Source organism: Paramacrobiotus metropolitanus, unplaced genomic scaffold, assembly GCF_019649055.1.
Source record: "Paramacrobiotus metropolitanus isolate TYO unplaced genomic scaffold, Prichtersi_v1.0 Parri_scaffold0000103, whole genome shotgun sequence".
Classification (NCBI taxonomy): domain Eukaryota; kingdom Metazoa; phylum Tardigrada; class Eutardigrada; order Parachela; family Macrobiotidae; genus Paramacrobiotus; species Paramacrobiotus metropolitanus.
This window is the reverse complement of record NW_026570323.1, coordinates 107,143-224,889: the sequence shown is the minus strand read 5'-3', so window position 1 is coordinate 224,889 and position 117,747 is coordinate 107,143. Positions and strand designations below refer to the sequence as shown.

The 117,747-nt window shown below is 45.0% G+C and overlaps 8 protein-coding genes across 8 annotated transcripts in view; 1 reads left to right on the top strand and 7 right to left on the bottom strand.

Moving 5' to 3' along the window:
* Positions 1-1,545: 1,545 nt before the first annotated feature.
* LOC129597354 (uncharacterized) lies at positions 1,546-2,440 on the bottom strand. The gene is made up of 2 exons (XM_055494841.1): positions 2,225-2,440; positions 1,546-2,059 (listed from the first exon to the last, which is right to left on the bottom strand). Exons 1-2 carry the CDS (start codon positions 2,265-2,267, stop codon positions 1,668-1,670), a joined length of 435 nt encoding a protein of 144 aa, XP_055350816.1. The 5' UTR covers positions 2,268-2,440; the 3' UTR covers positions 1,546-1,667.
* A 20,151-nt stretch (positions 2,441-22,591) lies between these two features.
* LOC129597331 (eukaryotic translation initiation factor 3 subunit A-like) lies at positions 22,592-24,673 on the bottom strand. The gene has a single exon (XM_055494816.1). It carries the CDS (start codon positions 24,671-24,673, stop codon positions 22,592-22,594), a length of 2,082 nt encoding a protein of 693 aa, XP_055350791.1.
* Positions 24,674-59,680: 35,007 nt separating this feature from the next.
* LOC129597358 (uncharacterized) lies at positions 59,681-64,644 on the bottom strand. The gene is made up of 6 exons (XM_055494844.1): positions 64,269-64,644; positions 63,811-64,011; positions 62,069-62,337; positions 61,493-61,611; positions 60,965-61,123; positions 59,681-60,155 (listed from the first exon to the last, which is right to left on the bottom strand). Exons 2-6 carry the CDS (start codon positions 63,981-63,983, stop codon positions 60,048-60,050), a joined length of 828 nt encoding a protein of 275 aa, XP_055350819.1. The 5' UTR covers positions 63,984-64,011; positions 64,269-64,644; the 3' UTR covers positions 59,681-60,047.
* A 356-nt stretch (positions 64,645-65,000) lies between these two features.
* On the top strand, positions 65,001-69,965 carry LOC129597357 (V-type proton ATPase subunit B). Its single transcript, XM_055494843.1, has 6 exons — positions 65,001-65,409; positions 65,733-65,904; positions 66,531-66,873; positions 67,336-67,459; positions 67,990-68,287; positions 69,298-69,965. The coding sequence occupies exons 1-6, from the start codon at positions 65,167-65,169 to the stop codon at positions 69,648-69,650; spliced, it is 1,533 nt and encodes a 510-aa protein (XP_055350818.1). The 5' UTR covers positions 65,001-65,166; the 3' UTR covers positions 69,651-69,965.
* LOC129597356 (microsomal triglyceride transfer protein-like) lies at positions 69,378-76,668 on the bottom strand. The gene is made up of 14 exons (XM_055494842.1): positions 76,296-76,668; positions 75,669-75,847; positions 75,191-75,364; positions 74,224-74,685; positions 73,559-73,734; positions 73,314-73,488; positions 72,995-73,111; positions 72,711-72,935; positions 72,423-72,652; positions 71,803-72,013; positions 71,541-71,741; positions 70,932-71,086; positions 70,596-70,772; positions 69,378-70,180 (listed from the first exon to the last, which is right to left on the bottom strand). The coding sequence occupies exons 1-14, from the start codon at positions 76,345-76,347 to the stop codon at positions 70,051-70,053; spliced, it is 2,664 nt and encodes an 887-aa protein (XP_055350817.1). The 5' UTR covers positions 76,348-76,668; the 3' UTR covers positions 69,378-70,050.
* A 284-nt stretch (positions 76,669-76,952) lies between these two features.
* Positions 76,953-79,959, bottom strand: LOC129597324 (carboxylesterase 5A-like). The gene is made up of 10 exons (XM_055494809.1): positions 79,716-79,959; positions 79,420-79,657; positions 79,253-79,342; positions 78,992-79,177; positions 78,689-78,897; positions 78,276-78,414; positions 78,022-78,215; positions 77,830-77,959; positions 77,427-77,556; positions 76,953-77,358 (listed from the first exon to the last, which is right to left on the bottom strand). The coding sequence occupies exons 1-10, from the start codon at positions 79,914-79,916 to the stop codon at positions 77,124-77,126; spliced, it is 1,752 nt and encodes a 583-aa protein (XP_055350784.1). The 5' UTR covers positions 79,917-79,959; the 3' UTR covers positions 76,953-77,123.
* Positions 79,960-111,128: 31,169 nt separating this feature from the next.
* Positions 111,129-112,969, bottom strand: LOC129597328 (RNA-binding protein 25-like). Its single transcript, XM_055494814.1, has 2 exons — positions 111,267-112,969; positions 111,129-111,222 (listed from the first exon to the last, which is right to left on the bottom strand). Exons 1-2 carry the CDS (start codon positions 112,967-112,969, stop codon positions 111,129-111,131), a joined length of 1,797 nt encoding a protein of 598 aa, XP_055350789.1.
* A 2,632-nt stretch (positions 112,970-115,601) lies between these two features.
* Positions 115,602-117,747, bottom strand: part of LOC129597327 (glutamic acid-rich protein-like) — a 3,393-nt gene continuing 1,247 nt past the window's right edge. Inside the window, exons 2-3 of the mRNA XM_055494813.1 lie at positions 116,519-117,747; positions 115,602-115,938 (exon numbers count right to left, since the gene is read on the bottom strand). The exon at positions 116,519-117,747 is cut by the window's right edge and continues 508 nt beyond it. Coding sequence (XP_055350788.1) covers positions 115,602-115,938; positions 116,519-117,747 — 1,566 coding nt within the window. The remainder of the gene's footprint in view (positions 115,939-116,518) is intronic.

The following is a 117,747-nucleotide window of genomic DNA, read 5'->3' as shown; positions in this document are numbered from 1 at the left end:
GTACGACTCAGCTAAAATACCCGGTTGTCGTACAAGTGCACTTGCCACATGCGTACGGATATCTGGGTATGGGGGTATGCGTCCTTTTAGTCCTAAGCTGTACATCAAAGAAAACTCTGCTTTATCTGACCTGAAAGGGAAGGCACCGAGGCACAATCTAAAGAGGCAGTCACTATACACCGCTTCCAGTTGTTTTTAAATCTGTAATACCTTAATCTGTTTAAATCTTTTTAATAAAACATAATAGCATACGACTTTTTGCCTGGAGACGATTGTCCTCTTCCCATTTGCGCTGTAATCACTGGCTTTGCTACACGCATACATTTAATAAGAACTGAAGAGCCGTAAATATAAGAAAATAGCGTCCAAACGCTCGGTATCGCTAATAACGCACCAGTTACGTAACTTACGTCTCACACAAAGCCAACGCCATCCAGTGAACGCTTTCTCGTACTGTAACCCTCCGAATTGTCGCGCTGCTTATTGGCTTTCTTCCACTCTTTCACTTGCCAATGTTGGAAAAAAAGCTGACTGAACTTGACCTTTTGCTCTGTGCGGCCCACAATGATGGAGTGATCGTCACTTTTTGCTCCGACATACCGTCCATCCTTATAGTTTTCCAGATTGCCATTAACGGAATAATGAACGTGCTGACAGGCAGTCAATATTGCCGATGCGCGAACGACTTTCTCCTGCTTTATAGCGCGCACCTTGTCTCTGTTTTTACTGCACATGATGTACATGACCGGCAGATCCGCGCGCACCAATCACCACAGCAGGTTGCCAGATCTTCTGTCGCTTTACGGTTCGTCTCACGAAAACTTCTTCCTTATGAAAAAACACCACATCTCCAGCACGGATGACCGGGACCCGTCGGGGCACACTGGAGAAGCGGTATTTGTGCTGGCGAATCTCCATTAATGCCGATGCCTCCAGAAATCCACTCTGCACACGCAAATCCAATTAATTTAATTGCTGCAAATTTTGCCGCATCATTAACTATAAGCTATTTTGACGCAGTGAGAGCGGCAAGTTAGCTAATTTGCTACTTTGCTAAGGAAACATAAGAAAACATCAAAAAGCAGACCGCCAGTCAACATGCCCGTAGATATGATAATGCTTTTGGTTGTAAAGTCCGTACAACCAGACTCGTTCGTAGAATGTTGCTTTTAATTTGTTTTACATTTTTGAGGGGTACCCTCAGGGGCGTCTGCTGCAAATATTGAACAATTACCTACACTGAACACTTTTTTAAGAACCGGAAGTGTTAAATGTACACAGATTTTACTGCATTAATTAAATAATGTCGATGTACATGTAGTCATGTACGAGTACTGTATCTAGACAGACTGTACTAGCGCGAGAACATTTATTCATTCGCTTTTTTATAGATTCATAATCAATTTACGTAACTCGTATCATTTTATTTAAAGTCCACCGCAAGTCTTAGCTTTTGCTGCATAAAGGATTCATTTATGTACTACATGATTTATCGTAATTTCCGTGCCAGCAACCGTATCAGTCATTGAATTTATTACCGACCAGTCCAAGTCTTGTCAGGTATATACAGAGTACAGTATACACAAGGCCAAAAAACTTTGAAAATCCGCAAGTGTAAACACAACTCTAAAGTAAAGCAAACGTAGAGCAAACAGTTGGACTCATGTCTAGCTAGTGATGCATCGTGGAAGCATGCCCAAGACTTTGGCGATGATGGGATCCGTAACATGTTTGTGTTTCTTGGGGTTCTTCTGCTTTTCAGCCTGTTCCCGGATACTCTTAACCAGATCTGGGATCGCTCCGGGGGGAATGTGATAGTGTTCATCCAGAATCTTCTTGACTTCCGCATCGACCCTGTCTCTGGCGTGGGCCTTGTCTTCGGGATAGAGGATGCCCTTGACAGCTGCCTGGTACTTCTCGGCAAATTCGTGGACCATCTGCTTGGCAACTTCATCGGCGCACAGCTTGGTCAGGGTTTTGGGTTTATCTCCGCTGCTGCTGCCGGGTCGACCACCCTTGTTGCCCGATCCGGAGCCCTTGGTGGCGTTGATGCACACCACTGCAAAATCGAGCACACACTGTTAGTCATGATCGGCTACTAAGGTCATTTGATTGGGATCGAAAATCATTCCGCCACTACAGCGTAATTATCGCGATATCACTATCAACAGCCAGCGTCTACCATTGCGAGAGCAGTGCTCGGGCATCCCGCATTCGCACTTACCGGCTGTCGCTACGAGGAAGTACACAAACAATAACTTCGCCATTTTTGTACAATATTATAAAAGTTTATCGTGGTGCAAAGCAAAAAATTTCCAAAACTGAACCCTGCTAGCGAATTCCACTTGCACCGCAGACCGCAGTTATATACCTCTAATGCTAGATCCAACTGTGATCCAGATGCAGAGATAGAAACGGAATCTATCCTGCGGAAGCGAGCGATACGATATGGATCGCGAGCTATGCGGAAACACAAACGTCGCACCGTAAATCGCTGACTTTTAATATTGAAAAGTCTGGAGAACAGAAAATCAATTCTGATCGGCGCAGCTCGATCGTAAAGCGTGGAGCCCGTTCAACAGCGTGCAACGCTGTGCAGCACGTGCTAAGCCGCGCCCACTAACATAACGCAAGCCAATCAAAGGCGAGACACAACACAGACACGTAATCCGGTGGCGTAGCGTTGCGGACGTGAACGCAAGTGAACCCCCGCTCACATGCCTCTGGGGGGATGCCGAGCTCCTGTGAGGCTGGACACGCTCCCGAATCCACGAAAACGACGGTCGCCAGTGTCTGTGTGTGCTCAAAAACATCAAATTCTCTTATTCCGTTTTATCACATCAATTCCAAATGCACAATGTGAATAAAGAGATCTATATCAAAATACCATTCAATATCAATTCTAATATAAAACAGATCAACAGTTATAAGATCAACAAAAGTATTAATCAAAAGTAGACTAGGATCCTCCATTTCTGACTCGTAAAGGTCACAGGTCCTGTCCACCGTTTTCCGCACGTTAATCCATTCCGCTCTGTTGAGCAACTTCGCGCATCCGTAATGCGACTTGTAATCACAATCCGCTTGAGAATCAGGTGCGTATCAAGTACGACTTAGGAATACTGCTTCATCTTTGGAATATAGTGCGTATCAATTGTACGACTTCAAAATGAGATCCAGTGAAGGTCATGGAGGGACGTCATGTAGACAAGCGTAGTTCGCTTCCTCCCTGGTAAAGGTCATCCTTTGTCGAGATGATCCGTTGAGATGTGCGACTCATTTTGGGTTAATGGTCCCAAAGGTCATGCGACTTAAACTCCGGTGCGGTGACTCTGTTGGACATTAATGATTCCAAAGGTCATCCGAGTTCATTTCAAACTTCCATTAAAGGTCATGGAGGAACTCAGCCGATTTATAACGACTTTCAAGCATGTCTTCGCTTGCCTCCCTGGTAAAGCTTTCACTTTGACCTTTCCGTCGCACATCCCACTTCAATATGCCTCGAGCGGCCAGAGTGCCGGCAGAGTTTACCGTAACATCTCTGATGGGGCCGGCTAACTACCGCATTAAATTTACCCCATGACGCTTCCACATTAGATCTTTTACTCTTGTTCGCCGCTTGTGGCCCAGCTTCCGTACGAGAGATCCGGCTTGATTACCGTTATTTCTCTCGTTGAATTTTGACACTGAACCGATTAAAGAGATTGCCGGCATAATTACCGTAGCATCTCCGATGGGGCCGGCTAATAGACCGAATCAATTTCAACCCCATTAATATTTCCACCTGTTGTCTTTCTCTTTTTCGCCGCTTGTGGCCCCCTTTCGTCTTCAAGAGATCCGGCTTGGTTACCGTAGTTTCTCTTGCCGATTTGTAACACTGAGTCGCTTAAGGAGGAGAGCCGGCTAACTGCCGTAACTACTCCCTTGGGGCCGGCATTATAGACCGAATCAATTTTAACCCCAATCGATGCTCCACATGATTTCTTTATCCTTTGCGGTTCTGTGCTATAAACGCTGAAAACAACAAATACACAAATACAGTTTATGTAGACAAGTCATATCGCCCTCATATACAACACCATTTTTCATTTTTGTGACGTACCGACAAATGCCGTAGACGTCCTTTTAATAGTGTGATCCTAACGACCAACACTATTCCATTTCATTTGAATCGTCTTCCTCGCCGTCTCTCGGCGGGCGTTTCTTAGTGCTTTCCGGTTGATTACGATCAGATGTTCGGTCGACTGGTTCCGTTGAATCAACCGCCATGACCTTTGCTGGGTCAACTGCACGTTGGCCACGACCTTTCCCTTGGCGACTGCGTTTTACCGCCTCGACTCGATGGCGTGCGTCGTTTTCTTCTAACCGTAGTCTCCGGTTATTAGGGTCGTCCGCCAATCGGCGCTGTACATCGGCAAGATTTTCGCGAAGCTGCTGGTTTCGCAGGCCGCGTCTTCCTATCTGGTTAGGAGCGCGTTCTGGGCGTCGGTCGCCTTTGTTGACCAGAAATTCGTTAACGTAGACATCGACCCCGTCTACTGGTTCCACATAATCGCTCCCCATGGTATCTTTGATGCGATTAATCCTCTCTTCCACTTGGGAGGCATGACGCGCTACAAGATTGCCCTTTTCCATTCGTGTCCTGCACTTCTTTAACGCTTTGCGAGCCGTGTGGGCTATCCCAACATGTTCCATAGGTTCTCCCAACTTAACGACGTGAGGTCGGAAAAATGGTGGAATATCGTCCTTCATTGTGTTGGACACCAATTGATTCTGTGTTTTATAATGTGCCAGTCTCGCAGCAAAGACTTTTTGCCCCATCCTTTTTGCGGCATAGTCTTTCGGGTCCACTTGTAGTCCGATTGATGCTCTAGCTGCGAGCAACTTGAAGGCCGGGTTCACGTGTCGTAAAACGAACTGAGCCACATATTCCTGTCGTTCGTCATAGTCTGTGTACCAGAATTGTGTCATGCCGACTGGGTCAGTCGTGTCCAATGGCACATCCAATAGACTCAAATCCAGCAAACTGTGTAATCCGTTTCGTCGGATGGGGAGATAACAATCTCGTGCGGAGTCACGAGGAATGTACAACCGGCGGAAAGTTCCTTCTTCTACTCCCCTCTTAATCTCCCTAGCGTAGCCGGAATCCAGTAAGAATTGACGTAGCTGATTCAGTATGGTGCCAATCTTGTTAGCTTCAACCGAATCGTTTTCGATGCCAAAGTATCGACAAATTTCCACTGTCTGTTCGTCGATATCATTCATATTATATTCCATATCAATGGAATCGGGTTGTCGGTTATTGAATCTGGAAATTTTCCGTTGCTCATTTACGCGCCGGTCACTCGCTTCACGCTGAACTTCTTGTTCGCGTCGCTCCTCAAGTTCTCGCTGCGGCGGTTCATTACTCGCCGATGAGGCAGGTTGTAGGTCACTATCAAGAAGTACATTTCTTCGATGGGTCACATTTTCTTGAGACGCTTCGACGACTGAGTTGGTCCCCTCCATCGTATCGTCTTCCTGTACGTCTTGTATCGCATTCACGATTGGATCAACTACATGGACCGTTGACTCCATTCGCTGATACTTCGGGGGTGAGTCTTCCCGCTCCGTGCTCGATGACCTTTTACTTGTGCCCGGTTCAAAACTCGCATAGTACTTGGCTCGTTCTTGCCATTGCTTGTCCTTTGGATCTGGTGTTCGATTTCGGGTACGTTCGCGTCGCTTGTCCCATGACCTTTCAGGTGTTGACATGCGGACATTACGATTACGGAATGGAACTCCCAACGGCACCTGATGACCTTCTTTTTCAGGCTCTGTGCGGAATGTTTCCGCACGCCGTTGTTCTTCGCGTCCCCTTGTTGCAGCCAGAATCTTCGCCGTATCGATTTTCCGCTGAATACCCGTTTCCGTTATCTCATTTCCATGGCGTACCCATCCTCTTCCGCCACGGTAATCTCGGTCGCGAGAATGTTCGCGTGACCTTTCGCTGTGATAGTCGCGTGTCCTTTCGCGAGAGTACTCGCGTGACCTTTCACTTCGTTTTTCAGAAGTCCGCTCATGTTCGCGTGAATGTCCGCGTGACCTTTCTCTATGCGGAGGCGATCGCGGTCGTATAAAGCCTTCATCCCGTTTGAAACTTCTGAACGCGTGCAAGACGTCACTCTCAGTTTGACGGGATCTGCGCAGCTCTGCCATACGTTCTTCCACTGCTTTCTTTATGTATGGCGCCGGAGCAAAACCTTTCTGCAGTCTCATTTTTTCCCGTAACAACATGTCAAATACGTCCTGTTGCATAGCCGCGGGGTCTTTCGTCAACGTGTCGATCTGAATGATGAGAGACTGACGTATTAACTGCGCTTCATCGTCGTTTAGACTTGCTGTTGGGACAGTTGAGCTCGACGTGCTGGGCATTGTCTCTCGTGCGGCCTGTTCGCTTGCCCTTTTGTTCTCTGCGTTAATCTTTGCACGGAGTTCGTCTTCCAATTTCTGAAGTCGCATCTTCGCTTGATCCTCTTCAAACTTCTGTCGGTATGCGTCTGTTTGTGGGCATTTCAGCGGCTCCAAAGTTTCATCCCAACCACTCTCATTATTCCGGATCGCTTCCCGATAGCGATCCTCAAGTAGCATGCGCTCTTCAACTGGGATGCTGCCGTAATTCCTCGCGCTGATGAGGTTTCGAAAGACATCCAGATTCCCGCGTTTAGCTTCCATGATCCCGACGAGTGAGACGATGTGTGGGTCTCCCAACTTGTGAATACATGTGTAACAGGGGAACTTTTTGTCGACCTTTTTGTTATTTCGTAGACAGTCCGGACACTTGGGGTTATAGCCCGTAGATCTGTCTATCTCCGATGCCGAGCTCTTGGAAGAGGCTTGACCTTTTTGTGCCATTTTATCCGTTTAGAATCTGTAATCAGAAAACAATCCCTCATAGTAAACTTTCCACGTTAATCCTTTCCATTCCTATCCGTTATCAAGGCTTTCTATCATTTTTACGCCTATTCCGTTACTGAGCTGAGACTTTCCTAGCTCCTGCCGCCCTTTCTCTCACTGTAACGTGGTGACCTTTCTCACGTTATCAGCACTTTCTGACTCCTGTGACCTTTTCTGTTAGTCTTATCATTGCTACTTGTAGAGATGACCTTTTCACTTTCAGTGTTTCTTAAAACTTTTCTCTTTCGTTTTTAACTATTTTATGCTTTTTCCTGTAATATGCAGGGTTCATTACTCGCTGCATATTACACTTGTCCTGTTCATTCAGATTCCTTCGCCGACGGTTGATATGGTTTAAAGTCAACTCGGCCATCCTGTTTGATATGGAGCACTTCATCTGCAACAAGTGCCTCTACGGCGTTCTTGATCCATTCCTTGTCACTTTCAATGTTCAATTCTCCAAGTTCGTAGTGAACGGCCATGAAGTTTGAAAGGTCACCCCACGACACTCCATTGGTGCCGCCAATGGCGTCCAAAACCACATCTGTAATGGCTATCTTCCACGCCTCCAGTTCCATTTTCAGTCTGGGCGTGCGTTCCGTGCCCTGTTTCGGAAGGTAGTAGATAACCTTGTTGTCTTTGTTATATTTGCATCCCAATCGTCCCTCTTTGTATGCTCGCTTCAGGACTCGTTCAGTCATATTTAGTGATGACCTTCCATTTGAGTTTACGGCCACTTGCCTCTTCAAATCGGTACCAAGCATTTCCTTTTCTCGAATAATCTGGAGCGCAGCTTGAACTTCGTTCCATGTTCGATTAGTTACGTCTAACGGTGCTATAAGCGAGTAATCTGTCGCCTCCTTGGTTCCCGTCTTCTGGGGGGATTTTGCCGAGTCCGTTGAGTCAGTTGTCGCTGATTCGTCAATCCTCAGCTTTGCCAATGATCCTTGTGATGACCCCGCCGATTTTGGTTCGGCTATCTTCTTTTCCTCTTGCGGCAAAGTCTCTTGGGTAGCCACTTCGCCAGCCGACTTCGATCGCTCTTTCTCAAAGACTTCCTTTAATGGTGTAAATAGTGACCTTTGAAACACCTGGCGCGCGGATGCTGCTGCTGCTTCTGCTTCCGCCGCCGCTTTCTCCATTGGGAGCATGACCTTTTCTTTTGCCCCCTCTCGCGGAGTCTCATGACCTTTCGCCACGTTCGCAGATGTGTCTTGACCTTTTGATTCGGCATCTTTTTCTGTCGCTGGTTCCAGAGGCGTCTGCGTCGGATCATCATCACCACTCTCTTCCGATTCTTCGTCCATTGGTCCTCTCTTTTTCGACCTTCTCGACGTCTGGGCCTTTTTCCGAGCAGCCTCTTCTTCAGCCGTCTTCTGTGCGATTTGATTCAGTATGGGAGTCGACGGATCTCCACTCAACGGAACAACAACTTTTTCCATGTCCTGGCTGTCGGACATGTAACAGTAGGTCTGCCTTTCTGGCGGTATCAGGCCAACTCGCGTGTATCGGATCGGTAGACCTTTGTGCGCATTCGTTGTTGAGAGAATGTTCTGCTTAATCATCCGCGGCAATACGCGTTCGGTGGCCGTGTCAACTTCCTTTATCATTCCTTTTCCGTCATTCCAGACAGCATTAATATATTGGCTAATGCGGTGACTCGTTGATCCCAGCGGGCTCGTCATCCCCGCGATTGCCCTTTCTACTCGCATCTGGGTGTCTTCGTTCGGAGTTGTCAGCGCTTTGTCTGAACTCGCTGGTCTGAAGAGCTTGGCCCTGTATGCGAAGTTCGGATGTCTCTGGATGAGTTTTCCGGCGTTCCGCGCATACTCCAGTACCACGTCGAATTTCTGCTTGGTGAAACTGCGGCGTTTCCCTTTCAAATAGTTATTCAGGCCCGTTCGAAATTTCCCTGTAACTGGTGCCGTCCTGGTCCGCGTAAAATTTTTCTCAGCACCGTCGAACGCTGCAACGATTTCATCTACCGTAGCCAGGTTGTCATTGTCCGGTTCATCAAATTCCAGTTCGTCTCCCGAGAAATCGAGCTCGCTTTCACCATCTGGTGCGATGTAAGTAGCCATCGCCAGTGCATCTATTTTTATGGCCTCTTTCCCTTTCTTTTTAGATTTTACCGGTTCGCTCTTTGCTTTCTTTGCTTTATCCAGAGCCTCCGCCAGGCTTTTTGAACGGGCCGTTTTCGGTTCCTTTTGTGACCTTGTACTAACTGTTGAAGTACTTGGTAAACTCGCTTCTGATGCTTCTGATTCGCGGGACGTTTCTCGTCTTGCTTTCTCGCGCTGTCCTTTCTCCCCACGTTCTTTCTGAGTAGATGCTGAGATGACAACCGGGACAACTTGTTTGACGGCTATGACCCTTCCCTTGGATGGTGTAGGTTCAGGCTCAATGACCTTTGACTTTGACTTCGATGTGGCCGATTCGATCACGAATTTCTTTGACGTTATGGGTGACGATGACCTTTCTCCAACTGACTCGTTCAGAATTTCGACATCGGGAGAAGACGGTTTATCCTTTTTCTTCTTCTCACCTTTCTTTTCCTCAGTGCTTTTGCTCTCGCTTTCATCACCACTCTTTTTCTTCTTATCTTCTTCTTCCCTCCGTTTCTTCAGGAAGTCACCTTTCTTAACCTTATCACGACTCATCGCTTCTTCCAATTTTGGTGCGACTTTTGGACGGCGAGTTTTGGAGGGTTTAACGACGACTTTTGAACGGGCATCGTCTTTTTCGACCGCTTCGTCGTCTTCTTCTTCATCGGTTGATTCTTCTTCCGAATCGCCTTCATCTTTTTCTTCCGCTGAATCGTCTTCTTCCGATGGTCGTCGGGTTTGCTCCGCTTCTGCCACTTCGGCTACGGAGGCCTCTGCCATCTCTCCGGCTCCGCCTTCTTGTGCCGGGTTTATTTCCAGATGAGCTGACGGCACCTTTGGTGGTTGTGTCACTATCTCCGATAGAAGACTGAGCTTCTCATTATAGAACCCTGTCTTGTATGATCCATCACTCATATTTTTCGTTATGCGGAGATGAGCTCCGTCCATTTCTGCTCGATGGCGCATCATACTGATCATCGTATTTTTATGAGCGTTAGCATCCTCGCGATCGCTTGGTGGGATGAGGTTCCATAATTCGTCGCGAGCCTTTTGATCAGCGTTGCGCGCACTTTCGTCTGACGCGTCCCATGGTGCAAATGGAATCGGGTCCCCCGTTATCTGATCAACGATCACCGCAGTTATGATCTCCGTTGGATCGGCTTCATATTCCAATTTCAATGTCATTTTCCTGCATGTCGCGTCAGTATATTTCATAATTGCCTCATAGTCGTCAATTGTTCGTTTCTTCGGGTCAGGATCTGCGGTCGATCTTGGGCGAATTCTTTCAACCGTCAGAAGCCTTCCTTCCTCTGTGTATGTGTATGCTAAGTGGTCGTCGTTTGTGCCAACTTTAATTCGGATCCATGCGTTTTCTTCATTTGCCACTTTCGACACGACATGTTTCATCATCTGAACAAGAACTCTTGGATTGTGACGCTCTCCTGGGGGAATGAACTGTAGCGCCTCATAAACTTCCCTCTTTGACTTCTCCCCAATCTCGTTCTTGACCGATCTGTCCGCTAGAGGATTATACGATTCGATCTCTTCATTCGTTGCCTTATTAACTATCCTCGCGGTGACCTTTCGTTCGTTATGGTCCATCCCGGTGTATTTACACGTAAAAGTTCTGGGTTTCGGGAATCGAAGTGCCACAGGTCCGGTGCTTGTCGGCGTGGGTGGCACACTCTGTCTACCCACTGGAATCGGTGTCTGTGGTACTTTACTCTTCGTGACCTTTTTGGTCTGCTGCCCTTTCTTCCCATCTTCTGGTGGGCTATTTGTTGGTGACCTTATTCGTTTCCCACTTTTCGTAGTTCCGCTCGAAGGTTCTGTTACTGAGCTGGTACGTCCGCGTGTTGATCCTGCGGTCGAGCTGGCCCGTGACCTTTCTGCTCGTTCAGTTAACACAGCATCAATCTTCTTCTTTGTTGCCAAAAGGTCGTCGTCCGTCATTTCATCGACCGGGGCGTCTTTTGCAACGGTGGGTTTGGATGGTCCCGCGCCGCTGGTGGTCGGCATCTGTCTTGGTTCCGGGAACACTTTGAGATACCGAAGGACTTTTTCGACGATTGGAGGCCATTGCCTACCAGTTATCGACGGGTGGTACTGCCACATCGATGCTACCTTTATCGCATGTTCCTTGCGCTTTGCTTCAATCTGTTTCGTCTTTTCCTTCAAGGCGATGTGACACGGTTTAATGACAGCCTCCAGGCTGATTAACTTTCCATACCATGCGTGCTCATCTTCAACTCTCATATGAGTTCTGTAAAGGTCGCGGCACATCCTGTTAAAGTCCTGGATGGCCCTTCTATCCGCTTCTGTCAATTTCTCCGTTTCGTCCACGATCACGTTCAAACGCGCATCGTCATCTCTAAGGTCCAACGGGAGTTTTGGTGCATACTCATGAACTGAAGGTTCGCCTGGTGGCGTCAGCCGTAACCCGTCCGGTCCGGTCTCGTCTAAGTTGGGACCCAGTGATGGCAATATGCCTCGCGGTCGTGGGGAATCAAATCGGTTTCCTCCTCGCCTCCCTCCTTTTTGTGGCGAGTTTCGATGGGGTCGCTGCGCTCCCAATTGCTGTGGTGATCTCAACCGAGGTGCTCCAATGTCCGACAGTGACAGACCTCCCGTTGTTGGGAAAGGTGGCAGTATCGGCGATCCCCTTTGAGACTGCACTGGAGTCGATATCGTTCCGCTAAATCCGCTGTGTCCCGTAAACCTGCTCGGTGTGGTCTGTTGCGGTGGCGGCATCAACATTGTTGCCGGTCCCATCATCACCTGCATAGGTCCCATCGGTGGGGTATACGTTCCTGGGTAGGACTGGTAAGGGGCATTATACGTCGCTTGTTCTGTGTACTGGGTTCCGGCAGTCGAGCCGTGGTGCACCCAGTTGACCGTATCCTGGTAACTTGTCGGCTGTCCTGGATATCCATAATACACTGTTCCAGGTTCGTTCTGTGCCGTTCCTGCCGACGACATCGATCCTTCGCCGTATGAGGTGTCGTAACCGTATTCGCCTTCCATTCTTTTAGGAGTCGATGCTTTTAAGGGATTTCCGATACTTTCCGAATCAGAGTTATCTGAGTTTTGTCGTTCCAATCTATCCATTAACTGTGCTTACCTTCTGTAAGAATGAAACGATATCAATTAGCTTTGTAACGGTGATGACCTTTTACACCTCTCCAACTCCTATTTCTAGTGTAATGAACCCTTATTTGTATCTATGTGGTTTATTTGTCTTTGCGTCCTTTAGTTATCCGATCAAGAAGTTCTTTGTCGGCCGCATCTTCCACTTCACCTTTCTGGGTTAACAACTCAGTTGGGGTTAGTTTCTTTTTCTTTTGTTTGACCTTTCGTTCATCAATTGCTTTCGCTATGTCGCGGCCCAATTGTTCAGCTTTTGATTTGACCGCCTCTATTTCTTCCTTTCTCTTGTGTATGAGGTCACTCCCGTTCGTCGTAGCAGTGCGTGGTTCGAAAAGAGCTTTTTCATTACGATCTGCTACTTGAAGACTGGCTTCCATGCCTTCTTCCAGTGACCTTTCTGCCAGATTTCCTGCTTCTGCGTTCAACTTTTTTGTAACTACAGTTTCGAAATCTTTATCCTCTTTCCTCGGTCTCCCTCTCTTCTTTTTTGGTTTGTCTCCACTGTTGTCAGGTAGCAGAGAATGTAGTTCGAAAAAAGGTTTGTCCGAATCTTTTTGAGTACGCTCTGCGCTTTCATCCGTTTTTTCCGTTTCAGGTAGCGGAGGTGGTTCGAAAAAATTCGAAGTACGCTCTGGTGCTTCTTGCGAGTCTTTGACTTCGGGTAATGGCGGGTGCCACGGCTTTAATCGATCAATCGAGACCACCTTTAAGTCTGCTTCTTTCTTCGGGTTCTGCTCAATGACCTCAGCCTCATTTGCTCGCGGGAAACTGAGGATCTTCCACACTTTATCGTATTTCGACTTAAAGTCCGATTGATTTTCTTTCTTTCCTTGTTTCGTATCCTTCGGAAGTCGTATCAGTACAAAGTCACCCACTTTAAAGTTAGGTTCCGATTTCTTTTTGTTGTAGATTTCCGCATTCTTTTCATAAGCATCTTTAATGTTGCATTTTGCTACTTCTTCCGCAAAAGTCAAGTTCCTTTTCATGGTCTCCACCCACTCATCAGGAGTCCCATAGTCATCTGGAATGTTCGTCTTTGTGACCACATCTTCCGGCATTGTCATTTCTCTGCCGTGCAACATATAGTATGCCGAATATCCAGTTGTGGCATGTACGACTCGGTTCATCGCAGAAATGACGTATGGTAGATACTTGTTAAACTTTCGTTCGTTTCCCGCTTTCAAGTATTGCGCCAAGCCATCAGCAATCGTCTGCATCTGTCTTTCTACTTGGCCTTGACCTTCTGGATGATACGCCGTTCCAAATGTGTGTTTAATCTTAAACACATTGGTGACCTTTGTCAACACTTCGGCTGTGAAGTGTCGTCCACGATCCGTGTGCAGGATATGCGGCGCTCCGTGTACCAATATCACGTGTTTGACGAACACTTTTGCAAACTCTTTCGCCGTTGCCGTTTTCATCGGTACTGCTATCACATACTTGGTCAGCTGATCAATGAACACCGCTATGTATTTGTATCCACGTTTCTTCGTTGGCAACAGCGGCCCCTTCAAGTCCGCGTAGACTCGGAAGAATGGGTGTCCAACTTTTATCTCCTGTAGTTTACCGGGTGGGCATTTCCTCGGTGTCTTGCGAAATTGGCATCCTTGGCAGGCAAGTATGTAATTCTTCACGTCAGTGCTCATTCTGTCCCAATAGTAGCGCAGTCTTATTGCTGACAGAGTCTTTTCAAATCCCAAATGGCCTGCTGCTTTCTCGTCGTGCAATGCGTGGATTATCGCTCTTCGCATTGACAACGGTACCACATATGACCTTTCAAGTTTTCCATTCTTATCCTTTACTCGGTACAATATGCCGTTCCACAACTGGTAATGTACTTCGAATTTCGATCTTGTTTCCGCATCTGGTAGATGTTCCAATTCATCTATAATCATTGCCAGATGGGGATCTTTTAGTTGTTTATTCCGCAACTGTAAGTTCGAGTCGTCTTCTTCTTCCTCATCACCTTGCAGGTTGACGATGCGGACTGTCGCTGTACTCAGTTCATTCCAATCTTTGATGACCTTGCATCGCGGTAATGGCTTGTATCTCTTTTTCAGCTGTTTTGGGAATCTCAACAACTTGATCGGGCATTCGTTCAGTGCTTGGGTCACTTTATCCGTTTCCCAAAGGTCATCTCTATTCTCTGTCGCTTGATTAAGTCCGGTGACCTTTACATTGGGAGCTTCAGATTCCGCTTCAAGTCCGGTGACCTTTAAGTCGCTAACTTTTGGCAACCAGCTTTTTACACGGTTCACTTGCACTTGTGATTCAGCCGACTCATTCGCCGTAGCTGAGGTGACCTTTAGACGTTTTTCGCGTTGTTCCACCATCTGTAGGAACAACTGTCCAATTTCAATTGCCGGTTCTTTCGTATCAAATTCTTTCTTATAATCTTCGAAATTCGGGATCTCGTCAAATTCCTCTTCTTGGCATGTAGGGCCTTCAATTGGTGCTCTTGACAGTGCATCTGCATTGTCACAATACTTTCCCGGTTTATATTCAATTTTGAATTGGTGACCTTGCAGTGCCATCGCCCATCTTGTCAAACGCGGGTTCATGCCGACTTTATTCGTCTCTGACCTTAACAAGTTGGTCAGTGCCTGGTGATCTGTTCGTACGGTGAATTCCGCATAATCGATAAATGGCTTAAATTTTCTGACAGCGAACACCACTGCCAGACATTCCCATTCCGTTACGCCGTAATTTCTCTCTGCTCCATGTAAAACGCGGCTAGCGTACGCGATCGGGTGACCTTCTTGGGATAGGACAGCACCGATTCCTTCTTTACTCGCGTCGCATTCGATGACGGTCGGCTTCGCAGGGTCAAACTTTGCTAATACCGGTCCTTCGCATAACAGCTGTTTCAGACTGTTAAATTCATCTTCGTGTATCTTCGTCCAGTCTTTCTTTACATGTTTATCCTGTCTCAGCAGTTCGTACAAATGGCAAGTCTTCTGTGCATATCCCATTATGAACTTGCGGTAATAATTCGCCAGTCCAAGGAATGACCTTAGTTGCCTTTCTGTTTGAGGCCGTTTGAATTCTTTAACTGCGGTGACCTTTTCAGGATCCATTCGAACTCCGTCTTCACTGAGGATATGTCCCAGGAATCCCATTTGTCTCATTCCGAATTCGCATTTGGTCGGTTTAATCGTGAATCCCGCTTCGACTAAGCTCATTAGTACATTTCTCAAATTCTGCATGAAGATCGCCCACGTTTTTCCGGCGAATATGACGTCGTCGATGTACCCGAAAACGCAACCGTTCCTTTTCGCTTTCGACAGTACTTTATCCATGCACAATTGGAATGTTGCTGGCCCGTTGCAAACTCCGAATGGCATCCTTTTAAATCGGTACATTCCGTCTTGTGTTACAAAGGTCGTCTTGTTGATTGACGCTGGATCCATGGGGATCTGCCAGAATCCACTTTGCAAGTCCATTTTTCCGTAATATTTGTTGCCTGCGCAGGCGTCGAGCAACTCATCTGGATTCGGTAGCGGGTAATTGTTCTTTCTTGTTAACTTATTGAGCATTATGTAGTTGACACAAAATCTCGTTCCCATTGTTCCGTCGCCATTTTTCTTGACTGCCAAGACGACTGGAAAACTCCATTCGGCGTCCGACGGTTCGATTACATCTTGTGCTAGCATCTCTTCGATATGCTTCGTTATGAACTCGCGGCCTGTCCAACTCGTTCTGGCCGGGTTACATTTAACTGGTTTGGCATCTCCCGTATCAATTACGTGAGTGACCCCTTTCACATCTCCATACGGTTTCTTTGATGTCGGTAAGACTTTCCAAAATTCCCAGATGGCATTATACACATCATTCTTCTGTTCCTCTGTGAGGTCAGGTCCTAATTTCAAATTTCCAATTATCTTTGTCAGTTCAGCTTTCGTCGTATCGTCAACTTCTGGGTCTTCGAGTACATTCTTTACTGTCCCGGCGTTGACCTTTACATTTTCCATGTGTTCATACGGCTCAACGTAGCCGAGAAGCTGATTTTTCTTCACGATCCGGTATTTGCTACTATGATTCGCAATGACAATTTCAAAATGTTTTCCTCTGTGGTCCGTCACTCCTGCCAACGGTTGCACTTCAGTTTCCACTTGTGGGACCGGTGTGAACATCAACTTGTTTTGAGCCGGTGCATATTTTCCCATCTTGACTTTTACGCGTGTGCAATTTGACGGTTTCAGTTTGATTCGCTGGTCGCTGTAGACTTTAATCACATCTTTCGACATTCTAGCTTTTTCCACTTTCAATCTTCTGACTTTAATATCCTTTTCTTTTTCTTCATCCACTTCGTCGTCTTCGTCCAAGTCCAGTAAGTCCTCTTGTTCTGAAAGGTCACTTACACCTGAATCTTCTGAAGTCGTTGAATTATCGCTTGAACTCGTCCACTCTGAATCCGAGTTACTGCTCTCATATTCTTGTGCAGTAGCTTGACCTTTGTCAGCCTTTTCGAGTGGGCGCTCATCAACTCCTTCATCTTCTGATGAAAGGTCACTTTCGTTTTCCTGCGAATCGCTAAGTTTTTTCGCTTTCGGATTTTTGAGCAGAGGTTTGTCCCCTTCTTTTGCCTTTCGCCCATTTCGTGTAGCGACTCTCGGGTGACTCCTTGCTACTCGTATTCTTGTTGATGACCTTTCCGACTGATCTGAGTTTGACCTTTGTTCCTCTTGATTTGATTTTTCTAGTTCGTCTATTTCTTCAAGACTTAATAATGGCTTTACGGTCAACTCGACCGGCGGACATTCCTCACCGTTATCGAGTGACCTTTCCCCGTTTTTTGCCTCAGTTACTGGGTTTTGCTGTTCATTCGATATTCGCTCCACTTCCTCTTTAAACTTTCTCCACATTTCACCTCTATCCGTTAACATCTGTGCGATGTCGAAAGCCGACTTTGGACTTTCTTCGGTTTCGTTTGATCTTCCTTCATTCGTCTCTTTAACTGGTTCCTCCTTTTCCGTTTCTTTTATTTCGTCCTGTTGGACCGTTTCATAACCTTTTGGACGTTTGGGGCCGACAAAGACGCAATTTGCCATCAATTCTTCGGTGACCCAGTCGTCACTTGGAATTGTTTCATACATGCACCACGTATCCCCTCCTCGTTCAGGATAATCCACTCCATCTGGGTCCGGTGCAAATGTCACCTTTTTCTTTATCAGTAATCCCGGTAACCTTCTTTTCCGGGTTACTTGTAATTCTCGCATCTCTTTTGTATCAAATATAGGGATGTCCGCTTCAAATTTCGTCCAATATTTGTCAAATATGTCCCAGTTGTCTTCTTTTAATGCTTTGCAGAACATCACGACTGACTCGTATACCGGTGTGCCAAGTCCTGTCGGGAATATGACTGTTCTTCCTTGACCTTTATACATATGGTTTATGCGGAAGTCCCAGAATAGTTCTACCCTCGCATCTTCCCATAACTGCACCTCTTCATTCATTTCTTCCATCTCCCTTTCAAGTTTTCGTTCCGTTTTTACCGGATCAAGGGGGTCTTGGTAACCATTATCCGCGCGTTGCTGCCAATGGTTTAGCCATTTTCCTCTCCCCATTATGAAGTTCTTCACACTTGATAACCATGCCCGATATCTATTCCAATGATATCGTTCAATGTGTGGTTTCCACATTTCATTTGTCCGTAACAGGCCTTTCAGTTCCTTTTGGCCATGACCTTTGAGGTCTGCTATTGCAGGGTTGCATTTCGGCCATTCCGAAAGGTCATCTTGAGAGGCGTCCTCTCGACATTCAGCACATTCCCATTGAGGTTGTACTCTGCACGGATCTTCATAGTAACCGTGGTGACAACTCCTAGCTCGTTCTTCTGGAGTTAATGTCCTTTGGCTTATTTGCGGGTTATTATCTTTGTGTGCTGCGGCATCTTGTTCTCGTTCAATTTGGATCACACTTGCGTCATCAGAGGATAATGCGATGACCTCCTGTTCTTTATTCACTCGGTGACCTTTCAATTGTTCAATCGCTTTATCGCGAATTTCTCTGGTAAACATCTGTTCCTCTTCGGCTATTCGTTTCAATACTCGTAACCTTTCACTCTTTTTATCCTTCCACACTTTAGCCGTCTTTATTCCCAGTGCCTCTGGTACTGGGATAGGCTTTGCCCACTCCATGCCAGGCACGAGCGATTGTTTCGCTGCGGCTGCCGCTTCTTTCTGTGTGGCAACTATCTCTTCAAGCGTTGGTGACCTTTCGTCATTGATAGCGGAGTGTGGTTCGAGAAAGGGTTCCTTTTGAGGATCACGTTCTGTTACCTTTTCTTTAGCTTTATCCGGTGACCTTTCGTTATGGGTAGCAGATCGTGGTTCGAAAAGGTTCGAAGTACGCTCTGGTATTCTGATCGCCGGTGACCTTTCGTCTTTCTTTCCCAGTGCCTCTGGTACTGGGATAATTTTTTCAACCGATTCTTTTTCTGTGACTTTTTGCTCACAGGCATCTGCGATCATACTTCTCCCGTCCGGGAGAAATATGATCGCCTCATTCATGTCTGGCGCAAGCGTTTCCTTTTTCTTTTCGTTGACTTTCTTGACAATTGCAATTTCGTTATCTTTCGTAACAGGGCGTGGTTCGAAAAAGGTCGTACTGGCGTTTTTCGGATCCGACTCTGGTACCAAGTTCACAGTATCTGTAATTGGTGACCTTTCATTTCCCTTGCCCAGTGCCTCTGGTACTGGGATAACTTTTTCGACATTTCCATTTTCAATTTTCATTTCCAGTGCCTCTGGTACTGGGATAACTTCTTGCTGTTGCACTTTAACGTTCTGCTGCACTTTTGTCATTCCCGGTGCCTCTGGTATTGGGATGACCTTTTCTCTTCCCTTTTGTGTCAGCGGTGTCCGATTTAATGTGTTTTCTATTTCCTTTTGGATCACTTTCCACTGCTCCAATGTTGACAATTCTTTTTGTACCATCTTTTTCGTTTCCTTTCCCTGTGCCTCTGGTACTGGGATTAGCGTTTTATTAGCCGTTTGAGCAAGTTCGGTGACCTTTCCGACTTGAACTTTGGCGACTGGTTTCGGATCATCTTCTGTTTCCTCTTCGCCTTCGTTATCCATCAGTACGAACTTCTTTTCTAAGAAGTCGAATCCCAGTAGCACCTGTACGTCGTCACATTTCGGTCGGACGTAAAAGGAGTGTTCACTAGTCTTTTTCCTCAAGGTCACTGGTGCTACACAGTAGTGCGTCACCATGAATCCTGACGTTCCGCTAATTTCATTTATCCTCACCAGTCTGTCTGGTGGTAGTGGGAGCATATGAAGTCCATTCTTCTCACAAAACGGTTTGCTGATCAGCGACGTCTCAGCGCCAGTGTCCAACATTGCGTTGACCTTTATGTCTCCCACTTTCACTTCGTGTGTATACGCTTCAATTCTTTTGGGCAATTTTCCATTTTGAATCTTCAATGTATGAACTTTACATTTCACAGGGATTAGCGATACCGGTCCCGGATCCATATCGGGAGGCACTTGTCCTTTTGTCGAAGTACTGTGACCTTTCAGTATTTCGCTCAACTTATCAATCCTGTGTGGGACGTCAGTTCGGACATCGTAATATTTTCGCGGCTTCTCTTTATTTGTTTGCTTCTCTGTTGCCGTTTTACCACTGATGACCTTTTCTCCATTCTGCACTTGCTCATTTGCTTTTGTGCTATCCACGTGACCTTTAGTCACTTCGGTTATCGTCTGATGAATCAGTTCCTCCTTACGGTTTTCATTTCGTTTGTCTCGCAGCTTCTCGATGACCCCATTTGTTATCTGGTCAGCTTTCTTCAGGTCATATTCTTCGCTGTCCGGTGACCTTTCACACGTTATCATATCGTATCCCTTTTGAGTCATCCATTCAATCACTTTCGCTGACACTTCATTATTCGTTTTCATCGGGTCAGTTTGTGAAGACATTCCGTCTGTTCGGGCTGGTGACTTATCGTTGGCATCCTTTTGCAGTGCTTGTGATAAGTCCCGTGACCTTTCGACTGCATTACTCTGTCGCGTTTGTGGCGTCTCTTTTGACCGTCCTTTCTGTTCATTTTGCGCTAAGTCCTGTGACCTTTCGTTGCGCTCTATGACAAATCCGCCATTTGACGACCTTTGTATGGGAACTTTTTCACCATAGTTCAAAGGTTTTCCTTCCGGTGGGGCATTTCGCGGGTTATTCATGTCAGCTTGTGCGTTCTTGTATTCAGTCGCGTTGAATACTGGGGCAGGGTTCAGTGACCTTTGCGTTAGTTTCCCGGTAACTAACTCTTCTAATCGCTTTCTTTCGCATTGCGTTCGCAACTGTTGCATGTCCCAGTAATCTTCTTGCGACATTCCCCCTTTTTGTTTCGCTTTTGGTGTCACGGGTGTCCACATCCCGTGATTTCCGTTCGGTCTGTAGGCCACTTTTCGCCATATTTCCTTCCGTTGCAACGTTATTGCATCCACAAGCGAGTCATCAGAGTTTTGTGCATTTCCGCCATTCTTTTGCTGCGCTGTTCGCAGTGTCAAGTCTGTTTCTTGACCTTTCAACACGGTGCTTTCACCATGACCTTTAACGTTCGCACTTGCTCCTTGACCTTTCACTTGGACTTTTCCTACGGAAGGTGACCTTTCGTCTTTATTGTCACTAGTGGTATTCTGCTTTAAGTCTTTGTCTTCCAAGCAACTGCAAAATCTGGGTCGGATGCCTGTTTCCGTGTATCCTGTCCCCGTTACACGACAACTGCAACGTGGCTCTTTCTCTGCCAAATATTTTCTGAATTTCGCATGTTGCTCATCATCCACTTCTTCTGGTGTGCAGTTACATCTCGTCTTTTGACATCCATTTCCACTTGCAGTATCATTCTGCAGTGGTGACCTTTGATTCAGTAGCGCCTGGCGAATCTTTGCATTTCGTTGTGCGCGTCGTTGCGCTAACACTTCTTCGCTGCAATACGGTGACCTTTCATTTTGCTGCGCTGTTCGCAGTGTCGCGCTACCGTCACGACAGTTTCCACTCGCAGTGCCATTCTGCGGTGACCTTTGGTCCCGTTGCGCGCCTCCACTCGCAGTACCATTCTGCGGTGACCTTTGATTCTGTTGTTGTGGCGGCATCCTTATAGCCGCTTCAATTTCCTTTTGCAATGACGACATCCATATCGCCGTCTCATTTTGCTGTGGCGGCATCCATATAGCCCTTTGCTGTGGTTGCGGCATCCATATAGCCGGTCCACTTTCTTTGTTCGCTGACGGCATCCTTATAGCCGTTGCATTGGTCACATTCTCTGCAGTACCATTCTGCAGAGGTGACCTTTCCATTCCCTTTTTATCCGGTGGTTTAGGGTCGGGACGATCAGTAGGCTCACCGGTGCCTACTGATCTTGCCCGTTTCCCTGAACCGGCGCACCACCTTGTTGCGCGCCCTGTACATTTCCTTGCACGTTTCCTTGTTGTTGACCGATATTGTTTGCCGGGTTAGGGTTCTGTCCATTTCCCATGTTCTGGCCGCCACCATTATTTTGGCCACCACCCTGTTGGTAGTTTCCGCCTCCGTTCCCACCGCCTCGGTTACCGCCATTCCAATTTCCGCGGCCGAAGCCTCTGCCTCTTCCTCTGAAGCCGCCGCGGCCGTAGCCACCACGGCCGTAACCACCACCTTGGCCGCCTCCGTTGCCTTGTTGGTTTGGGAAAGTGGCCTTATGCTGGTACCATTGTGTTATCAAGTCGTATCCATTTGCCACCGCTTGTTGCCAACCGCCTAACCCGCGCAGTCGCTGCCATTCTCTGAAGGTGAACAGATTCGGATTCTGTTCCGGTGGTGTGTTGGCGAATTTGCATCCCTGCGTTTGGTGGTTTCCATACATGCAGTGCTGACACATCTGCACACCATTTGCAACCCATCCATCGATTAACTGGAACTTGAATTCTGTCCGTGACCCCTGATTCTGGTTTCCTCTATTTGGCTGAAAGTTGCCTTGACCTTGACCCTGATTCTGGAAGTTTCCTTGACCTCCGTTCCAATTTCCATTTCCATATCCGTTTCCGCCAAAGTTAACTGGCTGTTGTGGTACTCCCATATTCAGTGGGACTACATTCTGGGGTGCTGGTCTCGCTTGAGCCGCCATCTGTACTGCCGCCGCCTGTATGGCTGCTACCATTGCCTCGGCGAGAGTGACCTCCCTTATTGCTTCCTGAACTGGATTTGCTCTGCGATTTTCCTGTGACTGTTGGGCCGGCGCCGCTGCCATTCTCTGGTGTGGCATGTCTTCCACTTGACCCTGGCGGATGGTCACGTAATCCTGGTTACGTTGACCTTTCGGCGCCTTATATTTTTCCTCCCCAGTAGCCCAATGTCGGAAAAAGTCCTTTACGTCTGTTGGCGTCCTGCACTTTTGTGTACGCAATGCCTTGTATAGTTCGTTATCTACTCTGCATCCTTCGATTAAGAAGCCCACTGCTTGTTTTTCCGTAATGATTTGCTTTTGCTTTGAATCGCATCATCGCCTGATAATATTGGTCGAGCGACTCTTTACCCAGTTCAAATTTCCTCGCGTAGGCCTCGCGTAGGCCTAAGACTTCTTCGTCCCGATCACCGTATTCGTCTTTAAATTTGTCCATCCATTCTGTTACGGTATATTCGATTCCGTCTTCTGCCGCGATATCCTTTTCTCCTTCGAACCAGCCTTTAGCCGGCCCTTTCACTGCGCTGGCCACTTCAATCATTATTTGTTTGTCAGTGAGCTCGTAGGTGTCCAGTGTTTCTTTCACCAGTCTTGTCCAGCCATTGACGGTGTCGCGGCTGCCGTCAAAGGTCACGAGTGGCGTTTTCCGAGCCATGGAGTTCAATGCTTTTGCCAATGCAAATCCTCCTCTTGGATCTTCTTCTTCGCTACTGTCGTCATCGTTTTGGTTTCGTCTCGGCTTAGCGTAACGGGATTTCCTTGGACGCTCCTGTCGACTAGGGGGTCTGTCCCGTCGCCCTTCGTCGATGGACGCGTTCACTTCGCTATGTGGGGGAAATTGTGAAGGGTCACCTCGGCTTGAGTGTGAGTAGCCTGATGGTGGTTCCTTATCATCTTTGACTTTTTCGCCGTCTTGTTCCGTTTTAACGTTCCCCCTGCCTGTACCGGTTCGTAATGGCATTTCAAAATGGAAGCTTTTACCCGTGCCCGTTTCATGCGCTTTGCTGTAACTGGGCGGAGGCGATTCCACCGTTGTCGTTCTAACTCCGTATTGCAAGAGCTGTTCGTCTTTGTGCTTATTAGACATATTGAGCGCTTTATTCTCATCTTCGAGGCGTCTGATTTTCAACTCCGATTGGTCTTTCTGGACTTTCAAGTCCTGATTTTCCTGATTGATCTTTAACATGTGGTGGTGAAGCTGGAATGTTTTCTCCTGAACGACTTTTTCAGTGTCATTCTCCACCTTTTTGATATGTTCCGCCAAATGGGTAACTTCTCTTTCCAGCTTCATATATTCTTCGGCTGCCGCTTTCAATTGGTCTTTTGTCTGAGTAACTTCGTCTTCTCTTGTCATCACTGTTTGGGTCATATCAATCAGCTCCGTATTGAGCTTAATGATCTCTTGTGTCTTCTGGTGGACTGTTTGTTGCCACTCCTTGTCTTTCCGTTCGAGCGCCGTAACCATCTCGTCTAAACGGAGTGCTTCCCGTTCCCAGTTCGAACCTTGTTCGGCCATGGCCTTGGCGGTTTCTTTCAACTCCTTGTTTTCTTCCGTGACCTTTTTATTCTCTTCTGTCACCTGTCTTATCTCATTCTTCAGCCGTGCACCTTCGGTGGCTGTAAGGTCCCTCAAGTCCTTAGCCGCTTGGATGGCTTCGTCGGCTCTTCTCTGATGACCTTTCGATTCTCTCTGAAGAATTCCGATACTCTCATCTCGCTGCTTTAGTTCGTTTCTCAGCTTAAACACCTCATTTGTGTTGTTCAACAGTCGTTGTGAAGCTTCAGCCAGTTTATTCGCATACTCGTCTCTTTTGGCTTCTGCTTCGGTGACCTTTAACTTCAATGAGTCGCATTCGTCCTTCAATTCGGCTAAGTGCCGTGACCTTTCCGCTGACTCTTCTGACATACTCTCGTTGAGATCACTGACTGCGAGATGACCTTCCATTTCTCTGTCATCTACCATTTTCAGGTATTCCTCTGCGAGTTCTTTTTGGCGCTCATATTTGATTTTCCATTCGTCCGCTGCGTTTTCCAGGTTACCCTGTTGCTGCTCCAGTTCATAAATACGAGCATCCAATGATCCTATCCGAGTTTGGTATTCCTGTTTCTTCTTCATCACCTGGTCCTCCTTGGCTTCGAGTTCTTCTTCCAACTCCTTCACGCGTCTCCTAAGAGTTGACGTGGGACTGTTCGGTGATGGCGGTCTTACGTTGATGACCTTTCCTGTCTGTGTTCGTTCAATGAGGTGCTCCGGTATATCTTTGAAAGGTGTTATCCCTTCTGCACGGTCAGCTTGTCTCATCGCCGAATGGAAGGACATATTTATCGTCGTTTCGTCATCCGTGAAGTACGATTCATTTGATTCGTCTGAGACCCTTGGAGTTGCCCAAAGGTCATCGCCTGCAGTCCTATCATTCAATGAAAGGTCATCCAATCCGAGTTCAGCAAGTTCCTCTTCGGTGACTTTTGTCTTGTCAACTTCCGATTGAGCTAGGTTCACATTTTTATCCTGCTCATTCGTTCCGGTTGTGGTAGCATCCGATTGTGATGCTCCAATTGTCTCCGCTCCTCTTTCTGTGGTTCCATCCTCCCCAGTGACCTTTTTCTGGTTCATCGGTTTACCTCCCGCCACAGACGCGGGGGTTTGCTTTCGATCTCCGCTGGAGCTCTCTTCGTTCTGTGTAGCTCCAAGCGCCACTTGGTATGTACTGTCGCTGCCTTTGCTGTCCTTCCTTGCAAAGGTCACAGCCGCTCGGGTCTGTCTATCGTGCCCGACTGGACGTGCGAGCGACTTATATTCCTTCTTATAGGGATCGATTGCGCTTTGCTGTGACCCTCGGGAGCTCCTGCTTCCCTGACTGCTGTTAGATGTCGGTTCCTCTTTGTCTTTATCCATGTTGATCGGATAACTTGGACGCTCCTGTCAATTGTTCTCACACACACGTTATTGTATGATTTGTTCAGTTGTCCTAAAGGTCACTTTACACTTCGAAATTTTTCTAAGTCCCTGTTAAAGGTCACTTTTCGACTGAGAAATTTCGGCTAAGTTCCGTTTAAAGGTCACTTTTTCGATAAAAAGTTCGAGAGGTTTGCTCTAAAGGTCACTTTCCAGACAAGACTTTCGAAACCGTTTTTCACTTCGAAACACCTTTACAAATATAATTCTACAGCTGCTGATATCGCTGTACTATTAATCGACTCGGTTTCAACTTCGTTAAAAGGTCACTTTTGACCAAAGATCAACTTCTGATCTCAAAGGTCACTTTCCAACTCAACTCAACTTAAAAGGTCACTTTCCGGCTCAATTTTAAGTTAAAGGTCACTTTCGAACTCGGTTTCGGTTAAAGGTCACTTTCCAACTCAATTTCAGTTAAAGGTCACTTTTCCTTTCAAATATCTCATCTCAATTCAAATTTCCCATTACAGCTCGAGTTCAACGGAAAATCCCCATTCGGGTTGTTTACTTCGTTCCTATTGGTCCGCTAGTTCAATTTACTCAGTTCAGATTTCGACCAATCACAGCTCAGATAACTGACCAATAGCGTTAGTCCACTTAAAATTTATATCCGCCTGACGTCACGGTCAACGGCCAGACATGCGTGCCGTGCGCAAAACTCCGCCTACGTCTATGCTCAGCTCAGAACGGACCAATGAAAATTGCCACTTTTACCAACTAACCAATCCCGTAATTAATAACAGTTTTTCTACCTGTTTCCTCGTCCGTTCCACAAGAATCGATCCCGATGATCCAGATTCTTCTTCCACTGTCCGTTCCCGCGCTGCCGCCGGTTTTACCGTAACGGTTGTGCCGCACGCTTTTGGTCGTTTACTGTGCCGGCTGACTGCCGTAGCAACAGTAGTGGCGCTCTACTCCAGTTTGGAGGAGTCTGATCTGATCTTGTCCCGTGCGCCCCTTTTGGCGCTTCGCCGCTTGTGGCCCACGGCTTAGGCTTCGCTGAAGCCTTGCCGAGTAACAGTGACACCAGCACGGGTCTTCGCTGAAGACTCCGTACCGAGGAACACTGCCGACTGAAATCTTGCACTCTTGCACAGCTAAGGAAACAGCACAGGTCTTCGCTGAAGACACTGTACCGAAAACCGAAGCTGGAAGTCCGCGTCCGATGGGGGAAATTTCACCGCTTGTGGTGTGCGCCTTGCTGTCACACAGACCTGTGCCTTACTGGTCGCAGGTAACACGTCCGATAACAGGCCAAATATGCCTGACACAAATCAAATCAGATCAATTCAGAGAACCGCTGTCGGCTCTGCTACCATCTAATGCTAGATCCAACTGTGATCCAGATGCAGAGATAGAAACGGAATCTATCCTGCGGAAGCGAGCGATACGATATGGATCGCGAGCTATGCGGAAACACAAACGTAAATCGCTGACTTTTAATAATATTGAAAGTCTGGTGAAAGGAGTGCGATTCTGAGCGATACGTCTATGTGAGCGAGGATCGACGATGAAACACAAGATCGAATAAAATCGTATTTTATTAGATCGTAAATCAAAAACATCAAATCATCGAGAAAACATCAGCGAAAGAAAACAGAAAAACACCGAAGTGAAAATCTAGGATCCTTCACTGAGGCCAAAAATCCGTCGTAATGAATCGGTGGAATCCGATGAATGGAGATCGGCTGCACCGGCGGTCCATCCGAGACCGACGTGAGCAAAGAGCCGAACGCTCTAGCATGCCACGGGCGGGGACACGGAGGTCCTCCGACGTGCATCGGATCCAAATCGGCATCGGGGGATGACTCGCTGGTTAATGGCGATTTTAACATGAATGCAACAAATCGTAAAAACATCAATTCCGATCATAGAGATCAACATAAGTGAGAACAAAAGTAAATGCGCTTTCATCACACGATTTGAAAATCGTTAGCAAAAATCACAACGTAAGACGATCGTTAAAATCGTAAACACAATTCAATCGTTATCAAATGCATTTTTAAATGCGTAATAAAATCGAGAAAAATAATGAACACTTTATTCCACTGGGCGTAAAATGGATTCCGGGAGGACTTACAGTTTCACGGGGCGATTATCGTCAAACTGTCGAGGTTGACCGTTTCATCACTGCGCATCGTATTCACCACATCACTTCTTCTCTTCATCTTCCGCTGTCTTCGTTTCGTCGTCCGGTTTCTTTTTATCCGGTTTCTCGTCATCGGTTCTCTTCACCAAACCGACAGCTTCCAAATTCAAATTCCGCATATCTTCCAGCGATGGACATACAGGTAAGTTATTCGCATTTCCGACACTGCTCTGGTCAGGCGCATTAGCGGGCGCCGATGTGTCCATTCTCTCATCGTTACCGTGCGGCTTATCACTCAGTCCCTTCTTCTCTTTATCGTTCGAATCGATTTCCATTTCGGTAAGTTTCTGGAAATTCGGGACTTCAACATCTTGCCGCATATTTCCTCGCCCTTTCGGTTTATCCTCCCCGGAATCTGACTCTTTGCTGACTGACTTTTTCGTTCGTCGAGATCCCTGACCAGCCTTTCGGCGATCGCGATTCGGGGAATCCATGCCGCCAGTATGACGACTTCGATGTGGGGAATCCAAGCCGCGGGGTTTGCGACTACGATTTGGGTTATCCAAACCGTCTGAGTGACGATCACGATTCGGGACATTTCCACAACCGCCTGATTGACGGAGACGATTCGGGTCATTTCCACAACCGCCTGATTGACGGAGACGATGCGGGACATCTCCATAACCACCTGATTGGTGGAGACGATTTCCACGTTTATCAGTTCCTTCCTCCCGTCGTGTTCTCTTACTGCCTTCGGACAAATCCTCAAGCTCGCGATCCAATGTTTCTGCTGTTGTTGATGATCGCTTTCTATTCCAGGGCTTCCATTTTTCTCTTTCTTCGATCATTTTCAGGTGATCCTCGATACAGTCCGTAGTACGGACTCCGTACACTCCAAGTCGTATCGTGTAGCATCGGGATCGGGAAGAGTTCCTTCAATTAATCGCCGCAGGGAAGTTGCTACGTCGATCATTCGTTGAGGACGTCCTATTCGGTCTGCCAGGTAAGACAATTCTGGGACTTCCGGGTCGTAATGATGCAACTTGTTGTGACTGTCGTAATGGCCAAGGATCGCTGCCAACGCACGTCGTAAGTATATCTTCGGTTTTGCCCGGTAAGTCGTCGATTGATCGTTTCCGCGTTCTGCAGTTGGCCAAAGATCGGGATTTCTTAGTTTGAACTTGTCCATTGCGCGCAGCAACCCAGCAATTACACGGCAGGCATACAGGTACATCGCCGGATTAGCGTTTTCGTGAAGGAACTGTGCAGCGAAGGCTTCGGCGTCGGGCATCGGGCGCATCGCGAACTGGAATAATTTTTCGTAATTTGGGTGTTGAATCGGTTCAGTAATCCCAACCAGTCGCAAGGCACTTCGCAATCCATTCGCACGTCGAGCTGAATATCGTCGCCTTGCGTCTCCTTCTCGTGGGCGCAGCTGGCTGGTGTTCTGTAAATTCGCGTATGCCGCTTCGAACTCGACTTCCCGTAGGAATCGATGAGCATCCATTACCAATCGCTCGATGGATTCGTGGACGCTTGCGTAAGAATGTTCAGGAACATCCAACATATCCATAATTAAATTCGTCGGCGTCTGGTAATCGTTGAAGTCAAAATATATACCCAATTCAGAAGCTCGTCCGGACAGTTTCGGTTTCAGCGTCTCAAAATCAATTCCGCGATCTTTTCGGATATTTCCAAAGGCGACGGGACGTCGATTTCCTTCCGGACCACGGCTTCCGCTTGGACGGTTTCTATCCACCACAGGTTTATCTCGATCATGGTAAGTACGGCGCGGAAACTGTGGCGTATTTATCAAACGTTGAACTTCGGGATCTTTCATCGGATCATTGAAGAGTGGATCATCGTACTCTTCTTGCAGCGGTCTCATCGGACGTGGTCCCGCATTATTAATTACTCGAACTCGTGGAAATGGACGCTGGAGTTCTTCTTGTGTCGGCGGTAGAATCGGTTTCCGGTGTTCACGTTGATGTTGTCGTGTTGGTTCGTCTCGATCCTTCACCGCATCCAGGACGTCGTTGAGATTCATCGCCCGGGTGTGCACTTCGCCACATTCATGAGCCCGTCCATATTCATCGACTCCTGTAATCATGTATCGCATATTCGGTGGACGCTCACGTGAGTTTCCACTGGACGCACTTGGGGGTTCATTCGATCGCTGGAGTCTTTCTCGTTCGACCCGTTCTTGTTCTCGTCGGTGGCCCAATTCTCGATCCGCGAGATCTGCCTGCTCCCGCTCGCGCTGCTCCTCTCGATTCCGTGGTGGCATCAGAACCTCCGGTGGTGCGGGCGCATTTATCCAATTTCCGTTGCGTTGCTCGATATTCTCTTGTGCCGCCCGCACAATCGCTCTGTGGCTGGTCATTAGGTAATGATGATTCCAATTTTGTCGATTCAACAGGTGGATGTAGCAATCGAGATTTCCTTCAAACACCACCTCGTTCCGCCACACTTGAAATCGATCCAGCAGCTCAGGGATATTCTCCGTTATGTGTCGATGGCATCGGCGTCGTGGCCAGTTATTTCTGCAGTCTGGGCAATTCAGGGAATGTCCTTGCCACTGCTCTTCTTCTGTCGGTTGACGTCGAGCCATTGTTACTGTAATGAACATCGCAAACGTAAACACATGTTATTAATCGATTGTTTCCTTATCGGAGGAATCGGAGATCGATATGACAATCAGATCGATAATTAAACAGGTTAATTTCCACCATGAAAGGAAAACCATGAAATCTCCACCATGAGCGGTTATTATACAAATCGACGGGGTTAAATCAACAGGTTTTCGAATTAAATTAATCATTTCATCATGAACCACAATCGATGTTGTAGTTCGGATCGATAGTTAAAACAAATTTATTAATATTTTTTTTCCTTAATTTCTGCCATAAAAATTAATTGAACAAATCGATGCGATTACAAAATCGATACTCAAATCAATTCGGAAATCACACCACACAAAAATCGATTAATTTTTAACACTTTATTTGCGCTGTTGCGCCGGCGACTGTTGTGCCGGCGACGGCGGCACTAACTGATAACACACATTGTGCATCGTATCGAGGGTCATGACCAGCGCTTTCTGGCCGGCCATTAATCGAACAGTTTCTGAGATCGTCGCTTCCGCGCTCGTCGGTAAATTAGGATCTACCGCCTTCAAATTTCGATAGATTTCCTTCACTGTCGCGCCACCTGGCTTATTTAGGTGTCGGATCATCGCAACGATATTAGTCTGCCAAGAATGCTTAGTGTGATCGCTTGGTCGACTTGGCACCATATACTTCGCTACACCATCTTCGAACCCTACCAGCACTTTCGAGTTCTTAAACAGCGTATTCATAATCTGTTGCGTTACACTAATATCGGTAACCAATCGACGCCTGACAAATTCGGCATGTATCATTTCCACTGAAAATCGCGCCATCGTTTTATCGTCTCGCAAAAACTGACAAATCTGATCGGCTAACGGTACATTTTCTTCCACTGGTCGCATATCAACTGCCTGAGATCGACTGTTGCTTGTCGGCTGCGAATTTTCGGGAACAGCAAGTGTTCCTGGCACAGGGACAAACCGCATATTCGGTACCGGAATCAGCGGTACTTTTGGCGCTATCGTTTTAGGAGGCGTCAAGACTGACGCGCTCGGCGACGGAATCACATCCTGAATCTGAACTTCCGGAATAATCTCAATCGATTCTGCAGTGCTCGATCTGATTCTCTTTACACGAGGGATTGACACGATTTTAGCTGGCGATCGGCGTGGGTCTGCAAAATTCAATCTGCCGCGACCACGTGATCGTCGAGCCGTCTGCGGTTTACGCGTTTGACTCGGCGATTTACTCGACGTAGTTGCTTCGTTTCGTTTCGCTGCCTGTACTAGTTCGAGCATCGATGGCGATATTAAACCTTTCTCTGCCAACACGTCATAATCTGTATCGTTCGATTTTGGTTCGTCGACAATCGTCAATTTAAAAATTCCGCTGCCTTCTGAGGATGGTTCATCTGTCTGCAGGGTGCCATCTTCGGGCATTTCTGGTCGACTTTCGACGGGAGCCACCGGTGGTAGCTGCACCGAATTATCGACTGCGGAAATCGTTTGTGACTCAAATTGCTGCACGTCGTTGCCTGAGTCGGTCGGTTTCATCGTTCCAACTTTCTTACTCCTACGATGTATATAAATTCTCGAAAGATCCGTCTGTTGTTCGGCCGACTGCATTCCTGCAGTTTGCGTCCCAACCGATCGATCAATACTACTTTCTGACTCGATCTGTGCCCGCAGGCCTTCCTCAAAATTCCTCCGCTGAGCCTGATCGAATGAGACGACTGGGAACAGTGCTTGTCTCATTGGATATTGTCCGATACTCCGTCTGAATGGATTCACGTTTCGGCGATCCATGACTAAAATATAGCGCACACAATACTATACGGTAATGCATGCACACACTCTAGCCACAGTATCTACGTCGCTACATCGATTTAATTAAATCGCGGTTTCTTCTTCTTCTCCTTTTGGAGCTTCTGAAGAAATGCTTGATCTTCTGGCTCGATCGGCTCATCCAGGGCGTTATCGACAGCTTTATCTTCATCGATTTTATCAGCCGTGCCATCCGTCTGCGCGGCGTGCGCAGGCAGGACGGGGTCATCGGCCTTCGATTTAAACATCGGATTTCGTAATTTAATTTTTAATTTACCGCTTGATTTAATTTTAGGCACTTTATCATCGTTATTATCGTTTTCCTTATTCTCTCCGCCATGAAGGGTGTTAGGAGATGACTTATCGATTTCATTCGCAACAGGTTCATCGATTATCATTTCAGTTTCTGCTGCGTCATCGGCGTCAGCTGCTTCATCGTTGTTCGCATTAACAAGTAAGTCGTCATCGGAGACATACGACTTTAATCGGGAAACTGTCACTTTTATCTTTTCTTTACCGCCCTGTTTCTGGATTATAGCTGCACCATCGTATGGGAAATCGATAATTTCATACGGACCGTCGTAACGATCGCGTAAGCTTTTCGATTCACCTTTCTTCTTCGGGATACTCAGCCAAACGGCATCACCGATAATAAATTCACTTTGCGTACGCTTTTTACCAAATCGATTTGCAGTTTTATCGTGCTCCTGTTGAATATAGATTTTCGCTAATTCATGCGCTTCAGTTAAGTTCGATCGAAGAGCATCCATGTACTCCTTAATCGTACCGTGCTCGACAGGAACATTCGTTTTCGTTACGGTGTCGGCGGGGATAACCTGTTCCCGGCCGTACAACATATAGAACGGAGAGAATCGCGTCGTCGCTTGTACAACACGATTTCTAGCTGATACGACAAACGGTAGGACTAAATCCCAATCGGTCTTATTTTTATCTTTAACATAAATCGATAACGAATCGGCAATCGTCTGCATTTGCCTCTCGACCAGGCCGCGCCCGATCGGGTGGTATGCAGATCCAAAATGGTGCGATATTTTCAGTTCACGTAATTACGATTGCATAAGGCGTCCCATGAAATTTGTACCTTGATCGGTATTAATCTCATGAGGCGCACCATACGGCAAAATTACATCGTAAAGCAGGAAGTTCGCAACCTCCCGTGCAGACTGCGTTTTAATCGGTTTAGCGATTACGAATTTTGTCAACTCATCGACAACGACTGCAATGTGGTCATTACCACGTTCGGTTTTTGGAAGCGGTCCTTTGATGTCCAACTGGACGCGAAAGAACGGCTCACCGACTTTTACATCTCGCAGTTTGCCAGGCGGAGCGCGACGGGGCGCTTTTCGGGCGTGGCAACCGCGACACTTTCTTACATAATCGTCAATATCGGTCGTCATATTATGCCAATAATATCGTAAAGAAATCGCATCGTAAGTTTTCTTTAAACCGAGATGTCCACTGGCTGGACTATCGTGCATCCCTTTCAGAATATCAAGTCGCCAGTGTTTCGGCACCACAAATCGTCGATTAATTCGATCATTAGCTGTAGATAATCGATACAGTACACCCTGGTACATTTCGAACTCCGAATGTTGCTTTTTCACTAACATACTTTCGGCACGACTTTCGATATCCTGGATAATTTTCTCAAGACTGGGATCGCGTAATTGTTCATTACGAAGGAACGTAAACGAAGACTCTTCCGGTCGCATCTCGTCAGCAGGATCGCTCAACGACATTACTCGTACCGTTCGACTACTGAATTTATCGTCTTTTAGTTCGTCCCATTCATCAACTTCCTCTGGCGGACCGACAGGGTTGCGACTCAACGCATCAGCGTTGTCGCACTGTTTTCCCGGTCGATACTTTATCGTCATATCATGGCTACCCAATAAGAGTGCCCATCGCGTTAATCGACCATTTGTCCCTTGCTTATTCGAAGCAGATCGGATTAAATTCGTTAATGCCTGATGATCGGTTCTTACTGTAAACGGCATGTGATCGATATAATGGCGAAATTTCGTGACGGCAAATACGACTGCCAAGCATTCGAGCTGCGTAATCGGATACTTCTGCTCTGCTGGCGTTAATAATCGACTTGCGTAAGCAATCGGGTGGTCGTCCTGATGAAGGACGGCACCAACGCCAATCGTACTAGCGTCACACTCGATTACTGTTGGTTTCATCGGATCGAATTTTACCAAGCAGGGCGCATTCGTCAGCGCCTGCTTCAACGATTCAAATTCCGCATCGTGGACCGGAGTCCAGTCTTTAACGACATCCTTTTTATTTTTAAACAAATCGTACAAGTTTCGAGTGATTTTAGCGTAATCCTTCACGAATTTTCGATAGTAATTGGCTAAGCCAAGAAACGATCGCAATTTAGTTTCGGTAGTCGGCTTAGGAAATTCTCGAATCGCGGAAATCTTATCCTCATCGGTGCGAATACCACTTTCTGATATTACATGACCGAGAAAATGTAACTCGGTCTTAGCGATGTGACACTTCGATGGTTTAAGCGTTAAACCAGCTGCACGCAATCGCTCGAATAATCGTCGTATTTTTATAATAAATTCGGCTATCGTTTTAGCAGCGCAAATTAAATCGTCAAGGTAACCGAAAATTCCTTCATCGCGTAACGGACCAAGAATTTTATCGATCATCGCCTGAAACGTTGCAGGCCCGTTACAAACGCCGAACGGCATACGAAGAAATACGTAGAGGCCGTCCTGCGTTATAAACGCAGTTTTCGCAATCGACTCTTCGTCCATCGGGATTTGCCAAAATCTCGCGGAACAATCGAAACCACAAAAGTATTTATTACCGGTTACAGCATCGAGTAGAACGTCAGGGTTTGGGAGGGGATAGCTGTTCTTTTTCGTGACGTTATTTAAAGCGATGTAATTAATACAAAATCGAGTGCCGATCGTACCGTCTGGGTTCTTTTTCACCGCGAGAACCACGGGAAAACACCAGTCGGAAATCGATGGACGTATCACGCCCTGCTCAAGCATTTCTTTGACGTGCTCCTGGATGAAGGCACGACCTTTCCAACTTGTTCGGTGAGGTCTCGATTTAATCGGTTTTGCATCGCCAGTATCGATCGTATGTTTATAACACGTAACGTTTCCGTACGGTCGTTTCGACGTAGGAAATAAATCGGCAAATTCGACAAACAGTTCTTGAAACTGTTTCTTCTCAGCATCGGTTAAATCGGGATTTATGTGCATCTCATTTATCGATTTTAGAACCTCGCTATGCTCTTCCAGCGTACGCGGCTTCACGTCTGCTGTAGCAACTACGGGGTCATCGTCCTCTTCGTAAGTTTCGATCACGCCAACCCAGGCGCCTTTCTTGACTTTCCGTCGAGACATCGAATAATTCGATACGAGTACTTCAAATTTACCATCGTTCGGTTTCACAAGCCCACATTCCGGCACCATTTTGCCGGAAGAGTACAGGCTGGGGTTACCGATGAAAATGTGCAATGGTGTGTCCAACTCAGCATTCCGCCTCGTTGAAACTGACGCCCACGTCGCACCTGGATCGATCGTAAAGTCATCGACTGCATAAACTTTCACCATTTGTCGTTTCGGGCAAGGATTAGCGATCTCACACACTTCGAACGCATCCTCGAATTCCCATTTATCGGTATTCGATTCAATTACAGGTATCGATTTTTGTGAAGTTTCAACTTTATCGACTGGCGTGTTATTCCAAGCAGCGACAATTTCTTTCGGAGTTTTATCGATCAGTATTTTATCGTATTTATCCGCTTCTGCTGCATATTTAGCTGCAGTTTCCTTCATCGATTGGCCAATTTTTAAAAGAGCCGACAACGATGTTGGCGCAGCGATTAAATTCTTATTCGAATATGCTGGATACATATCGTGGATATTATGTCCTCTGCTTTTAAAAACATCATCGCTTTCTCGATAATTAATCTTAACAGTATCGTCATTCTTCTTTTTATCGTTTTCCACCATGAGAGGTTTATCGGGTTTTGATATGGGATCGCTCGCTGGAGGCTTCTTGCTCTTTTTCATGCATGAATGCACGACGGGAGGGCCAGAAGACGCGAGGGGAGTATCGGTGCTTTGGATGTCCGGTGCAGCCGCCGCTGGGCCGCTTACCGGTACAACCGTAACAATTTTAGTTAATTCTGGTAACTCGTCTTCAAATCGTATTCGTTTTGGCGTCTTAGGCTTATTCTTATCGTGAGTTATCGACAGAAGTTCTTTAATTGGAACATCCTCGAGTAACAGTTCGAGCGCGATCTTTCCGTCTTCAATAAATCGATTATGAATCATATCGGCGGGGACATAAAGTCCACCAGGGGGCTGAATTTCGTCATCGAGAAATTTTTGTCGTAACTGATCCTGGAGTTCATTCCAGTATTCAATTTCATGTTCGATATCGGTCTCGAGCGCCCAAAGTTCTACTTTGGCTGCCACAATGGCTCGATCATCTTCATTCTTACGCGCTTCTTCAAGTCGTTCCTGATAGTCAACGAGAAACCAATAATTATCCTGGACTGATCGCTGTATATCATCGATAAATACTCGATATTCTTCATATAAATTTCCCCAGGCGTTAATTTTAAATTTATCGTTGGCTTTATCGGTGAAATTTTTCCTTGCCACGGGCGTGGGGAAAAATTTCGCATTATCGCGATTGCACGGAAGCACCAGTGCTTCCGTCTGAATCGATTTATTGGCCCTTTCGGGTATCGCATTAACTTTTATAGATATCGTTTCCTTTACAGGCATCGGTCCCTTTTCGGGCATCGTTTCCCTTGCGGGTATCGTTTCCTTTGCAGGTATCGATTTATCCTTTACAGGTATTGTGGTTGCAGTTTTTCTCCGTGCCACGGGCGCGGGGAAAACTGGGACCGGTATCGTGGCATCGATCATAGTCGACGCAACATGTACACTGCTCGGACGATTTGAGTTTGATACGGTTTCTGGCGGAGGCTTACAGTCTCGCGCCAGTTCCATTTTTAATATCGAACTCTCACGAACAATATACTGAAATTGGACCAAGTAATCTTGGCCTAACAGTACTTGTACTGAATCATTTATCGGTTTGACGTATAAGGAATGGGGTATCGTTCGATCTTTTATGGTAATCATTACGGCGCAGTAGTCGGTAACTGGAAAGCTACGAGCACCACCGACGCCACGAATGTCCAGCGGTTTCGATAATGGGAATCGGGGGATTCGATTAGCACGTAAGAATTCATCGGAAACAAGAGATGTTTCCGCCCCTGAATCGATCAATGCGTTAACCTCAGCTCCATCGACACTGATGACATGCATCAGCGCACGAGTTCGCTTCGGTTCGCATGAATTAGGTTTCAGCTGGGAAATCATACAGGTATCGTTATCGTTATTCGCATCGGTAATCGTATCAGTAATCGTAAATCCGTTAATCGATATATCCGGCGGTTTGGGAGGTACAGGGACAGCAAAGCCGGTGTTTACTGCCCGTTCCCGTTTCCCTGGCCGCCACCAAAGCCGCCCTTGGCACCACCGGCAGAGCCGCTGGAGCCCCGAGCGTCTTGGCCGCCACTACCAGAACCGCCACCGTTCTGGCTGGACTGTGGTGCCTTATCGTTTGTCCACGAGTTTAATCGACGTCGATTTCCGTTATTTTGTCCCTGATAGTTATCATTTCGACTTTGAGAATTTTCCCGGTTTCGGCGAAAGTCGCTTGCATAACGGCGGCTGCCGTCAGCATAGTGATACGCACAATAGATCGGATTTTGATCGCGCGGCACATCTCGAAACTTGCATTCATCGATCGTATGGTTATGGACATCGCAGTTAGTGCACAGCTTATAGGAATCGTTGTTACCAGAACCGCCAGAGTTCTGACGACCAGCGAAACCATCGCGACCACCAGATCCGCCTCCATTTCTGCTGAAACCACTTCGATTGTTTCCACCGCTACGGCCGAAGCTGCCGCGGTTTCCACCGAAATTACCGCGACCACGAGGCGCGCCACGGGCAGGTGACCGGGACCGGCCACCAAAGCCACCAGCAGCGCCATCGTTCGATTTTCCTCTCTGGTTGCCGCCGGCATCCGATCGTGCTTCGTCAGCATCGACCGCATGCACTGCAGCTGAATCGTTTTTTGATCTTTCCTGATTCTTTCGCGCCTTGTTATCGATAGGGACTTGGAAGCCGTCTGGATCGCTAGACACCAGATAACGAATATACTGGCGAAGCTGATCGATTGTTTCTGGCTGTTTCGTCATCACTTTATCGTACACTTTCTGATCGGTTTTCAGTCCACGCATAACGAACGATACGAAATGTTCTGGATCGCCCTGGAAGTTCGCTCGGTCACGCAGTATTTCCATTATCTGGAGATATTGCTCAAGCGATTCCTGCCCAGGTCGATATGATCGATTTGTCAGTTCCGTCAACGCGTTAACTGACTTCTTACTACCACCAAATCGTTCAACCATCTTCAATAAAAACCCTTCGCTTGTAGTGGGTGCCGACGGCGAGGTCAACAACCCATCAAACCAAGTCAAAGCGTCATCCTTGACAGCGTTAGCCAGGTTGGCGAGTTTCTCCGACTCATCCCAGCCGTTTGCTGTTGCTGCCAATCGAAATCGAAGTACAAAACTTTCGACATTATCTTTCGATCCACCAAACTTCGTTGGATTAACCGTATTACCCTTAAAGATCTTAGCCGAATCGGCCTTGACCTCGGGAACCGATTTCACGACTTCCTTTACGATTGTAACTTCCTTCTCGAGCTCGGCGGTAGAACGGACAACCGTTCTCAACCTACCACCCATTGCCTTATCGATAACTGTTTCTTTATTCAACTGTCGACGGCGAAATTCACCACTTCCGGTTGCTTCACCGGTGCGTTTTTCAACTACCGGCGAACAACCACGACTAACTCCGGTTCCGCATCGTTCAGTTCGCGACGGTTGTCCCCGATGTCCGGCAGGTTGTGCCGGGCTAGCAGGACGCGATCGCAACTGATTCTCCAAATCTTCGCACATCGTCTGCAAGGCATCGTAATCTGCGGCTAACTGATCGAACCTATCCTGAGCTTCATTACGTTCGCGACGGTATCGATCACGATCTTCCATAATCTGCTGCATTTCGACGTCCTGCTGCAACTTGGCATGGCCAGCCAAGAGCAGCTTTCCGCCATATTTCTTCACTTTAGTCTCCAATTTCGTTTTCTCATCGACCAGTTCTCGCTGACTGATCACGACTCTATCCTGAAACTTCTGTCTTTCGACACGTAATCGAGCAATCGTCCCTTCGTGTTCGGTAATCGTATCATCGCGTAATTTCAGAGCAGCTCTAAACGTGGAAATCTCTGCTTGCAGAGTTTTCAGACGTTCTAGAGCCTCGACCAGAATCGATTCATCACTTTCATCGGTCTTATTAGCGTTTGCGCGAATTACTTTCTTCAATTCAGCGATTTCCTGGTGAGCCAACGATAGCTCTTCTTGTAATTTACCGGTAACTTCACCCGCTAAACGCAGGTTTTGTGCGTACTCGGTACCAGTCATCGCGGATTTATCGATCGAGAGTTTTGGTGTTTCCTCATGGTTTCCAGGTTCGATAGCCGACCGGAAACTTGTTTTACTTTCATTCGACGATGGCGATTTTTCTTTTCCAGTCTTACCAGGTATCTCACCCATCGTCGGAAGCGGGCTGCGTCGTACAACCGTGCTTCGTTTGAAAGGTGTTCGCAAATCGACCGCTGTGGTATTGTGGAGAGTGAGTTCACCCTCACTGTCCACATCACCAAGCGCATATGGATCGCTATAATCTTCGTTTCCCATGAGAATTGAATCGATAGACATTTCGCTTGATCGAGAATCGTTCAAATTTCCATCAGCATTTGATGCGTTATCGTTCACCTCGTTATCGACCATATTAGCGATTCTTGACGTTGACGCCGGACGGTCACCGTCAATCGCCTCCGGAATTACCGCGGATTTTTCAGGGAGTGAGGTAGGCTCAGCGGTTTCCCGTGCGGGGACTTCCGACTGAACCTGTCGATGCTTCGTCCCATATCGAGTGTTCACTGCATGAGTTACTGGGGGAGGGGGAACTACTACCTTCGGTTTCGTCGCTTTCTTAGCTGCTGGCTTCGGTCTAACTGTCTGCGTATTTGTCGACTCATTATCCTGATTTATCGCGTTATTCGATTTGCTACGAGGAGAGAGGTTCTGTGCTATATTTTGCACTGAATCTACAATCGACGAAATGAATCCTTTTCTCTGTTGTCCTGTTGGCGATCTGATCATTTTTGAATCGATATTATTAAAATCAGCTTCAAAATCAATCGCAAAACTCAGTCGATAATAATCCGAATTAAATTCACGATTAATTTTCAAATAAGTTTTTACGACCTCATTTCATCTCTTCACACACGCGACATCGTATTAATCAACAAACCTAATTAGTCGATCAACTAATCTCATTTTCCAACAAAATTATTGATCGACAATTTTTCAAAAAGGTCAAAATCACGATATCACTGAATCAACACGGAAAATCAAGAAATCAACGCACGGACGTCGAACAATCGCAACAGGGCAAAAGTTCAACCAGGTATCGACACGATCAACGACACATCCAAAATTTCGATTTTTACAGTATTATTATCGCATCCGTTATCATCGATTTCCTCTTCCGATAAAGATCTTAACTTGCTTTTGCAAGCAGAACTTACCAGAAATATCCAGGGGTCGTCGAACGTGTAGAAACTCGTCCGTGCTTCACAAATCCGTAGGTTCTTCAATTGCCACCACGCACTTCCTCAGGACTCAACCGTCGATCGCAGGGCTTGTTAGGCGTCCTCCGATCCACAGGAATTCAGGAGAATCGTCCGGGTGGGCTGGGTATGGGGGTATAGCGTCGCTGATCCGTAGAAGCAGCAACAGGTTGAATCGGGAAATTGGAATCGGTTATTCACGACGGTGTCGGTGAATTTCTTCGCTCCAACACGCTATCGTACAGGAATCCACCAGGAATTAACCGTTTGTGCCTAATTGTCGACACAAACAGATTGAAAAACACAAAGTAATCGTTAAACTCGCTCGTCAGAAATAGAAAACTCGGCGCATCCGCTCAAACCGCGCTTCTCCTTATAGATCGTAATATCAGTACAGGGTCGTTACACGACACGCATCTCCACCATGAAAGGAGTGCGATTCTGAGCGATACGTCTGTGTGAGCGAGGATCGACGATGGAAACACAAGATCGAATAAAATCGTATTTTATTAGATCGTAAATCAAAAACATCAAATCATCGAGAAAACATCAGCGAAAGAAAACAGAAAAACACTGAAGTGAAAATCTAGGATCCTTCACTGAGGCCAAAAATCCGTCGTAATGAATCGGTGGAATCCGATGAATGGAGATCGGCTGCACCGGCGGTCCATCCGAGACCGACGTGAGCTCAGAGCCGAACGCTCTAGCACTGGAGAACAGAAAATCAACACTGATCGGCGCAGCTCGATCGTAAAACGTAGAGCCAATTCAACAGTGTGTAACACTGTGCAGCACGTGCTATGCCGCGCCCACTAACAATGCGCAAGCCAATCACAAGCGAGACACAACACAGACCGTAATCCAAAGGCGTAGCGCCTAGCGCCACGGGCGTGAACGCTAGTGAAGCCTCGTCTCACAAGTGCATTCACGTGTACCAAATGTCTCGTTATCAGCCGATATCCTTTAAATTTTGCAAGTAAGCGCATATACGCCTAAAGATCGTTCTTATACGCAACCAGGATTCTAAAAGTTTTCTCTCATTTTAAAATGTATTTTAAAAGTTCGAAAATTTGAAAAAATGGTAATAAGTACACCTTCGGTTCGGTGAAAAAACAATTTTCATACTTAGGTGCACTTATGTGCTAAATTTAGAAGAAGATCGGTCCATAATAAGACTTTTGGTACATGTGAATGCATTTAAACTTTTTGGAGTTTTCTTACAGCCATAACCGAACCGGATGTTGCGCGCACAAACGGTTTTCACTCCAGTGTACACAAATCATTTGGCTACAGAATGTCATAAAACCAAGCAAAAAAGATTTTGGGAGTGTTCAAAAGTGAACGTTTTCGTGCAGCTACGCGAATTCCACACCATGTACCGGGCCACTTCCCTAAAAGAGTGAATGTTTTAAAATTCTTGCGCGTCATGGCTTTCACTGGAAATTACATAAACTCACAAAGAAATGTGTGCATTTCTGTGTGTGGCCCATACAAGAAATGTGTGTGGCCCATACAATGAAAACAATAGCTACAGGGGAGAAAAGGAAGGACAGAACGTTTGTGCAGAAAGCTCTGCCGCTACCCCGGTATGCGGCAGTTGGTGGCTGCAGCTTCAACGCCAGCCTCATATACTCGGACAGTCCCTGTTCAGGCACGGATATGACACCTCCAGGTAATATTTTCAATCCAGGAATGGCCAACATTTGTTTCTTCAGTTCGCGGATTTCCAGTTCTTTCGCGGACGGTACAGCTTCGATGCCGGTAAGATTCGCCGTGCTAGCGCCGTTCTTTTTTCTCTTCCTCACGGCGGTCTTGGAAGTTGTCCTTCTCTTTTCCCTTTGATCCTGCATGTCATCCAGGCCCCGCATGTTAATTTTTTGGTCCGCTCCCGCAGGTGATGAATGAAGTGATTACGATGCAAAGAAATTAACGCCCATCTTCAGTTCTACAAAAGAGAGAGAATCGGCGAACATTCAAACTGGCAAATTGGTAATAAATTAAAACGCAGCCAGTAGCTTATACGGTATCACAGTGATTTGCGTACTGCAAAAACTGTATTTAATTCTGTTACTACTTCGATTTGTCTCAAAAAATTTTTTACCTAGCGTCTACGTTTCCCTAAACTGGCCACCGGTCACCCGGTCACGAGTTTTCTAGTTCCGGTTTGTGATTTATAGAACCTATTGGTGATCTGTAGAGTTTATGAGTTAAATTAGACGAGCCAAATTTTTTTACTAACAAAAGCGTCATTTCTGATGACATTCTTATGTATAGGAATTAGGCTATATGGGTGACCAGAATATGGGGACGTATACTATAAGGTTAGTATACATGACATGACATGACGTGTGTCTATACATGGCACCAAATTCGTGTAAACGCAAACCTTCGCCTTCGCGGTTTCCCAAAAAATTTTTTTGCGTTTTTTTATGGTGCTTCCAATGGCATCCAATTATCCAAATGATTCGTACGAGTATACAGTATACTTTAAAGAGAAAACCGTTTGTACAAGAAATTCAACAAAACTGTGGTCTTAAAAAAGTTTGTCCCAGACTCCAGTACACGCACATCACTATATAATAATCGCGTAAGCCTTAACGAAATCCCAACTCTGTCGAGTTCGTCCGCTCTATCTACCAAATCAAACTTCTATGTCTACGTGTCATTCGATAGCCCTTAGTGGGTAGATTTGCCATCGAAACTCAATTTTTGGAGAAAAACAAACGTTTAAAAGAAAACTTCAAGAAACTTTAGCATAGAAAGCCAACGGGAAAAGTTGAGAATCCACCCCTGCAAAGCTGACCACCCCACCACTGTCTCGACAGCTAAAACGCATTTTGGCCAGCTTTGCTGGGACTGAAAACGGAATAGTACGTAGTTATGACTCGAGAACTTAGTCTTGGTTCTTGACTGAAATTATAAATTTTTTATCTACAAATGGCTTCAGAAAAGGCAAGTTCTTAGGAAAGAAAGACTGAAGACCTAACAAATTCTGCGAGTAGGGAAGTGCTCAAAACTGTTTTTTAAGGAGCTGTCGTTCGCAGGGTTTGACCAGTTTATAGTTGCAATGTTTCCACGGGCGGTTGCCATTGGTACTGATATGCCGCTGAAGACAAAAATTTGCGACGACCTGCGTATCGCAAGTTGGAGTTAATTTGTTTTCTGTGGAACATAATGTCGGAGAAAGGTTGTATTGCATGTTTAGTGTTGGTGTTGAACTTCATGTTTAGAACTTGAAGGCTTATGGACAGCAAGCTGGCAGCTGCATATCCCACATGCACTTACGTTGGGTAATGTGTACTAACTGCAACAGACCCACGAGTACATAGCTAAAAACAACTTTTTTTATAGCAGTGATTGCCTAACGGTCGTTGGGCGCGTCATCCAAGGTGGAATGCTTCATTGATGAAAACGAGAAATTTTGCGAAACTCGAAAACATTTCGTCAGTTTTTTATAGAAGGCGGAGCCGCAGGCGACGCCGAGCTGCGGCGCGAGCGGAGCTCGCGGAGCAGCAAGCAAGGCAACCTGCTTTACATTTTCCACTAAACAAGCGATGAACGAAATATTACAATGTTTTAAAATGGCTATTTAGTTTTTTGTTCCATTGATTGTGTAGGGAATCAAAAGCAACAGAAAACCAATTCGAAATCCCATAATTTTTGATAATTTGACTGTCAAGCCGGAGGTTTTGGTTCATTTTCAATCAGTACTGCTAGACTGCAGGTCTGCACTCTGCATCTGCAAGGCTACCGGTACATTGGAATACGCGATTCGCGCGGCTGATCGCGCGATTCGCGATAGTAAAAATGAGCAGGTAGCATTATTTGTATTTGAAATTTGAATTACAAAGCTACTATTTTGCAACTGGGCAAATAATATTTCTAATGGTATTAAATTATTATTTACTGGAATGGTGCGAAGGATTCGTTCTGAAGAGCTAAACCGAAAACCGGCCCACTTCCGGAAAGAAAATTTGAAAAAATTCGTATGCAAGAGTCGACGGTTGTCCGGGCAGTCCAGTACCATTATAAATCTATGATTTCCTCATTAAACTATTTAGATCTACAGAAGTAGTTGAGAACAATTATTTTTTTTTGCACTGAATTATTCTTCTTTTATTATTCCGCGCAATTTGCGCGGGGTCAGCTAGTGTGCTAATAAAAGTGTAACAAAAATATGCGAAAAATCGAAGTGCAGTAAATTTTTTGTATCTGTCTGCTGTTTAAATTGCTCAAAGCCTCAAGGATTACCTGAATTGCTAATTCTACAAGTGTGTCGTATCAGAAAGGGGAATTACAACCATCCGGTAGCACTATCTCGTGGTGGACTAGTATGCACGAGGAATGTTGTAACCTTCTTCCCTGCCTAAATCTCAATCGGTAGAGCACTCTTGAATCCCAAACTGGTACTGCGAAACAACTTGGAGGATCGATGGAGGTATACGTACGAACTCAGGAACCAGGAATCCCTATCAGGAGCCCTGCGAAACACGAATGAATGCCTTACTTCTCACTTCCGGTCTCGGTTCTTACGTGGATAAGATAAAGGCGATGGCCTGTGCGGCGCGAGCATACTGCGGTAACCCAAAGCTAAGATTAGACTCGAATCCCGAACTTCTAGGTAACCTTTAGAAAATACTACCCTTTAATCCAATGCACATCGTAATCCTCGACACATGAAAGTCAGAAAAGTAAGAATTATGAGAAATCAGACGACTAATTCCTGACCGCTTCAGATATTAGGCATCAATCGAGCTTATATAGGCTAGCAGTTCTGACATCACGTACATGATACATCGCTAGGGATTTAGGTCCAATCACAGGTAACGAGATGACTAGATAATAACATGGCGGTTTGAATTTACTGGTAAAGGCTGACATCATTAGGGAATCGTACGTACAGATGTGGGTTCATCCTCCTCCCCACGTCAAGTGCACTGATTTCCGGATAGTTTTTGCCGTAACTAATATCGCATTCGTAAACAAAAACTAATAATAAACAACGAACGTGTTTATCAAAAAATTTAGGTGTACTGTGTACAAGAAAACAAGGTGGTAAAAAATAAAAAAAACGCCCACTTGCAGGTTGCACATACTGTGTATGGTTTTTCTCAGCAGTTCCGCTCCGTTCCACGGACAAAACCAGAACTCCATCAGAAGCAAAGTAAAAAAGCGCATCTCGCTGTATGAAATGTTTAAATATGTACGAAATGTTAGAACACTCCCAAACTACAAAGCATCGAAGATGCCATTGCGTTATTCCTTAATCCTTACAACTCTTAAGGTAACGTACTTCCTAACTCACCTAAAATTTCCGTTACACGACTCATACAACTCTGGAAAATCGATAATTGTTGATTTTCGTCGCGCGGTTACAGTGCATTTCATTTCAGGCTAAATAATTATGTTGTCTGTGCGATATCTATGTATTAGCTGTAAGGGAAAAGGCCGCTTCCATTTAGGATATGCGTTTTCGAAAACTGTCGGTTTCCCGCACACCCCTTGCTCTTGTTCCAAGTTTTTAGTTTTCTTGGCATTCTCTAACGATGGTTTATTAGCACAAGCCAGTCACACCAATTCAACTTCCAAACAAAACACAGTAAGTTGCAACAATAAGATTTCATATAAATTTTCCATTCCGTCCATGGTCCCGTGCGGCTGCGTTGCCGCGTTCGATGGATAGGCGTTTGGCGCAGAAATTCGAGTGAGCGAGATTCACCTGTTTAAACTGCTGCTGTAGCCGCTTCCCGATTTCCCTCACAAGAGCATAAGCCGACTTACCCCATGGCCCGAGAGTTTCAAATGCTAGTGGGGCAAAAATGTATCTGCCTTGGAGATACGCGTACAGTCTAGTTTTCTTGCCTTCGGCCTGGGCAGCGGTGGAACCTGCGGTAGCGGAAGTGAACTTATTGTCTGACCAATTGCAAGTAACTACGATACGTTGGTGTGGCGAACATTACCTAAATGTGCGACCAACCTCGTTTGCGGAGTTATGGCGAAGAAAAATGGAAAAAAATTTTAAATCAATTGTCGGTAATAAAAAATCGGAATTTTGCTTGATCTCCTCGTAATTTTCCTCTGGAAACAATGATCAAGTGCCGAATCTGCTCTATTACCCATTTCAGGAAATTTTTACACAAATTTCATATTTCTGAAAGTTTTTTTTTATTTTTAAAAACTTCACTTTTGCTTCGACCGGAAACCCGTATCTACGCTTGCTGGTTACCGTCCGGTTAATGGCTGTATGTTGCAAGTTGCAAGCGTTAGCGTTAATAACAGCAGCTTAGGATGATCGCATTTCTTTATGAATTCGCACCGGCAAATTAACTGACGAATTTCCGGTTAATCTAATTTATAAATTTACGATTGAAAACAACTGTACGTGTGGCCGACTGAATTTTGTCATGAATTTACTTAATGCTGGCATGAGCTATCGCTTATTGCTCTGTTTTTATTTCCGTTGGTTTATTACATAATGAGGGTTGCGCGGTGATGGTGCCAACCGTGCTGCACCGGTAGCAACGCAGAATGATTATTGCTGGACAACCAACCGGCGTTCCGTGGTTTGCGGTCGCTGCATGGTCGCGCGTGGAACAATCCAAATTTTCGTGGGTTCTTCTCCTCGATCGGAACGTTCGACCAAAGCCTAGAGACGTCCCGCCATCCCCAGACACGCCCCAGTTTCCGCTGCATACACTTTTCGCTTGGCCTTTCCCAGGACCTGCATAGCGTGTGAACGGTTCTTCGCCGGCGAGCAAATCGCGTTCGCCAAAGAGCCCGGCTAAATAAAAATGCGGTCAGTTTGAGGGGTGGCTGCAGTGCGTACTGGCGCATACGTCGCGCTTGACCGAAATGTAACGTTGCCGAAGTGAGGTGACGCGATCAGAATCCGCTGAAACGGACTCCAGCTGTAGCAAATGCCAAGTTTTATCGCTTGCTACTAGGCTGCCAGTGCTAGGTGCCACTGCCGCCTTTGACGGAATATGGCCGTCCTGGTAGCGATTAATACGAACTTTGATCTCTTTACTCGTACGTACTGTTATTCTTTGTAGTTTCTAGAATGTTCTCTATTGTTTTGGGTTGAGTTTTGGGTTCTACACAGATACACCTTACGCCTGTAGAAGTATAGTCCGTGAGTGGCAGTACTTTTGGGCATCAGTCATCATTTATTCGAAGTTGGCAGTCGTCGGCGTTATTAAGCATGTTGCGGTATCAACGAAGGCATACGATTGACGATAGAATTGACGCCGGGGTACGAACGTTTAAACGGCAGCACCCGTCGTTATTAACGTAACGAAGAGGGTATCGTTTCATTAATAACGAAGGGGAGAATCAGTAATAAACGACTGCCCTCACATAGACCACTGAGCACGAACGCTGCGTAGACCGGACAGGCTGCCCGGTGGCTTTCTGCCAGCCACGCAGCGCCGGCTCCTCCAACACGTTCCACACCGTGCACACCAGCGCGCAGCTTCGTCTGCGTCACCGTGTCCAAGTGCCAGAACCCCTCCCGCCACAATTCCGTTAAAAGCGGCGTGTCGCTGGTAATCGGGACCCCATCGGACACCGCAGACAGCCGGATCAGCTCCCACTGGAAACGGGCGAGCGACAGCTGCAAATCATTTCACACCGAAAACTTTTGCGTTTACCAAATCACGCAAGCTTCTGGGATCGTAAATTCCAGAAGCTTCCAAACCCGGCTGGAAAATGTACACCAGACGACCGTCCACGAGCTACCTGAAACACGTAGTTTCCGAACAACTTTTATTTCTTAGAAGGAGTCATGGCAGCTGAGTGTGCGAATCCGCATAAAACTGCCATAAACAAATGGAAAAATAAGGAGATTACAGCTGAAGTAACTGCTGCGGCTAAGAGAAAGTCAACCAAACGGCGAGTGCTGACGCTGTGCCTACTAAATGAATGGAGCGCGAGTGGCAGCGGCTGCATTGATGAGAGGAATCGTCAAAGGAAGTGCGGAATAAAAGGTCACCATACGAAATCATGGCAGAATTGACGAGAGGTCACGAAAGCACTTTTAGTGAACGAGCAGGTGTACGAAGTTCAGACGGTCAACAGCGAAAACGCTTTAGCGAGGGACAAATGTGTGTCACACCAAAAGTTAAGTCCGAAAAATGAACTGAAGGAACGGAAGATGTACAAACTGACGTATGTGACCGGCAAAAGTGTCCCCCCTGTCCCCCCGGACATTTTTGCCGTGTCCCCCCTGCCACCATATCCAAAACCGTAACCCTTTGGCCAGAATGGTGACATGGGGGACCTACAACGGAAAGCTGATTTTCAGGTCAATCGGTGACCTTTGAAAAGCTGCCACCAGCGTTACCACAGCGTTACCAGTTTAAAACAACTGAAAGACACTAGTTACCGTAGGAATATTATTGCCATAAAAAACTTCCAGGTTTCCTGCATGGGGGACATCATTGCCGGAACAAAATTATTGGTGTCCGGCATGGGGGACATTATTGTCGGAATGAAATTCCTGTCCGGCATGGGGGACATTATTGCCGGAACAAAATTACTGGTGTCCGGCATGGGGGACATTATTGCCGGAATGAAATTACTGGTGTCCGGCATGGGGGACATTATTTCCGGAACAAAATTACTGGTGTCCGGCATGGGGGACATTATTGCCGGAATGAAATTACTGGTGTCCGGCATGGGGGACATTATTTCCGGAACAAAATTACTGGTGTCCGGCATGGGGGACATTATTGCCGGAATGAAATTTCTGGTGTCCGGCATGGGGGACATTATTGCCGGAACAAAATTACTGGTGTCCGGCATGGGGGACATTATTGCCGGAATGAAATTACTGGTGTCCAGCATGGGGGACATTATTTCCGGAATGAAATTACTGGTGTCCGGCATGAGGGCCTTATTGGCAAAGTTTGACGTCAGGTAGCTGGCAGAAGATTTTCTCATTCATTAATAAGTAGAAATGGGAGAGGAAAATTTTACCTCTTGCCTAATAGATCATATTTGAGGTAGCGGCACTGCTGTAATTTATGAATCTTCACTTTCGAACCTAAGGTTTGTGTGAAGCACTTTAGACTTCGTTGTCACAGCGAGCACTACCGCCTGGAATGCCTGATGTACTTGAATCGACACCCGAAAAAATTATTACACTGCTGCATTTTCTAAATAAACATCAATTGTAATTTGAAAACAGTGAATCTATAAGATATTGTACTAATTTAAAGGGCCCCCTGACTTTTTAAATTAGTACAATATGCAGCCAGGTTGGTGCCGTTTTTACAATAAATTACTGTAGGCCAGTCGTCAACAAATAAATAATTATTTTACTTTTACTTGTTTGTCCTCCAGAGTATGTGTCCAGCACCTATTGCACTTAAAGATTTAATGCTGAGACCACGTTTCAAATTGCAGGGAGATCACAATCAGAGCAGACCCTTTAAAAATGCAACCGGACCCATCTACCGTAAAATCCTTCCTTCCACTTAAAATTTGACAAAAATTCCGTTGTCACTCTAGACCAAAAGTGATAAGACTGTCCCAACTAGGCGTGCAACGCAATACACCTGAGAACACACCATGCGCCCAACTCTTGTGTGACCTTTACAATTTGAATTTGGCACTGTCGAATAATTTTACGGTGACCTCATTTGCACGCCAAGCAGCGACGAAACATTAGAAATTTTTGTTTGTGACAAAAACTTGTTCAAAGTGTACCAGATGCCAACTCTAGCTTGTTTATCTACAGAATAAACCCCAGATGTTATGCTCCAACAAAATTTAAAATCAAGCATAACTTTTTTGGCCATAGCTTTGTGAGGCTTCTTTTCTTTGTTTTAATTCAGATATGGCGTAAAAACACGCCAAAATGGCGCGCCTTATTTCGGTTTGTTTTCCGGAAAACCGTAAGCAGCTCAAACTCACTGGATGGATTCCTATATACGGTACTGTACAATTTTATTAGCTGCTGAAACCAGTGTAACGTTTCCTTAAAAAATGAAGCTGAGTTCGTATGCGTTTGCGCCAAGTAGATTTGAGCGACGGTGATTTTTGCCGGCTCAAAAACCTTGGAATCCTGTAGCGTAGTTAAGTAAAATGTTCAATTATTTTCAGATCACTTTTAACCACAGAATAAAGAGCCGAGATACATATGGTGTATGCGCGCTTTTTAAAAGACGTGCCGGGGTTCTAATCGTTATTGATTTTGCATATTAAGTTACAATTTTGTGTAGCCCGACAGGCTGTAGCAACAAATTGCAGATTCTTACTATAGCCAGAACACTGCTTTGTAGCAAAGGCAATGTTTGTTCATAAAACAATGGTGAGAAATTTACGTGATATACGATATTAACGCGATATCCACTACAGCCCTGCTCGGCCAAGTTGGGGTTGTTTTACCACAAGCCAGCCGTCAACAAATAAATAATTATTTATTTTTTACATAGTTGCCCGATGTCTCCAGCATCTTTTACACTAAAATTTTCTACACTGAGGGCGTGTTTCGAGTTCCAGTGAGGTCAAAACTAGATCTGGCATGCATAAAAATACTGCTCAACCCGAGGACAGTGCAATCCTTCCTCCCATGCGAAAAATTTTTAACCATTTATTTTAGTCTGTAGTCTAATGGTGATAAGTCTGGATTGTTTGTCATCCTAACCTCTTGTGAATCATGCCTAACATGCATGAAGTTCAATCAAGCCAGCGCGACCTTTTCAGTTGGACTGAGAGCACTGTCAAAGTGGAAGGTGGCCTTCTCTTCGAGCTCACTGTACAGTCGCGGAAAGCCGCAGGCAACGATAAGATTCTCGATAAGATTTTTTTACCACGTACTGATCGTTAGTTTCAAATGTTTCGTTCATAAAAAAACCCGAAACAGTTAAATGCAACGAAATGAAATGGCACGCATAATCTTTTTTTGCGATCTGCTTTGGTGGAATTATTTGCAGTCGTCTCGGCACTTCGGTTTCCCCACCGGTGCGCTGGATATTTATCGGTACATCAAAACTGACTAACAACACTCATGTCTGGACACCAATAATTGCATTCCGGCAAAAATGTCCCCCATGCCGGCACCAATAATTTGATTCCGGCAAAAATGTCCCCCTATGCCGGACACCAGTAATTTCATTCCGGCAATAATGTCCCCCATGCCGGACACCAATAATTGCATTCCGGCAATAATGTCCCCCATGCCGGACACCAGTAATTGCATTCCGGCAATAATGTCCCCCATGCCGGACACCAGTAATTGCATTCCGGCAATAATGTCCCCCATGCCGGACACCAGTAATTTCATTCCGGCAATAATGTCCCCATGCCGGACACCAGTAATTTCATTCCGGCAATAATGTCCCCCATGCCGGACACCAATAATTGCATTCCGGCAATAATGTCCCCCATGCCGGACCCCAGTAATTTCATTCCGGCAATAATGTCCCCCATGCCGGACACCAATAAACTGCATTCCGGCAATAATGTTCCCCATGCCGGACACCAGTAATTTCATTCCGGCAATAATGTCCCCCATGCCGGACACCAATAATTGCATTCCGTCAATAATGTCCCCCATGCCGGACACCAGTAATTTCATTCCGGCAATAATGTTCCCCATGCAGGACACCAATAATTTTGCTCCGGCAATGGTGTCCGGCATGGGTAATTTCATTCCGGCAATACCTCAGTTGTTTTAGACTGGTAACGCTGTGGTAACGCTGGTGGCAGCTTTTCAAAGGTCACCGATTGACCTGAAAATCAGCTTTCCGTTGTAGGTCCCCCATGTCACCATTCTGGCCAAAGGGTTACGGTTTTGGATATGGTGGCAGGGGGGACACGGCAAAAATGTCCGGGGGGACAGGGGGGACATTTTTGCCGGTCACAGACGTACCAAAGAGAGCGGAAAAACTAAATGTAAAGGTCAAGACTGAAAGCACTTTAGCGAAGGGGCAAATGCAAGAAACAGTAAAGGTCATGTCTGCAAAACACACTGAAGGGGCTGAAGACGTTTGAGCTCTTCAACGAAGAGTCTCGACGATATCTGAACCGTTGCTGAATCCAACGATAGCGCTCCTTCGCCAATCGTCCGTGGGTCCTTTCCGGCAATTCCTTCCTTCAACTGGGCAAGCAGTCTTCAGAGAATAACTTTTGAGCCAGCTAAGCGATATTACCATTTCAGCGTGGACCTTGTTAAGGTTAACGCGTACAACAGATAACGGAAATCTGCCCACCAAACGAGCAGTTATGTATTATGCAACCTACGTACGGAAGACGAAACGCTGAAATACCTGTCATGCTCTTGCTAGACTGAATGAATGCGCGGCAAGTGCCGCTGACATTCTTACAACGCCACTATGCGCGCTCGTGCTGAGAATATACCTTCTTTTATTGATTTAGTTAGCAGGAAGAAGTATAAACATCACATTCCGAAACATTACAAAACAAAATAAACAGCATTAAGACCGTCCGAACGTGGAACAGTCGACGTTATCGACAGCGCATTTCCTCTCTGTATTTCAATGCTAAGACGCTGTAGCAAAAACTCGTAAGAGCGTGCTTCTCCACTAGCATCCTTTAACCGCCTCCCCAGTTCGCGTAAGAACTTCAGACAGGCTGGGCCGGTGACACCGGAAGTCTCAAAAGCTAAAGGTTCAAAGTCGTACTCATTGGCTAGGTAGTCGTACTTCCGGCGCTTTTCTTCTTCCGCTTTCCTTGCTGCTTCTCCGGCTTTGGTACTGCTACTGATGACATTAGATAAGGCAAACGAGTCCACGCATGTGACATCCCAAGCAAGCCGTCGTCCGTTTCTCCAAGGCAGCTGTGATACACCATCCGGCCGCCGTTCATCGACGTCACTGGTCCCTCGCGGTTCAAGTACAGCCGGTATATTGGCGGTGACTAAGCTTCTTCGGATCACTTCATTCAAGGCCGAATGCCGTATGAAACGGCCTGCGCTCTTTTTACATGACAGTCCATGATGACCATATTTGTCCACGGGTAAGCGACAGTCAGTGCACTGAAGGACTGCAGAGGGGCGCACCGATCCGTAGTCCGACCGCTACACGGAAGCTCTCATCCGACATCAATGTTCCAAGAGAAGGCGTAGGTAGAGCGTTCAGCCATTTCCCCGATTCCGGTTGAGCAACTGCAAGCAAACGCGCACGGTGGGTTATTTCATTCGCAAACGTGTTCATGATAACTTCGCAAGTTTTCTTCACTAAAGCGGCGTCCCACACTTTTTGTGATCGCCGAAGATTTTCTGGTGGTAGCTCAGCACCCGATGCTGATTGCCACAACTGGTGCACCAAGTCACGACTCTCCTATCCAGAGGTGATGTCGGAAACCAAAGACGATGTGGCATAAACCGAAGCCAAATAGGCTGGAGTTGCTAGTTCTGCCACAAGTCTGATTCCCAAACCACCACATGAAACGGGGAGCGATGCTTGGGCCCAAGTGACACCGTCAATCTGAACGTTTGCTACCGACTCTAAGGCTAATCTGGCAACGCTGTCAAACTTGTCCAGCTCATCACCGCATAGCCAAGTTGGGCATGTTCGAAGTAAATAATTCATCTTGGGAACACAAATGCAGGTTCGCAGAAGGAAGTAGGCCTGGTGTGCAGGCAATATACTTAGCTTCGAGGAAAGTCTCTCCAGGTCCTGTGTCTTCTTAAGAATTGCGTCCGGGATTCCAGCCTGCAAAAGAGGAGCACCGAGCAGTGACAGTTCACTTTCGTCAGGCTGCAAAAATTCGGGGTGACATTTGCTAAATGTCTGTCGTACGATTTCGCGTTCTTTTAATGTTCCCCCAAATACAAAAAATTCACATTTTTCGAGATTCAACTGCAGGCCGTAATCTTTTGCAACAGCAATGATTGTATTGACATCGTTCAATACAACGGCTAGACTGCCACCTATCACACCATCATCCAAATACCAGGCGTTGAAAGGTGATATTAAAGACAGTATTAGTGATAATATGAGCAGGCAAAATAATAACGGGCCTAAAGGGTCACCTTGTTGCACGCCTGCTTGGGACAGTATATCCCACTCCCCGAAAACTAGATTGCTGGGATCGCGGTAGCACTGGTCGATGAAACGAACGTATTCTGGGAGCTGTGACTGGACACACTGCAACATTTTATCGCGATAAATCGTATTGAAGGCATTTCGAAAATCAAATTTCACGAGGACTTGCACATCGTCTGAAGGAGTAGAGATAAACTGTCTTGCTGCATGTACCACTGCTTCACAACCGCCGGGGGTACCAAAACCTAGCTGATTCGGCCTTAGCTTTTCTCCCATCTGCTGTTGTACACGCTTCACTACGATTTTGGCTACAACTCGACGTAAAACACTACCAGCTGCTATCGGCCTAATACCTCCCCCTTTTTTATTTAGAGCTGTTAAATTGGCTCCGTAAAGTACTGGTAAAATCTCCTTGGGAACCTGACCGGAAAGCATAAGGTCCGCTAGTAGTGCTAGCTTCTCACACAGTTGGGCGGAACTATCGCTTTTAATATCACTGATCATGTCTTTGAAATGCTGTGGCCGAAACCCGTCAAGACCACCAGCGGAATCGTGTGGAAATCTCATAACCGCTTCGAAAATCTCTTTCTGTGTAACCCGGCTAACTGGTTCGGCCTGAGCTGAAGGCAATGGAGGGTAGCAAGCATCTGGGTCGGCACCCGGATGTTTGTTCTGTAATTCTGCGAAAGTAGCTGCTGTGCGTGGTGCCAAGGCGTCTTCGGAACAAAGAACGCGAACAGCACCCGATACATCGCCATTTTGGATTTTTCCCTGCACAAATTTTTGCAAGTCAAAAGGCTTTAGTGGCTGAACTGTAGCTAAGGGGATATCCTTTACACCCGACTCATAATTAGCGATGTTGGACTTAATTAATGTAGCAAGGGATTCAGTGCGGTCATTCTTGGTTCTTCCCGGCAAACGAAAAGCAAAATATGCAAAACTAAGCAAAGCTTCCCATGATTGTACTGAATTTTCCGTGACACATCGAGAGATTATGCGTGTGACAGCTGAGGCAACTGCTCTGCGAGCGCCTTTAGGTATCCGTTTGACTAATCTACAGTTCTTTTTCAAAAACTTCACCTGGTTCAGAAGACTGGAGCTAGAGACCGTGATCGAGGCTTCCCCAGGGACAGGCTGGTCCAGACCGCGCTGTCGACGTAACAGATTCTCCTTACACTTGTTGCTCCCACTGTGGTTGGTGAAGGCGCTCTTGGTAGTGCAAACAAATCCGCAAATTTGGCAGGGAAAACTGGATTTGGTGGATGGCGCAGCTCCACCAGAAGATACATCCATTATAATTAAAAATTAAGCTATTCACCACTTGCCTGTACAGTGTACCTTAAGTGTACATGGGTATCACGACAACTTTATGACCTTCATTTTGCTGACCGACTACATGGGTATCACGACAACTTTATGACCTTCATTTTGCTGACCGACTTGTTGCTGACTACAACTTGCTGACCAACGAATCGTTGCAAAGCAGTCAATGGCAGAGTTACCTGCTGTATACGGTATGAAGTGGTGGATTTGGTGACGCAGGTGACGGTTTATAAAAGGCCAAAGATTGACGTAAAAAGCAGCATTCCCGTATAGGTATAGATTGACGTAAAAAACAGTATACCCCCGGACACCACAATTTGCTTTATCTTGAACACAGAAGACCTTCGCTACGCTTCGGTCGATCAACGTGTATTGCATGTATAAAGTTGCTTTAAATTTTCAGAAAAGAACGAAAAGCGTAGAAGAAAACAGCGTGCTGTGATACAGCGCAGCTAGAAGTTTAGAACAGGACGTAAAGCTGATTACAAAAAAACGGCTCTACCGAGAACCAAGGACATTCGAGACACAGCAACAAACAGCACATCGCCAGGCGACAAGCGGAGGCATGCGTACCTCATCCGCTCATATAGTTATAGCAGAAAGACTAGGGGCCAGGGCCCGAGAGTACAGTATGGCTATACCATGCCGTACTAAACAGCAAAATTATCAGGTTTTATGATTTAGCAGCCCCATGATTCACAGCAGCATTGCATGGCAGGTGTGGAAAAGTAGACCCGGTTCCATAGAAAATTAGCTTTTTGCAGCGCCCTGGAATGTGGTTCGCCGGTTTTTGCATCACATGATACGATATTCGGCTTGTGAACGATCCGGGTCTAAACTCGTACGAATGCAATACGTAAGATTTTCAGCATGGGCTTCAATTGGAAAATTCACTATTAGCTGAATACATCTGGTTATGGTGTGGCCAAAATATACAGGTAGGTTTGTCATAGCTCTCTACCTGTAGGAAGATTTCACGGTACTTCGATCTTCGTTCTTCATTGGATAATGAATTCTCATTTTCTTTAAATTTCGTTTCCGCAGTTGTCAGGAAGAGCACGTTATTACGAAGCTCCGCGGTACATGTTGTGGTCCGTTGTCCAGAACAAGAACCGTGTTTAGCCCATTGCTTGCTCCACATCATCGGACTGCCATACTCAGTCTTTTGCACTACGGTAACAGTGTGGACATCCTGGGCGACGACGGGATGATGCGGTGTGGACGCGTGGTGGACGTGGCCGACAGCGGCCTCGTCGTCGATCTGCTGTACCCCAACCGACGACGTGAATGCGTTCCATTCGACCGGCTCTTCCTACCTAGCGTGGCGAGCGAAGCCGATCCACACCGCGCTTACAGTAAAGATTTCGCAGCATTTCCTGTGGAAGTGCTGGTGCCAGAATCGCCAACGGGCCCGCTGATTTGGCTGCGTGGTGAAGCGGCCGCTTTAGGACGCATTTGGCCGATGACACTGTACGGAGGCACTGTCGTCCATTGGCGACGCAAGGACAAGGGAGTGCGCTGCACGGACATCCTCCCCGTTGAACGCATCCGTTGGCCGCTGAGGAGGCCACTGGACCGACACCGTTACATTCGTCCCGGGACCTTCGTCAAGGGTACTGTGCCGGTGGACGTTGAATTAAGTTCCCTGTCGGCTGAAGAAGCAGAGGAGCTCATCAAGCGGTTGAATGACGGCGAATGGCGTGGCCTGTCCTTGCCGTACAAAGTTGACGTGGTGGAGTTGCGGGACGGCAGGTGTTCTCGCACTTGGACACGGTGACGCAGATGAAGGTGCGCACGGTGTGCGCAGCGTGGAATCGCATGATCGACACGCCGGCGCTGCGTGGATGTGTCGTGATCGGCGACCATATGTCCGCCAAGTGGCGACATAGTCGCTTCCTGTGCATGGCGACCGTGTACAAGCGCCTGCAGCCGGGCACGAAGCATCTCGTGATGGATCCCTACAGCAACTGCCCGATGACGACCGTCGACCTGCTGCTGCTGAGCGATATGCTCGGTTATGTGGCTCGCCATCGCATTGGCATCCGGCTGCAATGTGTACATCTGCGTCGTTGCACGCTGGAACTGCAGATTAGCAACGCCGCCGGTATTGCCAATACGGAATGTGGGATGCATCAGCGGCATCTGGCAGCAGCCACGACGTTAGGGAAGCACGATTCCTATCCGCTGGAGAAATTCGTTGCCCTGTGCGACCGTCTGCCATGTAACGCCCGTCCAGTTGGTCAACTGCGCTGTCGAGTTGTTCTGTTGCTGTTTTTATTGCAAATCGGTCGGCTGGGCAGAGAAACGCGTCGCTGTTGAGGTAGGCATCCCGACAGCGCGATTGCCGGTGGGTCGGCCGTTCCCCGTTGCGTTGTGGGATGCGTTGGATGCGCCAAATAACCCAGCATGACCTCCCACCCTCTGACGCGGGACCAATTCAGAAAGTTTGGGACGACCCCATAATCCACGACACTGCGGATCGACTGAACGGCAGCCGGGAATGACATCTCCGAGCAGGCGAGGTTGCGAGGTGTGAGTACGAAAGAAAATGGGGCATGGTTGGGAGCGCTTCCGGTTGCCTCGCTTGGCAACCTTCTTACGGACTCCATGGTAAGAATCGCCGTTGGTTTGCGTCTAGGGGCACCGGTCATTACCCCACACCGCTTCGTTTGCGGTGAATGGGCGGATGCTCGAGGCTACCATGGCCTAAGCTGCAAGAAAAGCCGAGGACGAATCACACATAAACGGAGGACACATAAATGTCTGAACGCTATTGTAAAGCGTAGCCTCGCCTCTGCTGGTTTCGAAAGCGAACTGGAACCGCAAGGTATTTTTCCGACAAACAGTAAGCGACCAGACGGTGTTACCTTGACACCATGGGAGAGAGGACGGATGTTGGCGTGGGACGCCACGTGCGTCAACACAATGGCCATATCGCACATTGTCGCGACATCCGCACGAGCGGGAGCAGCAGCAGCACAGGCCGAGCAGGGCAAGATCGAGAAATATCGCGATATCGGACAGGACTACTGGTTCCGTCGTCTGGGCTCTGAAACGCTCGGGCCGCCCGGGCCGGAAGCTGCCCGCACGATAACGGAGGTTGGACAAATGATACAACAAGAAACCGGCGAAAAACGAGCCACGGAATACCTTCGCCAGCGGATCAGCATTGAAATTCAACGAGGAAATGCGGCATCGATCATGGGGACAGCGTCAATGGGACCAAATCTAGATCAAATTTTCTTTGTAATTAGGCCGCCCCTCTCGGTCGATGCTTAATAGGTGGTTGTTTTCTAAGTTATGTACTGTAAAAGTTGTGGTGATTAAAATAGTTGTTGTTTTATGCGCTTTTTTTCTGCAAGTTTGAAGGAGATCGGTTCATAATGAGTCGTTTGGTACACGTTCTTGCATTTAAACTTTTCGGAATTTTATTTCACCCATAACTTACCCACCGGAAGTTGCACGCACAAACGGTTTTCCTACTTTTCACACCAACATATACAAAGGATTTGGCTACAGAATGCAACAAAACGATGCAAAAAAGTGTTGGGAGTGCGCAAAAGTGAAAGTTTTCGTGTATGTATTATGTACCAGAATTTGGCACCATGTACCGGTTATTTCCCTTAACGGGTAATAACGGCAGAACAAGATGATTATTGACTGCCAAACGCAGTACAGTACTTGTATTAGAATCCAGGGCTTCTGGCATAACTGTTTCAATCCTTTACACGACATCGTTTTCTCCGCTTTTTATTTTCTCGTTTGTACAAAACTTTCGCCGTACACACACCACACCAGTGAAAATTCTTCCGGATAAAACTTGAACACGAATCTTGGTCGGCAGTACACCCATGCAAGGCACAACGCAGTCCACCCGCAAAAACACAGAAAACACGTGAAATAAGTCTGTCCAAGGCCGCATACAGTAAAAACCCACTGATAACTGTATAAAAATCTGCAGGTTGAAATAAAAATTTCTTTCAACCAACCAGCGACTGGTGTGAAAAAGGAAAGACGGGGTCCATCATCCAGCGCGAATTAACAAACAATCGTCCAGGCGAAACATGCAGTGGTCACTATTCAATAATAATCGCCGATTCGTCAGTCTTCGGGGTAGACCTGCTGGTGGAAGGGCCGCATGCGATAGCAGCCGCTGCGCGCATCCGGCCGGCCGGCTTCGAAGTACGCCTCCAACACGGGGTGCACGATCTGCACAGCAATACAAATCGCTTAAATGTCTAGTGAAGTAAATTTATTTTTATCCAAATTTTGTATATTACAGTACAATGTACGGCTTAATTTATTGATGAATTTATGGCTGAATTTATTCATGTAGTATTACGAATTTCCGCATATCTTTTCCGATCTACGGGTAAATTCAGTTAAAAATCTACGGCATGTATGAATTTACGGAATTTAAGAATTATAGTATTTACTCATGAATTTACGGCAGAATATGTCAGCAATTCAGGTATGAAATTTCGGCTATATTTTTTTATAATTTACACAAGAAAATATTTAGGAATTCCCGGCTCAATTTGTTCTTGCATTTAGTGATGCATTTCCCGGCTGCATTTATTTGCGAATTCACGGATGGATTTAGTTAAAAACCTGCGATACTAAGGAATGGAAGAATCACTGACTGACGAATTTACGGCGGGATTTCTTAATCAATTTACAAAATAGGCAGGGAATTTCGACCATATTTATCTCTGAATTCGCGTGAATTTATTTAAGAGTTTCCGACTGAATTCATTCTAAAGTACACATTCCTTATAAGTTATGTCTTAGTTTTAGATTTTTCGGCACGCAAACCGGTCGCAATGCTTTTTACAGTAAATTGTTATCTAACCTGAGCAAGAATCAACTGCCAAATTGCATTCCTACCTTATCAATACAACAGCGTAAATACGAGTACACACATCGTAAAACAGCCATTGTACAGTGGCCAAATGCATTTTTATTCAGAAAATAATAATTTTTTCCCCAAATTATTTGTGGAAAACGGCGGTGCTTACCACGATGGGCGGCATGAGGGGCCGGATGACCTGTTGCGCAATGTAGTCGATCTGCGGGGTGACGCGGTCACGCGTGTCCACCAGGACGGCGTAGAAGGGCTGCTCCTGCATCTCCGGCTTCTCCCGCGCGAACAACGCCTTCGCCACCTTGCTCGGCATCTGCCCATCCACAAAATCACACATTCTACATCTTTCAGCGCCGGTTTGTCATTAATTTTTAATTATCATACTTTTTAAAATCAGTTTCGTATTTTTACTATTTTTTCTTACGGTTGTTATCAATTAAATTTCCGCTGCTCTTAATAAAACAAAATTAAATTGATTTATTACTACAGCATTCTTCTGTATTTCTAATGAATAAAAATTAGAAAATATATTTGCAATTTTTACAAAACTGATTTCAATATTTATTTTATTTAAGTGCATTTATAAATTAAATAAAATGTATTTATTACACCTGCATATTTATTTTTTTTATATTTTCAAGACTTTATTTTTAAAATTATTATTAACAGGTAAATGCCGTACCACGGGGCGGTGGTCCCAGCCGAGGATGACGCCGCGGTACTTTTGCTGCGTGTGCTCAATGACCTGTCCCACGCGGTACAGGACGTCGGGATGGCGGGGACTGCGCGGATCACGTGAACCTAAAGAACACCGTTCTGCAGTAATGCAGCGAAAATCAACGTATCACCGTACTGATGTTCAGGAATTTAATGCATTCCCGTAAGGGAGGATAATGGTAATTATGCCATTAATCCCGTGATAAACGTAGTGTGACGGCTTTAACCAAAAATAAATCCACGTCAGGGCATTCGGCATTTAAAATTTAAGAACAATAATTGGGTGGTACCCTCGGTTAATTTTAATTGACTTCAGTTAAATCAATTTAAATAATTTTTAAAATCAGGTAATGATTTTAAAACAATTTTTTGAATTTAAAATTATTATTATTATATTCTTTACTGGATTTACATTTCAAAAAGGTTTTCCAATCAACCAAATTGTAAATTAAACATTATGGCTTTCCAGCAGCTTTTAACGGAATAATTTCATTTTTAATTCCATTTTAAATTACCGGAATTAATTAACTGATTTGCGTACCGGCAAAATGTTTATTCTCGTCGTATTCCTCATCGGGATGGAAGTTTTTGTGCTCCTTGGTCTTGGGTTTGGGTGCGGTGTGCGTCGGCGCTGGTGGCGGCGGCTGGCCCGTCTCCGGCGCCGCGTCCCCTGTCGTCGGCTCCTCCTCCTCCGGATCCGGCACCAGACTGATGTAGTCGAAGAGCAGCCGTTTGGCGCACTGCACCAGCTTCTCCGGCCACCGCGACCACTCCTGCAGCTTCAGCTTCCGCTCCAACGTGGCGAACGTCCTAACACCAGTGCACGCAGTGAAATTTATGCAGTTAATCGAGAAAAGAATGTAGTGCAACGGCTTGGTGGCCCGCTAGCGGTGCTGTTGGTACAGCGCACTGGGCATTTAAAATTGTCTGTACAGTAATACGGCCAACTCCAATTAATTCTGCTTGAGCCAATTAACTTCATTCATATTATTTACATCAGTCAATTTAATTATAATTTTTAAATCGTTATTACCTAATTATTTTTGCCAATATATATTTTCAAAGGGTTTTTTTCTTAAATTAACAAAATCATTATAAAGAGACGGTTTTTAATAAGAAGCCAAGTAAAAATAAATACACAATAAAAAAACCGTTTCGAACTGCGTTGCTGGAAAAAAGGCGTTCCATCAATCAATCTGCATACAATTACTGTACTGTACTAGTACGGGAAATAATTGCTGTTTTTAAGCAATTATGCTGGTCCGCTTAGGTTTTTAGCGATTACAGTATATCATTTTCGGCTGCTTCTAATTATTTCAAAAATTATATGTAGTCCAATACACCTGCATTTTATCTTTTTCTTAGTATTAAAAATTGCAAAATTTATTTACTTCCCTAATTAATTTATAGTTATTTTTATCTTATTTAATACGTCTTCAAATTAGGTGAAATTAAATTTGTTTAATACACTTCCTTTGTTTTATTCTCGAATTATTAAAAACACCACATTTTTGGGTTTGAGATTTTTTCCATTAATAAATTTGTTTTTCAGCTTCTTAATTTTGAAAAAATACAATGCAAATTCATCGCCGAACATGTTTTGCCCTTTTTCGATAGCCGTTAAAACAACACCTGCCGGAAACGTGCACACGACGATCGGTTCATCGTACTAGATTGCATTGCCCCGGTAAATGACACAACAGACAAAAAAGCCCGAGGAAGCTCCGCAGCCGCTGGAGAAAGTGATATAAAGCAGAATTTTATAAGCGGCATTTTCGTAAGCTTTTATATTTTGATTTATGCTCACTCGTCAGTCTGCAAAAAACGGCGCGAATCTGCTCTGTCCGAGTAAATCTTATAATTTCTTTTCACAAATAAATCGTTCGCGATTTCGCTGGCAATTTCGAATCCACCGGCCGAATGCAGATTCGATTATTTCCAGCGACAAAAATCGGAGAAACGCAAACACATTTTTTAATTACGTATAAACAAATCTTTCGATAAGAAATTTTATCAAAAAATTTTTTATTAAAATTGATAATCCGCAAACACAAGAAAACCGAAAAAAAGAATTTTTCGGAATACTATATTAATTCTCGAATTACGAAAATTGCGAAATGCGCACCATCACCAATTTGTAGAACATTTTTAAGTAATTTAACCAGAATAAAAATTCCATGCCACTCTTGAATTTTTTTCGTAGTTAATTTTTGAACAAATTTAAAAATAAATTCAGCCGTAGCATTTTTTGCATTTTTTTAAACTTTAGGTTTTACGGTTTACCTCTGTAAATAATAATTCGACGCTTTAATATTGGCATAGGATGCTGAAGGATTGTCATCCACGGGGTCCGGCTTGATGAGATTCCTCCAGGAAAATCCCACCCAATATTTACTGACAAAATACTGCACCGGAACCGACAGGAAGAGGATCACGAACGGCCAATGGCGCCACATAATCACCAGAAAATAATTAATTCAGCCTCTAAAACGAAAAATCACACAAAATATATTAACCAAGCAATGATGCGCAAAATAAACATCTCAAAAAAACAAAAATAATATTTCGAAATTTTACATGCAAACAGAACCGCAATTTATGTTTAAACAGAATACAAATTAATTTATTAACAATAATCGTGAATTTAATATCCCTTTATTTTTAATGGCTTTAAATGCCTTTAATTAAACTAATAATTATTTAATTAAATTTAAATTTCCGTGGGTAGAAACCACGCTTACCAGAGAGTACCACGACGAAAAATCCAAGAAAACTCCAGAAATAAATAGAGGTAAAGATAACACGAGAAAGAATGCGGACAACGCCAGGAGAAGGTGAGATCAGGCGAATGAATAATGCATCATCCGCTGTGTTTATCCAGCAGCTGATCCAAAGTCCGCAGCCAACCTGTCAGCTCCGATAACACGACGCATGCTGCCACTGTTTCGCAAACACACCACAATCGCTACTCCATATTCCAGAAAACACCTATTCTACAGAAATTCCCATACTACAGACTGCAGAACTGTACAAAATTAAAAAGGAAAGCGAAAAGGCTGCGAAAATTAAAAAATCCTCATCAGCATTTTTTGGCCAATGAAGACAGCCCACATCAAAACACGAAAATTTCCGCAGTTTTTACGGATCAGCAATTGCATGCGAGTGGCACGAGTAATGTGTGTGGCAATTCCCAGTATCATAATGCAGCAGCGCATACCTTTTCAACGGGGAAATCTACGACGGAACAGCATTTAACTAACGACCAGTGCACCTATGCTTTATTTCCCTGTACATCGGTGCACCGCTACGTACTGCAGTACATGGAAGTCGTTAAGGCATCTGTGTTTATTCCACCACCCAGGGTGTTAATGGTATTTCCGGTGGTTCAGATATAAATGGAATTCCCACCCTGCTCAGTGGTAGTCATAAATGGAACTCCCACTGCAACTTCGATCTGCAATTTTCTGTGTGTTGAATTTGAAACATGCAGTTTGGGAGTGCAGTCACGAGCTGGAAGACAGTCGCGTAATTTTCTTTCTATTTTTTTACGAAGGCGGACGAAATCAGTCTCATCTGTTTTCCTCCATCCCGCAGTTTTATTGTACCCTCTTCCCCTTGTGGCGAGCGTGAGTGTCCAACATGACGAAGCAGACGTACACGGCGGTGGAGGCGTCGCGAACGCACCATCTCGCAGCCAGCCGCGACTATCACGCGCAGCCCCGCATGATCTACAAGACGGTCTCCGGTGTCAACGGGCCCCTGGTCATCCTCGATGATGTCAAATTCCCCAAATTCGCCGAGATTGTCAATCTGACCCTGCCCGATGGGACACAGCGCAGTGGGCAGGTGCTGGAAGTCAGCGGATCCAAAGCTGTCGTGCAGGTACGCTTCTAATCACACACTGAGTCACTTCGCGTTTCTTTTTCCCAGGTTTTCTTTTCTTATTGCCTTTTTCGATCCTTTCTCTAATTAGTTTTGCTAAAAACATCCATGGAGCAAGTGTTGTAGTTCACCAAACGACGTAGAAAAACTTGAAACGTTTTTTATTCTTAAATACGGCGCATCTGGTAATTTTGCATGACTGGATGCCGCTGCTATGATGCTGGGGTACAGGGAATGGCTGCAGGCACATCGTTTCGACTGGCTTGTCACATGATGCAGCGTGATCAAATTGTTTTTGACGGGATGTTGGCGGTTTTTCGCAGGTATTCGAGGGGACATCGGGTGTGGACGCCAAGTATACGACATGCGAGTTCACCGGTGATATTCTCCGCATGCCCGTGTCGGAAGACATGTTGGGACGGGTGTTTAACGGATCGGGGAAGCCCATTGATCGCGGTCCACAGGTTTTGGCCGAGGATTTCTTGGATATTCAGGGTGCGTTCTATACTCTCTCCCTTTGATTTTTCGTTTAGTCGTACTTCCCAGTCCCGGGGAAATCGTTCACTTTTGCAGTTCTTTACGCCGTTGCGAAAGTTTGGCTCGGTATCGTTGCATTCACGAAACGCTGTACAAAATTAGTCGATTTCTACCAAAAAGTGAAATAAATTTCGCAGTGATTTCGTAGAACAGTGGCTGTTATAAAATTCTTTTCGCGACATAATTGAGTGGACACGTTTTCCGTTTCCCTTCTTTCAGTACTAATTTGGTAATATTTTTGTTTGTACGCTTGAGGAATCGTAAAATGTGTTTGTTCAGAATTCGGTCGTATTTCCTAAATGTGAAAATGTATTATCAAAATGTTGATGAATTATTTGCATAGGTTAGCTTTTTTCAGTGCATAGGTCAGCCGATTAATGCGATTAATTTTGTAAAAAGTTTAGTACGAAATATCCATGCGCTTTTCCTACTTAGAGGCCATCCGCGTAATTTTATTTGTTTCTGCAAATTAAACATGGCGTTTTTCTACGGCGTACAGGTCAGCCGATTAATTCGATTAATTTCTTTATATAAAATAATTCTAAATAAAACATCCATCAACGGGGTGGTTTTGCGGCGCACAGGCCAGCCGATCAATCCGTGGTCGCGCATCTACCCCGAGGAGATGATCCAGACGGGCATCTCGGCCATCGACGTGATGAACAGTATCGCGCGCGGCCAGAAGATCCCCATCTTCTCGGCGGCCGGTCTGCCGCACAACGAGATCGCCGCGCAGATCTGTCGGCAGGGCGGCCTGGTGAAGCTGCCCGGGAAGAGCGTGATGGACGCGCACGAGGACAACTTCGCCATCGTCTTCGCCGCCATGGGCGTCAACATGGAGACGGCGCGCTTCTTCAAGCAGGACTTTGAGGAGAACGGCTCCATGGAGAACGTCTGCCTCTTCCTCAACTTGGCCAACGATCCCACGTGAGTCAACGTGACTGTGTTCAAATTGTATTTAATTTGTAGTAAGTTTTTTGCTATTTTGACTAACAGTTAATTAATTGTCTCATATATTTATCTGTACTTGTGCGTCTTGTTAACATTGCTACAATTCTTTTCTATTTTTTCAGCTATTACATAAACCAGATTCTTGCAATTCTTGGATAAACAAAATATAATAGCAACTGCGAAATAAGTTTTTTTATTAATTCTGCGTTATTAATTTAATTTCTAGGAATAAATGACTAAATCGTTGCAGACTTGCAGTTGTTTCGAAATTTAATATGAATCTGGAAGCGCAAATTATGGACGGGTGAAATCGAATTTGAATTAAATTAAATGGGAATTAAATTAAAAGAGAATTAAATTTACTTTAAATTAAGCTGAAACGGTTTGGCCTTGAATTTGTAAGATCAGAATTTTGCAATGATTTATGTGGTTGTGCAGGATCGAGCGTATTATTACTCCGCGTCTGGCGCTGACCACCGCCGAATTCCTGGCTTATCAGTGCGAGAAGCACGTGCTGGTTATCTTGACCGATATGAGCTCCTACGCCGAGGCTCTGCGTGAGGTACGATTGTCAATCATCGCTGTTATAATTTCGTAAAATTAAGTACCATTAAATAAACTAAATACCATTAAATAAACTGCAGATACAAATTGACGGCAAAGGTGATTTAATGTCATTTATCAACCTGTCTTTTATTAAACTGTTTTAATTTCACTAAATAATTATTGTTCAATCGATTGTACTTTTCTTACTTATGAAAGCGATTTAAAATGTCTGTTTTGGAAGTTTACTGAATAATTTGTATGAGATTTGTTTTAAACTGATTTTTGTACAAAATTTACTGAATTATTTGCATCAGATTTTCACTGGATAATATCCGTGATACATGTTGTGAAATTAATTTTGTTTTTTTGTGTTTACCGAATATTAGCTATTTACCGAATAATCTTCCGCTTGAATTGTTCTGAATAATTTGGATTACAGTAAATTGTTTTGGACTAATTGTGTGAATTTTTCGGATTAATTGGAAATGAATGTGTTGTAAATTGATTATATATCTTCGTGTTGATGAATAAATTTGTCGTTGGCAGGTGTCGGCGGCCCGTGAGGAGGTACCCGGTCGTCGCGGGTTCCCCGGGTACATGTACACGGATCTGGCGACCATCTATGAACGAGCCGGCCGCGTGGAGGGCCGCAACGGGTCCATCACGCAGATCCCCATCTTAACCATGCCCAACGACGACATCACGCATCCCATCCCCGATCTGACCGGCTACATCACCGAAGGACAGATCTACGTGGAACGCCAGCTGCACAACCGCCAGATCTACCCTCCCATCAACGTCCTCCCCTCGCTCTCCCGTCTCATGAAGTCCGCCATCGGCGAAGGTGTGTCAGGCCGAACTATTCCAGTTAATCGTCTCTACGTGATAGTGATAATCAATCATTAATGATGGGCTACAGTATTAGTCATTTAATCATATACTGAATTTTTTAAATTAATCATAGTAATGATTATCGTTAATTATTACTGTAGTTATTTATGTAGTACTTTGTCATTATTAATCATGTAAGTACGTATCAGCAATCGTGCCGGTGTGGTTGATGTAGGAGATTTGTAGTGCTGTGGCTTCACTGTGCTTCTGGACTTGCGGTAGGGACGTGCATTGGTGATGCATAAGATTTGGGTATACGTGATGCTGATAAAGTAGTTTGTTGGTAAAGTAACAATTTTTTTCCTCTTTGTTATTAGCATGCTGACGTTTTTTTGGCAGTTTCCTTATTATTTGACATTTCTTTAGCAGTTGTTCCTTCGTAAATAGTTTTAGCCATGGCAGATCGTTTTTTCATTATTTTTCCTGTAGTGTTACTTATTTTTTTGAAATTCACTTTCTGTGGCCGGCATGACGCGCAAGAATCACGGCGCCGTGTATTGCACTGGGCTTTTATTTTGATTTTTATTAGCATTTTTTCGACAGTTATTCTGTGAGTAATTAATGCAGTTATGCAAGCCATTTTTATTTTTTTCCTATATTTTCTTTGTTTTGAGAAATTTGTTTTCGAACAGGCATGACGCGCGAAGACCACGCTGACTTTTGTTGAAATCTGCATTTTATTTTAATGCTGTTTGACATTTTATTGGCAGTTATTCTTGAAGGATTACTTGTAATTTAATGTACAGATACATAGTGCATTTTCTTGCTTTGATTTATTTTTTAATCGCATCTTCCTATGACAGCCAGGACGCGCAAGGAATACGCGGACCTGTGTTGAAATTGTGCGTTTATTTCACCGTTATTTCACTTTTATTGGCAGTTATTCAAGAAATAATAATAATTTATTTATGATTTATTTTCTTTATTTTTATTTATTGTATTTATTGTATTTGCTGATGACAGGCATGACGCGCAAGGACCACGCGGACGTGAGTAACCAGCTGTACGCCAACTACGCCATCGGGAAGGACGTGCAGGCCATGAAGGCCGTGGTGGGCGAGGAGGCGCTCTCCTCCGACGACCTGCTGTACCTGGAGTTCCTCAACAAATTCGAGAAGAACTTCATTTCGCAAGGCAGCTACGAGAACCGCACCATCTTCGAGTCGCTGGACATTGGCTGGCAGCTGCTGCGCATCTTCCCCAAGGAGATGCTCAAGCGCATCCCGCAGAGCACGTTGGCAGAGTTCTACCCCCGGGACCGTGCTGGGCAGCCCGCCCAGGGCGGCGCTCCCGCCGAGAAAAAGGAGGGCAAATAGGAGAATATTCCTGACGGATTTGGAGTGTTTTGTGCGGTATGTGTGATATGTGTTTCGCGTAGATTAGTGAGGTTATGAATTATTATTGACAATTTTACGCTCTGCAATACAATGTCCTGCTGGCTGCTTCGTGTGGATTTTTCGTTGGTTTTATTTTTCGTTGGCATTCCCGGAAAAATTGTGTTTTAATATTAGTGTTGTAATTTATTCTCTCTTCACAGTTTCAGGCGTTCCACGTTGTACTGTTTTGTTTTATTTGAGCGGGTTATGTTGCTGCATCACAGAATTAAACAAAAAATTAGGAGTAAACAACAACGAGAATTTCCCTATAATTTAACAAATTTAGAAAAAAAATTCACGGAAAATTCAGGTGAATTTTAAATTATTCTCTGGTTGTAATTTATGTGGGCTGTAATTTCCGGCACGTGTTGGCGTTCCGCCAGCCGAACGCGTAGGATTTGGGCGGGACGGTCCGTTTGTGGGATTTGATGCGCGGTTTGTTGTCTTTGTCGGTCCAGCGTTGATGCCGGCTGGAAACAAATGACAAGAAAATTAATCCACAAAAATATACTGTCACACGCACATCCGTAATTTACTGTAATTCACCCACGCACATCGTTTTTTGCTGTTTATCGATAATTAAATTCTGATTTTCTGCATTAATTTAATAAATTGATTTTATTAGACGGCAACTGGCAAGATACGAGTAATGTAATGTATGAACCGTGTAGAAAAATTCAGGATTTGAATTATTACTTGCATTTTATTTGCTACGAGTAGTACTCGTATAATGTAGAGAAATCTTTATTTGATTCGCTAAGTGGCAAGAAAATTAATCCGCGTATGGGACTGTGAGCTGAATTTCAAATCATTAAATACATAATTCCAGTAATTAAAATTAAATGGAATTCTTGATTCAGATCATTGTCTAATTTTTTGGCGCACCTGTGCTTGATGAGACCGCTGCTCATCTGCATGCAGAGCTTGACGGGGAAGCTGGAGAAGTCGATGCTGGTCATGAAATCCATCTTGCCTTGCGAGGCTTCCCGCAGCACCACACTAACGTCCTTCGTTACGGCGCGGTCCACCAGCCGGCTTTCGGCTTCCAGCACGAACGCCACACTGCACAAATTAAATTATTCTGTACATTTAGACATCCTCGTACATCGCAAAATATTAAAATACTGTAGATTTTAAGTACAAATACCCCTGATTATAAAGCAGCGAAAAGCGCTGTCAAATTGTCAAAGGTCACGGGGAGAATAGGAGAAATGTGCGTACCGGTTGCGCACTAGGGATTTGAGGGTGCGGTACCAGAGACTGGCCTCGACGAAGCCGGACAGGTCAGCGGCGATGGTGGTCTGCAGGCGGGTTACTACCGTCATGCCGTTGCCCAGGGGGACGGCCACCGACACGTTTTGCAGCAGCAAATTGAACTGCAACATATTTATTAATCAGTTTTTGAACACACTTTCGACATTCTGCTTGACGTACTCAATAAAATCGTTATATTAAAATAATATTTATTGATCCTTATTATTATGATATCTGAATTGTGACACGCAAAGGCTTCCGCAAAAGTACGAAGACGAATCACAGTACAGATTCATAAAAGTGATGCAGAAGTAAAACTTTATGATACCGCTGGACAATGAAATTAAAATAAACAAAACCAACGACGCGGCAGTCGGACTGCGCTTCCCAGACTTAACACTCAAAGCAATAAACCGTGCGCAACAGAAATACCGCCGAGACGCATAAATCGCCGGCACTGGGTGCGGACAGAGCAGCGCTACTTTGCGCATCACTATGCGTCATGACAAATCTTTATACATGTACTGTAGTTTATAGTACGTTGTGAGCGGTTGTGCAGCCTGTACTTGCACGCACCTGCATTTCCGCCACGGGGTCGTCGCCCGAGGCGGACAGCGCCAGCGACGTCAGCTGGCCCAGGCCGTTGAAGAAGACCATGCGCGGCAGCGTCACCTCGGCCATCTCCAGCACCAGGCCCGCCGTCACGGGACTATCACCGTCCTCCGTCGCCTCTGCCCCGCCCATGAAACTGGCCAATCCGTGCGCGTATAACCCGAACTGCAATTCCCCGTTCTGTCATCCATTACACACCACGACACGTGTCACCCATGTCGCTTACCGAGATGACGCCCAGGTGTTGGTCGCCGCTGGCCACGCCCACCTTCACCGCGCTCTCCTTCATGCTGCCGCCGGCGAACTCCATGCCCAGGTCGTAGGTGGCGTTGAGGGCGGGCGCGGCGCGCAGCAGACCGTGGTACGCCGTCGACTGGCCCATTTCAGCTAAATCGGCGTAGGTCGAGGTGCTGCGTAGCGCCACCGACAACGCGCTCCTGTTGACAGTAGACAGTTAGGAAAAAAAGCGGATAAATATCTTGAGCAATCTAAGAAACCTAAGAAGCCCAAGAATTTGTATGTAGATGTACAAAGAAAGTACAGTAAAAAGAGCGGGAAAAAGTACGACATTTCGGCATTTTACGACACCTAAGAAATCGTTCTTAACAAAATACAGCGACCTAGGAAAAAATCTTGACAAGCTTGAAAGCGCTTACTAGAAAAAATACAGAAAAAATATCTAGAAACGAACTCTGCGCACGTCACCTAAGGAAACACAACGAGAAACCCAGGAAAGATTTTTAAACGAGACCTACAGAAAACGGTAGAGCTGATGATTGGCAAGAACTATCGGAAGGGTGTCTAAGAAACATAAGAAACCCAAGAAACTCTGTAGACTGTGATTACCAAAAATGTGTGGATAATCCGAGGTGGTTCCTCAGCCGCGCCAGGATATACGTCCGGCATTCTTCCCCGTGAATTGCGGCCAGCCCGCGGACAATCCTGAGTACAACGTACGCCGCCTGCTTGTCGTCAGCGGCGTAGCGGTGAATTAGCCAATCAACGGCGGCGATTTTACTGCTGCTGGTGACAGTCTTGTGCGTGCTCTCGTAGACACCCCACACAGCGCTTTCCACCTGCCAATGCTTCCTTCAGTTAAGGACAGGGTCAGGTGCATTGTATTCCTGTGCTTACCAGGGATTTGATTTTCCACGAAAGGTCACTCCAGTCGTAGCGTTGGGTGGCGCGGATGGCGGCGGCGGCGGCCACGCCCCCTTTGTGGATGTGACTGATGATCTGGGGCAGCTGCTCGGTGCCGGCTAAATTGCCCAGGGCGCGGAGGTAGAGGACCTGGGTGTCAGCGTCCTTGGCGGTTGTCAGCCGCTCGGATAACAAACTGCTGACTTTGTCTACGAATTCCTGTAAGAAAATTTAAATTATTAAAAAATTAATAATTTGATGGGAGAACATTTCGGTACTAGTTGATCGCCATCGTTGCCCGAATTTTCCCGGCTCATAGTGCGGCTCAGAGCGGCTACCGCCAGGGCGGCGGCTTCCGCTAATTTGCTGTCAACGTCCTTCTGCTCCAGTAAATTCTACAAGAAGCAAAAATCATCCACCACAAAATATATATAAGTATTAACAATGTTTATTAATAATTCTTTAAACTTCCAAAAATGCATCAAACTTTAAAGGTTACTAAAATATGAAAATATTGGCATTTTCGATAAAATTTTCGGATATGACTTTCTTTGGGATATTAAATGTTTTCTTAAAGAGAACACTTTCGTCAATTACCAGCAGTTTTTGACCAATGGTTACTTTTGGTCGGCGCGCGAACGACAGCGCAGTGACATAACGGTAGAAATAATCCAAGTTATTCGACGACGATTTTTTGCTGAACAGTGTGGTTTCCACGGCTTCGAAGCCGGCTAACGATTGGCTGGCAGCTAAGACATCCAGGATAAAATAGCTGTTAAAAAAGACACGATGAGATTTCTAGTTCCAAAGCTAGCAAACTGTACATAAGAATCAAAAGTTACATATTGGCTTTATCTTTTTTCTTGATGGCCAAACTTTCCTTCAGCAAAACAACAACGTCTTCCTCGGACGCGGCGCCGGCCGATGTCAGGAGGCGGAGAAAGGCGCGACCGGCGTTGACGGTGGCCGCGTTGGATTTCAGCGTATGCTTTTTTAATTTCTTCAACAAGTCACCCACCTAAACAATATTTATAAAAAAAAAATAAAATATTCTGAAATTTAAGCGCACACAATTTGAAAATATGCCGTAAAACAGGCTCTGAAAATTTGCTGATTAAAGGCTAATGCTTATAATTAGTAGTCGTATATAAAAATTAATAAAATGGTAAATGACAAAAGGTGAATCGCAAAATTCGCAAAATGTGAATCGCAAAATATGGTAAATGACAAAATTTGAATCGCAAAATGTGAATCGCAAAATTAGTTAATAATGTTAATAAACAGCAATCAAAAGCGTGAAAATTAAATAATAAATATAAAATCAATTAAAAATTATTTAATAATTGAATTTTTAATTATAAAATTAATTACGAATGCAAAAATTATTGTTAAATGAATCGTTTAAAACAGATTAATAAATAAATGAAAAATCCAATTAAAAAATTGTAGCGGTTGTTAAACAAATGACTCATTTCACCAAAATAATTGGTATTCAGCGTGCGTTTACCGGCTCGTTAACAGTCTTCGTTAGCGATACTCCCACGTGTTCATCCTTCACAAAATTAATTCCCTCCTGGACAAACCCGGGAAAATTCCCCATGGCCGTGCTAATACTGGGCGCGGCAAACTTCCCCACATAGTTGGGTTCCACTTTAATTAAGCGGACGCTCTGCACCGACTCCGCCTGCAGGACGCCGTTGGCGGCCGCCGCGTGCGGCAGGAAGAGCTTGTGGTGCTCGGTGATCTGGCCGTTAAGGAAGGTGCCGTTGGCGGCGCTGGTGTGCCGGCGCTGGTAGTTGACGGAGAGCGTCGCGTAGTCCAGCGGCGAGTGCGAGCGGCCGCTGGCGGAAGTGAGGCGCAGCGGGCGCCGGCAGGCTTGTTGGCTGGTGTACTCCGTGGCGCGGATGGCGGTGTTGTCGGTCTGCTGGGCGGTCAGCAGGCGACAGGTGAAGTTGGAGAAATTGTCGCCCTAGAAAATAATAAATACTGTAACAAAATATCAATATGATCAGCAATAATATTTCAAGATTTAAGAAAGCATATATACAAAATGAAAAATAATAATTTAGAAATTGTGCACAGTTCCTTCGATCTCATGTAAATTGGGCCAAATTCTTCATTTGATTATAATTGTTGAGCGAAGCTCGCTTTGTACATATTGAGAAATAAAATCCTGTAATGCAGAAATATAAATATTAAGCAAACCCACAAAATAAATCAAAGAATTACAAGTGTCTTTCAAACACTACCGGAAATAACAGTACCGGAAATAATATTCGCATGAAAGCCGGCAATTGTAGGAAATTAATAACCGACAGAAATAAATCCGGCAAACGGAATGTACTACCGGAATTTAAATAATTATGACGTTTTACAGGTTCGCTGGCGGGGATAATGTTTTTACTACGTTCTCATAATATTAAGTGCAAATAAAAATACACCGGGGTTTATTTATCGTACAGCAGTTCGTTTACCGTTCCGTTGAGCGTTGATTTGGAGTAGACCGATAAAATCCTATAGACAGCGCGCTTGAAATTCTTAACACGAACGGTTTCCTTGGAATGAAAATGCAGTACATCCGGATTCCCGATGGCGATCAGAAACGGCCGCTCAATCAGCTCTTCATCCAGATCGCTCTCCCGGCGGAACTACGAGTATATACATGTATATATATAAATGAAGCGATTTGCGATTCTTCAAAGTACGTATGCGCAAAGAAAATGTTCTTTAAATAAGTGTTTGCCTTGCAAACTATGGTTTTACGTACTGTATATATAAATTTAAAATCGATATTATTGCACAGGGTTGTAAATAACAGTCGAATTACTGTATTCAGGCAGAATTTGTTGTTTCGATTGCATGTCGACAGTATTTATTTTCGGCGGCAGAAACCATTCCTGCTTCATTTGGAAAATATTGAGAAAATACTTAAAAATGGGAAAATTCAGGTACCTGAACGTGGAAGAGGCCGGAGTAGGGACTGTTGGCTGGTTGCGGTGTGGTCTTGGAGGCCAGCCAGAGCGGCGAGACGATGACGGTGCCGGCCTGCTCCACCGGCTGACTGCCGCTCAAAACCGTGCTGCGCTGGTACTCGTACACGGCGCTGCTCTTCGTGTCAATACACCCCGCATCTGTGCAACAAAAAAACATGTTCAACTTGTTGACATAACTCTCGTAGTTTTCCTTTCCACAATTTGTTTTACTGTGGATGATTCTGCTAACATATTGCGTTGTACACCGACAATGCTCGCCGGTATGAAATTAAACCGAAGTAAAATACATCATTATGAAACGTGTATGTAAAAAATAGTTTTATGGTTTAGAAAATCAATAAACCACCGGTTGTGTTGTACACTTGTATTGGTTAACGTTTAGATACTGCGAGTAGATAAAGCAGCTCGTTGCAAAAACGAATAACGTATTATACAATCCTATAACGGAAAAAATCACCAGTGTTACATATATTTTAAATATTGATTAAAATTAAATTATTGCGAAAATAAATATGGACAATTTACAACATTGTGAAAAAAACGACAGCTTGTGCTATTTTGAATATCAGTAATTTTTTTCGCCTACCGTGGATAAGCACGGAAATAACCACAACAAACCAAATCGCTGACAACTCCATTTTCCGGCGAAATTTAACGTAATCCGAATATTCACCGCGGGAAAATGTCAAATGACACCGGTGCAGATCGATTAATTAGCACACAATGGACGCGTTTCAACTGATCACCATCATCGTGTCCCGTTGCTGCAGAAAAAAGCAGGTCCATGCCCCGCTGACGTTTCCGCTGGTTAACGTGCCGATACATCGTGCCAGCGAAGAACAACACTTTCACTTTACGGAAACACACTGTTCAGTACATTTTCCGTTTCAGCGGAAGAATGTGCGTCTGCGTGGCAGACGTTTCACGGAGCTTTATCACGACAGTCCATCGGCGATGCTAAATTCCACTACATCGAAGAGCGCCATAATATTTTTATACAGCGGAGTAAAAACACGATATGTGTGTACATGCGTATACGTATCAGCTGGAGGCGAACGTTAAAATCAAGTTTCCGGTTGGAACTAAAGTACGATTTGGAAATTAATCATGTATCGCCGCTTATTCGCCGGCAACTCACAAGCGCATTTATAACGAGTTAATGTACGAGTTTTCTACAAAAACAACCGGTTATGCGGCATTCAACAACATGGTTATTTATTGTACATATCTGCATTTTGCCCGCGTTACACCGATTGACTCAGTCATCATTACAGTCTGTACATTTTACAAAACAACTCAACAACAACAACATTAAAGTGTACACGACAAACTTTTGTTCAGACAAAGTACCAGCATAATGTATCACGGTAGCGTACGTTGCGAATATTATATATCATATTTTATATGTACGTAGTTATGGGTTGTTGAATAAAGAAGAAATAAGCGGCAACGCAGACAACAGATCAATTAATCCTTCAGCTTTAGGGACACGCTTTGATAACGGTAGCGTCCCGTTGCACGGTGTCCGCGCCACCGCGTCCCAGAAATCATACACAGCCCGGAGATCCGCGCTACCTTCCGCCCATAATCCTTCCCCGCCCAGCTCCATGTAGCGCCAATCAAAGCTATTAAACGGCGCATCCATTCGCCTGAAAATTAAACCCTCCTAGTTCCATTAAAAAAATGCTTTAACTTAATGCGAATTAATATTTCTTACCCATTATACGCTACTTGCCACAGCATCTGTTGTATGCTGTTTTCCACTGTCGGATTCAGCGTTAAATTGAAAATACGCCGGTTGACCGCGTCACCGAAGATATAGCCCAGTTCCGCGGCATGAAACGCACCTACGGTATATTTTATTAAAGTGAATAAAAAAACGTGCCGGTTAAATAATAAAAAATAACTGCATTATGAAGTTTAAGAAGCTGCTTTTTTCTGTATAAAAAAAAGCAAGAAGAAAACTACTTTTTTATGTACAAAGTATTAAATCTAAATTTATTCGCTTATGTTAACTTTTTTTTGATAATTTATTTGTATTCAAGAAGCGCCTTTTTTTATGAATTAGATTTAAAATTTATTTATTTTTGATTTGACGCATTTTTTATTATGTTTTTTACCTAGATTCGCTTGTTTTTGGTCGTAGGCGTTTCTGTACACCTGGTTGGGCCGCCCATCGCTGGCTTGCTTATCGACATACAGCCATGTCTCCTTTAGCGCCGGATATCCCAGATTCCCGTCCGTCGTCAACTACGGCGTGACCTTTAACTTCGCTGATAACGAAATACAAGAAAGGTTAGTAATTTTCTTACGTGATAGTATTTCCATAGCATCGTGTTGCGATCGTCGGTGGGACTGATGTTGTAGTGCTGCATTACTTGATCGGCCAGGGCGTATTTCGGTTGGGAACAGAACTCATTGGACGGCAGGTACGCTTGGGCCAGTGTATCGCGGAGAACCGTCCACGTAAGCGGAAACGCCGGATCGAAAAACTGCGGATTATTATCTGCAAATCGCTTATGTCTTTGCTGAACATTATGAACAGCATTTAAATGATTGACGTTACTCGATAATAAAATGGACGAATCTTCACGTGCGTATCCGGTTAGAAGCGTGGCTCCTGGCCACACCTGTTGACGAATTTGTTCGTCGGGTGTAGAGTTGAAATGCCGGTGATCGATTACGAAAGCGTACGGTATCGCCTCCTACAGAAAAAAAGGCATTTAAAACACTTCCTGAGTAAGAAAATAAAAACCATCAGAAAACCTGAGAAACTTAAAAAAGCAAGACAACCTACAAACTCAAGAAACTAGAAGAAATCTACGAAACCTAAGAAACCATAAGGGCCTTTAAGGCACTGTAGAAAATCTTGAACGAGTACGAGTAGAGATCTTACGTAACCTGAGTAGGAGGTCCTAGGTAACCAGAATAAATCGGAGAAATGTTAACAATCGACAGGAAATAGTTTAGAAAACGCACGGTAAATTGGTTGTCGAGGCCTTTAGCAGCTGCCAGCAAATCAAACATGGGTACGCCCTTCAAGCACTGCACGATCCGGTCCGCGGCGGTTGTGTTCGTCCCGCATCCGGTCTTCTGCGCCAACTGCTGCAGGTTCCCCAGCGGGTCGCCGGTCCAGGCCTGCGGCAGCAGAGCGCTGCCGCTTATAGCGATGCCGGCTTTAATATCCTCTATAAATTTTAAACAGGATGAAGACAGCGAATTTGTGGAAATTTTTTGTCTACAGCAGTTTAATTTTAGGACTATGAAATTGACGGTACGGACTGCGTGCATCGGGATCCATGTAAAGAGCCGAGACGAGGATGGCCCCGGCGCTCTGGCCAAAGACGGTGATGCGCTGTGGGTCCCCATCGAATCTGGCGATGTTTTTAGCCACCCATTTCAGGGCGGTCTTGCAGTCGCCGAGTCCGTAGTTTCCTGGAAGTGCTTCGTCGCCGCTGCTTAAAAATCCTGTAAGACAAATATGTAATAAAAAGTAGTTCTCGTTGTTAATTCGATGACGGGTCTGGACGAGGTCATCATTACCAAAAACGGAGAGCCGATAGTTGACGACGACTAGAATAGTATCGGTGTGCAGCGCCAAGGAAGAGCCATTGTAAATATCTTTGTCACCAACTGTCAAAAATACATACACACTTAAGAAACAAATGCGCTGATATTTGCAGTTGCCAGAGAGGAAAACTGCGGTGTACTTTGCAGCGATCCGCCAAAATAGTAAACCATCACCGGAAGTGATTTGTTGTCGCTACTCTCTGGAGCGTAGATATCCAGATACAGGCAGTCTTCGTTCATGGCGTCGGTGCGGTTGAAGGGGCGTAAATCGGCGATAGTGCTGCCGAAAGATATATAACCGCGCTGCGGACAGATGAAACCTTGTGGTCGCCGGTACGTGTCGGATAAATACGAAAAATCCGTGTTCTCCACTGAATGCTAAAGAAAAACCGAAAAGCTAAAAAAGCGGGAAGATTTCATTGGACACTGAACTTACCTCGAAGCGTTTGGCGGTTCCATAACGAATCCCATAATACGCGTAGCCGAAGTTTGAAGAACTGGGCGCAGTGTAACGTTCCCCCGCCAAGCGGACGCCGGGTGCGAGATCCACGAAATTCGTGGAGAACGAAGTGGCGTTGAGTCGCAGTATTAGTGCTGCGAAACTAAGGGAAAATATCGAAGTGCCGAAGAACGTCATTCTGTTCCACGAGTGTGATCGTCAACCCGTAAAATGAAGCAAAATTGCATGACTCGAGTAAATGCCGACACAGACAGCTGTAATGCTTTTTATAAGCGTTGATGTTCATTCACAGAGTAATTTATGCGGCAGTGTGTGCGGCTGTTATTCGGCTGCAGTTCAACAAACAGGACAGGTGTCGCGGAATTGTATTATTTGTACCGCTGGTTTATACGGTGTGTGTTCGGGGAAACGCAGGTGTTAGTGCAGCTGAGCGGTGCATATTATTAATCACAATTCACACATAACAGATATGTTGTTAACAGTGTACAGAGTTGCTGCTGCTTGTACTGATGAATGTGAGGCATCTCTGGCGCAGTTTGTACTGATGTTCTGCATTTCTGCACGCGTACATACGCCGCTTACGTAAGTGCCAACATATTTATGTGATGTCCGCGTATTAACGCATTATTTGGACGACAGTAATAATGATTATCAATCGTTGTAAAGGAGTAAAATATTTTTATACGGAATGTTGCAAACAAATGATACGAGAATTTCACAAGCGTGTTTTTACAGGTCACCAATTTATTAGTGACGTCCTAGAATTTGCGATATTTTTTATTGGGTTATACTCGTACACATTGAAGAAATACCTCTTTAATCGATCGGAGCGTTTACTTGATTCTACTTTTTTACGCCCGGCTTTGTACAACCGTGGCAGTTGCAGAGTTTAACCACTTTAACGTATTAAACACAAAAAAGTTTAAATACCGTACCTATCATATCTGTATTTGTTGCATCCATTACATTAGAGCGCTGTTGGCTGAAAAGTGCAATTCACTGTTCTGTCTAGATGGTGGAACAAATAATAATAATAGTAAAAAGTTTAGCGTCCTTTGCTACGGTCCATGGTGATGGAGCATCGCCCCCCCTTCAAGCCACGACAGGAAAGATGGAAACGTCAGCCGGAAAAGGAAGATGGAAACTATGAGAAGACAAATCAGAACGCTTTGCGGCAGTCTTGAACTCAACGTTTCCTGTTATCTATACTGGGTAATGGCATGCACACTTCAGAGGTGATCCAATACAGAGACCGCTGCCATTGCGATGTCTCTGCGCGCAGTGCTCGTGGCAGGCCGTTTCATCGAGGATCTTGCACAGATGACGCAGCCTTCCATCGGATCCGGTGTAGATCCCGGCGAACGATGAAGAATCGGAATAACCGTCCGGAATAATCGACTGAGCGGCAGTGCGTTCAGTCAATGCCAAGTCGTTATAATCCGTAAGCGCAGTAATGTTCCCGCTTTCATCTTCGTACACCGTCTCCGCACTTGTCGGATTTGCGGCATCCGAATTCGTGTCATGAGCAGTCGCATTCACCTGGACCACTCCGACTGACAAATACAGTAATATCAAGATGGAGCAGGGTAACTTCCTGATTTCGATGGAAACAAGTACGAGTTTTGCCGAAGGATTAAAAGGCAAACGGTGTGTATAGTTAGGTACTACATACACGGTCATGCAAGTACGCAAGCTAATCGACGCTAAAGAAAATAGATGGGGGACGATAATATCAGAGACTAAAGCAAACTTTCGGTGTGATTAAACGGAGCACCTGACCTAGGAATAATAGCGTCATCCACCGTATAATGGTGGTTTAGCTTAGCTTTTGTATGTTGTAAACGTTCCTCTTTCGAGTAAATTTTGCATACATAATATCAAGCACTGCAACTATAAACCAAGCGGCAACTCTTGGATTGACCCAAGCCCCCTACCACCGCCATTTTGTTCGCCCATCCGGTAGTATGTGTTATGTAATATCGGAAGTTAATTTACCGAGTATTTTCAAAAGCTGTTGCACCGCTTTTATCCCACTCGAGCATTGGTTGGTACACTGATATCAGCGCAGTATTCAATGCTGGTGAGCGCAATAAGGCAAAAAAGTGCGAGTCATCAAGAACTCAAAGTATAAACTGAATGGTATTGGCGTGGCATTTGCTCTGGTTTCGTGAGTCGTATTTTAAGAATTGAAGGTTTCTTTATTATGTATTAAAACCGCGTCGCGGAGTCGAAAATCCGTAGCGAGCGCCGGTACGCCCCACCCCTCTTTCTGGCGTGCGTGATCCCGACGAAGGGAATTAAGGAAATAATTACCTGGAGTCAGCTGTATCACAACGTCGTTATTCAATGGTATAATTCAGACATTCGGGTATCTTCCAACGCCTGTGTATGTTTTTTGTGCATAATGCGCAGTAGATAACGACGGGTAACGTGTGTCATCACAATCCGGGCCTATCTGCGCTCCGAATGGTCAAAACAACCATACGGCACGTATTCAAGATACCGCGCTGCACAGCTCCGTTTTTTTAAAAACCCGTGCCTATCTCTATGAATCATAACCCAGCGCGCGATAACGCGCTGCACTAGCCGTAGCCTCCGAGAAAAGATGTCTGAATTTTCGTAATGTCAAGTTTCCATAAACAATCAACGTTGTGATGTTCACGCCTTCGTCTTCGTGAACCTTTGCAATAAAAGTGGAATTCTCGGCATCCCAGTTCGTGCTATTATCAGTTGGATTAACACGGACGGCTCCCGCTGACAAAAACAGTATTAGGATGCAGCACGCTAACTGCATGGTTTTCCGCGCAAACGGATTCGGTTTTTATAGAAGGATTAGAAGCTAGTCAGTGTGCACTGTGTGTGTAGTGCTTACACGTTCGAGCAAGTGCTTATCAAACACAATCTCACGCAAAGCTCAGCGTCGCTAAGTTACAAAAGCAGCATAATTATGATTACTAACTAAACTGATTACGATAAGATTGGGCCGTTTAAAAAGTTTTACACGGCTCCCTTTGAAATAAAAATCTGCAAGTAGTTTTTTGACATGACAATGATATTATTCATTCCTCTTTCTTAAAAATGCGTTTATTCTAAGAGACGGAAGAGATAACATTCCAGAAGCAGGTTGTATGTCGTCCGATTAAGAAATACCGATTTGCGACAAGAAAGTATGCTTGAACGTGAAGCTGGCCGCCTCTAAGCCTAACTGCAGCGATGCTAGAAGTTGATGTCGTGATTCGTGAGCCTCTCCTGGCAATCGCCTTTGGAAATGCTGATGCCGGCAAACACAAAACTTAGATCATTGAGAGACGAAGGTGTCGAGTGATATCGCCGGTAACGGTTTCATTCCAGCCAGATTTCCGTTAATGCAGAAAACCCCGTGAAGGTCCTCCGCGTTAGCAAGGGCAGAAACACAGCAACAAGAATCACGCCTTGATTTGCATGACGCTCACGGGATGCAGAGTTTTGACGTCGAGCGGGGATGGGCTGGTCAATCCGACGTCACACTCACACGAAAACTGAGCTTACGCCAAAATTTCGACTTGGCGCATAATAGATAGGTGGTATGCGGTATAACATGCCGGTTACTATGGTCTATGCGGCTGACTATGCCGCAATCTAGTTGTTTTTGTAATTCCCATTGGCTTGCAAACAAGCGGGCAGCCGTGTACAGCATACTTGAACGTCTGTACGTACAGTGTAGTACACTCACATTCAGTCCCGTAGCAACCAGTACTGTAAACCCAACGTCTGCATTCTGCAGTTGCAGTCTGCTTTAAGACGTCGAACTTTAAATTTTAAAATTGAAAAACCCACAGAATATAGTTCCTGCCGTTCTTTTTGCTTGTGTTGTTTCGTGATGTTTTGGAATATGATTGTCTTTGGTTTGCTGTGGTTGTTCGGGAATTCCTGTCATGATCAGTTCGTCACTGATACGAGGAGGGGGCAAATGAGCTCGATGCACCCGAGCAAGGGGTAACAGAGCTCGTTATCTGTGCCCGTGCCTGTGCAACACGGCCAGCCACCAAGAGACGGCAGCCCGTGCTATCACGCAGAACACCTGAAGCAGTCATTGAGCCCGATAGTTTTCGTCTCCATAGACTTGTATGCTAAACTGAATCACTTCTGTTTTGCACATTTGGGAACGAAACCAAGCAAATAACATTCCAAAAGAATCAGAAAAAATTCATGAGATTTTTGATATTAAACAAGTCATGATTCATGACGCAGGAGATAAGTTATAGCTATTTTCGTTTCTCGTAGACATAGCATAGAATTCGGATCACGCGTTGTTGGGTTCCACGCACAAACTCTGCTGTGTCTACGAGAAACATAAATGGCCCTAACTTGTGTCCGGCACCATGAATCATAACTTGTTTAATATCAAACAAATCTCGTGAATTTTTTCTGATTCTTTTGGAATGTTATTTGCATGGTTTCGTTCCCAAATGCGCAAAACAGAAGTGATTCAGTTTAGCATACAAGTCTATGGAGACGAAAACTATCGGGCTCAATGACTGCTTCAGGTGTTCTGCGTGATAGCACGGGCTGCCGTCTCTTGGTGGCTGGCCGTGTTGCACAGGCACGGGCACAGATAACGAGCTCTGTTACCCCTTGCTCGGGTGCATCGAGCTCATTTACCCCCTCCTCGTATTACCTGGAACTGCGAATTATTTCATAGTGAGCGCCACTGAGCAGCGAACTCTCATGCGCATAATTTGTTATTTATCAACCGCTTACCACACAATTCTTCCATTCTTGGTTCGCGGCGTAATATGCGTAGGGATTGCGGTTCCGTTTTCCGATGCCGAAGGTCATGACGCATGTCCAAACGGTATGAAGAATTTCGTGCAGAAATAATCATTTCTACACGAACTTCTGCATTCCGTTTTTGACAGGCGGACATGATCTTAGATTCGTAAGGTGCGGTAATGAAATAAATGGAATTTCTGCCATCAGCCGAGCACACAAGAGTTTCTCAGACGGATATCCCATGACAGTAAAAAAGGAATAAAACAAAAGAATAAATCGGGGAAATTCAAGCGGAATTAACCAAGCAAGTCACAATATTTCCTTTTATATCGGCTTTGTAAACTTCGTTACGCTAAGTACGACACATAGGTTTCAAGTACCTATTTATACGGATACTTACCGGCAAACGCCTTCAAGTGACTTAGGTTCCGACACAAGCATCTGGCTGCTGCTATCACATCTGTGGGACTCACGTTATTCAGGCATGTTGCTGACCGTTGCAAAACACAGCCAGCTGCCGCCACCAGTTCTGCGAAGAAGCACTCCTCACCAAGTACGGTTAAAGCGTAAAGTACACGATAGCATTTCGCAGTGGAACGCATGTTTTCCCGAAGCCGTATGCGCCCGTGTTTGTTATTGCAGAACTGAACGGGAACTTGGAATGCATACGCGGCAACACATACGGCAGAGCATTTGAGCTGGATAGTGCGCGAAAAATGCTGATGGTACGCTAGTGATGTAGTGTCCACTGTCCAAAAAGGCGAAAGTGTGCTTGATAACGGTATGCTGTCACTCCATCGTGGCGGCTAGCGTACGCACTGGCTGCTCGTTACACAATGAGCGATTCCGATTTTGTGCGAACAATCAGCTATGGTACCATCATACTCGTACGTTCCGCGGATATGCGAGGCGTAACGTATCTAGCGCTTTTTACGATTAAGAAATGGCAGTCTTGGTTGACAGCTGGTCGGTAAATTACGCATAATGCGATAGACATAATATTTATTATGTTGTCCTTACATTTTTCCCTAACCGAAAGATGTTTTATTACACTATATGTATAGGAACACCAGCCAATTCCTGGGCCGGAAAGGTCGGTGAACGAGCTCGCATTTGCAGTATTTGGTAACTGATGTCGCACGTTATCTTATTTGTCATGTAAATAAAAACCAGGTGTACGTTAGCAATAAAAAATAAAGTACCGGTACTTAAGTTCATAGAAGCGCCAATCGGTATTTGAATTAATACGTATCTGCCGTCTGCAGCAGCGTTAATTATTGGCAAGGTTAATGGTTTGATTGTCTTTATTTTTTTCGCATTTTTCTAAATTTGAAAACACCGGTAAGGCGAAGCTGGTGAAATCCCAGTGAATTAGCTATCGGTGCAAAATGTATCAATAAAATTAACTGGCTGAAATTGCCTTCGGAAATGAAGCGGGCAACATTTTTAATTTTGCACGTGTGGGAATTCGCAAATAAAAAGTGTTTCGTAATTTCACGACGCGTAACGATAGCGAATTATTATTTAATGAATTTCGAATTCTGTTGCGTATAATTTGCATTACAGCCGCCATTTACACACATCTCCTTTTCCGTCCACGGCGTACCGTGGTTACTTTTCATCGGGCCATGGCGCATGTCACAAACGGCATGCAATATTGCGTGCAGGAATTTTCATTTCTACACGAAATTTTGCATTCCGTTTGGAACTTGTGGACCAGATGATAATGTGTGGCATTGAAATACCGGAACTCCAACCATCCGCGGAGTTCCCGAGTTACTCATTGTTGCCGAGCGCACTGTTGCGAAATACTCGCTGCGGGTTTTGCGCTACAAGGCGCCCAGCAACAACGCAGACAGCTGACACTACACGCCAGTGTAAACCACTGGGAGAGAAACTGGATTTGCTCCAGTCATGCGTGAAGTCGCCCGGCCCAGATCGATGAAAGTGGCGAAGCACCCGCCAACAGTCGGTCCAATGTGCACAAAATCTCACTGTGGTGACACGTAGTTAGAACATATGCCCGACTGTCCGCGGGTGCTGCTCAAATTGTGGGGTTACATCCATCTTGTGACGTCCTTCGCCCGGTGGGCATGCTTTTGCCACCTGCGAACAACCTGCTTTACTATGAAAGGGATTTTCTTCCTTGAACTTTGTTTTGCTTCGAATTTTTACCGCCTGATGACCTGCGTATAAAAATATATATGTACATAACGCGACTAAAACAAGCGAGAACCGAGTAAGCAGTGCGCTTCACGGGCTTTTAACGCTAAGTTGTATGTAATAATTGTAATTCTTACCGCCACGATGATGGTCCACGCTGCGCAGGCCAACGTCGCAGATGGATTAGCCATTACAGGTAGCCAAAGAAATTCTGAAATCTTGTAAAACCAAGAGAAAAATTGGCTATTCCAACGGAAAGATAATGAGCTACCAAGCAGGTAACACTTTTCAGAGCGAACTTAAAAAAGCCGACACCGCTAACACTGAGTATTCATATTGCGATATGAAAACACAGTACAAATACACGATAAAAGTTCGCTGTACAGCGCCACTGGCTGGTTCCAGGAGCCGTATGCACCAGTCACTGCATGTGATTGCCGAAGCGAGAAGAATAGTGGAATGCAGACGCAGCAATATGCATAGCAAAGCACTTGAAACGCGCAGAATGCTGATGCTGCACGAATGATTCGGCTCCCAGATGGCGTGCGCGCGTGAGTTGCTGGAAAAGCTGTGTACGGCCACTAGTACTACAGTGGCAGTGCACGCGCTGACTGGATGTTACATAAAATTAGCAGTTCATTTTTATGTGAACATTTACTATCAGTTTCGTCCATTGTACGAGTAATTTGCGCGTTGTGTCAAAACTGCTCTGGTCTTAGATAAAACGAATAGATTTTGTCCGCACCGACCAAAAAGTCGCTGCGCTTCAATTTGTGAAGTAAATGAACATATTTAGAAATACATGCAAATATAAATAATATTTATATATGACGGAAAATAGTTTTACTGTAATACTAATAATAAAATAGCAACAAAACCAATTGCTCTAAGTCGGATGACCGAGATCTGTTTTCATGCCGGACAAATTTTGACCACCGTCAAAACGCAGCAAATACAAATTGTCTACTAGCAGAATGACATGTCGCAACCGCCACAACATGCAGGTACAGAAGTACTTGATCAATTCCCGCTGACGCCAGTTTTCCCATCGCTCACTACAAGCGTTAGCGTGACTGTGCCGAACGCCGGCAATACGTTTAACCCGAAACCATGCCGCAAGCGCTGCTGATCCGAGTAAATTTGCAGTCGGAGTAACGTCCTGCTCCAGGAAAATCCTCCGGATAAAGCTGACACGCTCACTCGTCGCCACGGTTTCCCCTAAACTAGCGCTGAATTCCAGCAGCATCACTGGGCGACGGGACAATATAAGCCAACTGCGCTATCGTCATGCTCATATTCCACAGCAACACGATCAGCTAGCGAAGCATAATTAATTTTGATATAATTTTCTGTCTGTTTCTCATTCCATTGCAACTAACAATGCAATGGTCCTATGTGTTCCTTCTCGGCGTCGTTTGTGCGATAAATTATCCGGCTACTAACGGTCAGCTCGCCATGCCAGCTTTTCCGCTGATTAGCTTCAATTTACCCAGTCAGCCGATCCACTCTAACTTTGCCCCTCTCAATTTCGCGCCGATCACGGTTCCCAGCGTTCACTTTCCCGTCGGTGGTTTGCAGAACGCGGCATTTGCCCAAGGAGCCAACGGAGCCGGCAGTGGAGCGTACGTCAGCGGCAGTGCGGCGGGAGCCGGGGCGCATGTGGGCGGGATTGCCGTGTCCACTGGTTCCGGCAACAGCCATGATGGCTATCAGAGTGCGTCGTTCATATCCGGTTGACCGAAGAACAGTATTTCCAATGCATGTGTCCCCATAAAGCCAAAATATGATCTTGGGCAGACTAAATGGGTATTTGTAAAGATTGTTTATTTTTGCAAATGAATGTACAGTAATGTAGCCGTGCATCATAACACGGTGAACTTGTCTGTCCGATCACTGCTTTTTTAAACGTACATCATCCGCGTTAGCATGTGTTCATAATAAAGCATAGTAAAAGCCCGGTATACTTCGATTTACGGTATACTTCGATTTCCCTCATGTTTCGGTGAATTTAAATTGAATTTTCTTTTTCCGTTAATTGGTTACCAGGTGTTAAAGTATCCTATTAAAACGAAGCCTGCAAAGAAAATTCGCTTTCAACTTCGTTTAAAAACTCCGCTCATGAATTTTTGAAGCATAAACAGCAACATATTCGATAATAAGCGAAAGATTCTGGACGGGCGTCAGTGGAATATAACCGCTCTTATACGTGCGTGGATAAATGTCGACAAGAAAACCTGCAATTAGTAGGCAGCCGTTTTCATTAATCATTCTGCAGTTCCGGGAAAAGTGATAACGATGAAGAACAAGGAAAGTCTTTAAAAAATCTACAAAACAGATTTTCGACTGTTGTCAGTGCGAAGCAAAGGTGGGGTCAGAAGAGAAAATTGTAATAAGAATTACAAGAAACAACGTGACCGTTACTGATGAAATCTGGGAACAGGCAACCTTACCTGTACGGGTGGGCGGTTTAGGCATCAGACGCACCGAACGACTAGCACCTTCGGCATTCCTTGCCTCGGTCAACTCGGTACGCTCGCTGGTGCCACACATGACTAACCTGTACAGTGAAGCATATGTGACACGCGCGGAACAAGCATGGAAGTCAATGGGGCCCGTGGAACTCCCTGCAGAGAATTTGCGTGCTTCACAGCGCGCATGGGACATACCTGTCGTTCTCATCCAGAAAGAAGCATTGTTCAGCCAAACGAAGTCCTTTAACCAAAAAGCCCGGCTGCTAGCTGTGTCCCAGCCTGAATCCGGACTGTGGCTTAACGCTATCCCAGTGGCAAGCCTCGGCACTTTGCTGTCAAATACCGAAGTAAGGATATCCATTGCGCAACGCATCGGCGCCCCAGTGTGTGTCGAACATCGATGCAAATGCGGCAGCAAGGTTGATGTTTGGGGATATCACGGGTTGGGATGCAAGCGTCTTAAAGCAAAGATTTCCCGGCACAACGAAGTCAGAGATGTTATCCATCGTGCGTGTGGTACGGCCAGCATCCCTTCACTTTTTGAACCTCCGGGCCTATACCGCGACACTCTGAAACGACCGGACGGCATGACTTCAGTCCCTTTCTGCCATGGAAAATCGTGGGTTTGGGATGTCACCTGCCCGGACACCATGGCCACTTCCTACATTGCCAAGACGTCCCAGGAGGCCGGCGCGGCCGCCACCATGGCAGAGACAAAGAAAAACCAGAAGCACGAATATTTGGGGGATAATTTCAATTTCTCTGCTTTGGTTTTTGAAACAATGGGTGTGTGGGGCAAAGAATCGAAATGTAAAATGTCTACAATTGGTAAGATGCTTTTTGAGAGGACCCAGGAAAAGCGGTCCACTCAGTTCCTGAAGCAGAGAATCAGTATTGTTTTAATGCGAGGTAATGCTGCTTGCGTTCAGGAAACCTTCTGAATCGGGAGGAGGCTGGATGAAGTGTACTATGTGTTGAAATAATGTATTGCGTGATTTAGCGTTTAAACAATGTTCATTTGTGTAACCCAATAAAAATCATCAAGAAACAGTAACCAGGAAATGCGCAAATCAAATTGAAATATTTGTTTAGTTACTACACAGCTCTGTAAATGCAGAGATCGTTTCCGGTAGAAATGGTTTTCCAGTTTTATTGGGTTTCCACACACCAACTCATTGAACCACAACCATGCTAAACAGCAGCAGGTGCCGAAAGAGTTGCGATGCAACAGCTTGTGGAACAAGTTTTATACAGAGATTGTCCACTCCGAAATCGTACACAATTTGGCTGGCCGCTCTGGTTCTAGTTTCACTTATTCAAGAACCTTAATAGCTTACCTTAGTAGACCTTAATAGTTTATTCAAGAACCTTAGTAGAACTTTTTAGTTTTAATTAACTTTTTTTACTTAATTTTTTTACTTTTTACTTAATTTTTTACCTTTCTTATTCAAGAACGTCATTACCTAAAGCTAGCTCCTACCTTTGCTGCCCAAAGCGCCTTTCCTCGCCGCATTCGGCACCGACCACAGATCCCGTTAACCGGCTTCGGCAGAATCGGGTAACTGCAATGCAGTTGCCATTTATTGCATTCCGTTTTTGATTTCAGACACGAGCGTCTCAGCTCCGTAACTGAGACCAAACCGGCATGCAACAATTCCTGCCACAACACAGTGACCAGCGCTGAATCCGACCTGCGGAGTGAGACGGCGTTATGGCCTTCCGCCGATAACCAAGAGCCCAAGATAGTTCACGTTAAGTAGTCCAAGACTCCAAGTTCACGTTCAGTATTATTCCTGTCCTATTTTGACGCCAGTCGCTGGTTTTCTCCTAGAAACGATTTCGCCGACTGCAGTCCTCATGTTAGCGATGGAAATGGACATGTTTCGTAAGATCTGCAGTGCGCTTTTCTCGGACTGCTGCAAACTTAGTGTAGGTTTGCATTCCAAATGCCGGTGCCGTCTGGCGCGGAAAGGCGTAGTTGGTATGGAACATGAAAAGAACTTGCGAAACAAAATGTACCATCGCGTACACTAAAGTTAGTAAAAGGGATCCCGATCTTGCGCAATGCGCAAGTTACTGTAGTAAGTCGCCGCGTGCCGGAAATTGTTCGAAGATGGAACTATTATCATAAGAGTGCTGATGAAATCATGATTTAAGCAGGAACTTGCTTCCTTACTACGAGTATAAATGACGGCCGTGAAACGGCGAAAGTGTAGATAACATGTCCGGAAAATTAACCGTTTTCATGATGTTCGATCAGCTGTGCGTACGTTTGTCACTGATGGTTATTAAGCCAATATAATTTCAAAAACAAATTATGAATGCTTTTCCATTTTATAATAGGTGTCGTAATACACTCATAGTAAGAAGAACTAAAGCGGTAAGGACGTCACCGTTAAAACAACGGCCTTAAGCCGTATGGTTATCGGTCGGTTCATGGTCATGGTTATTTGTTGTTGTTTATTGATTATTATCGTTTACTACTTGCATTTACTGTTTAGTATGTTAGTTTTTAGGTTTGGTACAGTTGTTTGTCATCATTGTTAAACATTCATTTATGTACGTTTAGCAACACATTTGTAGCATATTAAATGTTATCACTGCAGTTATTGCACACAGGGTCTTTACACCACATTTGTTTATGCTGGATCACATTTAGTGCTTACTCCGCCTTTTCACAACTGCAACACACTGAACAGAGAGAAAAGGCGGAGTTTAATACAGTATTTTACAACCAATGAGAGCGCAATCAACGAAGATCCTGATTAGTTGTAAATTACTGCAACAAGCACCGCCTTTTCTCTCTGTTCAGTGTCTCACATGTGCGATAAGGCGGAGCTGTGGCTGAACGCGCATAGCAAGGTGCAGATATAAATAGCGCGCCGTGCTCACCAGTTGCCATTGTCTTAGCCTAGCATCCTGTTTCTCTATGGATGACCTAATTTGCACTGGCTTAGTGTGTATGTAGTCAGGCTTGCACAGTGTCTCCCAGCTATCTAATGACACGCTATCAGCATGTCTGTAGTCATTGTCTTTGCATAGTATCCTGTTTTTCTTTATGACTGACCTAATTCAATTGACCTGGCTTGCATTTGTACTGTGGACTTACAGTCGGCTTATTGTTCGGTCCGCAGTCGGTTTTGAACCGGTTCCAAGCCGTACCGGTCGGGAGCCGAACCGTTCAGAGATGAGCCGTACTAGCCTTGGGCTTCGAATTTTTCCCCATCCGGACATGATACCGTCACAATTTGCGCACTGAACTTCATCCCCAGTTCCACGATAAAACATTCCGGCTAAAGCCAAGTACGTCCGTGGAACTAAACTATTGTCCCAATTGGCGTTTTTAAACGTAGCTAGAGGGTAGATCACATTACACATGTCCATTGTTGCTTTTTGATGGCAAAGAAACTGATTCAATAAAAGCCTGCTTCTAAGTTTTGCCTGACCATCATCGTTTATATATGATCATCAATAAGGGCGAAGCTTTCGAAGTCTCCACCTTTTACCTCTCAACAAGGCTTGCAGGGGAATAAAGCGGAGCATAACTGTTGATTTTATAGCCAATCGCAACAATCCTATGTCGGAAAAAATCTGACCAATACAATCCACTGCTTCCATAAAAAGGCGGAGTTTTGAACAAATTTTTGGCGAATCACAATGCAACACTTCACAATCGCCGTAGTCGTTAGGATATAAAAGGCTAGCGGCTAAGACTTGAAATGTCACTTGCTGTTACCTTTTGTAAGAAAAATTGTTCGATACTTCTCAGTTGCCTTTGATTTTGGAAAATGGATTTTGCACGCACTTTGGAAATTTTAGGAGAGCTAAACGGTCACATCATCTACAAGATCAACAATGTGGTAAGTATGTTCTGGAATACGAAAAAGGTCAGTCTTGTTCTTGCTTTTGATCAGGAAACGGATGGATGCAAAGATCATGAGGAGGCGTTCCGGAAAGGAGTGCGTCTGGGATGTAGTGAAATTTTGGACTTTCTGAATAAGCTGAAAGCCGGAAGTATCCAAGCAGCGGTGGACACGGCAATCACAAGCAAGTCTACGGAAAAGGTCACTCTTGCCGGACCGGCTTGTATGGATCTGCTTCTCAGTATCCATCCTAAATATGGCCGAATGATCCGCTTTTCGCAACCCGGTCGCTCTTTACAGATTCCATACCGTGGATTTCTGGATATAGCTCGCATTGTGCAAGACACCTTCTGGGGTCCTGAGGGAGTGTCCATGGATACCTAGGCTAACGGCATTTGATTTGCGTAACATCATGCAGTATTTTGATTAATATGTTTACAATTTTTCCACTAATGATAATCTGAAGCTTTGTTTGGGGGACTTTTAGGTAGCAAAACAAGATTACACAGCATAGAAAAGAAAGGCTATTGTCACTATTTGCGACAGACTGAGCAAGAAACGTATATAAAGAGTTCGTGCTCATGCTGTCGCAATTAGTGTGTTCAGCCATGGAGATACACAACGTTATTTTGTCCGTCAGGTTTGACAGAACGATCGACTTGGACGCGATCGCCCTTGTTTTCGGAAATGATGCTAAAAAGATGAAAAACTTTAACGCAGTCAACCTTCGCTTGAATGGTAACACATTTTGCCAACTGTTTGCGAACGGTAAAGCTATCATAAACGGCGGTAAGTCAGTTGAAGAAGCGGAGCAACTGCTCCTTTTTTATAAACTGATGTTGTTTCTGCACGACTTTACTTTAGAGATTAAGGTATGTGGCATAGCAAATATCGTAAGCACTTACCGTCATAGTACAAAAGTCAATCTGGTTAATTTGTACAATAACAGCAGAAACTTACCGGAAGTAAGTAAAGCGTTTTTTGAACCTGAACTTTTTCCAGCAGTTCAGATTAAACTGAAATATTTAGGAGCTACAGTTAACGTGTTCCATACAGGTAACTGCGTTCTTTTAGGCTGTACATCCGTTGCACAAGTTCAGGCAGTTACAGCAGCAATAAAAAGTCTCTTGCAGTTAATTACACAGAACTACCAATAATCAACAAAGTTTAGACTTAACAAAGGAAAATTTTTAGAATTTCTGTGGATTTTACACGTGTGCTGAACTATCGGCTCAAGGCAAAATTGAAGGAGATTTCAAAAATGGAAAAAATGACTTTTGATTTTCGGTTTAAAACTCCAAGCACTATTTACATTTCTGGACCAACGATGTCGGGGAAATCAACGTTTACGCTGCAACTGATAAAAAACATTTCAGAAAACTTCGTTCCCGTCCCTACTCGTATTGTTTACGCGTACGGTACGTGGCAGGAAGCCTTTTCAAAATTTGACGAATCTATTGAACTTGTGCAAGGCATCGATTCCATCATTAATGAAGAAAACTTTTTCAGAAAAGGTGATACAACGCTACTAATTCTGGATGATTTAATGGAAGAAATCGCATCTGCTGCTAAAGCATCCGCGTTATTTACCCGTGATGTCCACCACAAAAATGTTTCCGTGGTTTTCATCTCACAAAACCTTTTCAAGCAAGGAAAGAACATGCGTGATATTTCTCTCAACTCGCAGTATATGGTCATATTTAAATCTGTTCGTGACACACAGCAAATAAAAACGCTAGCGCATCAGCTGGGCATGCCACACTTGCCAGAAGCTTATAAAAAGGCTATAAAGGAACCGTTTGGATACTTATTGATTAACTTACGTCCGGAAACCCCTGACAAGGCCCGCTTACAGTCGAATATTTTCGGCTACAGAAGAATCTATGTAGAAAAATGAAGCCAGAAGAAATCCTCATGCTAATAGACGCTTTACGTTTGATGACTCCCAGTCAGCAGAGAGCGTTTTTTCAATTTTCTACTACTAAACAGATTGCAGCAATTGAAGAAGCCTGCTTGAACCTTATTAAGCAGCCAAAAGGATTGGGTAAAACAGATTTAGCAAAAGCACGTGCTCATGTTGGAAAAATAAAGCGACTAGCTGATCGGAATTTAACACGTGAAAAAAAGAAAAAGCTCCTACAACAAAAAGGTGGATTTTTAGGAGTGCTTCTGCCAGTTTTGGGAACTCTTTTAACGTCCTTTCTAACAAAATGAAGACTTACGTGTTAGTACCGGAATCGGAATTCTCGACTGGCAAAAATAGGTCAGGTCCCACATCTACTTGGAAAAGGGCCCAAGAAATAAGCGATAACATGAATCAGCAACTAATGGTGCGAGCTGCTTTAGAAAATCAACGTCCGGTTACGCGCATGCCGGTTAGCTAGACACCGAGCTATGATACAGAAAATAAGACCTTGCCATCAGAATTTTTTCACAAGCCTACAGCCGTGTCTAAATATGTTGAGGCAAAGCCACTAATGCAAGATGCATTTTTTCAAACCAGGCCTTTGCTTGAGACCCGCGGAATTCAGGTTAGTACAGCAACAAATGACCAGCAAACTCAAGCAAATGCGTCACCGCAAATTGAGTATGTACAGTCCGAGCCGTTGATGCATTACGTGCAAGTTCCCGCACACCCAATTGTGCACTATGTTCCTACACCAGTTCCAAGCGAACCCGTTGTCCACTATGTTGCAACCCCTTCGAAAACTCTAGTCAAACACGTGTACAAATCGCCCAAGGTTCCATCAATAACTAAAAAGCGAGGCGTTCCAAAAACCTCCCGTAATAGCATACAGAAGAAGAACCAAGCACCCACTGTAGAGTTTGCACCGACGCCCCCAAGCATACAAAATGCACCGCAAGAACCTCCCATTGTTGAGTTCCCACCTGACGGTGTTCTGGATTACGACTCCTATGATAATCCAGCACTGCCGTCCAATATAAACGCAAAGGCACTTAATTATCAACCGGATAAAGTTTCACTGCGACGAAGTACACGTAAAAATTGAGCTTTACCGTATGCCGGTACGCGACTAGCTATCGAGGGACCTTCCTCCAGCGTACGGGTTTTAGACAATGCGTTGGCTCCAAATAAATCCGGAGTGCGCCGTAAAGCTCGCGATGAAGCTGCACTGGTACCGTCGACTACGCAGCTGCCTGTTGAAGGAGCCTTGCCTGTTCCGGCTCTTACTGGTCCGACGGCACCCCTGCCAATTGAAACAGCTCAAAGAAAAGTCATAACGTACAAACCACAGTCTGTAAAAACGAATAACAATGTCCAATTAAGTAGCAAAACGGATGAAGAACAAGAAACCAACACATATAGGCGGAAAATCGCTAGGGCACCATCAAAGTTCTACGGACCACCACGTAAAAAACAGCGTACAACACAAACAGGCGGGTGGTTAACTCTGCATAAAATGGTTACACTAGATGAAATTTACTTAGATGCCGGGAACCCCGGTAGCCTTGGAGGAGTTGAGAGTCTGTTTAAAGAAGCTCAAAAACATAATTATACACGTCAGCAAGTTGAACAATACTTACAGTCTAAGGATGCGTATACACAACATAAACCATACCGCTCAAAGTTTAAAAGAAGAAAAATTATATCAGTAAATGTAGGAGACCAACACCAAATTGACTTGATGGATATGCAAAAGTTTCGTAAAGAAAACGATGGTTTTAATTATGTGCTGACGTGCGTTGATTGTTTCTCCAGATATGGTTGGGCGGAGCCCGTAAAGTCAAAAAAGCCGCCAGATATTGCAGCAGCGCTCAGCAGAATTTACAAACAATGCGGTCCGCCACTGCGGTGTCAAAGCGATAACGGCAAAGAGTTTGTTGGAAGAGAAATGAGGGCGTTTTTTGAAGAATGTGATGTGACCTTTTTTACTACACGAAACGATGATGTGAAATGCGCAATGGTCGACCGACTCAACCGTACCATTAAAAACCGTATGTACGTATATATGACCGAAAAAAACACGTACCGATACATAGACGTTTTACCACAGATAATGCAAGGGTACAATAGCACTGTGCATTCTTCCACCGGTTATGCTCCAGAAAACGTTGGAGTAAACGAAAGCAACTCTATCCTTGAACGTATGCTTAGCGAACAAAAGACATCAAAGGGACCCGCGTTTGCAATTGGCGACCATGTGCGAATTGCCAGAAGAAAAAACACGTTCGAAAAAGGTTACGAAACAAATTACACGGAAGAGATTTTTAAAGTAGTCAAAGTTTTAAAACATAAAAGCCAGTTTTTGTATGCTATCGAAGATCTAGCTGGTGAAGCGATCGACGGACATTTTTATGCTTCTGAACTGTCAAAATTTATAATGACTAAAAGGCCATACCATCGCATTTCTAGGATATTAAGGGAGCGCACACACAAGGGTAAAAAACAATATCTGATACGTTGGTATGGCTACGGTCCCGCGTATGACTCTTGGGAAAACGCAAACGAATTAAAATGAGTTTTTACTTGACGTTGCCATCTTCGGCGTCTCGTGATTTGTATCCAAAAAACTGTCCCGGACATTTCACAACTTTATTAGCCAGGGCAGTGGATCTGGATGGTACTGGGAAGTTGCGTTATCAGAATTAATACTTCCTCCTAAGCAGTTGAAATTTAATAGCGGCTTAGTGGTTGGTATTGCGCGAACAAATTATCCCACTCGGGAGACCCGTTTTTTAGGTGAAAAAGCATATCCAGACGAAAACCGGTTAATACACGCTGTTAATGTGCTTTTGCGTGATGGCGCAACGGATGATGAACCAGTTTTATATGGGCATATCGTGGTCAGTGGCAACTCCTCTGAACTAAGTATCAGACCAGACACCACGCTGACGTTCCACGGTGCCGAGTATACCCGTGCTTTAGGTTTACTGCAAGACTACAGTTATACGGGTAGTGATAGCCCTACTTATATCCTCCACCCGGGAAAACATAATCGCATTGTACACATCTACTGTGACATCATTGAATACGGTCTAGTGGGGTATGCTATGGTTCCTTTGCTGCGCACGATATCAACGCAAGCCAGCTCGTTTGAAGATACGTGCATTCGTTTTGAAAGCCCTCACTACGTACCTATAGCCCGTCATACGTTCCAAACAATTGAAATTAAAGTATGCGATGATTTAGGTAATGAAGTGCTCTTCCACCCAGGTATCGCAGTAATCAAACTACACTTCCGACCAAAAAAACACTAAAAATGGTACTCCAGGAACTTAAATTCGATGAATCTCGCTACATTCAAATATTCAATCGTCAGCACGGTTACGGAATGCCCGTTTATTGCGGTGCTCCAATGACGGGTGGCAGCTTTTGGGGTCGCATCATAGGATTTGCGCGGGGGTTGTTTAGTAAGGCAGCCCCTCACATCAACAACATGATTGCTACCGCCCAACCACACATGAAGACATTTGCCTCGAAAGCGGTAGAGTCAGCCATCGATAAAGCTGTCGAGCACGTCAGTGAAAAAATACGTCAGCAAAGCGGCTCAGGCATTAAGGGACGAAAGAAAAAAATAGTCAGCATTAGTAAGAAGCAACGAGCAATTGACGCAATAAAAGACAAACTGTAGCAATGGCACTTATAGAAAACGGCTCAGAGCCATCAATGTTATTAGAGAGTCACTTATTCTACTTACCTTCAACACTAACGGAGCGATGGAATACCAGAGATTATTATTTGGGGCCCTCACAAGCCACAACCGACGAATCCAATGATTTTTCATTTACTGTAGCTCCGTGTCAGTCGGAATTGGTTAGCTTAGCCGATATTCGATTTATGTGTGATCTTCACGTTACTAATGCAGCTGGAACCATACCAACGGATAGCGACTGTTTGGCCCCTATTAACAACATTGTACACAGTCTTTTTAAGCAAGTTAGTGTTACTCTAGGTGGTCGCAGTGTATCGGACAGTACCTCAATGTATCACATTCGCGCTTATATGGAGAGCCTTTTGGGTTACACAAAACAAGCACAGCTAACACAGCTTAGTCTGGGTGGGTTTGCTATGGACACTGAAATGGCCAAAGATCCGATTTTTACAGAGAAAGTAGACGGAAAATCATCTTTCCATAGTGAAGGCGGTGAAAAAAGGCGAAAGTGGTTACAAACATTAAAGCCACTTCAGCTGTCAGGCAAGCTCCACTGCGACTTGTTTCAGCAGGATCGCCCGCTTATACCAGGAGTAGAGCTAAGCATCAAACTGATCCGTAATCGGAAAAATCTAGCGTTTATTGCGGATAGCGACCTAGCAGCGCCTAAAGTTGTAGCGATTCGGAATCCCCGATTGCGTATACGCAAATACGAACCAGCTCCAGATTATCTTGCTGCAATGACGAAACAACTAGTTGGTCATAATGCAAAATATCACGTTGAGCGCGTTGCGATGCGACAGTGTACTCTGATATCTGGTCAGCAACAACACGTGTGGGCAAATATCGTGATTGGACAGCTTCCAAAGGTTATGTTCCTAGCCTTATCACCCAGTCGTTCTTTTGCTGGGGAATACAAGTCGACTCCCTTTAACTTCGATCATTTTAGTCTGTCATATGTCCATGCCGAGATTGACGGCCAGTTGTTTCCCACTCGAGGATACAATTTGGATTATGAAAACGGAGCCACAGCCGAGGCCTACGAAGGACTTTTGGACACCCTGGAGCGTTTAGGTGAAGGTCCTGGTGAGCTGCCATTTGATCGTTCGGAGTTTAATTCTGGTGGCTTTTGTATTTACGGTTTTGACTTTACTCGTGGACATACTGGCCGCGGGGCTCTTTCTCTAATTAGGCAAGGCAATCTTAACATTAATTTTAAGTTTGCCAAAGCTTTAAAGGAGGGAGTAGTGTGTATTGCAATGTTAGTCTTTGACAACGTTATCGAAATAAACAACAACAGACAAGTTTTGTTTGATTTTGCTCCATGAACAGTACAGAAATTGACATTGCCCTGAGAAGGGATCCAGTAGTTCGTGATATTTTTGTTGGGGTCTTTCCTTGTGATAAAATTCCTGATAAAGAATTTCCGGGTGCCTACATCGTGAATACGCAACCTAGCAGTGCTTCGGGAGAACACTGGGTCGCGTTTTACTGTACTAAACCCGGCACAGTGGAAGCATTCGACTCGTTTGGACGAAACCCAGCAGAGTATTCCCCATATATAAAAGACCGGGTAGCTAAAGACTACATTATCATGTCAAATACGATGCGACAGAACATTGATTCTACCGTTTGCGGCCAGTACTGTATGTTTTACGTACTTCTTCGTTGTCGAGGTTATTCTTATGAAGATATTATGTCCGCCTTGACCAAGCATAAAGGCGTGAATGACAAATTTGTACGAAAATTTGTAAACAAGTACTTTAACCTTCACACTGCCCTACGCGACGACAATTTCATAAGACAACCCATAAAGAATGGATAGACTTCAAAAAATAGCAACACTTATCTTCTGGGGTCTTATGATCTCGGTACTACTAACATTCAATGTTCTGGAGATATGCAATCATGTTTCCCGAAAAACTAACCTGACTCAATCCAAAGAAATCACTAAACATGTCCTGGACTTGATGATGGGTGATGCCGAATTCAGTAACGGATCGGTGTTTGGTCACTCACCGGCCCTGCCGATGAGTGTCCAAACACCCCCGCCGCCGCCGCCTCTAAACAAAGCTGTCAACATGATTCCCAACAACTTCAACTTGAACACAAATCTTTCAAGTTAAAGCTGTTAAGAATTATGGCATTTCAGCCTTTTTTTTCAAACAGCAAGAATCCCGAGAAACAAAACAACAACAGGTCAGTTTATTCGTTGCCATAACCCAGTCCCAGCAAAAATCTTATTAGTGCATAAGAAAAGTTTAATTTAAGAAAGCAGAGCACAGTAATTATAAATCAGAGCAAAAATTTAACCTAATCCGAGCCGATACCTCCATTTCAGTGTTTTGGTCAGCGTCTCTTCGTTCCAAACGGTAAAGTAGTAAAATCAGGAAACAGCATCCGCTTGTCATACACCAACTGTAATTTTTTGAATAACTTGACGCTGCATATTTCTTGAGTTTTGACGTTGCGCCGAATGAATTCAGGGTACAGGATCTGAACGTGTGGATCGGAGCCATCAAGAATTCGCTTAAGCTGGTCGAAATCCAAAGCTTTGCCCGATCTTTTGAAGGTTTCCGTAACCTGGTCCCAGTCAAGGATATTCTCCGAAAATCCGTTCTGCATTAATCCTTTGACCTTCAACTCAGTTCGTCCAGTATTTGTTTTGTAACTGTAGACCTTTGGAAAACAAGAAACAAATTCGACAATGTGACTTTCACCAGCCTCCAGCTGGCTGTCCCAGTCACCCAGTACACTACCAGTTTCGGGCAGCCAATCGCCTGGACGTTGTACAAAAATTACCGAATCAGTGTCGAAGTAGAGCAGACGCTCCGCCAACTTTCCATAAGATCAAGCAGAATCAACCTGGCGTGCGCTGCAGTAAAAGCGGCAATGGCGACGTTCGTAGTATTGTTTCCCTCATTATACTCATTGGCTTTTGCATGCGTGACCATTAGGCATTCGTCGTTCACCGCAAACACATCGTGAATTTCAATAGCTTTTGACCGACACAAATCAAGGTACCTTTTCGGGTTGTGGACGAATTCGGTACTGCAGTCATCATCTTTTTGAGCTGTCTTACCCCACAAACCGTTCAAAGCAACCTTGGCCGTGGTTTTCTTACCAGCGTCAAAGTTCACGGCTTCGGGGTCCAACTCAATACCTTCACGCTCCTTGACGAGTTTTAGAAATGCAACACGCTTTTCTGGTGTGTCACACCAGTTTGGCCAACCGCTGGCTTCCATCTTGACCTTCAGGAAGAGGTCCATATATTTGGCGAACAGCCCGGCTTCCTTGGTATTCAGTGCCATACCTCATATACGGTCACGATTTTATACCCTACATCCAGTGCGTGATGCAGTTCTGGAGTGACCCACACACCTTCTAGGCAGCGTTCTTCATCGCTATGCTGGCAGAATGTACTCGCCTTGGCAGTGGCGCATGCCGGACACAGTGTAAAAGCAACTTGCCTTTGACCGTACTTGGCAGTACTGGAAAAAGGCATTCATCAGGCGGCAAAACTTTGCAAAACACTAAACCGTAATATTGCCGAACATCGAAGAAATTTGAAAGGATAATTTCAGGATGACCTATTGGGTATTCCTTCTTTTTGTTAACGTAAGGATACAAGCTTACGACATCATAATGCAAAATTTTCTCCTCGTTTTTTACACTATAATACAAACGGCTCGCATTAGTACGCCCGCCCTTGAAGGCCGCTCTAGGATTGAGTGGCTCGCGAAAATTTTGTGCGGACAGGAACTGGTCAATGACGGGGTCCGTACGCTCGCGCATCCATTGACAAGACCACTTTACGATAACCCGGAAGCCTAGCCGCTGAATATACTCCACCCGTTCTTCAAACTCTTCGAAAGCTTGTTGCATTGTCTTTTTGGAGTATGGGACAAGGTCATCTTGCTCTGTACAGCTTGGATGCCCGTGAAAAACACAACCGTTGTATTCGTACACGGTTTTTGTAGATGCATCCATTCCATCAACGAAATAGCGTCCAAGGCGGACTTCTTTGCCATTGCGTCCATGCTGAATTTGTCCGGAACCTGAGCTGTTCTCCCATTCCAACCACTGCGTTGCTTGTACATTGGTGCGACGATTCTGGTGAGGTCCATGAGTAGATAAAATCGCAATTTTATTTGGAGGGAGCAGAAAAGTGCGGAAGAAACGGTAGCAAGCAGCCGGCATTGTTACACTATCCAGGGGATTGATCGATGTGAGTGCGTGGTAGTCGTCCATAAATTTCATAGCGCATCTACGCAAAACAGTTACGTCATTCGAACAACAAGCCATTATTTGCTCACGAAAATCAAAAACATTGTTAGCAGCAGCTTTGGCATCGGCGTGCCATTTAAGGAACTCCAGTCGCTCGTTAAATTTCATTCCCTCGATCATATACATTTCCGGTGTCGGCCAGGCATGTATCTTGTCCCAATTCCCAGGTTGGTTGAACTTGTGCGGAAAATCGCCCTTTTTGATTTCGAGAGGAAGACCGACAGCTTTTGGCATGTTGGAAAGTTTCATTGGCAAAAAATTCAGAGTGTCTCTTGAACGAATTTTTAACGAACGGTACTTCAGCTCAAGCAGTTGACTTCCACGTTTAATAACTTGAATGCCTTTAAGCCTGTTGTCCAATAAGTGTTTCAGAACAAAATGACCATCATACCCTCGAAAATTGTGTGCCACAATTGTATACCCACGGTGCTGTTCAGAAAATAACCACTCCCCAAATTCTGTTCCTACGTTTTTGTTCATTGGTTCTCCGTCCTTAGGAAATCGAAATTCCGTACCATCTTCATATTGGGCCACTACACAGGCAGGTTGATGACCCAAAACTGGATCGTTGTACGTTTCGTAATCGAAAAAAATATATGACGGTACCTTGGCGGTGTCAGGCTTTGGTAGTGTTTTCAGATAGCATTTATGGCTGTCCTGTGGAAAATAGCCAGCACATACCCTACAGTACATTCTCCACACACGTGCTGTGCATCTTTTGGACGCGGCAGCATTGATACAAACACCCCGCATGCTTCACACACATACAATTGAGAACAGTAAGTCGTACCATTTTTTCGGTCCTTTTTGTGAATCTCAAAGCACGCCTGGTTATTAAACGTGCGATGGCAGTCATTGCACTTGATCTGCGCACTTGGAATACATTCACTAGTGTAGCGATAGCATAATCGACACTTACCAGAACATCTGTGCCGCTCCTTCGACGCGTATGGTCGGTCACACTCTTCGCAGTAGTAGCTGGCACAATGGAATCCACTCGCTGTCGTTATTAAATCAAAGTGGTTGTCATAAGTAGATACATTTCATTCCGCAAGATTTTCGCTCAGGTACGCGAGCGATAACCATATTACCGTGATCTGCTGAAATGACCTTGATCTGAAATTCAGGGAAGGCATTTTCCTGGAGACTGACGAGATCCTCCAAATCACACTGATGGTCAAACGAAAGATCGCATTCCAGCAAAATCTCACAAGCTTTCTGTTCTAATTTGCGCTTACGGTCAGCGCGAATCAGGTTCTTCCATCGGTTAACATGCACGCCAGCGGTATCATGAGTCAGTCTAAATTTGCCCAGATAAAGGGCTGCAGGTAAACAAAGATCGCGACCAACGCTTACTGTGACTATAGATTTTAGAAAGCGTTTACTATCGCGATTAACATGTTGATGCTTACGTTTCCAGCTTCCGCCGCTGGGCATCGGCGTACGAAACACACGAACAGAAAACGACTCATCAACAACCAATTTCTTTTGGGAATTCAAGAGTTCAATTCGATGCAAAAAACTTTGAATGTTGAAATCTGACAACTTCCGCATAGTGAGGTAAATGGCTCGTTCAAGCTCAGACGAATCTAGAGAAACCACGACGCGGTCTGACTCATCGAAATCTTTGAAGCAAAGATCCATTACACAACGCAGAATCTCAGGCATGATCATCATTGTTTCATCGCGGGAAAACATTCTTGGAAGCGGAGCTATCGAGACACTGTAGCGCTGCTCTGTACTATTAAATTTTTTAATATTGCGCTCGCTTTCTTTCACCAGTTTAAACAGACCAGTCAGGTCTGGCAGGTTTTCGTCTGCGACCGCCATTTTTTTCAAATGATTAAGAAGTTACAAAATACTTGGCTTTTTGTACAATTTTCCTGCAAGCGCACTTTGAAAACTACAATATTAGTGGTCAGAACATTTGGCGCCGCCCATTTTTAGCTTTGAGAGCTTCTTATAGGTTGAAATTTTGTTTAGCTTCGCCTTCTTCGTCTGTTGTTTAAGCAGCTTTAAAATTATCACTATCACAGAGCTAAAAAACCAACTTTCACTTACCAGTTTGCGTGGAAAAGATCACAAAAAAGTCGAAAGGTCGCTTACTGATCCATTTGGAAAAGGTCAAAAATGTTCCCAAAAAATAGCAAAAGGTCACCTAGTTCGGCTCAGCTCTGAACGGTTCGGCTCCCGACCGGTACGGCTTGGAACCGGTTCAAAACCGACTGCGGACCGAACAATAAGCCGACTGTAAGTCCACAGTACAAATGCAAGCCAGGTCAATTGAATTAGGTCAGTCATAAAGAAAAACAGGATACTATGCAAAGACAATGACTACAGACATGCTGATAGCGTGTCATTAGATAGCTGGGAGACACTGTGCAAGCCTGACTACATACACACTAGCCAGTGCAAATTAGGTCATCCATAGAGAAACAGGATGCTAGGCTAAGACAATGGCAACTGGTGAGCACGGCGCGCTATTTATATCTGCACCTTGCTATGCGCGTTCAGCCACAGCTCCGCCTTATCGCACATGTGAGACACTGAACAGAGAGAAAAAAGGCGGTGCTTGTTGCAGTAATTTACAACTAATCAGGGATCTTCGTTGATTGCGCTCTCATTGGTTGTAAAACACTGTATTAAACTCCGCCTTTTTCTCTCTGTTCAGTGTGTTGCAGTTGTGAAAAGGCGGAGTAAGCACTAAATGTGATCCAGCATAAATAAATGTGGTGTAAAAGACCCTGTGTGCAATAACTGCAGTGATAACATTTAATATGCTACAAATGTGTTGCTAAACGTACATAAATGAATGTTTAACAATGATGACAAACAACTGTACCAAACCTAAAAACTAACATACTAAACAGTAAATGCAAGTAGTAAACGATAATAATCAATAAACAACAACAAATAACCATGACCATGAACCGACCGATAACCATACGGCTTAAGGCCGTTGTTTTAACGGTGACGTCCTTACCGCTTTAGTTCTTCTATAGTACACAATTATATTCTAAAAAATATTTTCCGTTAAATTTCACTGCAGTGTCCACACCACGAAATATCAGCAGCAGATTAGTAAATAAATTTATTTATTCGCAGTATTCATATCAGCGAGCGCCGAGTACTGGGAATAAATAAATAATATTAAAGGAGGTCGGTAAGAAATTGCTTGTTAGAACGGGCGAGAGTCGTTCCAGTTGTTTTTTGTTTCAACGGTCAAGTTTGGAGATGGATTATGCGTGGTAATGCTGTGAGTGTATTGTGCACTGTCCCATCTCATGTTCATTGGGCCAATTAATTAATTATCAGTTACCTTCCGTAAAAATATAACTTTATCCAGCGAGATTAAGTAATACCCTCCGTCGAATAAACTCAGATTTCAGGGCGCGGAAACTGCAATTCCGCCTTTATTTTTCGCAAATAACGGAGTTCTCAGACAGCAATAAGAATACAAAAATTTCAGCTCAGTAAAACAAAGTTAGCAGTAATAAAATCAACGCGCAAGCAAGAGAAATTCGTCGGTGTGATGTCGAAGTGAAGTATCGACCGAAATACAATAAATAATTATCGTCCGTGCAGAAAATGTTTAAAGAAGTCAGTTCCCAGTATTCAGCTGACCAAAGTACTTCTCGTTCACAGACGAATTCACAACACCAAATGTGAAATAAGAAACTCTGAAATGTCACTTCCGTTCGCATAACTGGGCTTCGACAACCAGTTACCACATTTCATATTCGCGGCGTAACGTAGTTTTCTTTATCTTCTTCCAGATGCGCATGTTACGTGCCAAAAACGGTTTGCATTATGTCGTGCAGGAATTTCCATTCCAGCACGAAGTTATGCATTCCGTTTTTGACACACCCAACATGATTATAATATGCGGAAAGAAAATACAAACATGATATTTAAATTTAACTTTCGCCGTCCCAAAAAATTAAAAATAAATAAATAAAAACAAAAACGAAAAATACAAGCGCAAATAAAAATACAAGTTTAAATTGTGCCGTCCACTGAGCACTGGAATATTTGGCTGCCCGAGAAAGTCATTGCCCTGAAAAGGAGCTGCGATTATCTTCAATATCTTGTACAGAAAGACTACAAAAAACTGGATGTTTAAATAGAAGAATAATGAATGTGCGAACAAGCCACACTCTCCTTTATAACGGTTTCAAACTGCCGCTATATTCAATAAGATCATTTTAGTCTCCAGCATTTCCTACCGTAGATTATCGGCAAAATGGCAAATGCCTTCACTTGGCTGACGTTCCCCTCACGCGCTGATGACTGCTGTTTTCGCACTTGAACAGCCCGAGTTATTCAGGCATGTAGCTGACTGCTGCAAAACACAACAGCCACCCGCCAGCCAGCCGCCCGCCAGCCGTGGCGTCGGCGGCCCAGCTTACTTACTTGCTAAGTACTGTGCTTTATTTGCAATATTTACGGAGACTTACTTTTATTCGCATGTGCAGATACATTCTCGAATGTTCTCTGTTATTTTTTGTCTTAATTTAATTTCTTCCACAAGAATGCACTTGGCGCGACATGAAGGCCAGTTCATACTTTAAAGTCTTAAGTATTTTGCAGTGTCGAAGTTCGCAATTAAATTATCGTCAGAGAAACAATCTCTCGTTAAGCGTATATTTGTAGTCTTAAGGTTAGTGACGGCATGATAAAATATCAGCTTATACGCTTATGTCGTAGAGGCAGGTCGGTTGAACAGTTCATTTACGGTGCCTTTTCTTGCCGTACTGTTCTCTTCTTCATCAACAAAATTATTTTGGGTTAAATTAAATGGACGTTTTTAAAGATTATTTTATTTTAAAGGGATACTTCGGTATGAGACATACCACTGTGCTCTAGTTATGAAACAGAAAATTGTAAAATTTGCGGATAGGCAGTTATTACCAAACATTTGGCGAAAGAATACTCCACACGCACATGAAAAACGCGAAGGGCGAACAGTGACACCGCTGAAATACATTCACATAGCACGAAACGCGGCAAACTTTGTGCCAGCAACTCACAAGTTGTTCAACATTTCAAAACCTCTTTTGACTTCCGCTTCAATCTTCTTCAGAATCAGCACCACCCAGGCAGCGTCAGTCGCGCAGTCGGCTGCTCCGAACGCCAAGCCGTCCAGTTCCCCGGATAACACAGCTTCTGTTTTGGTCAGCTTGAAAAGACATTCGCGCATGTTTTGTACATTGGCAAGGGCCTTGCCCACACCGGCGTGCGACAGCACTTGCGCACCAACAGCTCCCACACCCGTTAAACCCGCCAGCGCCCCTAACGTGTAGTTCACTAGGGCGGTAACTGAAAGTGATCCCGCGGTTGCGCCAATGCCCATTTCAACGGCAGCAGTGCAGCTAATTTAAGACGGTAACGCGGCACCGCCTGCACAGCAGATGCAGAAAATACCGCCGATGACTACTGACGATATGCATAACCCTGCAAATGGAGTCATGAGCAATCGTAATCGTTTAGCACACCGACAATTCGCTGACGACTATCCTGCTGACCGACGAACTGATGACCCGACATTTCGTTGAAACGACAAACGCTGAACGACATTTCGCAGAACGACTTCTTGTGAACACCTGACAGCTTGCTGACGATATTTTGCTTACGTGATAAACCAAAAAGCCTAAGAAACCCAAGAAAACCTAAGAAACCTAGGAAAACTTAAGAAACACAGGGAAGCTAAGGAACCTAAGAAACCTAAAAACCAAAAGAAGAAACAACAAGAAACCTAAGAAAACTCAAACACCAACGTATCACACCGAAAAGCAGGTTGTCGGTCAACAAGAATGCTTTAACAAAATGTCTCTAATGCTAGATCCAGAATGGATCCAGAGACAGAGACAGAAACGGGATCTATCCTGTGGAGTGAGCTACGCGAAAGTGTAGCGAACTATGCGGAAACACAAAACGTCGCACCGCGTATAGCTGACTTTTTAATATTGAAAAGTCTGGAGCACAGAAAATCCATACTGATCGGCGCAGCTCGATCGTAAAACGTAGAGCCAATTCCACACTGTGCAACACTGTGCAGCACGTGCTATGCCGCGCCCACTAATAAAGCGCGAGCCAATCAGAAGCGAGACACAACACAGACACGTAATCCAGTGGCGCGTAGCGTCACGAGTGTGAACGCTAGTGAACCCCCGCTCACATGCCTCTGGGGGGATGCCGAGCTCCGTTGAGGCTGGACACACTCCCGAATCCACGAAAAGACGACGGTCGCCGGTGTCTGTGCGTGCTCAAAAACATCAAATTCTCTTATTCCATTTATCACATAATCCCAAATGCACAATGTGAAATAAAGAGATCTGTATCAAAATACTATTTCATATCAATTCTAATACAAAAACAGATCAACAGTTAAACAGATCAACAGAAGTTTTTAATCAAAAGTAGACTAGGATCCTCCATTTCTGACTCGTAAAGGTCACAGGTCCTGTCCACCGTTTACCGCACTTTGGCCCATTCCGCTCTCTTGAGCAATTCTGCGCATAGTGCGACTTCATCACAATCCGCTTGAGAATCGGGTGCGTATCAAGTACGACTTAGGAATACTGCTTCAATCTTTGGAATATGGTGCGTATCAATTGTACGACTTAAACTGAGATCCAATAAAGGTCATGGAGGGACGTCATATAGACAAGCGTGGTTCGCTTCCTCCCTGGTAAAGGTCATCCTTTGTTGAGATGATCCGTGGAGATGTGCGACTCGTTCTGGGTTAATGGTCCCAAAAGGTCATGCGACTTCGATTCCAAATTTCAATACAATGACGCTGTTGGGCAGTGATACTCCCAAAGGTCATCTGACTTTTCTTCAAAACTTCTGTTAAAGGTCATGGAGGAACTTCCGATTTCTGACGACTTTCAAGCATTTCTTCGCTTGCCTCCCTGGTAAAATTTTCGGTTGACCTTTCCGTCGCACACCCCACTTCAATATGCCTCGAGCGGCCAGAGTGCCGGCAGAGTTTACCGTAAAATCTCTGATGGGGCCGGCTAACTACCGCATTAAATTAACCCCATGACGTTTCCACATTTAATCTTTTACTCTTGTTCGCCGCTTGTGGCCCAACTTCGGTACGAGAGATCCGGCTTGATTACCGCTGTTTCTCTCGTTGATTTATAACACTGAGTCGCTTGGAGAGATTGCCGGCATAGTTTACCGTGACAACTCTAATGAGGCCGGCTGACTGCCGCATCAAGTTTACCCCATTAATATTTCCACTTGTTGTCTTTCTCTTTTTCGCCGCTTGTGGCCCACTTTCGTATTCAAGAGATCCGGCTTGATTACCGTAGTTTCCCTTGCCAATTTGTAACACTGAGTCGCTTAAGGAGGAGAGCCGGCTAACTGCCGTAGCAACTCCTTTGGGGCCGGCTTTATAGACCGAATCAATTTCAACCCCAATCGATGCTCCACATGATTTCTTTATCCTTTGCGTTTCTGTGCTATAACCGCTGAAAACAACAATACACGAATACAATTTATGTGAACAAGTCATATCGCCCTTATATACAACACCGTTTCATTTTTATGACGTACCGACGAATGCCGTAGACGTCCTTTTAATAGTGTGATCCTAACGATCAACACTATTGCATTTCATTTGAATCGTCCTCGCCGTCTCTCGGCGGGCGCTTCTTAGTGCTTTTCGGTTGATTTTGGTCGGAAGTCCGGTCAACTGGCTCTGTCACGTCAACTTCCATGACCTTTTCCGGGTCAACTTCTCGCTGACCACGACCTTTCCCTTGGCGACTGCGCTTAACTGCCTCAACTCGGTGGCGTGCATCGTGCTCTTCCAGTCGCAGTCCTCGGTTATTAGGGTCATCTGCCAGTCGCCGTTGCACATCAGCGAGGTTATCGCGGAGTTGCTGGTTTCTTAGTCCGCGTCGTCCTATCTGGTTAGGAGCGCGTTCTGGGCGTCGGTCGCCTTTGTTCACCAGGAATTCGTTAATGTAGACGTCTACTCCGTCCACTGGTTCGACATAGTCACTTCCCATGGTATCTTTAATCCGGTTAATCCGCTCCTCAACTTGGGAGGCATGTCGTTGCGTAAGGTTACCTTTCTCCCTACGGGTCCTGCACTTCTTCAGTGCCTTCCGAGCCGTATGGGCTATTCCCATATGCTCCATTGGCTCTCCCAATTTCACCACATGAGGTCGGTATAACGGTGGTATATCGTCCTTCATGGTATTAGATACCAACTGGTTCTGAGTCTTATAATGTGCCAGTCTCGCAGCAAAGACCTTTCGCCCCATCCTTTTTGCGGCATGATCTTTCGGGTCCACCTGTAATCCGATCGATGCTCTCGCTGCAAGCAACTTGAAGGCTGGATTCACATGCCTTAAAACGAACTGAGCCACATATTCCTGTCGTTCGTCATAGTCTGTGTAATAAAATTGCGTCATCCCGACAGGGTCAGTCGTGTCCAGTGGCACGTCTAATAGGCTCACGTCCAGCAAACTGTGTAGGCCGTTTCGTCGGATGGGGAGATAACAATCTAGCGCGGAGTCGCGAGGAATGTATAACCGGCGGAAGGTTCCTTCTTCCACTCCCCTCTTAATTTCTCTAGCGTAGCCAGAATCGAGTAAGAACTGGCGCAAGTGATTCAGTACGGTACGAATCTTATTCGCTTCTGCTGAGTCTCCTTCGATCCCCAGATACCGGCAAATCTCCGCCGCTTGTTCGTCGGTATCATTCATATTATATTCCATATCGATTATATCGGGGTATCGGTTGTTAAATCTGGAAGTCGTTCGTCGATCGGCTTCGCGACGATTATCCGGTTCGCGTTGGACTTCCAATTCGCGTCGTTCCTCCGGTTCACGCTGCGACGGTTCATTACTCGCCGATGCAGACGGTTGAAGGTCACTATCGAGGATTACATTTCGTCGATGGGTCACGTTCTCTTGGGACGCTTCTACAACTGAGCTGGTCCCTTCCATCATGTCATCCTCTTGAGCGGCACTTATGATCGGATCCACCACATGGACCGTTGACTCCATTCTTTGATATTTTGGGGGTGAATCTTCCCGCTCCGCGCTCGATGACCTTTTGCTTGCGCCAGATTCAAAACCCGCATAGTACTTGGCTCTTTCCTGCCATCTCTTATCCTGTGGGTCTGGCGTTCGGTTTCGCGTACGTTCGCGTCTTTGATCCCATGACCTTTCGGGTGTTGACATTCTGACATTGCGGTTACGGAACGCAACTCCCAACGGCACCTGATGACCTTTCTTTTCAGGCTCTGTACGGTAAGTCTCCGCACGCCGTTGTTCTTCGCGTCCTCTTGTCGATGCCAAAATCTTCGCCGTATCAATCTTCCGTTGAATGCTCGTTTCCGTTATCTCGTTGCCATGGCGCACCCATCCTCTTCCGCCACGGTAATCTCGGTCGTGAGAACGTTCGCGTGACCTTTCACTGCGGTAATCCCGTGTCCTTTCACGAGAGTATTCACGTGACCTTTCATTTCGTCGCTCGGAGGTTCGCTCATGTTCGCGTGAATGTCCGCGTGACCTTTCTCTTCGTGGAGGGGATCGAGGTCGGATAAAGCCTTCGTCCCGCTTAAATCCTCTCAGCGCTTGCAGAACATTACTTTCGTTTTGACGGGATTTGCGCAGCTCCGCCATACGTTCTTCGACTGCCTTCTTTATGTATGGCGCCGGAGCAAAACCTTTCTGTAGTCTCAATTTTTCCCGTAACAGCGCATCAAATAGTTCCTGTTGCATAGCGGCCGGGTCGCTCGTCAGCGTGTCGATCTGGATGATGAGAGACTGACGTGTCAGCTGCGCTTCATCTTCGTTGAGGCTGGCTGTAGGTACCGCTGAACTCGACGGACTGGGCAGTGACTCCCGTGCCGCCTGTTCGCTTGCCCTTTTGTTCTCCGCGTTAATCTTCGCCCGGAGTTCATCTTCCAGTCTCTGAAGTCGCATCTTCTCTTGGTCTTCCTCAAACTTTTTCCGATACGCGTCCGTTTGTGGGCACTTTAACGGCTCTAGCGTCTCATCCCAGCCACTTTCGTTATTCTGGATCGCTTCCCGGTAACGATCCTCGAGTAGCATTCGCTCTTCTATTGGGATGCTGCCGTAATTCCTCGCGCTGATGAGGTTTCGAAAAACGTCCAGGTTCCCACGTTTGGCTTCCGTGATCCCAACAAGTGAAACGATGTGGGTCGCCCAAATTGTGAATGCATGCATAGCACGGGAATTTCTTATCGACTTTTCTGTTATTCCTTAAACAGTCCGGACATTTTGGATTATAGCCCGTAGCTCTGTCTATAACTGGTGTCGATGCCGAGCCTCTAGGAGTGGCTTGACCTTTTTGAGCCATTTTTCTCCGTTTTAAATCTGCAATCAGAAAACAATCTATCATAGTAACTTTTCCACGTTAATCTTTTCCGTTCCTATCCATTATCGAGGCTTTCTGTCATTTTTACGCCTATTCCGTTACTGAGCTGAGACTTTCCTAGCTCCTGTATCCCTCTCTGTCGCTATAACGTGGTGACCTTTCTCACGTTATTAGCATTCTCTGACTACTGTGACCTTTTCTATTAGTCTTAACGCCGCTACTTTTCAGGTTGACCTTTTCACTTTCAATTTTCCGTAAAATTTTTCTCTCTCGTTTTTAACTATTTTATGCTTTTTCTGTAATATGCAGGGTTCATTACTCGCTGCATATTACACTCGTCCCATTCACTCAGATTCCTTTGCCGACGGTTTATACGGCTTGAAGTCGACGCGGCCGTCCTGGTTAATGTGAAGCACTTCATCTGCAATCAATGCTTCAACGGCATTCTTTATCCATTCTTTATCGTTCTCAATATTCAATTCTCCCAATTCATAATGAACGGCCATGAAATTTGAAAGGTCACCCCATGACGCTCCGTTGGCACCGCCAATGGCGTCCAAAGCCACATCTGTAATGGCTATCTTCCAGGCCTCCAATTCCATCACGAGTCTGGGTGTACGCTCCTTGCCCTGTTTCGGAAGGTAGTAGATAACTTTGTTATCCTTGTTGTATTTACATCCCAGCTTCCCTTCCTTATATGCTCGTTTCAAAACTCGCTCAGTCATACTGAGTGACGATCGTCCTCTCGAGTTTTCAGCAACCTGTCCCTTCAGTTCTGTACCGAGCATTTCACCTTCTCTGACACTTTGGAGCGCGTTTTGGACTTCATTCCATGTCCGGTTATTTACATCTAACGGTGCTCCAAGCGAATAATCTGTCGCCTCTTTCGTTTCCGTTTTCTGGGGGGATTTTGCCGAGTCCGTTGGGTCGGTTACCTCCGTTTCGTCAATCCTTAATTTTGCCAGCGATCCCGATGATGACTGAGCCGATTTTGGTTCTTCAGTCTTCTCTTTCTGTGGCAAAGTCCCGTGGTCTCTCACTTCACTTGCTGACTTTGATCGCTCTTTCTCGAAGGCGTCCTTCAATGGTATGAACCAGACCTGGGCAGTTATGAGATTTCGACTCATAGTTAGAGTTAAGAGTTAATCGCAGCTCGCGAGTTACGCTATGAGTTAAGTTAGCCGCAGTAACTAGAGTTAACTGGAGTTAACTTCTAATAAAAAAATTTATGATTTTAGTAATCAGCTTCAAGTAGTCTTTTATGCATGCCGATATCAGTTTTTCCAGATTTGCGACACAGACCATTATTAGTTTTTCAATCTTAAAACTGATTTTTAAAATTCATGCTTTTTCTCTTGTTTCTTTTTCATGTTTTTCCTGAGGGAGAGAGCGACAGACGCAGTGTTCTTGAGAGAAGAAGATAAAGTATAAATGAAACATAAGAAAGAATAAGAATGAAACAAAAGAATGAAACATAAGAAAATATAAATGAAACAAAAAGAAAGAATAAGAAACAAAAGAATGAAACATAAGAAAACATTCTTGTGTTTTTTGTGTTTTGTTCTTATTGTTTTTCCTGCCTGTTTTCTCTCTCCCTCAAGAAAAAATCAAACATAAAAAAGTTCTTATCTGATAAAATTCCTCCTTCTTTTTTAACCACACAAAAATTCCTCCCTCTCAAAAGTTCTCTCTCTTTTTGACCCTGGTTTTTTGGGGCCGAGCGCCGGCAACGCTGAACTTTTTTTTTGTGATTTCGCTTCACAATGGCTACCGAAGTTAGTGTAGCTGTTTGACAGCGTTGACCGCATTATTACGCTTCCCTTATGGGCAGGTAGCGAAGACGCATAGGCGATCAATTCCCGTGTGATTTTGGTCGAACATGATTTGTGCTCTCGATGACAAAATTTTGAAAAATACGTTCTCTGCACGCTGTTAATTAAGCTCAAATTGAACGACCACACTCACTGTCAGCATGGACTCCCCGATGCATATTCACCTAGTCAAAGCCTTGGGCGGTCGTAGTGTACGTCGGCTCGAGAAATTGTATGCACATACTTTTGTACACACATACTTTTGTAATTATGGCAATTTATGCGATCCAAGGTTAAAATAACATTTTTTCTGATATTTTCTATATTTTAATTTCATTTTTGCTTTCAACTGAAATCCGCAGAGTTACGCTAAACTCGAGTTGCGCTTTATTATTTTTGAGTTGCGCTAGAGTTAAGTTTTCGTCCTGGCGAGTTAAGCTTCAAAGTTAAGTTATAACTCGTTAACTCGAAAAAAACTCGCGCTAAGTTAAATAGTTGAAATTAACTGCCCAGGTCTGGTATGAATCATCATTGTTCATACTATGAACAATGATCTCTGGAACACCTGACGCGCGGAGGCTGCTGCTTCTTCTGCTTCCGCTGCCGCTTTCTCCATTGGGAGCATGACCTTTTCTGTTGCCCCTTTTTGTGGAGTCTCATGACCTTTCATTCGGGCTTCTGCCTTAGTCCCAGATATCTCTTGACCTTTAGACTGGTCAGTTTTTTCTGTCGCTGGTTCGGTAGGCGTCGTTTTCGTATCATCTTCATCGTCCTCTTCCGATTCGGAGTCCATCGGCCCCTTTTCTTTTGGGCGTCTTCGGGGCTTGTGCTTTGACCCGAGCAGCTTCTTCTTCAGCCCTTCGCTGTGCGATCTGATTCAGTATGGGAGTTGACGGGTCTCCACTAACTGGAACTGTGACCTTTTCCTTGTCCTGGCTGTCGGACATGTGGCAATGGGCTTGTTTTTCCGGCGGTATTAGCCCCACTCTCGTATATCGGATCGGAAGTCCCTTATGTGCGTTTGTTGTAGCGAGGACATTCTGTTTGATCATCTTTGGCGATGCACGTTCGGTGGCCGTATCGATTTCTTTTATCATTCCTGTTCCGTCGTTCCAAACGGCATTGATGTATTGGCTTATCCGATGGCTCGTTGATCCCAACGGGCTTGTCATTCCTGCGATTGCCCTTTCTATTCGCATCGAGCCGACTTCGTTTGGGGTCGTCAACGCTTTATCCGAACTTGACGGTCTAAATAGTTTGGCTCTGTACGCAAAGTTAGGATGCTTCTGGATCAGTTTTCCTGCGTTTCGCGCATATTCTAACACCACATCAAACTTCTGTTTAGTGAAGCTGCGGCGTTTTCCTTTAAGGTAAGTCTGTAAGCCCGTTTTAAATTTTGCCGTAACCGCTGTTGTTCTTATCCGTGCGAAATTTTTCTCAGCTCCCTCGTACGCTGCGATGATCTCGTCGACCGTTGTCATGTTATCATCGTCTGGATCCTCGAATTCCACTTCATCTCCTGAGAAATCGAGTTCGCTGTCGCCCTCTGGTTCGGCGTAGGTGGCCATCGCCATTGCATCAATTTTTAAGACTGCTTTGCTCTTTCCTTTCAATTTAGCCGGTTCGCTCTTTGCTTTTTTCGCTTTTTCCAAGGCCTCCGCTAGGCCTCTCAGTCTGGTCGGGTCCGGTTGTGACCTTGTGCTAACCGTTGAAGTGCTTGGTAGGCTCACTTCTGACGCTTCCGATTCACGAGACGTCTCTCGTTTTGCCTTCTCACGCTTCCCTTTCTCTTTGCGCTCTTTTGTAGTAGATGCCGAGATGACAACCGGAACAACTTGTTTCACGGCTATGACCTTTCCTTTTGATGCTGGCAACTCAGGCTCGGTGACCTTTGACTTTGACGTAGCCGATTCGATAATAAATTTCTTTAAAGTTGTTGGTTTCGTTGACCTTTCTCCCACTTCACTTGTTGGCTCACTCAGAATTTCAACATCGTGAAATGACGCTTTATCCTTTTTCTTTCTCTCTTCTTTCTTTTTCTCGGTGCCTGTGCTCTCGCTATCATCACTACCCTTTTTCTTTCTTTCTTCTTCTTCCCTTCGTTTCTTTAGGAAGTCACCTTTCTTAACCTTTTCACGGTTCATGGCTTCTTCCAGTTTAGCCGCTTTCCTCGGTTTGATGACAACTTTTGAAGGGACATTATCATCTTCGACTGCTTCGTCTTCCTCAGCTGATTCCTCTGCCGAGTCGTCATTATCCTCTTCTTCTTCCGAATCGTCCTGTTTCGATGGTCGTTGGGTACTCTCCGTTCCTGCCGGTTCGGTTACGGAGGCCTCTGCCATCTCTCCGGCTCCACTTTCTTGTACCGGGTTGATTTCCAAATGCTCGGTCACCACATTCGGTGCCTGTGTCGTTACTTCCCACAAAGGTTTCTTCATTGCGTCATAAAACACCGTTTTATACGCTCCGTTTTCCATTCTTCTTGTGAGTCGAAAATGGGCTTCGTCTTTTTCCGCTCGATACCGCATCATGCTGATCAGTGTGTTCGCTTGGACTATCGGGTCCTGACGATCGCTTTCTGGTATCAGGTTCCACAACTGATCAAGGGCTGTCTGATTGGCATGTTCGGTACTCTCTTCTGACACATCCCATGGGGCGTATGGGATCGGATCTCCCGTTAC

Excerpts from the sequence above, each read along its gene's own strand:
- LOC129597357 (XM_055494843.1), top strand. The coding sequence starts at position 65,167 with ATGACGAAGCAGACGTACACGGCGGTGGAGGCGTCGCGAACGCACCAT. Across the intron at positions 67,460-67,989 it reads ACGCCGAGGCTCTGCGTGAG|GTGTCGGCGGCCCGTGAGGA; the intron begins GTACGATTGTCA and ends TGTCGTTGGCAG. Across the intron at positions 68,288-69,297 it reads GAAGTCCGCCATCGGCGAAG|GCATGACGCGCAAGGACCAC; the intron begins GTGTGTCAGGCC and ends TGCTGATGACAG.
- LOC129597328 (XM_055494814.1), bottom strand. The coding sequence starts at position 112,969 with ATGCTACTCGAGGATCGTTACCGGGAAGCGATCCAGAATAACGAAAGT. Across the intron at positions 111,223-111,266 it reads CGACAGGAATATGTGGCTCA|CGAGAGCATCGATCGGATTA; the intron begins GTTCGTTTTAAG and ends AGTTGCTTGCAG.
- LOC129597358 (XM_055494844.1), bottom strand. The coding sequence starts at position 63,983 with ATGTGGCGCCATTGGCCGTTCGTGATCCTCTTCCTGTCGGTTCCGGTG. Across the intron at positions 62,338-63,810 it reads TCGAATTATTATTTACAGAG|GACGTTCGCCACGTTGGAGC; the intron begins GTAAACCGTAAA and ends CACTGGTGTTAG. Across the intron at positions 60,156-60,964 it reads CCCTCATGCCGCCCATCGTG|ATCGTGCACCCCGTGTTGGA; the intron begins GTAAGCACCGCC and ends ATTGCTGTGCAG.
- LOC129597354 (XM_055494841.1), bottom strand. The coding sequence starts at position 2,267 with ATGGCGAAGTTATTGTTTGTGTACTTCCTCGTAGCGACAGCCG. Across the intron at positions 2,060-2,224 it reads CTTCCTCGTAGCGACAGCCG|TGGTGTGCATCAACGCCACC; the intron begins GTAAGTGCGAAT and ends TCGATTTTGCAG.
- LOC129597324 (XM_055494809.1), bottom strand. The coding sequence starts at position 79,916 with ATGACGTTCTTCGGCACTTCGATATTTTCCCTTAGTTTCGCAGCACTA. Across the intron at positions 78,898-78,991 it reads CATGGATCCCGATGCACGCA|AGGATATTAAAGCCGGCATC; the intron begins GTCCGTACCGTC and ends TAAAATTTATAG. Across the intron at positions 77,960-78,021 it reads TGCTATGGAAATACTATCAC|TTGACGACGGACGGGAATCT; the intron begins GTAAGAAAATTA and ends GTCACGCCGTAG.
- LOC129597356 (XM_055494842.1), bottom strand. The coding sequence starts at position 76,347 with ATGGAGTTGTCAGCGATTTGGTTTGTTGTGGTTATTTCCGTGCTTATC. Across the intron at positions 71,742-71,802 it reads AACACCTGGGCGTCATCTCG|TTCGGGTTATACGCGCACGG; the intron begins GTAAGCGACATG and ends GGGGAATTGCAG. Across the intron at positions 71,087-71,540 it reads ACCCCGTGGCGGAAATGCAG|TTCAATTTGCTGCTGCAAAA; the intron begins GTGCGTGCAAGT and ends AATATGTTGCAG.
- LOC129597331 (XM_055494816.1), bottom strand. The coding sequence starts at position 24,673 with ATGTCCTTCCATTCGGCGATGAGACAAGCTGACCGTGCAGAAGGGATA.